The sequence below is a fragment of the Salvelinus fontinalis genome, chromosome 26 (assembly GCF_029448725.1).
Source record: "Salvelinus fontinalis isolate EN_2023a chromosome 26, ASM2944872v1, whole genome shotgun sequence".
NCBI lineage: Eukaryota > Metazoa > Chordata > Actinopteri > Salmoniformes > Salmonidae > Salvelinus > Salvelinus fontinalis.
In genome coordinates, this window is record NC_074690.1 from 22415459 (window position 1) to 22528803 (window position 113345).

The window sequence follows — 113345 nt, forward strand, 5'->3', positions numbered from 1 at the left end:
AACGCGAATCCGACAATCATCCCTGGTGAGACAAAACCGCGACTCGTCAGTGAAGAGCACTTTTTGCCAGTCCTGTCTGGTCCAGCGACGGTGGGTTTGTGCCCATAGGCGACGTTGTTCCCGGTGATGTCTGGTGAGGACCTGCCTTACAACAGGCCTACAAGCCCTCAGTCCAGCCTCTCTCAGCCTATTGCGGACAGTCTGAGCACTGATGGAGGGATTGTGCGTTCCTGGTGTAACTTGGGCAGTTGTTGTTGCCATCCTGTACCTGTCCCACAGGTGTGATGTTCAGGTGTGATGTTCGGATGTACCGATCCTGTGTAGGTGTTGTTACACATGGTCTGCCACTGCGAGGATGATCAGCTGTCCGTCCTATCTCCCTGTAGCTCTGTCTTAGGCGTCTCCCGGTAAGGACATTGCAATTTATTGCCCTGTTCACATCTGCAGTCCTCATGCCTCCTTGTAGCATGCCTAAGGCACGTTCACACAGATGAGCAGGGATCCTGGGCATCTTTCTTTTGGTGTTTTTCAGAGTCAGTAGAAAGGCCTCTTTAGTGTCCTACGTTTTCATAACTGTGACTTAATTGCCTACCGTCTATAAGCTGTTAGTGTCTTAACGACCGTTCCACAGGTGCATGTTCATGAATTGTTTATGGTTCATTAAACAAGCATGGGAAACAGTGTTTAAACCCTTTACAATGAAGATCTGGGAAGTTATTTGGATTTTTACAAATTATCTTTGAAAGACAGGGACGTTTCTTTTTTTGCTGAGTTTATAACTTGATTTGACGTCATTTTATCTCTGGCCAATGACCTTGAGCCTTCTTGGATGGGCACTTCTAATGTAACACCCGAAGGGCTAGAATTTCCTCTTACACTTGGCAGTTAATTTTTAATTTCACCTTTATTTAACCAGGTAGGCCAGTTGAGAACAAGTTCTCATTTACAACTGCGACCTGGCCAAGATAAAGCAAAGCAGTGCGACACAAACAACACAGAGTTACACATGGGATAAACAAATGTACAGTCAGTAACACAATAGGAAAATCTATATACAGTGTGTGCAAATGTAGTAAGATTAGGGAGGCAATACATAGGCCATAGTGGCGAAATAATTACAATTTAGCTATTAAACCCTGGAGTGATAGATGTGCAGAAGATGAATGTGCAAGTTGAGATACTCGGGCGCAAAGGAGCAAAAAAATAAATAACAATATGGGGATGAGGTAGTTTGGTGGGCTATTTACAGATGGGCTGTGTACAGGTGCAATGATCTGTAAGCTGCTCTGATAGCTGATGCTTAAAGTTAGTGAGGGAGATATAAGACTCCAGCTTCAGTGGAAATTCGTTCCAGTCATTGGCAGCAGAGAACTGGAAGGAAAGGTGGCCAAAAGAGGAGTTGGCTTTGGGGATGACCAGTGACATTTTTTTGTTTAGTTTAGTTTATTAAATTGACCATTTCAAAAAACAAGCACACGTAAAACTTAAAAGCCTTACATGCACATGAATAAAATCATCGAAGATAACACACAATAAAGTCTGGGACTTATTTCCATTGTGGTCATCTTGAAACAAGATGGCTAGACAAGATGGAACACGGTATGGCAGTGAAATAATAAAATAAAAACATAGAAGAAGAACATCTATCTCATCATTCCAGTTACATCATAGGGGTTATTCATATGGTCACAGAAGACATCAAACATATTTTTACTTTATTATTAAAGCTGTCCAGAGAGGACGTTGTTTTCATAGGCAGAGGCAACTCATTCCATTCTGAGGCTCCAGTATACAAGAAAGTACCTTTCCCAGCATTACTCCTGAACCTGTATAAGCACACATCAGTAACACTTGACCTGGTGTTGTGATTGTGTGCATCCCTAACACGAGGAAAGTAATCACTTAGATATCTGGTCGCAGGACCATAAATACTCCTGTAAACCAAACCTAGTCTAATCTGGGACACCCTAGCCTCAACAGGCAGCCAAGTTTAGTTCCTGAAAGCAGCTCCTGCCTATGTGAGTACGTGGACTCACCTTCAATACTACCCTGATCAGCTTATTCTGGGCTATCTGGAGCTTCCCCTTCATAAGTTTAGATAAGCCCCCAAACCAGGAAGTACTAGCATAGTCAAAATGGCATTGAATGAGGGCAGTAGCTAGCACTTTCATGGAGTCCTTATCAAGCAGCTTGGACTTTCTAGACAATAACTTAGTACTGGCATTAACCTTCCCTAGCACCTTATTGGTTGGCCATGCTCACACCTCCCAAGCTTCCATCAAGGATACATCCCAAGTAGCTAACAGAGGTTTTAGTAGTCAGCACCTCACCCCCTAACTCCACTCTGATTTCAGACGACCTACACAATTTAGGTCTGGATCCCAAAATAATTGCTTCAGTTTTCACTAAGTGCAGAGAGAGCTTATTATCTCCAAGCCATTTGCTAATGTTAGTAAGCTCTGTGCTCTCCAACATAGTTTTACTTTTGTGAGACACCAGAAGTGTAGAGTCATCCGCATAAAGAAAAAGACGGCAAGAACAAGCATCTTTCATATCGTTAATATACAATAAAAACAGCAGAGGCCCAAGCACGCTCCCCTGCGGAACGCCACAACTCATGGTTTTGCCTGAGACAGTGAACCATTAACCTCTACTATTTGCTCCCTACCTGCTGGAGCACATGCTACTGGTGGGTGCTGCTATGGTGACCAGTGAGCTGAGATAAGGCGGGGCTTTACCTAGCAAAGACTTATAGATGACCTGGAGCCAGTGAGTATGAAGCGAGATGAGAGCATACAGGTCGCAGTGGTGGGTAGTATATGGGGCTTTGGTGACAGAACGGATGGCACTGTGATAGACTACATCCAATTTGCTGAGTAGAGTGTTGAAGGCTATTTTGTAAATGACATCGCCGAAGTCAAGGATCTGTAGGATAGTCAGTTTTACGAGGGTATGTTTGGCAGCATGAGTGAAGGATGCTTTGTTACAGTGACGTAGTCCCCATGCATGACAGAACACTGAGCCAATCATGGCGCAACACTGCGTATATTCTGCTGGCTTGCCCCACCACAGAAAGCACTGAGCTAGGCTGAAACGCCTGCATTTTGGAGCTGCCTCACTCAAGAAAATGTTGTATGCGGCTTTATCTCAATTATATATATTATTTTTACATTGTTTGCAAACTAATATGTGTCACGTGTTAATGCCAGAATAACATGCAAAACAGGCAAGCCCCCAAAATATGTGGGTCGCCCTGAATGATGGGTCGCCCCTGTGTGTGTGACTGCTGTCGCCGGTCTATCAGCCCTGTCTTTGTGTTTGACCAAAACTGTCTCTCCTTCAGCGCCATGGAGTGCACATGTATTATGGTCACTGTCCTTTCAGCACCTGTCACCTTTGATATGACACTGTTGTTGTCGCTATTGCTGACAGTTTCTATTGGTTAAGGTACCATAGGTTGTGTAAACAGTGTATGGTTTGGTTTTGCTGCACGCGTTATTTTATGTTGTCTGTCACATGCCGGTTCTGTCTGTGTGTGCGGCAGCCTTAAGTGCGGCCAAGCCTGTTTGATTCAGTCATAATGTCATCAAAAAGCATTCACTAGAATGAGAATCGTCCAAAAACTGAAGATATAATGTCGGACGCATTAGGTGATGCTATGTTTTTTGTTATTTTCTTGATTTTTGAGTTTGATACAACGTATTGGAAGATTTGTGGTTCCTCTGTAGGCCTAGGTCCTATATTCCCATTTCTCCACTGCCATAGTGTATGATTCTCCTCAGACATCCGTCGCTGAACTCTACCATTTATCCCCAGGTCAGGAGCACTGAGGAAGGGTGCAGGGTCAGAAGGTCAGGCAGCTTTGGTGAAATGACACGTGTAACAGATCATACCTGTCAGTAGAGGCCCAACTCAGTGGAGCAGGATAGGAATGACTGCCAGTCAGCTATGTTTGGTTACAGAGCAGCTCAAGTGTTTTCTGAAGGCTCGATCTGACATATCTATTTCAAAGTATTTTAGTAAGTCAGGTTTTAGTTGTACTTACAGTATATGCATGTCATTTTTTTATGCACCAATAAATTGTAACTACACACATCGGATGATGTCATGTTCTGTGTGTGTGTGTGTGTGTGTGTGTGTGTGTGTGTGTGTGTGTGTGTGTGTGTGTGTGTGTGTGTGTGTGTGTGTGTGTGTGTGTGTGTGTGTGTGTGTGTGTGTGTGTGTGTGTGTGTGTGTGTGTGTGTCCGGCCCGTCACGTTGTCGATTTGCTTCTCCCCATACAGCCGCACTGAGGTGAGGAGTTACACCCCCCTCCACTCCATGTTTCTCCTCTGGGGCAGCTGGGACAGGTGTCAGTGGTGCCTGCATTCCCTCTCGCCTTTGTTGTCATAGCTGGAATAATTGTGCAGATTACTGTCATCGGCCTGCTTCATGCCTGCCTTCCTCTCAAAGCTCGCCTTTACACCCTTTTCACTTGTCGTGTTTACACCTTGGAATAGGAGGGGGGGGGGGGGTGTGAGGCAGGCATACTCCTACCTGTGTGTGTGTGTAAGCCGTCTATTTATTATGATCATGCTTCTTTCCTCTTACATCCCTACAGAAACATCCAGAATAAAGGGAGCATATAAACAAGACCTGAGATTTGTGTGGATGTATTGTGAGGGCTGATGATGCTGGTTAGTTGGTGTTTACCTTCTTCACCTGCCACAACACAAATGGCATACTTGTGGTTTCTGACACCATGCCAACTATGTGGTGTGCAAGGATGTACTGTATAGTGCAAGGATGTACTGTTTTGCTTTGCATTCCAATATGTATTTTCTTCACTGTCGAAGAAGTAAATAATGTGTGCCCTATAAGGAGCTCAAGGGTGTGTTTCAGGTTTAAAGTGTTACTGTCACATGCACAAGTACAGCTCTCTTTCTGTGTTTGTGTGTGTGTGTGCTTGCACATGCACTTTGTAAATGTGTTTGAGTGTCTTGGGGAGGGGGACATGCCTGCGTGCATTTGGATAGGTGTGAATGAGACCTATGTTCTGAAATGTTCTGATCAGATATTATTCAATAGAGAGAGTATCATCACATATTCCATTCAATGCACTCAATTCACTATAAATGTGTGGCCATCTAATGTAGTCAATGAACAAAGAATTCAGCAAATCCCAAACTGGGGTAGCAAGGTACGGGAACTCGCTTAAAATACTAACCTTAACACAGTTACTGTAACAACCCTCTAAACTTAACTTAGTCTAAACACTGAAAGGAACCCTGCCTGAAGGCATTCTATATGCCCAACCACAGGCACTCCTCACCTCAGGCATGGAGTAATCAGAGCACTCCCCTGACTCTCCATGTACGCTCAACTAAAATATAAACGCAACATGTAAAGTGTTTGTCCCATGTTTCAGTCAACAGCCTGATCAACTCTATGCGAAGGAGATGCATGAGGCAAAATGTTTTTTTATTAAGGTATCTGTGACCAACAGATGCATATCTGTATTCCTAGTCATGTGTAATCCATAGATTACAGGGCCTAATGAATTCATTTAAATTGACTGATTTCCTTATATGAAATGTAACTCAGTAAAAAAAAAATATTGAATGTTACATTCATATTTTTGTTCAGTGTAGATCAGCTCGACTCTTTCTCTCTCTGCGAATGGCAGACGCACAATGACTTAAGGCCACGGGTACACTGGACAACAAATCACTCCCAGATGAGGGCAGCTAGGCTGTGTGTGTGTGTGTGTGTGTGTGTGTGTGTGTGTGTGTGTGTGTGTGTGTGTGTGTGTGTGTGTGTGTGTGTGTGTGTGTGTGTGTGTGTGTGTGTGTGTGTGTGTGTGTGTGTGTGTGTGTGTGTGTGTACTACAGTACAAAATACAGTAACATTTCCTCTTTCTTTCAGAGACCCCCCGCCACCACTACTCATGGCAGGGAGATGGATGTGGGTTCACAAAACAGACTGTTGATCACAATGCAAAATTAAGAGACATACTGTAAGAACAGTCTCTGTAGTGAGAGATGCAGGCTCCACAGCCTACCTTGTGTCATCATCAGCAAGCATCATTAGAAAAAAGTAATTAATTGATAGATCATTCATATAAACTAGAAATAAAATAAGAGCTCCAAGAATCGATCCCTGTGAAACACCATACTTGAAAATGAGGAGCGAAATGAAGGCATCAGAAAAGGTTTAGGGGTCGATTCAATCCGTAGCGCTGAAGATCTGCGCTACAGCGTGATAGAAATGTAAAGACAATGTTCCTGCGTTAGCGGAGACTGCATTGTCTCCGCTAACACTGCATATGTCGGCTCAATCACAATACTTCTGAATTTCAATCGTGCTATAATGCTGAACTTTGACGATACAGTTTGAAGGTAAACTACTCATGGCAAGCATCATCAACTTCACTACATGAAAAAAATCCTCACTCATGCTTACTCTAACTAAGATCTGTTTGAGGACATACAAGCAGTTTATTTCCAGCCCTTTCCTCTGTGTATGCGAATATCCAAGGCCTCAAAACTTGTCTCTCCCATACCTGCCCAGTGAGTGCAGTTGAAAATTAGCCAGCTAGCTAATACCAGCACTTTTACTGAAACGTTGATCAATGTGCACTGTCTCTGTAAAAATAAACTCATGAACTCCTTTCAAACGGGACCATGTTCCAGCACAAGTGTAATTTAGCAGTGCGTGCGGCTGCCCCAGAGGGGCTTCCCTGGCTTACGTTCCCCAGCCTCGGTGACTAAGCCCGGGCCAGATGAAAGCAGGTTGGGCCCTAAGCACTCTACTTACATCCAGGCCTTTTCATACCGGGGCTCTGTAGCCCAGCCAAACCAGCCATTGCTCTGTGGGTATAAAGTGGGGGGCCGTAGCCCAGCCAAACCAGCAGTTGCTCTGTGGGTATAAAGTGGGGCGCCGTAGCCCAGTAAAACCAGCCATGGCTCTGTGGATATAAAGCTGGGGGCTATAGCGGATGTGTAACAGTCCAGGGGTGGTTGCTGTCGAGGGGTGAGTAAGGGGGCGTAAGGAGGTATAGAATGGAACCAGAGGGGTGAGTAAGGGGGCATAAGGAGGTATAGAATGGAACCAGAGGGATGAGTAAGGGGGCGTAAGGAGGTATAGAATGGAACCAGAGGGGTGAGTAAGGGGGCGTAAGGAGGTATAGAATGGAACCAGAGGGGTGAGTAAGGGGGCGTAAGGAGAAAAGCAGCCAACAAGGGCTCAGCATATGTGGGAACTCCTTCAAGACTGTTGGAAAAGCATTTCAGATTAAGCTGGTTGAGAGAACGCCAAGAGTGTGTAAAGCTGTCATCAAGGCAAAGTGTGGCTACTTTGAAGAATCTCAAATATAAAATATATTTTGATTTGTTTCACACTTTTTTGGTTACTACATGATTCCATATGTTATTTGATAGTTTTGATGTCTTCGCTATTATTCCACAATGTGTAAAATAGTACAAATAAAGAAAAACACTTTAATGTGTAGGTGTATCCAACATTTTGACTGGTATTGTATACTGAACAAAAATATAAACACAACATGTAAAGTGTTGGTCCCATGTTTAATTAGCTGAAATAAAAGATACCCACATTTTTCCATACGCACATAAATCTTATTTCACTCAGATTTTGGTCACAAATTTGTTTACATACATGTTAGGGAAGATTTCTCTTTTGCCAAGATAATCCATCCACCTGACAGGTGTAGCATATCAAGAAGCTGATTAAACAGCATGATCATTACACAGGTGCACCTTGTGCTTGGGACAGTAAAAGGCCACTTTAAAATGTGCAGTTTTGTCACAACACAATACCACAGATGTCTCAAGTTGAGGGAGTGTGCAATTTGCATGCTGACTGCAGGAATGTCCACCATAGCTGTTGCCAGAAAATGTCATTTTAATTTTTCTACCATAATCCACCACCAAAGTCGTTTTAGAGAATTTGGCAGTATGTCCAACCGGCCTCACAACCGCAGACCACGTGTAACCATGCCAGCCCAGGACCTCCAAATCCGGCTTCTTCACCTGTGTGATCGTCTGAGACCAGCCACTCGGACAGCTGATGAAACTGAGGAGTATTTCTGTCTGTAGGGAAAAACTCATTTTGATTGGCTGGGCCTGGCTCTCCAGTGGGTGGGTCTACGCCCTACCAGGCCCACCCATGGCTGCACCCCTGCCTAGTCATGTGGAATCCATAGATTATGGCCTAATTATTTTTTTTCAATTGACTGATTTCCTTATATGAAATTGTTGCATGTTCTGTTTATGTTTCTGTTCAATATAGTTGATAACATAGGTTCAATCAGTAAGATTTGTCTGAATGGATAGCTCACTTTACTGTTTTCGGTAAGCACAATACAATTCACATTGCTTCCTCTGTGCATAATGTGCATAGTGGGAATGTATACGTTAGTGTTTACAAACATTGTCATCATCATCAGAGCGTCATTTCTCCCTTTTCGATTTGCCACATGCAGAATGTCGTTCAGCTATGAGCACGGCATAATAATGAGCACGGCATTCCTCACATTTGCTGTTCAACCTACTCTTGAAATTATCACCTTCGTTTCTCTCAACCAATGGACATAAATCTTGGTATGTATTTTTATATGTCAAACTTACCCATGTTCTCTTACTTGCTGTGTTACAGCAAAAGTTACAGACAACCCGCCACCTCCTCACCACCACCAGCTAAGTCATTGGAACTCCTGAAGCCCAGTGGTCGATGCCAGATGCCCCACATAGGGCTACCTGCCATCAAAGCATATGGCTCTGAGGATTATCCCTCAGAGATGAGGCCATTCCCCAAACTATTTCAATAAATGTTAATTGTTGCTTTTTGTCTCTGTTGTTCATTCAGTTAAGCATGTGTGCAATTGAAATAACCTTGCTTTTAGCAGCACTATGTTCCAAACAACTGAGCCATATGACAGCCACTAATTGTTCAGGAGGTCAGTAATGGTTTAGCAGGACACTCCTCTTAAGCAACAAAACAAACACCAGTTCAGAGACGGGAGGTCTGGGCACGGTTGGCAGACCCAGAGGAGCGGGCACTGAGGGCACGGTGTGTTTTGGGTCGGACTTCCACGTGGGAGTGATGTTGTATTTTCTGTTTCCTGAGGCCAGAGTGATAGTGTCTCTGTTATCGGCTCCATTTCCTACGACCACAACAGCATCCTCCAGACCCAGGCCCTGACATGCAACAAATCAGGAGAAATGCATGTTCCTGCCAGTCTGAACAGCCACGCCAAGCCAAGCATCAACATGACATGTAATGTTTATATTTTCATCCCGGTGTAACATTGTTTCAATCCTATCATCAAAGATTACATTTGCCATCACAACACAACACACAAGCCTATTTCATAAGTTGTCTTCATGTCTTTTAATCACGTCTAAAAACACCTAAATCTTCACATGAAAAGTGTTGGGCTCAGCATTGAGATGTAGAGTGAGACCTGAAACATACGCCTTGATGCCAGTGGAGATTTCTCTTCCTCCCAGAAACATGACCTCTGCAGCCCCCCTCTGCCCCCTCAGGTTAACCTGCCAAAGCTCATTACTGGAAGACAGGCGCTCTGAGGGCTCTATACCCCCAGGCCTACAGGATCATATGACTCCTGCCCAACTCCACCTTCATTTTCTATATTTTGTGTATTTGGTCAAAAATGGCAAATAGCCTCCTGTTGAATCTCCATCTTTTGGATGAACCTCTCTTCAGCAAGGCCATTCTACAGCCAATGGTTGTCTATTTTTTATTCTTTTTTAAAATGTATTTTTATTTATTTCACCTTTATTTAACCAGGTAGGCTAGTTGAGAACAAGTTCTCATTTACAACTGCGACCTGGCCAAGATAAAGCAAAGAAGTGTGAACAGACAACAACACAGAGTTACACATGGAGTAAACAATAAACAAGTCAATTACACAGTAGGGGAAAAAATGAGTCTATGGAGAATGCATGGCCGTGTGCTCGATTTTCTACACCTGTCAGCAACGGGTGTGGCTGAAATAGCAGAATCCACTAATTCAAAGGGTTGTCCACATAATTATGTATATGATAGTGTATCATGACCTAGCCTAAAGATTAGACTAAATACCACAGATGTCTCAAGTTTGGAGGGAGTGTGCATTTGACATGCTGATTGCAGGAATATCCAACGCCCTGCCTAATATATACAGTTGAAGTCGGAAGTTTACTTACACTTAGGTTGGCGTCATTAAAACTCATTATTCAACCACTCCACTAATTTCTTGTTTACAAACTATAGTTTTGGCAAATCGGTTAGGACATTTACTTTGTGCATGACACAGGTAATTTTTCCAACAATTGTTTACAGACGGATTATTTAATTTACAATTCACTGTATCACAATTCCAGTGGGTCAGTTGACTCTGCCTTTAAACAGCTTGGAAAATTCCAGAAAATGATATCATGGCTTTAGAAGCTTCTGATGGAATGCTTTTCCAACAGTCTTGAAGGAGTTCCCACATATGCTGAGCACTTGTTGGCTGCTTTTCCTTAACTCTGTGGTTCAACTAATCCCAAACCATCTCAACTGGGTTGAGGTCGGGTGCTTGTGGAGGCCAGGTCATCTGATGCAGCACTTCATTACTCTCCTTTTTGGTCAAATAACCCTTACACAGCCTGGAGGTGTATTGGATCATTGTCCTGTTGAAAAACAAATGATAGTGGGACTAAGATGGGATGGCGTATTGCTGCAGAATGCTATGGTAGCCATGCTGGTTAAGAGTGCCTTGAATTGTAAATAAGTCACTGACCGTGTCACCAGCAAAGCAACCCCACACCTCCTCCTCCATGCTTTACGGTGGGAACCACAGATGCGGAGATCATCCGTTCACGTACTTTGCATCTCACATGGTGGTTGGAACCAGAAATCTATTAAATTTGGACTCAACAGATTTCCACCGGTCTAATGTCCATTGCTCGTGTTTCCTGGCCCAAGCAAGTATCTTCTTCTTATTGGTGTCCTTTAGTAGTGATTTCTTTGCAGCAATTCGACCATGAAAGCCTGTTTCACGCAGTCTCCATTGAATAGTTGATGTTGAGATGTGTCCGTTACTTGAACTCTGTGAAGGATTTATTGTGGCTGCAATTTCTGAGGCTGGTAACTCTAATTAACTTATCCTCTGCAGCAACTCTGGGTCTACCTTTCCTGTGACGGTCCTCATGAGGGCCAGTTTCATCATAGAGCTTGATGGTTTTTGCAACTGTCCGTGAAGAAACTTTCAAAAGTTCTTGAAGTTTTACGGATTGACTGACCTTCATGTCTTAAAGTAATGATGGACTGTCTTTTCTCTTTGCTTATTTGAGCTGTTTTTGCCATAATATGGACTTGGTATTTTACTGAATGGGGTTATCTTCTGTATACCACCCCTGTCACAACACAACTGATTAGCTCAAGCGCATTAAGGACAGAAATTCCACAAATGAACTTCTAACAAGGCACACCAGTTAATTTAAGTGCATTCCAGGTGACTACCTCATGAAGCTGGTTGAGAGAATGGCAAGAGTGTACAAAGCTGTCAAGGCAAAGGGTGTCTACTTTGAGGAATCTCAAATATAAATATACTTTGATTTGTGTAACACTTTTTTGGTTACTACATGATTCCACATGTGTTATTTCACAGTTTTGATATACACTGCTCAAAAAAATAAAGGGAACACTTAAACAACACAATGTAACTCCAAGTCAATCACACTTCTGTGAAATCAAACTGTCCACTTAGGAAGCAACACTGATTGGCAATAAATTTCACATGCTGTTGTGCAAATGGAATAGACAAAAGGTGGAAATTATTGGCAATTAGCAAGACACCCCCAATAAAGGAGTGATTCTGCAGGTGGTGACCACAGACCACTTCTCAGTTCCTATGCTTCCTGGCTAATGTTTTGGTCACTTTTGAATGCTGGCGGTGCTCTCATTCTAGTGGTAGCATGAGACGGAGTCTACAACCCACACAAGTGGCTCAGGTAGTGCAGCTCATCCAGGATGGCACATCAATGCGAGCTGTGGCAAGAAGGTTTGCTGTGTCTGTCAGCGTAGTGTCCAGAGCATGGAGGCGCTACCAGGAGACAGGCCAGTACATCAGGAGACGTGGAGGAGGCCGTAGGAGGGCAACAACCCAGCAGCAGGACCGCTACCTCCGCCTTTGTGCAAGGAGGAGCACTACCAGAGCCCTGCAAAATGACCTCCAGCAGGCCACAAATGTGCATGTGTCAGCATATGGTCTCACAAGGGCTCTGAGGATCTCATCTCGGTACCTAATGGCAGTCAGGCTACCTCTGGCGAGCACATGGAGGGCTGTGCGGCCCCACAAAGAAATGCCACCCCACACCATGACTGACCCACCGCCAAACCGGTCATGCTGGAGGATGGTGCAGGCAGCAGAACGTTCTCCACGGCGTCTCCAGACTCTGTCACGTCTGTCACATGTGCTCATGTGCTCAATGTGAACCTGCTGTCATCTGTGAAGAGCACAGGGCGCCAAAGGCGAATTTGCCAATATTGGTGTTCTCTGGCAAATGCCAAACGTCCTGCACGGTGTTGGGCTGTAAGCACAACCCCCACCTGTGGACGTCGGGCCCTCATACCACCCTCATGGAGTCTGTTTCTGACTGTTTGAGCAGACACATGCACATTTGTGGCCTGCTGGAGGTCATTTTGCAGGGCTCTGGTAGTGCTCCTCCTTGCACAAAGGCGGAGGTAGCGGTCCTGCTGCTGGGTTGTTGCCCTCCTACGGCCTCCTCCACGTCTCCTGATGTACTGGCCTGTCTCCTGGTAGCGCCTCCATGCTCTGGACACTACGCTGACAGACACAGCAAACCTTCTTGCCACAGCTCGCATTGATGTGCCATCCTGGATGAGCTGCACTACCTGAGCCATTTGTGTGGGTTGTAGACTCCATCTCATGCTACCACTAGAGTGAGAGCACCGCCAGCATTCAAAAGTGACCAAAACATCAGCCAGGAAGCATAGGAACTGAGAAGTGGTCTGTGGTCACCATCTGCAGAACCACTCCTTTATTGGGGGTGTCTTGCTAATTGCCTATAATTTCCACCTTTTGTCTATTCCATTTGCACAACAGCATGTGACATTTATTGTCAATCAGTGTTGCTTCCTAAGTGGACAGTTTGATTTCACAGAAGTGTGATTGACTTGGAGTTACATTGTGTTGTTTAAGTGTTCCCTTTATTTTTTTGAGCAGTGTATATTTGAATTAAAAACAATAGCCATAGGTAAATGTTCTGTGCCTGTCCATCAACAAAGAAAAACCAAGACATAACTTCCTTTAGGTTAGTTATTCTTATATGGCTAATGATGAGATGCAATGATTTGAGGGGTATTGTCTTACACACAGGAATATCTGTGGACCCAGTATATCTCCAATAACACAATAGAGAGAGCCCTACAACAGACGTAACTGGAAGAAGAATTGCAATACAAGAGGAAAGGGGGATGTGAAATGTTTTCAGACTGTTTTGAGGGAGGAAAAACAGCAGCAGAAGTCTTAAGTAAAGGATCCATTTCCTATTTTTTTTACACTTTGATCACATATCAGCTCACTTTGTAGTGTCTATCATTCACAAGTTGTTGTATGTGTTACATTTTCTACTGTGTGTAAATGCTAGTCCCTCCTCTGACTTCTGCTTCCTCCACGTATATGTGTAACAAGATGGGGGTTTCACTATGATGGGAAATCGAAAGAGCGCTATGAACACAAGAGAATGGAGGAACCAAGTCACCCTTGGATTGGGCCCATTTCCCAACAACGTTCTAGAATGTGGCACAACATCAGAATTCAGAGGGCCCCTCCACTCTCTTTCGAATACACAGAATTAGGATTAGTAAAATGGAGCAGACTCCCATTTAAGTCAACATTTCAGAGTGGATACACTGGCATCCATATTTTGTGTAACACCCAGAAATCTCTGGACTGACGAGCTTTGTCCATTTTATGAATTATATTTCTGTGGTTGTACCCACCCAGAGCTCAACATGATATGCGCGTGGTGACTCACACATAGTAGAGTGAAAAAAGAGAGGCAGAGGCTAAGGAACAAAAAGGATTCAATCTTCAGCTGTGCTGCAGGACTTGCCCAGGGGTTGTGTACCTTGTACATGTTGTTTATTTAGCAGGTGCCCTTATACAGAGCGACTTAGTAAGTACTGTAGCAAAGAGTAACACTGTGCACTTTGGTGATCACTGCAGTTCTATTTGAAACCATTTTTGAGTTTGGTGTCAGAGAGGCAAACACCCACTGATGTCAAGTCAATCAACAATATTCCCCCAATGTCTTTTAAATTATGTCACCTGAAATTATACACTACAACACCAAAAGTATGTGGACACCTGCTCGTCAAACATCTCATTCCAAAATCATGGGTATTAATGTGGAGTTAATGCTATAACAGCCTCCACTCTTCTGGGAAGGCTTTCCACTAGATGTTGGAACATTGCTGCAGGGACTTGCTTCCATTCAGCCACAAGAGCATTAGTGAGGTCAGGAACTGATGTTGGACGATTAGGCCTGGCTCGCAGTCAGCGTTCCAATTCATCCCAAAGGTGTTTGATGGGGTTAAGGTCAGGGTTCTGTGCAGGCCAGTCAAGTTCTTCCATACCGATCTCAACAAACCATTTCTGTATGGACCTCGCTTGGTGCTCAGGGGCATTGTCATGCTGAAACAAGAAAGTGTCTTCCCCAAACTGTTGCCACAGAATCATCTAGAATTCCATTGTATGCTGTAGCGTTAAGATTTCCCTTCACTGGAAAAACAGCCCCAGACCATTATTCCTCCTCCACCAAACTTTACAGTTGCCACTATGCTTTTGGGTAGGTAGTGTTCTCCTGGCATCCGCCAAACCCAGATTCGTCCGTCGACTGCCAGATGTTGAAGTGTGATTCATCACTCCAGAGAAAGTGTTTCAACTCCTCCAGAGTCCAATAGCGGCGAGCTTTACGCCACTCCAGCTGACGCTTGGGATTGTGTATGGTGATTTTAGGCTTGTGTGCAGTGGCTCGGCCATGGAAACCCATTTCATGAAGCTCCCGACGAACAATTTGTGTGCTGACGTTGCTTCCAGAGGCAGTTTGTAACTCGATAGTGAGTATTGCAACTGAGGACAGATGATTTGTACATGGTACGTGCTTCAGCACTCAACGTTCTGTTCTGTGAGCTTGTGTGGTCTACCACTTTGTGGCTGAGCCGTTGCTGCTCTTAGACATTTCCACTTCGCAATAATAGCACTTGCAGTTGACCGGGTCAGCTCAAGCAGGACAGAAATTTGACGAACTGACTTGTTGGAAAGGTGGCATCCTATGACGGTACCACATTGAAAGTCACTGAGCTCTTCGGTAAGGCCATTCTACTGCCAATAGTTGTCTATGGAGATTGCATGGCTGTGTGCTAGATTTTATACACCTGTCACTAACGGGTTTGGCTGAAATAGCCAAATCCACTCATTTGAAGGGGTATCCACATACTTTTGTATATATAGTGTATCATAACCTAGCCAAAAGATTAGACTCAATACACCTTCATCTGAGCTTTGTACACAATGGTCTGAGTAAGAGAGAGCACTAATTTAGCAAGATGACAGTTTCGGCAATGATGTCAGGCATACATTTCTTTATCTCTCCAATGGACCCTTAACAAACTATCACAATAATAGTAGGGCGGCAGGCGGTTAGAGCCTTGCACCAGTAACCAAAAAGTCGATTACCCAAGCCGACACGTTGAATAATCTGTCGATGTGCCCTTGAACAAGGCACTTAACCCTAATTAGCAATTGCAGTACAGGGTGCATCTATGGCTGACCCTTTAAAACAATACATTTCTCTGCACCTATTTGGTGATGTACGTGACAAAACATCAATTTATTTTTTCTAGACAATACCTTCCTCTTTACAAACTCTAGAAAACCTGTCTTTCTGTCAGTCTTTCTGTCTGTCTGTACATGATTAAATTAGATTAATGTCCTCATATAATATACTGTAGGGAGCTCCAAGACTTTGAGAAAAGTGTTATAGAAAATGTGATCCACTATTATGAGGGAATCAATTTGAAAAAATTGTGTCAGACATGTGATGGACTATACATTATATCTAACTAACTAATAACATTAACAGCGATTACCGACCAGGAAATAAAGTTCTGAAATGGGCCATTAGGTTTGTTACATGGTGAAATTCCCTGACGAAGGATTTAAATCATAGGGAGTTTACAAGTATATGTTACAAAAAACAAAAAAAAACATTTTCCCCCTGAGTCTGAAAATTGATATTTTGAACGCTTGTGGCTTTGCTGTGAAATGTCCACATAGGGAGAAACACAGATGAAGGGGCTGATATTGTCAATCACACACTTGAAAATTTTTTTTATCATGCTTGCATATTTTAATAAGCATACCGTTCATTTGATCCGATTCAGTAGGTTTCAGTAGTAGCCCAGTGAGAGGTTTAAACTGTTCGGTCTGCTCTTGTGAAATAACATATTCTAGTTAAGGTGAATCTAATAAAATTAGACATGCATGTTAACTATAGACTACCGAATGTTTAGTCTCGGCAAATTTTTCCCATGACGAAAAAAACCCATTCGACAAAATTTGGTTCAAATCGAATTTCTCAAATTATCATTTAACAACGTGAAAAATCATAATAATAATAATAATAATAGGCTCATTTGGATTAATTTAAAGATATTGGAACGTTTACATTAGGACTATCTGAAAGCAATATGTTGCTGTTAACAAATAAATACAGCCTATTTGAAAGAAAGAATAGTTACATTTACAAAACAAATAGTCTTATAAGAAAAACAATAACTTTGCAAAAACGAATCAAAGTGCGATCAAATCAAATATACAGGGATGCCTAGTTTGCACAGGCTATCACAATTTAGGGAAACGTAGGCCTACAGTAAATAATTAATATCAACAACAAAAAATTCAAACAAGATAATTCAACATTAAAACAAGATTGAGTTGTATTATGATGGCTATTATTCGCCCAAACATTATAATAAGCATGTATTTGTATTATGAAAACGAAAAAAATTGCGTCCTACTGAAAAATCTTGGTACCATTTTTTTTTTATTCCTGCAGTGGGCCATAGCCAACATTGCATAACAACTTATAACAAGAAGCATGATGACAATTATTATAATGCTGAAGATTGCACATCTCTTTTTTAAATCAGATGCTTCGAACTGTAAGCTTTCCTATTGAAAAGGGTCCCCACGCCTTTTATATATGGTTTTACTAAAGCTTTGCACGTGTTTACCATGGCAAAACAAAGAAAAAATGGGCACACACTAAATTATTTAAAAATGATAGAGGTTTCACAAACCTACTTGTATTTAGCATTTATAGGGCCCATCGTTCATTGAACTACCGTCACCATCATCAGCTGCAGGCAGCAATAAAGATGCTGAACTCAACTACGGGACAATAAACCCAATTGGGCTGCAGTCAGTTGCTCTCTGCCCAGATGCTATCGGTTAGTCCGAATGGGATGGATTAAAAACGAACTGATTGCCGCAATGCGAGTTCTTTCTTTTCTGAAACTAAGGTTGCAAACATTGGGCTATAAATTGTAAGAGCTGAACAAAGCCTAAATGACCTGTTACATTTGTTTTAGTTTATTTTCACCTTTAGCAGCAGCGTGTGAAATAAAACGAAATTATGAGCATCTTATCACGGAGGATTGTTGTATTATGTATAAATAACGAAAATAAAAAGCTATATCGACAGATGTGTTATCACCTCTGACGTATTACTGAAATACTTTCCCAATGTATAACATCTCATATCCACTGCAAGGCGGGCATATAAGGAGGTGCGGCCAAGACAGTCAAAAGGAAAATGGAGAGGAAAAAGTTCAAACCTCACTAATGCAAAGATTGCTTTCGCTAGAGCATGGGGTTGGTGCAGCTGCCTCTGACACTGGATGGAATCTATATGGGACTATTATCCTGGTGGATTTGCGTTTTGTTCTAGGGCTACAACGTAATGTATTGGAAAAGCGAACAAATGTTGGCTTGCCCCGAGGTGGATGACATTGAAAATGGGTTTAACTCGACCTTCGACAGCACGGTATGCCTATATCCATATTAAAAGTTTGAAGAAATTATCGAGCATTCATTGTTTAGCGAATTTTTCGATATTATATGGTGCTATTAGGCCTACCATTTATTGTTTAAACATCCTACATTCGGTAAAATGTTAGGCTACTCCAAACCGACGGGCGACTGTTTTCAAGTTAATAATTTGAGATTTGAGATGGGCACCCATTCGTTGTCTCTGCACAATTCAGTGCATTACCTGAGGGAGGTTGCGTTACAGGCTAATCAAAATACATGGCTGCCTGCGCGTTGGTTTGGAGAAAGCTGCCATGTCGATAACTGCCAAACAAATCTGTATGTTTGATTTGGCATTTTTGTTCTGTCATTCGTCCTGGATATGATCATTTTACAAGAATTACCTTTCTGCAGAGAACTAATGTGATTGACAGCAGAAATTGATAGGCGTTGAACCATGAACGTTATTTTGTTGATAGGTGGTTTAACATTTCAAGAGTTTTGGTTCATGTGTACCAAAACAATTATTAAAGGGTTCTTGAAGATGGCATTTTAGTCCTATTTTTTTCGTCGTGGTTGTCATAGCAAGCAGAAGTGGAGCTAAAGGCCATCCCCAGTGCATATTTTGACTAGTCACTATGCCTAAGGAGGGATGTGGAAGGGCATCTTCCGATTCTTTGAGTATACTTTTTTTAATTTAACCTTTATTTAACCAGGTAGCCCAGTTGAGAACAAGTTCTCATTTACAACTGCGACCTGGCCAAAATAAAGCAAAGCAGTGAGACACAAACAGTTACACATGGAATAAACAAACGTACAGTCAATACGCCGACAAGTAGCTTAAGGAAGGGTAATCAAACGGGTATACCGGTAGCCTATTTTTAATAGTAGGCCTATGCGTGAAACCTTACCAGTGGAAATTGGGCCTATGCCTTCACGGGTGCCTTCATTTTACATGTCAATAAGCAGACTCGTAACCAGAGCGATTTAGTTTGTGCATTCATCTTAAGATAACTAGGTGGGAAAATCACGTCAGTCAAAACTACTTTAGATGACAAATGTATGTACTATCAGGAAAGTCCGATGGTAAAGAGGAAAACCCAGACATGGATAGGCCTGGTCAAATTTAGGCATATGAAATTGTTAATTTATGCATGGAAAAATGTGCCTTGTGTCAATCATGTCTTATTTTTCTGTTTTATATATCTAGGGCACATCGGATTACATTTTTGGAGATGAGTCGTATTCACCATCTTCGTCTTTGTCTTCCTTGACACCGCAGACGATGGCATCAGCCTCTCTGGGGAAAAGCCTTTGTGCAAGTTGTGGTTTGGAGATAGTTGACAAATACCTACTCAAGGTAAGTTGCCGAGCCTATGACCGGCTTAGATATTCAACCAAGGCCTAAAATCTGTATGTACATTTTTTTTCTCCCCCAACGTTCATAAACGCATAGGCCTAGGATCCCTAAAGCGTTCACATTTTTAACTGTGACAGGATTTTTTGTTGTTGACGTAGGCCTATTTGGTAAATACAATTACGTTTTAAGTTCAGCAAAATTGTTACTATTAACATCGAATGGTGTTCACACTTGCCTAATTTTCGTGGCTAAAACTGTAGACCAGGCTACTCTTTCGGGCGAATAAATCTGTTTAACTGTTGTGGCTACATTTCAGGTGAACAACTTGTGTTGGCACGTGAACTGCCTCTCGTGCAGCATGTGCCAAACTCCTCTAGGAAGACATGTCAGTTGCTACATTAAAGACGAGGTGGTTTTCTGCAAACTCGACTACTTCAGGTAGGTGAAAAGGGAGACCTCTTCCATACAGGGAGGGTTCTAGCGCGATTAGCCAAGTAAAACTCAACTCCACGATGTACTTCAAGTCAACGGAGAGTTGAGTTTAGGCTACATCTGAAGTTGCAACTTTGAGATGACATTCAATTGTTATCTAATGATGTTAATGAGACTTTCTACAATGCAAGATAATTGTCTGTTAACCTTGGGACCTCTAGTATTTATAGCACACCATTCATAGTAGGACTTCTCTACAGCCTTCAATTTACATTAAATGCATTTTGGGGGGACAACCTTGTATTTCTAGATTCATGATCAAATAATTTTGTTGATTTAAAAAAGTAAATGGCTACCCTGCCTTTAGTGGTTTTGATCTGTAGTTTGTTTGCAATCCAACTTTCCCACAGGAAGTATGGAACTCGCTGTGCCCACTGTGGCAGGAACATGCACTCCAAAGACTGGGTGAGGAGAGCAAAGGGCAACACCTACCACCTGGCCTGCTTTGCCTGCTTCTCCTGCAAACGCCAGCTCTCCACGGGGGAGGAATTTGCCCTGGTGGAGGAGAGGGTGCTGTGTCGAATCCACTACGACTGCATGCTGGACAACCTCAAACAGGCCATGGAAAGTGGTAAGCAACATTAAAAGGTGTGTAGAAAGAATAAGGCCTGCATTTAAAAAAATGTGTTAATTGTTCACTAACTGTTTTTCTACACATGTATGATTGATGTAGCAATTTAATTTAGGCAATTTAATTATTTTGAAAATTGCTAAATATGAGATTCTAGATCTGTCCTTATCAATTAGCCTTCCTCATTTTCCTATGCGGTCCTGTGTTTACATGAAAAGGTGTTACTGTAGAGGGAGCCCCGCCATCAGAGCAAGAAGGGTCTCATCCCAAACCAGCTAAGAGGGCTCGCACTAGCTTCACCACAGACCAGCTACAGGTGAATATTTATTACTTTCCTGTCACTCCAGAAATGACTATCCTGGATGTTTGCATATGAATGATATGATTGTGTGACCATCTTACATTCACTGTATCTTGTCTGTCAGGTGATGCAGGCCCAGTTTGCTCAGGACAACAACCCAGATGCTCAGACCCTCCAGAAGCTGGCAGAGAGGACTGGGCTCAGTCGCAGGGTCATTCAGGTGAGCTCTCTAACAGTCTAGTCAAACAATTCTAGGTGTCCCTGAAGTTACAAATTAAGCTTAACCCATCCCTATTGAATGTCCAGGTTTGGTTCCAGAACTGTCGAGCTCGTCATAAGAAGCATGTGAGCCCTCAGCACCATGTGCCATCTGCAGCGATGTCGTCACTACAGCAGTCCAGTCTTTCTCCGCCTCTTATGGAGGATCTACACTACACATCCTACATACCAACAGACACACCCGTGCTTACAGCACTACACACCTACATGGATGGTGAGCAAAACCAGTACATCACAGGTTCATCTTTTTTATGTCTTGTGGGTTAAGCTTTCTTTGTAACATCTTATTAGTTTTGCTTTAGAATTCAGTGCAAAGATCTGAAATCACATTATTTCATAACCCAATGGGCTATTATGTTTGTTCTTCACAGTGCACTCTCCCTCCTCCCTGGTGTTCCAGCCTCTTTTATACCATTCCATGACACAGCTGCCAATCAGCCATGCCTGATCTTCACACCCTGCGGAACCGGCCATTACCATTGGTTAGAATGCTGAGGAGCCAATGCGATACCCCTGTCCATTAAAGGGTGGGGTGCAAAATTATCTGCTATGGGGATTTATTGAAGGAGATCAAATTCAGATGTAAAATAAGGTTAATATGTAAACTTGTTGTTGATGTATTGTACATATTGGTTGGCATTTAATTTATTTGAGGTATGTGACTGAGCACTTTGTAAAAAAAAAAAAATGTATTAATAGATTAGTTGTGTACACTGAACAAAAATGAAATATGCAACGATTTCAAAGATTTTTTTCTGAGTTACAGTTCATAAGGAAATAAGTAAATTGAAAAATTAATTGGGCACTTATCTATAGATTTCATATGACTGAATACAGCTATACAGTGCCTTCAAAGTTATTCAGACCCCTTGACTTTTCCCCAAATTTTGTTACATTAGCCTTCTAAAATGGATTAAATAAAAAATCCTCAGCAATCTACACACATGAGGTAATGACAAAGCAAAAACAGGTTTCTAGAAATGTTTGTAAATTTATAAAAAATAAACATACCTTATAGCAAAGGGTCTGAATACTTATTTACATGATTCAATTGAACTTGAGTGCATCCTGTTTCCATTTATCATCCTTGAGCTGTTTCTACAACTTGATTGGAGTCCTCCTGAAGTAAATGCAATTGATTGGACATGATTTGGAAAGGCACACACCTGTCTAAGGTTCCACAGTTGACTGCATGTCAGAACAAAAACCAAGCTATGAGGTTGAAGGAATTGTCTGTAGAGCTCTGAGACAGGAATTTGTCAAGGCACAGATCTGGGGAAGCATTGAAGGTTCCCAAGAACACAGTGGCCTCCATCATTCTTAAATGGAAGTTTTGAAGCTGTCCGCCTGGCCGAACTGAGCAATAGAAGGGTCTTGGTCAGGGATGTGACCAAGAACCCGATGGTCACTGACAGCTCCTCTGAGGAGATGGGAGAACCTTCCAGAAGGACAACCATCTCTGAAGCACTCCACCAATCAGGCCTTTATGGTAGAGTGGCCAGACGGAAACCACTCCTCAGTAAAAAGGCACATGACAGCCTGAATGGAGTTTGACAAAAGACACCTAAAGACTAACCACGAGAAACAAGATTCTCTAGTCTAATGAAACCAAGATTGAACTCGTTGGCCTGAATGCCAAGCATCACATCTGGAGGAAACCTGGCACCATCCCTTCGGCATGATAGTGGCAGCATCATGCTGTGGGGATGTTTTTCAGCGGCAGGGACTAGACAGGATCGAGGCAAAGATGAATGGACAAAGTACAGAGAACGCTCCTTAAAGAAAACCTGCTCCAGAGCGCTCAGGACCTCATTCTCGGGCAAAGTTTCACCTTCCAACAGGACAACGACCCAAAGCACACAGACAAGACAACACAGGAGTGGCTTCTGGACAAGTCTCTGAATGTCCTTGAGTGGCAGAGACTTGAACCCGATCGAACATCTCTGAAGAGACCTGAAAATAGCTGTGCAGCAATGCTCCCCATCCAACCTGAGAGCTTGAGAGGATCTGCAGAGAAGAATGGGAGAAACTCCCCAAATACAGGTGTGCCAAGATTGTAGCGTTATACCCAAGAAGACTGAGGCTGTAATCGCTGCCAAAGGTGCTTCAACAAAGTAAAGTGGTCTGAATACTTATTTAAATGTGTTGGTTTATTTAAAAACATTCGGTAGTCGGTACCAGTCGGTATCTGGTGTGACCACCGTAAGCCTCATGCATATCTCCTTTACATAGAGTTGATCAGGCTGTTGATTGTGGCCTGTGGAATTTTGTCCTACTCTTCAATGGCTGTGCAAAGATTTTGAATATTGGCGGGAACTGAAACATGCTGTCAATCCAGAGCATCCGAAACATGCTCAATGGGTGACATGTCTGGTAAGAATGCAGACCATGGAAGAACTGCAACATTTTCAGCTTCCAGGATTTGCGTACAGATCCTTGCCACATTGGGCCTGTGAATTATCATGCTGAAGCATGAAGTGAAGGCTGCGGATGAATGGCACAACAATGGGCCTTAGAATCTCAACAGTATCTTTGTGCAATAAAATTGCCATCGATAAAATGCAGTTGTGTTTGTTGTCCGTAGCTTATGCCTGCCCGTACCCACACCACCACCACGGGGCACTCTGTTCACAACGTTGACATCAGCAAACTGCTAGCCCACACGACGCTGTCTGCCATCTCCCGGGTACAGTTGAGACCGGGATTCATCTGTGAAGAGCACAGTGGCCATCGAAGGTGATCATTTGCCCACAGAAGTCGGTTACGGCACCAAACTGCAGAATTTTTTCGGCTGTGCAAACCCACAGTTGCATCAGCTTTCCGGGTGGCTGGTGTCAGATGATTCCACAGGTGAAGAAGCCGGATGTGTAGGTTCTGGTCTGGCGTGGCTACACGTGGTCTGCAGTTGAGGCCGGTTAGAGGTACTGCCAAATTCTCTAAAACAACATTGGAGGCAGCTTATGTAGAGAAATCAACATTTAATTCTCTGGCTCTGGGTGGACAGTCCTGCAGTCAGCATGCCATTTGCATGCTCCCTAAAAACGTAGACATCTTTAAGCATTATGTTGTGACAACTTCACATTTTAGTGGCCTTTTGTCCCCCAGCACAAGGTGCAGCTGTGTAATGATCATGCTGTTTAATCAGCTTCTTTATATGTCAAACCGGTCAGGTGGATGGATTATCTTGGCAAAGGAGAAATGCTCACTAACATGGATGAAAACAAACTTGTGCACAAAATTTGAGAGATCAGCTTTTTGTGCACATGGAACATTTCTGCGGGACCAACACCTTACATGTTGCATTTATATTTTTGTTCAGAGTGTATTTTTGTTCATGTATAAATGTATTTATGTTTGGACACACCTCATTCAAGGGTTTTTCTTTATTTTACTATTTTCTACATTGTAGAATAATAGTGAAGATAAACTATGAAACACATGTAACCACCAAAAAAGTGTTAAACAAATCAAAATATATTTGAGATTCTTCAAAGTAGCCACCCTTTGCATTGATGACAGCTTTGCACACACTTGGCATTCTCTCAACCAGCTTCATGAGGAATCACTTGGCCAGGTCATCTGATGCAGCACCATCACTCTTCTTCTTGGTCAAATAGCCCTTACACAGCCTGGAGGTGTGTTTCGGGTCATTGTCCTGTTGAAAAACAAATGATAGTCTCACTAAGAGCAAACCAGATGGTATGGCGTATCGCTACAGAATGGTGTGGTAGCCATGCTGGTTAAGTGCCTTGAATTCTAAATAAAATCACTGACAGTGTCACCAGCAAAGCACCCCCACACCTCCTCCATGCTTCACGGTGGGAACCACACATGCGGAGATCATCCGTTCACCTACTCTGCATCTCACAAAGACACTGCGGTTGGAACCAAAAATCTCAAATTTGTACTCATCAGACCAAAATGATATACTGTATTTCCACCGGTCTAATGTCCATTGCTCGTGTTTCTTGGCCCAAGCAAGTCTCTTCTTATTGGTGTCCTTTAGTACGGGTTTCTTTGCAGCATTTTGACCATGAAGTCCTGATTCACGCAGTCTCCTCTGTACAGTTTGTGGTGGGTCTCTTACTTGAACTTTGTGAAGCATTTATTTGGGCTGTAATCTGAGGTGCAGTTATTTGCCAATTTCTGAAGCTGGTAACTCTAATGAACTTATCCTCTACAGCAGAGGTAACTCTGGGTCTTCCTTTCCTGTGGTGGTCCTCATGAGAGCCAGTTTCATCATAGTGCTTGATGTTTTTTGCGACTGCACTTGAAGAAACTTTCAAAAGTTCTTGAAATTTTCCGGATTGACTGACCTTCATGTGTTAAAGTAATGATGGACTGTCATTTCTCTTTGTTTATTTGAGCTGTTCTTGCCATAATATGGACTTGTTTTTTTACCAAATAGGGCTATCTTCTGAATACCACCCCTATCTTGTCACAATTCAAATGATTGGCTCAAACACATTAAGGAAATAAATTCAACGAATGAACTTCTAACAAGGCACACCTGTTAATTGAAATGTGAGCAAATCTGTCGTCGAGGCAAAGCGTGGCTACTTTGAAGAATTTCAAATCTAAAATATATTTTGATTTGTTTAACCCTCTTTTGGTTATTACATGATTCCATATGTGTTATTTCATACTTTTGATGTCTTCACTACTTTTCTACAAATATCTATAAGTCCCTGCTAGGTAAAGCCCCGCCTTATCTCAGTTCACTGGTCACGATAACAACACCCACCCGTAGCACGCGCTCCAGCAGGTATATCTCACTGATCATCCCCAAAGCCAACACATCATTTGGCCGCCTTTCCTTCCAGTTCTCTGCTGCCTGTGACTGGAACGAATTGCAAAAATCGCTGAAGTTGGAGACTTATTTCCCTCACCAACTTTAAACATCTGCTATCTGAGCAGCTAACCGATCGCTGCACTTGTACATAGTCCATCTGTAAATAGCCCACCCAATTTACCTACCTCATCCCCATACTGTTTTTATTTATTTACTTTTCTGCTCTTTTGCACACCAGTATCTCTTCTTGCACATGATCATCTGATGATTTATCACTCCAGTGTTAATCTGCTAAATTGTAATTATTCGTTCCTATGGCCTATTTATTGCCTACCTCATGCCTTTTGCACACAATGTATATAGACTCTTTTCTTTCCTACTGTGTTATTGACTTGTTTATTGTTTACTCCATGTGTAACTCTGTGTTGTTGTCTGTTCACACTGCTATGCTTTATCTTGGCCAGGTCGCAGTTGTAAATGATAACTTGTTCTCAACTAGCTTACCTGGTTAAATAAAGGTGAAATAAAAAAATATTTAAAAAACTATGTAGAAAATAGTAAAAATATAGAAAAACTCTTGAATGAGTAGGTGTGTCCAAACTTTTGACTGGTACTGTATGTATATGTGTAAGTGAGGACTTGGTGGTCTGTATATTCTTTTGGTTAGGTTTTCCTTAATGTGTTCGCTCCCTTGTGCTGGTAAGGGCACAGAGGACAGACAGGTAGGATTCCAGTTGAGGGGGTTTAATAACGCTGAAGATGCACAGGCACGGAACAGCACCGCACAGTGTATGTAGTGTGGATGAGCAACTTGCTTCAAACAAAGTGTGTGTGAGGTCTGCAAGTAAAGAGAGAAATAAAGATACAATAGTGAATGACAATTGAATCTACAATTCACATCTCATAAACAATATGCTTGGATATAATATTACTATAATGACTTAATGCTATACAGCGCAATACAACGTGACTGTACTAATTTGAAATCAAAATATAAAACACGCTGGGGGTCATTACAAACACAGGGTTAAATGTCCAAAATGATAAGACAACCAAACTAGAGCTAGCTAGCTCGCAGTATAAACTACTAATTAGCATAACCATACATATGACATTATAGTCACAGAGTGCATCTTCAGACAAACACCGGGAACATGTGAAAGATGTACTTACATATCAACAAGGATGCACACAGCTAACTGGTGGGAAAACACAAGGATGGCTGGAATTCTCTCACTTGACTACTCTGGAGCTGATCTTCTCTGAGCTGGAGATCGCCCAGCATGCTCTGCTCCACTTCACCAGTGGGCGGAGCTACAGCTCTGATATGATTAACTACAAATACTTCACAGCCTTTTGTTATTTATAGATAGATATCTATTTTGGAAGGCTGTGAAAAAAAAAAAAAAAAAATCTAAATGAAAGCCATATGATCACTGCTGAGAGGGACTGGACTTCATAGATGCGGTCTTGTTTTGACGGTCATGACAATCGTAATGCCATTTGACGCGCTTTACAGTTTAACTGACTGAATAGACTGTTTTGTTGTATGAGGCATGTGTGGGCACTCCAAAGCACAGGGCTGCGTTCAGTACGTTTTTACGTTCAATTGAACCAAAGCGATGCTGTAACGAACAACCAGTTGAAAAACTTTACGGATTTGGTTGTGGGTCGGGGAACACTGTCAGCATAGCCACTGCCCTTTAAATACGTCACCCATAGCTTCAAGCCACACACACCAAACGGGAACAAACGTACCTCAGTCTGTTCAAGTACGTACAATAACATTTTGAAGAAACGTGTCGTTCAGTACAAACCGCTCTGCAACGTAGCAAACGTTCAAGCGAACTGAACGCATCTCTGGTTCTCAAAAATCTCCTCCGTGACCCTCAGACGTTTCACAATGATGTTGCCCGCTTGATTAATCTACTGAAGTGTCATGTCTAGAAGGGATGCTGCTAATGTCATAGTGACGTCAACACTTGCGAGTTACATCTGAGAACTTTTGCATTTTAGCTAACCCTTTTCCCAACTTTAACCTCATTATCTAACCTGCTGTGTAAATTCTAACCTGCTACAAAAAGTCACTTGACATTAGCGGTATCCCATCTAGTCAAAACCCTATCATCAAGCACTTAATAAATTAGTTAGCGAGTTGAATAAGGTGTGCTAGCTCTGGAGCTCCAATACATGGAACGGTCGGGGATCCTCGAGGAGATGTATTTAAAGCCCTGCTCCAAAGTATGTGTAGACGCCACCTTTCTCTGATGCTGGTAGACAAGATGCTTGGGCGTTGGCACTTGCCCATGGGCAAGCATGCTGCTTGAACTTTCAGGTGAATTCTCTCCTGAATATTTTATTCTCCTCTTCCTACTACCTCTGTCTCTTCATCTGGTGACTGCGGAGCACCTCCTCAGAGTTCTAGTCAAATGCCCGTATTCCGGCACCGACAGAGATGGCCGCCTCGCTTCGCATTCCTAGGATACTATGCAGTATTTTGTTTTTTTTGGTATTATTTCTTACATTGTTACCCCAGGAAATCTTAAGTTTCATTACATACAGCCGGGAGGAACTATTGGATATAAGAGCAACGTCAACTTACCAACATTACGACCAGGAATACGACTTTCCCGAAGCGGATCCTCTGTTTGGTCCACCACCCAGGACAATGGATCGGATCCCAGCTGGCTACCCAAAACAAAGGGGCAGACGGAGCGGTCTTCAGGTCAGGCTCCGTAGACGGGCACATCGTGCACCGCTCCCGAGTATACTACTCACCCATGTCCAGTCTCTTGACAACAAGGTAGACGAAATCTGAGCAAGGGTTGCCTTCCAGAGTGACATCAAAGATTGTAACTTTCTTTGTTTCACAGAAACATGGCTCACTCGGGATATGTTATCAGAGTCGGTACAGCCACCTGGTTTCTTCACGCATCGCGCCGACAGAAACAAACATCCCTCTGGTAAGAAGAAGGGCAGAGTTGTATATCTTATGATTAACGAGACGTGGTGTGATCATAACAACATACAGGAACTCAAGTCCTTTCGTTCACCTGACCTAGAATTCCTTACGATCAAATGCTGACCGCATTATCTACCATGAGAATTCTCTTTGATTATAATCACAGTCGTGTATATTCCCCCCAAGCAGACACATCGACGGCCCGAAAAGAACTTCATTGGACTCTATTTAAACTGGAAACCACATATCCTGAGGCTGCATTTATTGTAGCTGGGGATTTTAACAAGGCTAATCTGAAAACAAGGCTCCCTAAATTTTATCAGCATATTGAATGCACGACCAAGGCTGGTAAAACCCTGGATCATTGTTACTCTGAATGCGCCACGGAAGTTAAAGCCCTCACCCGCCCTCCTTTTGGAAAATCTGACCACGACTCCATTTTGTTGCTCCCAGCCTATAGACAGAAACTAAAACAAGAAACGCCCGTACTCAGGTCTGTTCAACGCTGGTCCGACCAATCGGATTCCACGCTTCAAGATTGTGTCAATCACGTGGACTGGGAAACAAGGCTCCCTAAATTTTATCAGCATATTGAATGCACGACCAAGGCTGGTAAAACCCTGGATCATTGTTACTCTGAATGCGCCACGGAAGTTAAAGCCCTCACCCGCCCTCCTTTTGGAAAATCTGACCACGACTCCATTTTGTTGCTCCCAGCCTATAGACAGAAACTAAAACAAGAAACGCCCGTACTCAGGTCTGTTCAACGCTGGTCCGACCAATCGGATTCCACGCTTCAAGATTGTGTCAATCACGTGGACTGGGATATGTTCCGCATAGCGTCGGACAATAACATTGATGAATACGCTGATTCGGTGAGCGAGTTTATTAGCAAGTGTATCGGTGATGTTGTACCCACAGTGACTATTAAAACCTTCCCCAACCAGAAACCGTGGGTTGATGGCAGCATTCGCGCAAAACTAAAAGCGCGAACCATTGCTTTTAATCAGGGCAAGGCAACCGGAAACATGACTGAATACAAAACAGTGTAGCTATTCCCTCCACAAGGCAATCAAACAAGCTAAGCGTCAGTATAGAGACAAAGTAGTCGCAATTCAACGGCTCAGACATGAGGTATGTGGCAGGGTCTACAGTCAATCACGGACTACAAAAAGAAAACCAGCCCCATCGCAGACCACGATGTCTTGCTCCCAGATAAATTAAACAACTTCTTTGCTCGCTTTGAGGACAATACAGTGCCACCGACATGGCCCGCTATGAAAACCTGCGAGCTCTCCTTCACTGCAGCCAACGTGAGTAAAACATTTAAATGTGTTAACCCTCGCACGGCTGCCGGCTTAGACGACATCCCTAGCCGCGTCCTCAGAGCATGCGCAGACCAGCTGGCTGGTGTGTTTATGGACACATTCAATCAATCCTTATCCCAGTCTGCTGTTCCCACATGCTTCAAGAGGGCCACCATTGTTCCTGTTCCCAAGAAAGCTAAGGTAACTGAGCTAAATGACTATCGCCCGGTAGCACTCACTTGCGTCATCATGAAGTGCTTTGAGAGACTAGTCAAGGACCATATCACCTCCACCCTACCTGACACCCTAGATCCACTCCAATTTGCTTACTGCCCCAATAGGTCCACAGACGACGCAATCGCAATCACACTGCCCTAACCCATCTGGGCAAGAGGAATACCTATGTAAGAATGCTGTTCATTGACTACAGCTCAGCATTTAACACAATAGTACCCTCCAAACTCATCATTAAGACCCTGGGTCTTGACCCCGCCCTGTGAAACTGGGTCCTGGAATTCCTGATGGGCCGCCCCACAGGTGGTGAGGGTAGGAAACAACATCTCCACCCCGCTGAACCTCAACACTGGGGCCCCACAAGGGTGCATTCTCAGACCTCTTCTGTACTCACTGTTCACCCATGATTGTGTGGCCATGCACGCCTCCAACTCAATCATCAAGTTTGCAGACGACACTACAGTGGTAAACTTGATTACCAACAATGACGAGACGGCCTACAGGGAGGAGGTGAGGGCTCTCGGAGTGTGGTGTCAGGAAAATAACCTCACACTCAATGTCAACAAAACAAAGGAGATGATCACGGACTTCAGGAAACAGCAGAGGGAGCACCCCCCAATCCACATCGACGGGACTGTAGTGGAGAAGGTGGAAAGTTAAGTTCCTCGGCATATACATCACAGACAAACTGAAATGGTCCACCCACACAGACAGCGTGGTGAAGAAGGCGCAGCAGCGCCTCTTCAACCTCAGGAGGCTGAAGAAATTCAGCTTGTCACCAAAAACACTCAAACTTTTAGATGCACAATCGAGAGCATCCTGTCGGGCTGTATCACCACCTGGTACGGCAAATGCTCCGCCCACAACCGTAAGGCTCTCCAGAGGGTAGTGAGTCTGCACAACGCATCACCGGGGGCAAACTACCTACCCTCCAGGACACCTACACCACCAGATGTCACAGGAAGGCAAAAAAGATAATCAAGGACAACCACCCGAGCCACTGCCTGTTCACCCCGCTATCATCCAGCAGGTGAGGTCAGTACAAGTGCATCAAAGCGGGGACTGAAAAACGGCTTCTATCTCAAGGCCATCAGACTGTTAAACAGCCATCACTAACATTGAGTGGCTGCTGCCAACATACTGACTCAAATCTCTAGCCACTTTAATCATTAAAAATTGTATGTAATAAATGTATCACTAGGCACTTTAAATAATGTTTACATACCCTGCATTACTCATCTGATATGTATATACTGTACTTTATACCGTCTACTGCATCTTGCCTATACTGTTCAGCCATCGTTCATCCATATATTTTTTATGTACATATTCTTATTCATTCCTTTACACTTGTGTATAAGGTAGTTGTTGTGAAATTGTTAGATTACTTGTTAGATATTACTGTATGGTCGGAACTATAAGCACAAGCATTTCACTACACTCGCATTAACATCTGCTAACAATGTGTATGTGACAAATAACATTTGATTTGGTATGCTCGAGCTGCTGAACGAACCATCATGGTACTGGAGAGGAAGAGAGGCCCAACAAGGCAGAAAATCTGTCTCCCTCAAGCAGGTGGCGTGTTTTTCGTTGTTTTAGCCCTCCAAGCAAGAACTTTTTGTATGGCGGTCAATGAGTGTTGAATTTGGTCAACAAAAAAATGTATGGTTTATTTGATCGAGTTGAAGTTTCCAAATGCTTAAGTTGTTATGAGTGTCTGATTCACTACACTCTCATTCCATTAATATGGAGTTGGTCCCCCCTTCGAGGCTATAACAGTCTCCACTTTTCTGGGAAGGCTTTCGACTAGAGGCTGGAAAATTGCTGCTGGGACTTGCTTCCATTCAGCCAAAGGGGATTTGTGAGGTCGGGCACTGATGTTGGATGATTAGGCCTGGCTGGCAGTCAGCGTTCCAATTCATCCCAAAGGTGTTTGATGGGGTTGAGGTCAGGGTTCTGTGGAGGCCAGTCAAGTTCTTCCATACCGATCTCAACAAACCATTTCTGTATGGACCTCGCTTGGTGCTCAGGGGCATTGTCATGCTGAAACAAGAAAGGGCCTTCCCCAAACTGTTGCCACAGAATCGTCTAGAATGCCATTGTATGCTGTAGCGTTAAGATTTCCCTTCACTGGAAAAACAGCCCCAGACCATTATTCCTCCTCCACCAAACTTTACAGTTGGCACTATGCAATCGGGCAGGTAGCGTTCTCCTGGCATTCGCCAAACCCAGATTAGTCCGTCGGACTGCCAGATGGTGAAATGTGATTCATCACTCCAGGGAACGCGTTTCCACTGCTCCAGAGTTCGATGGCGGCGAGCTTTACAGCACTCCAGCCGACGCTTGGTATTGCGCATGGGGATCTTAGGCCTGTGTGCGGCTGGTTGGCCATGGAAACCAATTTCATTAAACTCCCGACGTTGCTTCTGGAGGCAGTTTGGAACTCAGTAGTGAGTGTTGCAACCGAGGACAGACGATTTTTACACACTACGTGCTTCAGCACTCAGTGGTCCTGTTCTGTGAGCTTATGTGACCTTTGCGGTTGAGTTGTTGCTCCTAGACATTTCCACACAATAACAGCACTTACAGTTGACCGGGGCAGTTCTAGCAGGGCAGAAATTTGAAGAACTGACTTATTGGAAAGGTTGCAACCTATGACAGGGCCAGGTTGAAAGTCTCTGAGCTCTTCAGTAAGGCCATTCTACTGCCAATGTTTGTCTTTGGAGATTGCATGGCTGTGTGCCCGATTTTATACACCTGTCAGCAACAGGTGTGGCTGAAATAGCCCGAATACTCTAATTTAAAGGAATGTCCACATATTTTTGTATATGTAGTATAAGTAGGTCACTTGAAATCCCGGCAACTTTGAGAACTATACCAGAGTTGTCGAGAAGGCTATGCATATTAATGGAATGTGGCTAGTTGCATAGCATCTCTCTACATTGAATACAGGTGGTTGATGTCAACAACCCTCATTGAATATTTTTTTAAAAGATGACAATAAATGAGATGTATACACCAATCCAAAGAAAGGATTGGCAGGAGCTAGACAGCCCACCGTACCGCTTTGTGGACAACGACTTCCATTGTTAGGGCGGAGAGACGAGTACCTTGTCAAAATTTCCATAATCTTTGGTTGTACTCTTGATCCAGCACTGGAAATAAGGGGGCGATTCAATCCGCATTGAGGAAGTTCAGCTCTACAGCTGGGATGAAATTTAAAGGCAATATTCCCACTTTAGTGGAGATTGCATTCACAGTAAACGCTGCATATTTTGGCTCAATTGTAAATTACCTTAACATTTATATAGGAGAATCTGTAACGCCTTCTGCTTCAGCGTTTCAGATTGAATAGAGCCCTCAGAGTTGAAAAGAAACTCAAAATGAGGAAGAATAGACGGGTAATTGGGATTTATGGATTCTACAGTGATTTTGATGTTTTAGCTGCAATAGCTGTAGCTTTGCACAATATTTAAATATTGGCCATGTTTTCACACTGTAGAAATTGTTGGTGTAAACGCATTACATGGCACATCAAATGCTGTAAGGCACATGGAACTATTCAAATGTATTTTATTTATAAAGGTCACTTCACATTCTCATTGACTAAATTTTACAAAAGAAAATCCCAAATTAAATATACATTAAATATTCATCCCAAAATGTAGAAAAGAGCATGTAAATGTAATTGACATTATAAAAACATAGCACTTTTTTCAGCTGTACTACCACTGAAGTACAAATTCTACCAAAATTACATTGACATCCTTCCATTACCAGGAGTCTAAAAAGGTGTTTAGCCTAAAGTAAAAGCCTCCATTATCAACCAGCTAGGCACATTAACTAGAACCTGCAATTAAGTGGTACATAAAACCTTATGCTCAGCTAGGTAAACAGCATTTATTTTTCAATGGATCTTAAATTGCAGTGACACAGACTTATCTGAATCTCCACAGGATCTGCCATGGCCTTCTGTTTAATATAGTGGATACTTTCGTGCAGTGTTTTGTACACATCCTCTGTATTTGATAGTCTCTCCAAGTATTTGCCAGAGCCAGGGTGGTCATCCAGGTAAAAGGAAAAATCAGCACTTCAGACAACTGTAATCCACCATACAGCAACCAAAGCTATGCATAGGGATTTTTGTTTGCTTGCAGGTTTTCTTATCACACAACATACAGTATGTCTGGATTATGGAGAGTAGTCCATTGGCCAGGGAGTAACACCATTCAGTTGTAATGAGATCCTATCAGGACCCAGAGATGACATGACTTCAAAATCAAATCCTGATTTGAAAGTGAAACCATTCGGTTTTGACGAAGTTGAAACAGTAGGATTCAATATTCATACAGTAGGACAGGAGCATATCAGATATACAGAAGCCCTTATTCGGAACAGCTAGTCCCTCCAAACATACATCAAAGGAGGTTGGTGGCACCTTAATTGGGGAGAACGGGATCGTGGTAATGACTGGAGCGGTATCAGTGGAATGGTATCAAATACATCAAATACATGGTTTCCAGGTGTTTGATGCCATTCCATTTGCTCCGTTCTAGACATTATTAGGAGCCGTTCTCCCCTCAGCAGCCTCCACTGACATACACGTACAGTGTAGTATCACACACACACACACACACACACACACACACACAATACAGGCTACCCGTGCTGTACCTGAGCCCATTTGTGGGTGTAAAGGTGACCACAGTTTCACGTTTTGACCGCAAACTGCACTGTTGACTGCAGTAGTGTGACAGGGTAGAATTTTCTCATGATTGTCCTTGACACTGTTGTTGCCTAGCCTTTAGTGGCTAAGTATCTGGAACTCCATTAGTAATGAATATTGACTGAGTAGCATAAATCAACCAGTTTGAGCATTAGCTAAAAGACAAAGTCCGCAGAACAAGTGTTGGTCAGACTACAATTTAGGGTTCTGTCAGAGTCTGCTGCACTTGTCTTTGCAGTAGGGTCCCTTGTTCATGTAAACTGCAGTTACAGTATAGCTGCTGAGGATGAATGAAGATGATAGGGACAATAGTAGTGTCCTGCAGGTTGGATATGCATAGCCTCTGATGTGTTTGGAGCAAAGCAGAAGTCTCTCCCTCTCTCACTGCACCAGAGAGTTACGAGTTTGTTGGATTATCTGAACAAGTCTGACCACCTGACCTTGTTCCAAAAGAGTTGCTGCCTGCAAATTCATAGTCTTGAGGTAAGGCAGTAGCAAAGTCTTCATGCCTAATCGTCACATTATTAGTCTCATTGTCCGTGTCCTGTACTTCTAATAATTATTTGAATGATCACAAATGTCATAGTCAATGTAAGAGTTCTTAGGAGGAGTCTCATAGTCCCTCAAAATCACAGTCAGTGTTCATTCTGAAGAGTTGAGAAGGTTCTTGAGTTGCAATAGTCACAGCCAGTGGTCTCATCGTCCATTAGAGACTGATATTACTTGCTAGCTGATAGACAGCATAGTGTAGGTAGCTAGTGTTCAGCTCTGTTGAGTTTAAAGCATGCTAAATATCTCAGAAGAGTAAAGCTATTAGTTTTTAGGACAGTTTTGTGTCCCTCAGTGGTGGTCAGTTTTTCTCAGAATACTGTGCAGCCCAGCGGACATGAGGAAAGGCTTCTCAGAGCTCCCATCATTCCTCTCCAAGTCCTCACCTGGAGGGGTGTATGGGAGGAGTGGAGAGAGGGATGCAGGAGGAAGGGAGAGGAGAGAGGGGTTAGAGGTGCTCAGATCGAATATGAAGCAAGTGAACAGCCATGGTGGTTTTTACAGTTGTAAAGCAGCCAAAGCATTGATATTGAGATCGAATGAATAGCCAATCAAAGATGCCAGAGGTCAGGATGAGAGCAGGCGTATTCTTTCAGATGTGATTTTTTGCATTCAACCGTAATGAATCATCAACCAATACCACAGTGTTTTGGAAGCATATCTATGAAGAGGAATACAGAGGTTTTACTTACAGAAACACAGAAACAGTGTGTCTACACACATTGCATATACACTGAAGAATCCATGAGCAATCAAATAGGACCCGAATATCACCGTCTGCCAATGATAAGACACGATAATACACCATCAATACTCAGCTGAATGTAGGATATACCCACTGCTATACCCTTTCTATATGGGCCTCTTACCAGTAAAGGTACCCAGTAGTAATGCAAGGTCGGCACTTCTTCCTGAAAGATGGGCATTTTGTGTGTGAAGAAAAAGAAGGCTATGACGCCTGCAACACACAAACAACATTGTAAATACCCACAGATACGCTTCATCAAATATTTATACCTTTGACTGATTTCAGTCAAAGAAAATATAAATTCTCATAACCTTAGACTAAAACGGTTAGAAGTCACAAGTACAATTTTTTTTTTTTGCAATGACTCACCTACACTCCCTGCTATTAGCACTTTCCCCAGGAACAGTAGGAAGTCAGTCACTCTGTCCAACACCGCCACCCTGCAGTAGAGAGGGGGGAACCCAGTGAGGTTAGCTCAGTAAGGTGTCACCAACTGGGTAGCCTAACAATCCAGCCCCTGGCTTCAGAGGGCCTTACCTGACTACGTTTCTCATCAGTAGGCAGAAGGCATCTCGAGCTGACATGCAGAAGCCCTTTCCATATATCGCAATCTAGAGTGAACACACAGACCATGGTACCATATTGAGTTACACTATAGCCTACAATTGAGTTGTGCGGTCATATTCAGCTACCCCTGACTCTGTTAATAAATTAGCACCACTTCACACCGAGGAACAGCTATGTAAGTGTCAGTGCATATGGACGCCCACAAACCACCATACTCACCATAATGTAAGCATTTCTGTTCATGAATTTGACGAAGCGCTCTAGACACCAGAAACAGCATTTGAGGCAGCAGAGCACGAAGCGTGCTGCCATGTTATTGGCACCTGAAAACAGACCATTAGTGACGAGTTACTCCAGAGTCACATTCAGGACTAGATGATGTAATACTGTACTATACTGTCCTGAAGCCAAACTCACCTTTGAGTTTAGAATCTAGATACTCCAGGATAATTCGGGCCATCTGAACCACGGCCAGAATTAGAGCACCAAACGCAAGTGAGCCTGTGTGATACCTGTAACCCAGACGCGCACACACGCACATCTGCTTTAGTCAGTCTATCATTAATAAAAATCATCACCTCCCAAACCCTCTAAACACATAAAGAACTGGTTCAAACAACTCCTGGGTCATAATGAAAGTAACTTTTCCAGTAACCCTGCTAATCTACTGTATTTGTAGCCTGGTATGGAAGGCTCCTTACCGTATGGCCCTGCTAAATGAAGAGAACAGGGGACAGGGGGGGATGTCCTGGGGCTTCCTCCGGGCCCAGTAGTAGGAAGCAAAGGCCCCAGCCAGGGTACACTGTCCCAGGGCAATGGTGAAGTTGACCAGCCACAGGAAGATGAGCAGGTTGGACAGCTGGAGGATGAAGAGGTAGCGGTGGTAGGGCGTCTCCCCGCCGTAGAACGCAAATGTACACTGGGCGCCCGGACATGCCTTAGACACGTTGGTCTTGTTGAACGTCTGAGATGGAAATAGTGAAAATACCGGATTACCATCCATGCAAATCTGGGGTACTCAAAACCCGAGTTTCTGTGTGTCTGCAGGATACTTAGATTGAGTGGAGAAAAAGGGGACTTACGTCAGGATTACATGTCTTGTTTGCGTATATGCAGTTGGGCTCAGCAGCCATTACTTTATAGATGGCATCTCCAGAGGAGGCCAGGAATCTGGGTGTAACACTGATTAAGGTAAAAAAATGTTTTGCTCTTGTACAATAATACACAATAGAACACCACTTTCTTCAATTAATTCTGTGTCTCTGTATTCCATAAGGCATTCAATACAACAACTGTATAGAATCTGGGAGTTTGGTGGTTATTGTGAACGGCACGCTAAACAAAGAAATGCAAAAACAGCGCCCTCTAGTGGAGAAATACCACACCAGTAAGAGTAAGATACACAGAGGTGACGGCAAAATAGGAGCTGCAGACGGCCAGCAGCAGGAAAGTGATGATTGGGTAGAAGAGTGTTGACATGATGTAGCTGACGGCCCTATAGACCAGAGGCACAAGAAGATCATCAGTCATTGAAAATATACTCTTGAACTAAATTAAGAAAGTGAGAGAATGCTGAAACTGTTACTATTAGTTGACTTACTTGCTTCCCTCTCTCAGTAGAGCGATAGCCACCCGTACTCTCCTCCTCAGGAAGATAAGAATAATCAGGATAGAGGCTTCTATGGTACCCAAAGCTATCACTAACAGAGAGAGTGGGGAGGAGACAGCAGAAAGTTAGAGAGTCTGAGCCAAACCATAGTATCAATCCGAACCAAACATTTTCTCAATTTGTAATGTGTAAAGTAAATGAAAGAATGTATTACAGAACAACCATATACTTTGTGAAATGTTTTACTTTTACTGAAACGGGTCATCAGGCTAAATGCTTTGAAAGAGACTCAGCCCTGAGATAAAGCTGAGAGAGAGATCGTCATGAGAGAGGTGATGACTCACAGAAGATGAGCCATGTCTGGCTGAGCTGCAGGTAAACCATGACATCTGTCTGGAAGCCGATGTCTACGATGGTTACGGCTGCCCCGGGCTGCTGCCTCAGCAGGGAGAACTCCAGGTAACAGTGCCATATTCCTACAGAGTCACAGAAGAGGTTAAAGAGGTGAGAAGACACTGGTAACACACACGGCTATGCACGCATGCACGTACGTACGTATGCATAATTGCACACATTCACATCCACACACCCGCAAGCAAACATGTAGATACACACAGGCACACACACATACTGACCGTATGCAATGACCAGTATGACTGCGATGATGGTGAACCAGAGGAGGAGTCCGGCAGTGAAACGTAGCAGCAGGATGAATATCAGACTGACCACCAGAGCTATCACCAGACCTCTGGAAATATAATATACAGTACACTCTAAATATAGCATTTTACAGTACCGTCAAAGTACCATACAGAACAATTCATTGTCCATTATAATAACTCAAACCACTGTATCTCTGCCAGTAAGAGTTCACAAATGAAAAAGTACTATAAATACTACAGTATTACCCATTAGTGTTTTTGTAGACTTTACTGTAGTATTTACAGTTAACTGTAGTATAAATTCTGTAGTAAAATAAAAGCGTAGTATATACTATTGTAATTCATGTAGTGTTTTTGTAGACTTTACTGTATTATTTACTATAGATCATGTTTTTATTTTCTTTGATGAAGATGTGCAGGCTACTACTGGAGAAATACTAAAAGAGCACATTTTCCATAACCTGTGGTAGGTAGGCAGGTAGGACTGGGGTCTGAACTGATAGTTCATAGCTACTATTCTTTTCTATAACCTGTAGGGAACACAATATATGGGCTATACTTGGCATTTAGGTTTCTCACTTATGGGTGGCACAAATTGGGAAATAGGGGAGGGGAATGTGCAGGTTATATGCAAATTCAATACTTAAGTATTTATTATCGGGTTTTTGCGGACATTACTGTAGTATTTTGTGGATAATACTGTAGTGTTTAGTAGATTATATATTAAGTATTACACACGATAGAGGGATACTACAGCATGTAGTAAAGTATTCTACAGTTTACTACAGAATTCTATAGTAAGTACTGAAGTATTCTAGTTTTCATGTAGGTTCTTACATTAAGATCCAGTTCCATGAGGCGGCGTAGTCCTCCACAATCTTCATCCCAACCTCCTTAGCATCCACCAGACCTGTGATGCCACTGCAGGAGACAATACTATTCTAAAACTGCAGTTCTTACAGAAATGTCTCTGTGTGTTTGTGTGTGTATGCAGGAACACGCACATCAACATGTGTGTGTGTGTGTCGGTCTTTGTAACTCACTTGGCAGCGTCTCTTAGTTCAGTCACACTGCGGGCTGTGTCCAGGGCATCTTTGAAGTGGGTTCTTTTGGCCACCGTCAGGGTTCCATTCAGAGTGATGAAGTCAGGAAAACAACGCTGCAGGACTAGTAGACAAGACAATTCAGTACCATCACTTCACAATTGCCTGCCAGTTGCCGTCTCCCCCCCTGTACTTACATGGTCTGCTAGGCACGATCATCGATGGACAGTCCTCGTCTCGTAACACTTGTGCAACGGGCTGAAAAAAAAAAGCAAAGATCAAGATGTTGCATTCAATGGAAACACAGTTCACATGCAAACAGTATCCTGGCTACACACTGCCTTTCAGAACCAGTATACTCACACATCCTAACAGTATCCTGGCTACACACTGCCTTTCAGAACCAGTATACTCACACATCCTAACAGTATCCTGGCTACACACTGCCTTTCAGAACCAGTATACTCACACATCCTAACAGTATCCTGGCTACACACTGCCTTTCAGAACCAGTATACTCACACATCCTAACAGTATCCTGGCTACACACTGCCTTTCAGAACCAGTATACTCACACATCCTAACAGTATCCTGGCTACACACTGCCTTTCAGAACCAGTATACTCACACATCCTAACAGTATCCTGGCTACACACTGCCTTTCAGAACCAGTATACTCACACATCCTAACAGTATCCTGGCTACACACTGCCTTTCAGAACCAGTATACTCACACATCCTAACAGTATCCTGGCTACACACTGCCTTTCAGAACCAGTATACTCACACATCCTAACAGTATCCTGGCTACACACTGCCTTTCAGAACCAGTATACTCACACATCCTAACAGTATCCTGGCTACACACTGCCTTTCAGAACCAGTATACTCACACATCCTAACAGTATCCTGGCTACACACTGCCTTTCAGAACCAGTATACTCACACATCCTAACAGTATCCTGGCTACACACTGCCTTTCAGAACCAGCATACTCACACATCCTAACAGTATCCTGGCTACACACTGCCTTTCAGAACCAGCATACTCACACATCCTAACAGTATCCTGGCTACACACTGCCTTTCAGAACCAGTATACTCACACATCCTAACAGTATCCTGGCTACACACTGCCTTTCAGAACCAGCATACTCACACATCCTAACAGCATCCTGGCTACACACTGCCTTTCAGAACCAGCATACTCACACATCCTAACAGCATCCTGGCTACACACTGCCTTTCAGAACCAGCATACTCACACATCCTAACAGCATCCTGGCTACACACTGCCTTTCAGAACCAGCATACTCACACATCCTAACAGCATCCTGGCTACACACTGCCTTTCAGAACCAGCATACTCACACATCCTAACAGTATCCTGGCTACACACTGCCTTTCAGAACCAGCATACTCACACATCCTAACAGTATCCTGGCTACACACTGCCTTTCAGAACCAGCATACTCACACATCCTAACAGTATCCTGGCTACACACTGCCTTTCAGAACCAGCATACTCACACATCCTAACAGTATCCTGGCTACACACTGCCTTTCAGAACCAGCATACTCACACATCCTAACAGTATCCTGGCTACACACTGCCTTTCAGAACCAGCATACTCACACATCCTAACAGTATCCTGGCTACACACTGCCTTTCAGAACCAGCATACTCACACATCCTAACAGTATCCTGGCTACACACTGCCTTTCAGAACCAGTATACTCACACATCCTAACAGTATCCTGGCTACACACTGCCTTTCAGAACCAGTATACTCACACATCCTAACAGTATCCTGGCTACACACTGCCTTTCAGAACCAGTATACTCACACATCCTAACAGTATCCTGGCTACACACTGCCTTTCAGAACCAGTATACTCACACATCCTAACAGTATCCTGGCTACACACTGCCTTTCAGAACCAGTATACTCACACATCCTAACAGTATCCTGGCTACACACTGCCTTTCAGAACCAGTATACTCACACATCCTAACAGTATCCTGGCTACACACTGCCTTTCAGAACCAGTATACTCACACATCCTAACAGTATCCTGGCTACACACTGCCTTTCAGAACCAGTATACTCACACATCCTAACAGTATCCTGGCTACACACTGCCTTTCAGAACCAGTATACTCACACATCCTAACAGTATCCTGGCTACACACTGCCTTTGAGAACCAGTATACTCACACATCCTAACAGTATCCTGGCTACACACTGCCTTTGAGAACCAGTATACTCACACATCCTAACAGTATCCTGGCTACACACTGCCTTTGAGAACCAGTATACTCACACATCCTAACAGTATCCTGGCTACACACTGCCTTTCAGAACCAGTATACTCACACATCCTAACAGTATCCTGGCTACACACTGCCTTTCAGAACCAGTATACTCACACATGCAAACAGTATCCTGGCTACACACTGCCTTTGAGAACCAGTATACTCACACATCCTAACAGTATCCTGGCTACACACTGCCTTTCAGAACCAGTATACTCACACATCCTAACAGTATCCTGGCTACACACTGCCTTTCAGAACCAGTATACTCACACATGCAAACAGTATCCTGGCTACACACTGCCTTTGAGAACCAGTATACTCACACATCCTAACAGTATCCTGGCTACACACTGCCTTTGAGAACCAGTATACTCACACATCCTAACAGTATCCTGGCTACACACTGCCTTTCAGAACCAGTATACTCACACATCCTAACAGTATCCTGGCTACACACTGCCTTTCAGAACCAGTATACTCACACATCCTAACAGTATCCTGGCTACACACTGCCTTTCAGAACCAGTATACTCACACATCCTAACAGTATCCTGGCTACACACTGCCTTTCAGAACCAGTATACTCACACATCCTAACAGTATCCTGGCTACACACTGCCTTTCAGAACCAGTATACTCACACATCCTAACAGTATCCTGGCTACACACTGCCTTTCAGAACCAGTATACTCACACATCCTAACAGTATCCTGGCTACACACTGCCTTTCAGAACCAGTATACTCACACATCCTAACAGTATCCTGGCTACACACTGCCTTTCAGAACCAGTATACTCACACATCCTAACAGTATCCTGGCTACACACTGCCTTTCAGAACCAGTATACTCACACATCCTAACAGTATCCTGGCTACACACTGCCTTTCAGAACCAGCATACTCACACATCCTAACAGTATCCTGGCTACACACTGCCTTTCAGAACCAGCATACTCACACATCCTAACAGTATCCTGGCTACACACTGCCTTTCAGAACCAGCATACTCACACATCCTAACAGTATCCTGGCTACACACTGCCTTTCAGAACCAGCATACTCACACATCCTAACAGTATCCTGGCTACACACTGCCTTTCAGAACCAGCATACTCACACATCCTAACAGTATCCTGGCTACACACTGCCTTTCAGAACCAGCATACTCACACATCCTAACAGTATCCTGGCTACACACTGCCTTTCAGAACCAGCATACTCACACATCCTAACAGTATCCTGGCTACACACTGCCTTTCAGAACCAGCATACTCACACATCCTAACAGTATCCTGGCTACACACTGCCTTTCAGAACCAGTATACTCACACATCCTAACAGTATCCTGGCTACACACTGCCTTTCAGAACCAGTATACTCACACATCCTAACAGTATCCTGGCTACACACTGCCTTTCAGAACCAGTATACTCACACATCCTAACAGTATCCTGGCTACACACTGCCTTTCAGAACCAGTATACTCACACATCCTAACAGTATCCTGGCTACACACTGCCTTTCAGAACCAGTATACTCACACATCCTAACAGTATCCTGGCTACACACTGCCTTTGAGAACCAGTATACTCACACATCCTAACAGTATCCTGGCTACACACTGCCTTTGAGAACCAGTATACTCACACATCCTAACAGTATCCTGGCTACACACTGCCTTTGAGAACCAGTATACTCACACATCCTAACAGTATCCTGGCTACACACTGCCTTTCAGAACCAGTATACTCACACATCCTAACAGTATCCTGGCTACACACTGCCTTTCAGAACCAGTATACTCACACATCCTAACAGTATCCTGGCTACACACTGCCTTTCAGAACCAGTATACTCACACATCCTAACAGTATCCTGGCTACACACTGCCTTTCAGAACCAGTATACTCACACATCCTAACAGTATCCTGGCTACACACTGCCTTTCAGAACCAGTATACTCACACATCCTAACAGTATCCTGGCTACACACTGCCTTTCAGAACCAGTATACTCACACATCCTAACAGTATCCTGGCTACACACTGCCTTTCAGAACCAGTATACTCACACATCCTAACAGTATCCTGGCTACACACTGCCTTTCAGAACCAGTATACTCACACATCCTAACAGTATCCTGGCTACACACTGCCTTTCAGAACCAGTATACTCACACATCCTAACAGTATCCTGGCTACACACTGCCTTTCAGAACCAGTATACTCACACATCCTAACAGTATCCTGGCTACACACTGCCTTTGAGAACCAGTATACTCACACATCCTAACAGTATCCTGGCTACACACTGCCTTTGAGAACCAGTATACTCACACATCCTAACAGTATCCTGGCTACACACTGCCTTTGAGAACCAGTATACTCACACATCCTAACAGTATCCTGGCTACACACTGCCTTTGAGAACCAGTATACTCACACATCCTAACAGTATCCTGGCTACACACTGCCTTTGAGAACCAGTATACTCACACATCCTAACAGTATCCTGGCTACACACTGCCTTTGAGAACCAGTATACTCACACATCCTAACAGTATCCTGGCTACACACTGCCTTTCAGAACCAGTATACTCACACATCCTAACAGTATCCTGGCTACACACTGCCTTTCAGAACCAGTATACTCACACATCCTAACAGTATCCTGGCTACACACTGCCTTTCAGAACCAGTATACTCACACATCCTAACAGTATCCTGGCTACACACTGCCTTTCAGAACCAGTATACTCACACATCCTAACAGTATCCTGGCTACACACTGCCTTTCAGAACCAGTATACTCACACATCCTAACAGTATCCTGGCTACACACTGCCTTTCAGAACCAGTATACTCACACATCCTAACAGTATCCTGGCTACACACTGCCTTTCAGAACCAGTATACTCACACATCCTAACAGTATCCTGGCTACACACTGCCTTTCAGAACCAGTATACTCACACATCCTAACAGTATCCTGGCTACACACTGCCTTTCAGAACCAGTATACTCACACATCCTAACAGTATCCTGGCTACACACTGCCTTTCAGAACCAGTATACTCACACATCCTAACAGTATCCTGGCTACACACTGCCTTTCAGAACCAGTATACTCACACATCCTAACAGTATCCTGGCTACACACTGCCTTTCAGAACCAGTATACTCACACATCCTAACAGTATCCTGGCTACACACTGCCTTTCAGAACCAGTATACTCACACATCCTAACAGTATCCTGGCTACACACTGCCTTTCAGAACCAGTATACTCACACATCCTAACAGTATCCTGGCTACACACTGCCTTTCAGAACCAGTATACTCACACATCCTAACAGTATCCTGGCTACACACTGCCTTTCAGAACCAGTATACTCACACATCCTAACAGTATCCTGGCTACACACTGCCTTTCAGAACCAGTATACTCACACATCCTAACAGTATCCTGGCTACACACTGCCTTTCAGAACCAGTATACTCACACATCCTAACAGTATCCTGGCTACACACTGCCTTTCAGAACCAGTATACTCACACATCCTAACAGTATCCTGGCTACACACTGCCTTTCAGAACCAGTATACTCACACATCCTAACAGTATCCTGGCTACACACTGCCTTTCAGAACCAGTATACTCACACATCCTAACAGTATCCTGGCTACACACTGCCTTTCAGAACCAGTATACTCACACATCCTAACAGTATCCTGGCTACACACTGCCTTTCAGAACCAGTATACTCACACATCCTAACAGTATCCTGGCTACACACTGCCTTTCAGAACCAGTATACTCACACATCCTAACAGTATCCTGGCTACACACTGCCTTTGAGAACCAGCATACTCACACATCCTAACAGTATCCTGGCTACACACTGCCTTTCAGAACCAGCATACTCACACATCCTAACAGTATCCTGGCTACACACTGCCTTTGAGAACCAGCATACTCACACATCCTAACAGTATCCTGGCTACACACTGCCTTTCAGAACCAGTATACTCACACATCCTAACAGTATCCTGGCTACACACTGCCTTTCAGAACCAGTATACTCACACATGCAAACAGTATCCTGGCTACACACTGCCTTTCAGAACCAGTATACTCACACATCCTAACAGTATCCTGGCTACACACTGCCTTTCAGAACCAGTATACTCACACATCCTAACAGTATCCTGGCTACACACTGCCTTTCAGAACCAGTATACTCACACATCCTAACAGTATCCTGGCTACACACTGCCTTTCAGAACCAGTATACTCACACATCCTAACAGTATCCTGGCTACACACTGCCTTTCAGAACCAGTATACTCACACATCCTAACAGTATCCTGGCTACACACTGCCTTTCAGAACCAGTATACTCACACATCCTAACAGTATCCTGGCTACACACTGCCTTTGAGAACCAGTATACTCACACATCCTAACAGTATCCTGGCTACACACTGCCTTTGAGAACCAGTATACTCACACATCCTAACAGTATCCTGGCTACACACTGCCTTTGAGAACCAGTATACTCACACATCCTAACAGTATCCTGGCTACACACTGCCTTTGAGAACCAGTATACTCACACATCCTAACAGTATCCTGGCTACACACTGCCTTTGAGAACCAGTATACTCACACATCCTATCAGTATCCTGGCTACACACTGCCTTTGAGAACCAGTATACTCACACATGAAAACAGTATCCTGGCTACACACTGCCTTTCAGAACCAGTATACTCACACATCCTAACAGTATCCTGGCTACACACTGCCTTTGAGAACCAGTATACTCACACATCCTAACAGTATCCTGGCTACACACTGCCTTTGAGAACCAGTATTCTCACACATCCTAACAGTATCCTGGCTACACACTGCCTTTCAGAACCAGTATACTCACACATCCTAACAGTATCCTGGCTACACACTGCCTTTCAGAACCAGTATACTCACACATCCTAACAGTATCCTGGCTACACACTGCCTTTGAGAACCAGTATACTCACACATCCTAACAGTATCCTGGCTACACACTGCCTTTCAGAACCAGTATACTCACACATCCTAACAGTATCCTGGCTACACACTGCCTTTGAGAACCAGTATACTCACACATCCTAACAGTATCCTGGCTACACACTGCCTTTGAGAACCAGTATACTCACACATCCTAACAGTATCCTGGCTACACACTGCCTTTGAGAACCAGTATACTCACACATCCTAACAGTATCCTGGCTACACACTGCCTTTCAGAACCAGTATACTCACACATGCAAACAGTATCCTGGCTACACACTGCCTTTCAGAACCAGTATACTCACACATCCTAACAGTATCCTGGCTACACACTGCCTTTGAGAACCAGTATACTCACACATCCTAACAGTATCCTGGCTACACACTGCCTTTAAGAACCAGTATACTCACACATCCTAACAGTATCCTGGCTACACACTGCCTTTGAGAACCAGTATACTCACACATGCAAACAGTATCCTGGCTACACACTGCCTTTGAGAACCAGTATACTCACACATCCTAACAGTATCCTGGCTACACACTGCCTTTGAGAACCAGTATACTCACACATCCTAACAGTATCCTGGCTACACACTGCCTTTGAGAACCAGTATACTCACACATGCAAACAGTATCCTGGCTACACACTGCCTTTGAGAACCAGTATACTCACACATCCTAACAGTATCCTGGCTACACACTGCCTTTGAGAACCAGTATACTCACACATCCTAACAGTATCCTGGCTACACACTGCCTTTCAGAACCAGTATACTCACACATGCAAACAGTATCCTGGCTACACACTGCCTTTGAGAACCAGTATACTCACACATCCTAACAGTATCCTGGCTACACACTGCCTTTGAGAACCAGTATACTCACACATGCAAACAGTATCCTGGCTACACACTGCCTTTGAGAACCAGTATACTCACACATCCTAACAGTATCCTGGCTACACACTGCCTTTGAGAACCAGTATACTCACACATCCTAACAGTATCCTGGCTACACACTGCCTTTGAGAACCAGTATACTCACACATGCAAACAGTATCCTGGCTACACACTGCCTTTGAGAACCAGTATACTCACACACGCAAACAGCTTCCATACATGGTACATGCCTTTGTTGGGTTGTTGAATCCTGGTTTGCAGAACTGCCTGTAGTAGTCCCAGGGCGCTGCAGTGATTTGGTATTGCAACTGCACATCTGTATAGGTGGAAAATTTGTCCGGGCACTTGGAAACACACATCTGTTTGGAAACGCACACACATTTTTATTAAAAGTCAGTAAGATGATATCATAGGAGGCTGGTGAGAGGAGGACGGCTGATAATAATAGCTGGGATGGAGTAAATGGAATGGTATCAAACTCCTGAAGAAGGCCGAGTGATGCCGAAACGTTGGTGATTTACCCAATAAATTACTGGGAGTGCGACTATATTTATTTTTAATATCAAACTCATGGAAACCAGGTGTTTGATACCATTCCAGTAATTCCGCTCCAGCCGTTACTATGAGCCCCAAGGTGAACTCATACTGTGGCTGATATGACCCCCATGTCTGAACAGCCACTACATTTGAAATACTCCATTATTCTCTCTATCTGATATCACTTGACCAATATGTTATGAATACCTGAGTGGTCGGGCACTGTAGGTTGATGAGGACAGCAGGGTTGGCACATTTCAGGATGTTGAAGTAGAACAGTGTGGATTTGTTTCTATAGCAAGAACAAACATGGACACGGTTTAGAACTGATGCAGTACTACCACTAGGTGGCTGTGGAGCACAGAGGACAGATTCAGAGAAAAGCCCTCGTATAGTCTGTCATACAATGATGTTAAAAAAGACAACCATCTCTCCCCTTCCGTTCCTAATATCCGTCTTAATTTTTGTAAATTGTAGCCTGTATGCTCCAGTGTTTCAGTATAATGGGTGAGAGAGTTATGTAGTCTCTTCTCTACACGTGTTTCAGGCTAAACTCCATCACAATCCCATAATCCTGGGAGAAAAACATAGTGCTAATTATGAGCTGCTGAGATCTGAGGGCTCTAGCTAGCTGGGAGTAAACACACTACTCCCTATCGCATAGCCCGGTCCCACAAACAGCCTTATCACAGCTTTACAGCTGTCGATAAAGAACAAATCTTCGCCATGGTTACAGCCTGTCAATCACGCTTGAGTTCTATGAGGGGAATTCAACACCGAGCAGTTTAGTGTGGGGATGCAGTATTAGACTTTGGATTCACTGGGTTTGATTTCACTGACAATGGGAACTGTGTGTGGGGGTGAGGTGCCTTTTAAATTGTAATGGTCAAATGGTCAATTTAATAGCGTTGAAGTACTTAGTGCTTAGATAAAGAACCAGCCAATGGTTCAGAGGACCACACTAGGGCTAGATGGAAGTTAAAGTTAACAACAGATCTAGGATCAGATGATCCTTAACTGAATTCAGGGGGATGAAAAAGTATCTGACGCTGTATCAGTGATAGGCGAAACCTCTGACAGGTGTGTTAATTGGCAGGTAAGCACCAATTAATAGCAGCAAATAGGGCACAGGGGAATTATCATGACCTCAAAAGGATCTACGGACTATTCAGTACTAATAGTATGCTAATCACTCACTACAGTAATTACTCACGCGTTTGGAGTGCCCTTCTGCCCACAGAACTGTCCGTAGCTGTCTGTAGGGTAGATCACCTTCCTGGGGTCACCTTGTAGCCACGCTGGAGAAAAAAAAAGAACGAGTGAGAGAGAGAGAGACAAGGAGACACAGAATGAGAGAGAAAGAAGCAGACAGATCGAGAGAGAAATGGAGAGAGAGAGAGACACACACACAAAGAGGGAGAAAGAAGAAGATGGAGAGAGGAAGCGAGAATAAATCATCCTCTTTTATCTCTGTTTTCTAATACCGAAATAAAATAAATATAGATGAAAAGTCTGGATAGACTGAAGACTTATTCCCACTCCCTGAATCAAACAGTTCAGTTTCTTTTGTATTGGAGAATCTCAACGTGTTCTTCAGCTCCTCTGGCAGAGTTTTAAAGACGAGGTCATTGTGTGTCTAACTGCTGCTCTGCTGTAAAAAACGCAATCACACTTCTCATTCCAGAGGCTACTGCTCTTCTAAGGCTTATTTTCTGCATCGTTTACAGCATTGTTCAGAAAGCATACAGGAAAGGAGATTTTGCTTTCTAAGACACAATGTGTGTGTGTGTATACGTGCATGTTTGTCTTTGTGTGTCGATTCGTTTTGATCAATAGTAGTACCTTTTCTCTATCAATGAGGCTGTCAGTGACTACCTCAGTCTAACAGTCTGACTGACTAAAGGAATCATTAAGGTAGTATTCCAGAACCATCCGATTCTAAATTGAATGCTTCTGTACAGTATCTGAAACTTAGTGAGTGCTAACGACAGACTTATAAGGAAATATAGAGATGGATGGGCATGTGCGGACCTAGCCCTGTTGATATATGGTATGGTTGCAGCTGCTCTACAAATCAAAGCGAATCAGTAATTATGCTGAATAAATCAGACACTGAATGATGTCAGAATTAATCTTTGTAGTATGGTCAAAGTTTACTGTAAATCAGCACAGCCAGAGGATTTCCCCCAAACCACACAAGATGACTCTGGGATGAGAGATAAATTGTGTGTGTTTTAGTGATGCCAGCTGTTTGTTCATCCGCATCTGCCCACAATTCCTAATAACCCATCCGCAACCTCTTGACTATATGTGATAAAGTTCAAATCTGAGGACCGCACCTGACCCTAACCCGCTAATAGGGCGATAGAAAATGCACTGTTCAGTCAGAGACGGCGGAATAATTTGACAGGGGGTGCAGTATTTTTGTTGTTGTTGCCGGTTTTAAGGAAATTAAAAGCAGTGAAAACGACCCAACATGTTTCTGATAAGATTTCAGTTTCGGCTTGGATGCATATTTTATGTGGTAGATATACTATCAGCTTTTATGATGCTGATAAGATAGCACCTTTACAGACGGTCCCTAACATTCTGAAATAAATAAATAATATTTCTCCACTCCTGTTCCTGTGTCAATTTACATTTGATGTATACATTTTACTGCAAGAAATGCTTAATTCGGCAGGAGTTAATATTAAGACAATGTGAAAGGTTATAAACCTCCAGTCAGTGTCCAGATTTCAGTTTCCATTTAACCCATCAGAACAGTAGGTTAGAGTTCCTTGATGTGCTATAGGCCTTTTTGAAGTCCCGTTTTGTGACTGTCTAATATGTATATTGCCTCACAATCATCACACACAACAGCCTCTATCATCCTCTTTTACCACTTCACCAAATCTTTACCAAACATTACTTTTCTGGGCCCTCATTCCCTTTCTTTTCAACTCTTCATTTCGTAGCTTTTCTCTTATTGAATAAAACTCTGACATTGTCATTTTTGCCTCAGTGGATCGACATTAAGATTCTGCCCAAGTTCCCAAAAGCATTTGGCGATTGGCGTGTATTTGGCACACGTACGTACAGTAAGACAATAAAGCTTAGGCTTACGCACTAATGGCAGATCAAAAATTATGAGAAAAAAAACCCAATGTAGCCTATAGATATGAATTGCACAAGAATGATACATTTATGGACTTTTAATGCATTGATCTCTTCTCTTTATTCAACCCGCTTGCTACCCACCCGCACTTCATCCATACAATATTTTATGACCCTAAACCCGCCCGCGGATATAACCACAGGGACTGCAGGTTATGAGTCAACCCGAAAATCCTGACTGTGTGTCTGTGTGTGTATGTGTCTGTGCAAGAGAGAAAGGCTAAGGCAGAGAAAAGAAAGAAGATTGAAGAGAGTGTGTTCCTGAGAGGATGAAGTCATTATGGATGTTTGTGGGATGTAGAGGGGCTTGGAGTGGAGTAGATTGTAGTAAGGTGTGTGTGTGTGTGTGTGAGAGATTTTGCATGTGTGTGTATTTTGTGTGGGTTTATGCATATGAAGGAGGGGGAGGGGGGCTCTCCTCTCCTGATGGCATGAGGTCATTGGTAGCTGGCAGGCGGTATGAAGAGTTAAGAGTGACTTCATAATCACTCCAATATCAAGCTCTCTAAACGCTCTATTGGTTTTGACTGCCAGCCTCCCTACTGCTCTTTAAAGAATGAGATCACACTAAAATATGAGACCAGAGCTCCACACGCCTTTACCGAGGTGAACTCATACTAAAACATGAGATGGAATGGCCGTGGCATATTGAAAAATAATGAACTCATACAAAAATATGAGTCTATAGCGCTGGGTTGCAGCAAAAGGGGACAACTTATATTATAAATGGGTCTGTATGGCAAGGTTAAATAATGACATTGGAAAGAATAAGGCCAGATCGGCAATTAAAGGTCATGGGTAGCTGATGGCCAGTAAGTTGCTTCTATGAACTTGAATCAGCTGCATCAAAGAAGGGTTAGGATTGGGATGCTCCTCATCTCAATGTTTCAGAAGCTGAATATATCAACAACAACAAAAAACTGATGCCTGCATTCACTTATTCTGAAAATTTGAGGGATTTATTTGTGTGCTGACTTGCCAAGGCCATTCTCTGGTTGAATTTGGCTACAGGACTAAATGTATGTTTTTATAGTGTGCAACTAAGCACTGCAAGTTAGGTTTTGATTGAATGAAGCTCTACGTTGTCAAAGGCAATGTCACAGTAGGAAACGTTCCCTTTTTCAACAGAGACCCCATGTTGCGACTGTCAAAAGGCCTGAACCAAAAGGATTTTTGAACAATGGCTTCTCTCTTCTCTCTCTGCCTGTTCTTTTCTGAATATCCCTTTATTCAACACTGACCAGATATCAGTCATAACCCAACTCTACTACAAGAATCAATACACAGGATTGCTGTATTTTCCCTTTCTGCGTTTTATCCTTCTCTCTTTTCTCAACGATACATCTTCCTTTTATTGGGCTACAGTTGGGCATAGGGAGTAGGGCTGCCTATAACGTTTGCACCTAGTGGGAATGGTAATATAAGGGGAACAATTGATTACATTAATGAGTAAGTATTCACAGGGGGGGGGGGGGGTCCGCTAACAGGGGAAATTGTAGAGTACAGCATGCATAGTAAATAACTGCTTCTATTCAATTTTGAATCAACTTTATCTTCAGTGCAGTCACTCCTAAACCTACACTTTTAATTCTTTAGCTGTTTACCATTTCTGAGATCATTACTATGAGAAAACGTACACAACTTTTGAAGCAGAACCAATCACTGAGCGATGGATTGATCTTTAGCAGAAGAGGGGAGAGAGGGAGTAAAATAATAAAGAGATTAGAGAGGGAAGCCCAGAAGCGCTTCATAGAGCTGTGGGAGGAACATGAAAACAGTAATTTCTACCATCTTCAGAGGTGATGTGAACCCAACGTCTTCAAACTGTCTTTGAATAGAACAGATGCTACACACCTCTCTCTCTCTCTTTGTATCTCTCTACAGCACAATGTATGACCTGTAGCTATGTTCACTATCTCTCACACTTGCTACTTTCTTTCTTTGCTACTCTTTCTTTCTCTCTATCTCTTGTTTCTCTGACACAAACACACCCTTTCTTGTGTTCATCTTACTACTCCGCCATCTAACTACGTAGTTAGAACCGACTGCTATTCGGGTTTATCTTTCTCTAACATGGTAGTGAGTATTGATGGTGGGATTTCAGAGCCCTCTGATCAAAGGTTCATCTACTGACTCCCACTCAGGGGGACAGTGTTTGGGCCACTGTGGCATTATCATTGCTTACAATTAACACGTCTAAACACAACTCATGTAGCATCTCCTTTTCATTGCTTGTTTACACTGTTTTGAACGTAACAGAACTTTGACTCCACTAGGACGAGGAAATAAAGGATAATACTTGTCTCACATTGGCATAATTTCTAGACATTTGGGAATGCGAGACAGCTGGACATCGAGTTTTGTCCAATGCATGTAGACCTATACATCATGAAGAGTTGTGAGTTCCCATGTATAGACATCCTTCCACTGTTCTGGTAATATAGTGGTTATGGTCCACTCACCCACAGTCCCCAGTGCTATGTATCCAAAGATGACGATGACGAAGATCACACAGCAAAACAAGTCTGTGCAGCTTCTGTAGAGAGGGAAAAAAACAAAGGGAGAAAGAGGTAGAGAATCTCAATTGCTCACTACTTCTCAATTCCCATTGGATGAGAAAGCAAGAGGTCCCTCCCTCTGACCTTCTTCTCCAATGGGTTTGAGAAGGAGGCAAGGGGAGAGGATGCGAGGAGTATGCAATTGAGATTCTCCCATTGAGATAGGGAGAGAAAGAAGAAGAAAAGGTCAATATCCTTGAGGCTTTCAACATACCCTGAGAGAGAGAAACGAGAGGACAGAGAGATAAATACACACCAAGGCCTTGCTCATTATTCTGGTAAAGATCAAAACAGCTGCAGAGGGGACCATGGTGATGATGAGATGCTTTCACAACGGAAAATAAATATTAACCTCAACAAATCTGCTGCTATGACTCTCTCTAGACACACCACATTCCCATACTCTCTTTCCCAGGGTTTGGCAATCAGAATGGCTCTTGCAGTGTGTATACCTGTGTGTGGCAAGTGCTTACATCTTTCTATCCAACCGGGGACGGGATAGAGTCACATATCCACAAACAGTAGTGCGTGTGTACACATGTGTGTGTGTGTGTGCGTGGGGGGGGGGGGGGGGGGGGGTGTATATGTTGTTTACACATGTGTGTGTGTGTGTGGGGGGGGGGGGTGTATATGTTGTTTACACATGTGTGTGTGTGTGTGGGGGGGGGGGGGGGGTGTATATGTTGTTTACACATGTGTGTGTGTGGGGGGGGGGGGGGTGTATATGTTGTTTACACATGTGTGTGTGTGTGTGTGTGGGGGGGGGGTGTATATGTTGTTTACACATGTGTGTGTGTGTGTGTGTGGGGGGGGGGGGGTGTATATGTTGTTTACACATGTGTGTGTGTGTGTGGGGGGGGGGTGTATATGTTGTTTACACATGTGTGTGTGTGTGGGGGGGTGTATATGTTGTTTACACATGTGTGTGTGTGTGTGTGGGGGGGGGGGGGGTGTATATGTTGTTTACACATGTGTGTGTGTGGGGGGGGGGTGGGGGGGTGTATATGTTGTTTACACATGTGTGTGTGTGTGGGGGGGGTGTATATGTTGTTTACACATGTGTGTGTGTGGGGGGGGGGGTGTATATGTTGTTTACACATGTGTGTGTGTGTGGGGGGGGGGGGTGGGGGTGTATATGTTGTTTACACATGTGTGTGTGTGTGTGTGTGTGTGTGTGGGGGGGTGTATATGTTGTTTACACATGTGTGTGTGTGTGTGGGGGGGGGGTTGAGGGTGTATATGTTGTTTACACATGTGTGTGTGTGTGTGTGGGGGGGGGGGTGTATATGTTGTTTACACATGTGTGTGTGTGTGTGTGTGGGGGGGGGGTGTATATGTTGTTTACACATGTGTGTGTGTGGGGGGGGTGGGGGTGTATATGTTGTTTACACATGTGTGTGTGTGTGGGGGGGGGGGGGGGGGTGTATATGTTGTTTACACATGTGTGTGTGTGTGGGGGGGGGGGGTGTATATGTTGTTTACACATGTGTGTGTGTGGGGGGGGGGGGTATATGTTGTTTACACATGTGTGTGTGTGTGGGGGGGGGGGGGTGTATATGTTGTTTACACATGTGTGTGTGTGTGGGGCGGGGGGTGTATATGTTGTGTACACATGTGTGTGTGTGTGTGGGGGGGGGGGGGGGGGGGTGTATATGTTGTGTACACATGTGGGGGGGGGGGGGGGGTGTATATGTTGTGTACACATGTGTGTGTGTGTGTGGGGGGGGGGGGGTGTATATGTTGTTTACACATGTTCCGAACCTGATTATTGTCAGCGTGGTTTCCAGGAAAATCAGCGACCTACAGTACCAGTCAAAAATGGGACACACCTACTCATTCAAGGGTTTTTCTTTATTTTTACTATTTTCTACATTGTAGAATAATAGTGAAGACATCAAAACTATGAAATAACACATATGGAATCGTGTAGTAACCAAGAAAGTGTGAAACAAATCAAATTATATTTTATTTTTGAGATTCTTCAAAGTAGCTGCCCTTTGCCTTGATGACAGCTTTGCACACTCTTGGCATTTTCTCAACCAGTTTCATTTGGTAGTCGCCTGGAATGCATTTCAATTATCACGTGTGCCATGTTAAAAGTTCATTTGTGGAATGTCTTTCCTTCTTAATTCGTTTGAGCCAATCAGTTGTGTTGTGACAAGGTAGGGGTGGTATACAGAAGATAGCCATATTTGGTAAAAGACCAAGTCCATATTACAGCAAGAACATCTCAAATAAGCAAAGAGAAATGACAGTCCATCATTACTTTTTGATTTTATTTAAGTTTATTTCACATTTATTTAACCAGGTAAGCTGGTTAAACAAGTTCTCATTTACAACTGCGACCTGGCCAAGATAAAGCAAAGCAGTGCGACACAAACAACAGAGTTACACATGGAATAAACAAACGTACAGTCAATAACACAATAGAAAAAAAAATTAAGTCTATATACAGTGTGTGCAAATTGCGTGAGGAGGTACGCAATAAATGGCCATAGTAGAGAAGTAATTATAATTTAGCAGATTTACACTGGAGTGATAAATGAGCAGATGATGATGTGCAAGTAGAGATACGAGTGAGCAAAAGAGCAGAAAGTAAATAAAAACAATATGGGGATGAGGTAGGTAGATTGGGTGGGCTATTTACAGATAAACTATGTACAGCTGCAGCAATCGGTTAGCTGCTCAGATAGCTGATGTTTAAAGTTAGTGAGGGAAATATGTCTCCAGCTTCAGCAATTTTTGCAATTCGTTCCAGTCACTGGCAGCAGAGAACTGGAAGGAAAGGCGGCCAAAGGAGGTGTTGGCTTTGGGGACGACCAGTGAGATATACAGTGGGGCAAAAAAGTATTTAGTCAGCCACCAATTGTGCAAGTTCTCCCACTTAAAAAGATGAGAGGCCTGTAATTTTCATCATAGGTACACTTCAACTATGACAGACAAAATGCGAAGAAAAAAAATCCAGAAAATCACATTGTAGGATTTTTTATGAATTTATTTGCAAATTATGGTGGAAAATAAGTATTTGGTCAATAACAAAAGTTTCTCAATACTTTGTTATATAAAGACAGAGGTCAAACGTTTTCTGTAAGTCTTCACAAGGTTTTCACACACTGTTGCTGGTATTTTGGCCCATTCCTCCATGCAGATCTCCTCTAGAGCAGTGATGTTTTGGGGCTGTTGCTGGGCAACACGGACTTTCAACTCCCTCCAAAGATTTTCTATGGGGTTGAGATCTGGAGACTGGCTAGGCCACTCCAGGACCTTGAAATGCTTCTTACGAAGCCACTCCTTCGTTGTCCGGGCGGTGTGTTTGGGATCATTGTCATGCTGAAAGACCCAGCCACGTTTCATATTCAATGCCCTTGCTGATGGAAGGAGGTTTTCACTCAAAATCTCACGATACATGGCCCCATGCATTCTTTCCTTTACACGGATCAGTCGTCCTGGTCCCTTTGAAGAAAAACAGCCCCAAAGCATGATGTTTCCACGGTATGGTGTTCTTTGGATGCAACTCAGCATTCTTTGTCCTCCAAACACGATGAGTTGAGTTTTTACCAAAAAGTTCTATTTTGGTTTCATCTGACCATATGACATTCTCCCAATCTTCTTCTGGATCATCCAAATGCTCTCTAGCAAACTTCAGACGGGCCTGGACATGTACTGGCTTAAGCAGGGGGACACGTCTGGCACTGCAGGATTTGAGTCCCTGGCGACGTAGTGTGTTACTGATGGTAGGCTTTGTTACTTTGGTCCCAGCTCTGCAGGTCATTCACTACGTACCCCCGTGTGGTTCTGGGATTTTTGCTCACCGTTCTTGTGATCATTTTGACCCCACGGGGGGTGAGATCTTGCGTGGAGCCCCAGATCGAGGGAGATTATCAGTGGTCTTGTATGTCTTCCATTTCCTAATAATTGCTCCCACAGTTGATCTCTTCAAACCAAGCTGCTTACCTATTGCAGATTCAGTCTTCCCAGCCTGGTGCAGGTCTACAATTTTGTTTCTGGTGTCCTTTGACAGCTCTTTGGTCTTGGCCATAGTGGAGTTTGGAGTGTGACTGTTTGAGGTTGTGGACAGGTGTCTTTTATACTGATAACAAGTTCAAACAGGTGCCATTAATACAGGTAACGAGTGGATGACAGAGGAGCCTCTTAAAGAAGTTACAGGTCTGTGAAAGCCAGAAATCTTGCTTGTTTGTAGGTGACCAAATACTTATTTTCCACCATAATTTGCAAATAAATTCATTAAAAATCCTACAATGTGATTTTCTGGATTTTTTTCTCTCATTTTGTCTGTCATAGTTGAAGTGTACCTATGATGAAAATTACAGGCCTCTCTCATCTTTTTAAGTGGGAGAACTTGCACAATTGGTGGCTGACTAAATATTTTTTTGCCCCACTGTATATACAGAGAAAAGAGTCGGCCTGAGAATTTACCCTGTGGTACCCCCATAGAGACTGCCAGAGGTCCGGACAACAGGCCCTCCGATTTGACACACTGAACTCTGTCTGCGAAGTAGTTGGTGAACCAGGCGAGGCAGTCATTTGAGAAACCAAGGCTGTTGAGTCTGCCGATAAGAATGTGGTGATTGACAGAGTCGAAAGCCTTGGCCAGGTCGATGAAGACGGCTGCACAGTACTGTCTTTTATCGATGGCGGTTATGATATTGTTTAGTACCTTGAGCGTGGATGAGGTGCACCCGTGACCAGCTCGGAAACCGGATTGCACAGCGGAGAAGGTACGGTGGGATTCGAAATGGTCAGTGATCTGTTTATTAACTTGGCCTTCAAAGACTTTAGAGAGGCAGGGCAGGAAGGATATAGGTCTATAACAGTTTTGGTCTAGAGTGTCTCCCCCCTTTGAAGAGGGGGATGACCGCGGAAGCTTTCCAATCTTTAGGGATCTCGAACAATATGAAAGAGAGGTTGAACAGACTGGTAAATGGGGTTGCAGCTCTTTCAGAACATCTGCTATCTGGATTTGGGTGAAGGAGAAGCTGGGGAGGCTCGGGCAAGTAGCTGCGGGGTGGGCGGAGCTGTTGGCCGGGTTCGGGGGTTGGGGTAGCCAGGCGGAAAGCATGGCCAGCCGTAGAGAAATTCTTATTGAAATATTAGAATATCATGGATTTATCGGTGGTGACCGTGTTACCTAGCCTCAGTGCAGTGGGCAGCTGGGAGGAGGTGCTCTTGTTCTCCATGGACTTTACAGTGTCCCAAAACGTTTTGTAGTTAGAGCTACAGGATGCAAATTTCTGTTTGAAAAAGCTAGCCTTTGCTTTCCTGACTGACTAAGTGTATCGATTCCTGACTTCCCTGAACAGTTGCATATCGCTGGGACTATTCGATGCTATTGCAGTCCGCCACAGGATGTTTTTGTGCTGGTCAAGGGCAGTCAGGTCTGGAGTGAACCAAGGGCTATATCTGTTCTTAGTTCAACATTTTTTGAAAGGGGCATGCTTATTTAAGATGGTGAGGAAATTATTTTTAAAGAACAACCAGACATCCTCGACTGACGGGATGAGGTCAATATCCTTCCAGGATACCCGGGCCAGGTCGATTAGACAGGCCTGCTCGCAGAAGTGTTTTAGGGAGCGTTTGACAGTGACGAGGGGTGATCGTTTGACCGCGGACCCATAGCGGATGCAGGCAATGAGGCAGTGATTACTGAGATCCTGATTGAAAACAGTAGAGGTGTATTTGGAGGGCAAGTTGGTCAGGATAACTTGAGGGTGCCCACGTTTACAGATTTAGTGTTGTACCTGATGGGTTCCTTGATGATTTGTGTGAGATTGAGGGCATCTAGCTTAGATTGTAGGACTGCCGGGGTGTTAAGCATATCCTAGTTTAGGTCAACTAACAGAACGAACTATGAAGATATGTGAATTGATTGCCCCTCATCTATGGTGTCCAGGGCACAGCTGGGAGCTGAGGGGGGTCTATAACAGACGGCAACAGTGAGAGACTTATTTCTGGAGAGATACATTTTTTAAATTAGAAGCTTGAACTGTTTGGGCATAGAACTTGAAAGTATGACAGAACTTTGCAAGCTATCTCTGCAGTAGATTGCAACTCCTCCCCCTTTGGCAGTTCTATCTTGACGGAAAATGTTGTCGTTGGGTATGGAAATCTCCAAATTTTTTGGTGGCCTTCTTAAGCCAAGATTCAGACATGGCAAGCACATCAGGGTTGGCGGAGTGTGCTAAAGCAGTGAGTAAAACAAACTTAGGGAGGAGGCTTCTGATGTTGACATGCATGAAAACCAAAGGCTTTTTCGATTACAGAAGTCAACAAATGAGAGTGCCTGGGGACACGCAGGGCCTGGGTTAACCTCCACATCACCTGAGGAACAGGATAAGGGTACGGCTAAAGGCTATCAAAACTGGTCGTCTAGTAAAAGGAGCAGATTTCTGGACGTGGTAGAATAAATTCAGGGCATAATGTGCAGACAGGGGTATGGTGGGGTGCGGGTACAGCGGAGGTAAGCCCAGGCACTGAGTGATGATAAGAGGTTGCATCTCTGGACGTACTGGTTATACTGGGTGAGGTCACCGCATGTGTGGGGGGTGGGACAAAGGAGGAATCTGAGGCATGTAGAGGGGCTCCACTGTAAACTAAAACAATGATAACTATCCTAAACAACAGTATACAAGGCATATTGACATTGAGAGACATAAAGCGAGGCATAAAGCAATCACAGGTGTTGATTGGGAGAGATAGCTAAGACAACAACGGGTAAGACAACAACAGCTAATCAGCTAAGACAACAACTAGCTAATATTATACAGCCCAACGCTCCCTACTGCTCCCCAGCGCTCAATAATTCAGCCTTTAGCTGAGCTCAGGCAGCACTTTCCCCTGGTCTAACAGAAATGCATAGACACACAGAACTGTACACAAACACACACGGTGATCAAGAATGTGAGGAGTGGTGGGACAGGTTGAAGTTAACTCTGTCTTTCCTAATCAATCAAAATCATTGTTCCTCTCCTTCTCCATGCGAAATAAACCCTCCTGCCTCCTTGTTGATAGTAGGTCTGTCTGGACTAGTCAGTGTTTTCCTGCTCTGTTTATGCAGTCGTGTCCTTTCCAATCCTCTGGAACGACCCTGCTTGATGCTGAATCTGCTGCGCTGCACATTCTGTCCTCTCCTCTTAACTCTCATTCACCAGCTGTTGAGCAGAGTTAAACACACTGACATGAGAGCAGAAACCTTGGCTAAACGCAGGCAGGGAGAGATGGAGGAGAAGAGAGTGTGTTTGTGTGAGAGAAAGAGAGATAGTTGTTATAAAAACCCGGAGGACACTCAACAGGGCTGTGCTGTTTGCTGAGTCGCTGTCATGGATTCAAATTTCACAGGATAGTTTGGAAGGAAAGAAAGAAAGAAACAGTCAGTGAGAATTGATGCGACCTGGGATTCAATAGCCTGACACCCGATCTGTTCGTGCTCTTTTGCCAATTTGTAGCATTTAGTGACAAGCAGTTGGAAAGAGAACAAACAGATCTGAGATTCAATAATCGACTGGTTTAATCTACGGCCATCTCTAAAATCACTTCATTAAACGACTCCATATCTCTCACTCAAAATAGACATTGAAGAGACGGAATTAATTTCTAGTTTCTAATTAAAACCTCTGATACATTGATCCTGCAGGACTACTTTATGTCTCTGAATTGGAACTCGGTTAAATTATTGTAACTATGGCTGTGAACGGTAATGAGAAGTTGATTAATGATTCTAACTATGTCTGTGAACGGTAATGAGAAGTTGATTGATAATTCTAACTATGGCTGTGAACGGTAATGAGAAGTTGATTGATAATTCTAACTATGGCTGTGAACAGTAAATTGACAGCTGGTGAAAAATGGTCTTGAAATTATACCTGCACAAAACAATAACAGTTCAATATTTTTGTACTGTATGACTTTAAAACAGATAAACTACTTGCATATATTTCTATGACTTTAAAATACCAAACGTTCATCAAACAGGCTAGGTTTTTCTGCATTCTCTATTTGCGCTAGTCTACTGTAAATGACTGGATAAAACAGAATAGACAAGATAAACAGACTAGCCATAACTTTGCAACTACCAACAAACTGCAAGTAGTACGTTTGCCACGGGTCTCTTTAGGACAAAAGATCAACAGCATTTACTGATGAAAGAGCAAGCGACTCAAGCAGGTGTCTCCAGGTGTGAGTCAGCAAGTCTCTCCTACATATGCCTCCTACTGCGTTAGAGGCGAAAAGGGAATTGAACTGGTAAAGCTGGCAAACCAGCACTCCAAAGCAGCAGCCTCACTGCTTTAACATAACAACTAACTTGGTAGGTTCCCATCCACATCCAGATGGATACACCGAGTTGTGTCTGCAGCTTTGCAAAAACTCTAAAAGAGTTTGTCATCTGGGGAGGATCTCTGTATTGCTGGAACAAAGCCAGTGTGTCATCAGTAGTTCCTTTATCTAATAAGATATCAACCGAGGCCTGGAATTACTGCTAGGGTGAAAACACTGATACAGAGAAATCCTAAAATAATCAAATAGAACAAGATAAAAGCTGGATGCCCGGAAACTTACGGTTTAGCTATGAAACGTTTTGGTAATTGAATTATTTGTGTTTAATTTTTGTCACCAAAAGAGCTTCACAAGCAGCACCACACACACACAAGCAAAATCTATAATTACATCTCTGCAGCTCCCTGCTCTGACTAAGGGAAGCGTTCAATAGAAGATCAGAGGAAGTGTTAAAATGGCAGAATGAATTTCTTCTCTCTGGGAATAACAGCAATAATCTACCACGCCATTCCCCTGATCATCAATTAACAACATAGAATCCCCACAACACAACTCCTTCAGAAGAGTCCTATAACAAGACCCATCCCTCCACCCACTTTCAACACCAATACACTCCAATCTTCACAACACAACAAGCCACTCCAGCCTCTTTTATTCAGCCACTCTTTTCTCCTGGATGGGTTTTGTCAGTGAGGTCTAATTAAGGATTTAAAGGGTCCTCCTCATTTCTTATTTACACAACCAACTCTGCTCCGCTCCCCGCCACCCATCTCTGTCTGGGTTAGTGGGGCTCTTCTAGCCAACTGACCTGGTTCCAGTTCTAGCCGGTTTGAACTGCAGCCACACTGATTGCATCCAGTTACCGGAGTTTCTAATAGCCATCGATTTCCTCCCTGTTTTTCTCCCTCTTTTCTTTGACATGCTTTTATCTGTGATGCTGTCAGACAGGAGAGGGGGTGGGGGTGTGTTCTCTCTCCAGCTTCTCTCAGGTTTAATGCTCTGTCTTTGAGATTGGTAGGGAAGGGAGGGTCTGTATCGTCGATGAATGTTGGCTGGAGAATCTCAAATGTTTGGGTTTGGTTTATAATGGAATGGAGGTTTGGTTACTGCTTCTGACAGTGTTGTTGTGATGTAGTGGCAAATAATTGTATAACATGGATGGTATTAGAATAGATAAAGAAGTCTGTCTGAACATTTTGAAACACCAAATCCTATTATTGAATACTGTGGAATAATCTTCAGTTATGTCACCAAATAATAATCTCTTATATTACCTGAAATGTAATTGGTCGACACTGGGTTAAGCACAACTGACATTTCAGAGGGTCTGTATGAGTTTAGGCTTAGCTCACAGTAAATATTAGCTTTAAAGTTAGTATTAGCTATAGCCCATAAATGTAATTTCCATGACAGAGTCATTTTCATTTCAGTCAGAGATTAGAGCAGACCATGGGCTCTGTCTCAAATCACACCCTATTCTCCGATTAGTGCACTACTTTTAAAAGGGTAAGGGACGTTGCCCTTAATTCATTTACATTTTCTATATCAAAATCAGACTACTGTCAATATAGCAAAGGGACTAGCCTGCCAGCAGGGCAGTTCCATGGTGACTACAGCTCTCTTGTGAATGTGTGTCTTTAACATTGATGTGTAGTATTAAAAGTTGTGTAGTACATTACCAAAGCCTTAAAACATGTGTACTACAGTACATCATCAGTGGGACAGCCCTTTGGCAGCACACTCTCCTTTCATAATCACTCCTAGCTATTGGGTGTGTTCGAGTAGTAAGACTAACGAAGCTGACTGTAGACGAAAGTCGATGAATGAAGTCTGTGACAGCCAAAAGTCAGACACTGTTGTGGTTTTCAAACAGCAAGGCTCAGATCCGCATGGCAGTGTTACCATAGCTGCTATTGTTCATAAACATGTCTTTATAAATGTTTAAAGAAAAATGTTCAATACTCCCATATCATACACTCATTGAAAACATAACGTGTGTGCAAATAATTGGTTACAGAGAGGTCTCAAATATAACTTTCATTTGTAGCCCCTGTAGCTTTAGAATTTTGGCAAAGTTGGTTCCTGTTTCAGTCATGTCTTTGATCACGTTCGCGTGGTTCAACAAAAAACACCTTAATGAGTGGTTGACAAATAGCGCCTCCCACAATGCAGGTGATGGCTGCATGGTGCAGTTACTGAGAAGCAACTACAGCGACTTAATCTAAAACTGCATGACCTTTGATCACATGTTTAGTCCATGCAGTCGACATTGTAGGCGCAAGTCAGAACATTTGTATCCCCATAATGCACCACACTTTGAAAGTTGGTGAACAACGATGGTCACTGACTAGACAAAATGTATCCGCTCGAACGTGCCCATTGGCAGCAGTGTATTGAAGAGGTAGCCTTGCAAGCCGCCTGATTTTGCAAGCTGACATTAATGTTCGCTGGCTGGATCAGGCGGCTTGCGAGGCTAGTGAAGAGGCACTGAATCTATATGAAAACACTCACTGTCTGGAAATGGGATTACACATTCAAATCTTAATTTTACCCTGCTTCTCACAGCAGGAAATTAATCCTGCAGCAACAGGAAAAGTGAATTATTATGTGGATTATAATCCACAGACATTTTTACAGGGGTTGATACATTTTTCTTTAGAGCAAGTCAAGTCTGAAATTTTCTAGTTGAAATTACTAACTTTTTAAACCTTGAATAAACTACAATTTGCATTTCCTGTTGTGCAGGAAAATTCTATGCGACAACAGAGTGATCAAATTAAGGTAACAAATATGTAGCAACAAGCCCTCAGTCCCAGCAATGAAACAATCAAGACGCACAGTTAAACTGTGATAATGCAAAAGCAAAGTGAAACATTACCTGTTGCAGATTGGTCCTCTAAATGTTGGGTCAAACTTGCGTGGTTCTCCTGAAGAAGAGACATTTCCACATTAGTCAAAGTGATGAAGTGATACGAAGAATAACGATACGAAACATGATTAAGCAGGTGTCAGCTAAGCTAACTCAATGGCCGAACAGCAAGACCCAAAGCATGAATGGGTCCATAGACAAGGAGTGTAGAAACTCGGTAGGGGAGTGTACTGGTCTTTGAAAAATAAATTATAATAAGATTGAGAAGTTCAGGACCAGAGTTTGAATTGATTGATTGAATTGATTTGAAAAAAATGTAAATACATACGGGCGCTCCAGCCGGTGACGCCTCCACATACAATTTAAGAAAATCAAAGATAACACAATGAAAGCTTACAATCTAACTGCCTGTAGCTCAGGCCCTGAAGCAAGGATATGCATATACTTGGTACTATTTGAAAGGAAACACTTTGAAGTTTGTGGAAATGTGAAAGGAATGTAGGAGAATAACACAATAGATCTGGTAAAAGATAATACAAAGTAAAAACCAACCGTTCTTTTATATTTTTTTGGTACCATCATCTTTGAAATGCAAGTGAAAGGCCATAATGTATTATTCCAGCCCAGGAGCAATTTAGATTTTGGCCGCTAGATGGCAGCAGTGTATGTGCAAAGTTTTAGACTGATCCAATGAACTATTGCATTTATATCAAGACTGCCCAAATGTGCCTAATTTGTTCATTAATAACTTTCCATGTTCAAAATTGTGCACTCTCCTCAAACAATAGCATGGTATTCTTTCACTGTAATAGCTACTGTAAATTGGACAGTGCAGTTAGATTAACAATAATTTAAGCTTTTGGCCAATATCAGATATGTCTATGTCCTGGGAAATGTTCTCGCTACTTACAACCTCATGCTAATCGCATTAGCCTACATTAGCTCAACAGTTCTGTGGATGGGACACCGATCCCGAAGAAGTTTTTAAGAGCTTGAAGCAGAGAAAGAATTTGTGATTCTGGGCAAAAAATTACTTCACTGTGGGTTGTTGAAGGTGACTTTCTGAGTTTGTGTTTTCACATTTTCACTCAGGTGTATGAACAATTTTTTCTCCTCTCTGGTTTCTGTCATCTTGTCTGAATAATGCAGTTGGATTTTGCGGAGTCAGTTTTTTCCCCCCTCCTTATTTTACCAGGTAAGTTGACTGAGAACACATTCTCATTTCTGGCAACAACCTGGGGACTAGTTACAGGAAATTAATGAGCCATTTGGAAGCTGGGGATGATTAGGTGGCCATGATGGTATTACATTTACATTTACGTCATTTAGCAGACGCTCTTATCCAGAGCGACTTACAAATTGGAAAGTTCATACATATTCATCCTGGTCCCCCCGTGGGTATTGAACCCTGGTCCCCCCGTGGGAATTGAACCCACAACCCTGGCGTTGCAAGCGCCATGCTCTACCAACTGAGCCACACGGGACCACTGGTATGAGGGACAGATTGGCAATTTAGCCATGACACCAGGGTTAACACCCCTACGATAAGTGCCATGGGATCTTTAGTGACCACAGAGAGCCAGGACACCCATTCAACATCCCATCCAAAAGACAGGGAAATGTCCCCAATCACTGCAATGGAATATTTATTTTTGAGAGCAGAGGAAAGAGTGCCTCCTACTGACCCTCCAACACCACTTCCATCAGCATCTGGTCTCCCATCCAGGGACTGACCAGGTCCAACCCTACTTAGCTTCAGAGGCAAACCAGCAGTTTGTTCACTGACAATCTGGCACCCAATTTGATTGGTGTGTGTGTGTGTGTGTGTTGGGGGGGGGGGGTGAAATAATTGTGTTGAATGAGAAAAGCATAAACAAAATATTCAGTTGATTGGCAGGCCACATTTTGCAGAATGAGTACCTAAATTCAAGTTGCCTTTAAAATAACTACTGCCATGCAGTACCTAAACTTAAACTACATTATACATGCTTACTGCTGTCCAGCTACCGTCAAACTACTCCCCCGGATAACCAGCATCTCCAACAGCATTCACTGTGAAACAACATGAACTCTGACCCAAGATGGAGTAGGTAACTGAATAATCCACATTTCTCAAGATTAAGTGAAAGCTTATGTAAACTACAGTACAGTAACTCTCAATAACTGTCCCAGTTTGTGCATCGTCCCTCCAGTCTGCTAAGCAGAGGGAACAGAAATAGGCCAGATAGTGTTACTCTAATTTCTTATTTATCACTCTTTCATAAACGGTTACATCCATAAGGGTATCAAAAGAGAATAGGCCACTGTGGAGAGTGTGGGAGTTGATTATCAGGTTTTCCTGGCAAGGATCCTAGATCTCTTTGTATGTCACTGTGATCTTTTCAGAATATGAGAAGGATCAAGAGATTTTCCTGATGTGACCTCGACAGACATTCATATTCACAAAGAAAACGAACACTCTTTCTCTGTCCATCTCTCCTCCTATCCATCTTAAAGCCACTCTCCCTATTTTCCTTTCTTATCCATCTCAGCCAGTCTCAATACCTCAGGCTTACCTTGGAGTGGCTGTCAGCAGCAGAAATCGATTTTTCTAGCCTAGACAGCTGACCCCCTGACCAAACTGCTTCGGGGGGGGGGGGGGGGGGGGGGCGCATGAGTCTGTGTGTGCACTTGCATATATATATATATATGTGTGTGCGTGCTTATTCATTTGTGTGTGTCTGAGCGCATGTGTGAGTATTCGTGCATGTGTGTAGAGAAAGAGCAGCAATATTGTGTTTCCTCCAGTCAGGCAAGACTACAGCGAAGAAGCACGGTGACTATTGATCGGATGTACAGGTCCAAACACCGCCAAGTGCCTGCTGGCTTGGCCCACAGACCCATATCATCCTTGGATTGATCTTTGTATGTGGCTGGGGAGAGAGCCTATACAGATTGACAAGAGTTGTAGCAGAAGCACTGCAACAAGATTTAAATTTCCATAATACAGTGCCTTCAGAAAGTATTCACACATCTTGTGGTGTTACAGTCTGAATTTAAAACGGCCTACACACAATACCCCATAATGTCAAAGTGAAATTATGTTTTTTGTAATTTTTACAAATGAATTAAACATTTTAAGCTGAAATGTAAGTGAGTCAATAAGTATTCAACCCCTTTGTTATGGCAAGTCTAAATAAGTTCAGGAGTAAACAAGTCACATAATAAGTTGCATGGACTCACTCTGTGCAATAGTGTTTAAAATTATTTTTGAATGACTACCTCATGTCTGTACCCCACACATACAGATACTTGTAAGGTCCCTCAGTCGAGCAGTTAATTTCAAACACAGATTCAACCACAAACACCAGGGATGTTTTAAAATGCTTCGCAAAAAAGGGCACCTATTGGTAGATTGGAAAACATTTAAAAAGCAGACACTGAATATACCTTTGAGAATGGTGAAGTTATTAATTACACTTTGGATGGTGTATTAATACACCCAGTCACTGCAAAGATACAGGCTTCCTTCTTAACTCATTTGCCGGAGAGGAAGGAAACCACTCAGGGATTTCACCATGATGCCAACGGTGACTTTAAAACAGTTAGAGTTTAATGGCTGTGATAGGACAAAACTGAGGATGGATCAACAACATTGTAGTTACTCCACAATACTAACCTAAATGACAGAGTGAAAGGAAGGAAGCCAGTACAGAATAACAAATATTCCAAAACATGCATCCTGTTTGCAAGAAGGCACTAAAGTAATGCTGCAAAAAATGTAGCAAAGCAATTAACTTTTTGCTCTGAATACGATGTGTTATGTTTGGGGCAAATCCAATACAACCCATTACTGAGTACCACTCTCCATATTTTCAATCATAGTGGTGGCTGCATCATGTTATGGGTATGCTTGTAATCGTTAAGGACTGGATAATTTCACAGGATAAACAAAGAAGGGAATGGAGTTAAGCACAGGCAAAATCTGGTTCAGTCTGCTTTCCACTAGATACCGAGAGATGTCCTTTCAGCAGGATAATAACCTACAAGGCCAAATGTACAGTTGCTTTCCAAGAAGAAGGTGAATGTGCCCGAGGGGCCAAGTAACAGTTTTGACTTAAATCTGCTTGAAAATCAAAAAAAAAAATAAAGTCCTGAGCAGGTTTTCATCATGTACTTTGCACCATTCATCTTTCCTTCGATCCTGACTAGTCTCCTAGTCCCTGCCTCTGAAAAACATCTCCACAGCAAGATGCTGCCACCACCATGCTTCACCATAAGGATGGTGCCAGGTTTCCTCTAGGCGTGACACTTGGCATTCTGGCCAAAGAGTTCAATATTGGTTTCATCAGAACAGAGAACCTTGTTTCTCATGGTCTGAGAGTCTTTAGGTGCCTTTTGACAAACTCCAAACGGGCTGTCATGTGCTTTTTACTGAGGAATAGCTTCTGTCTGGCCACGCTACCATAAAAGCCTGATTGGTGGAGTGCTGCAGAGATGGTTGTCCTTCTGGAAGGTTCTCCCACTCTCCACAGAGGAAATCTGGAGCTCTGTCAGAGTGACCATCTTATTCTTGGCCACCTCCCTGACGTAGGTCCTTCTCCCCCGATTGCTCAGTTTGGCCAGGCGGCCAGCTTTGGGAAGAGTCTTCGTGGATCCAAACTTCTTTCATTTAAGAAAGGAGGCCTCTGTGTTCTTGGGGATCTTCAATGCTGCATAAATGTTTTGGTACCCTTCCCCAGAAATTGGGCACCCGAGCGGCGCAGTGGTCTAAGGCACTGCATCTCAGTGCTTGAGGCGTCACTACAGAAGCTCTGGTTAGAATCCAGGCTGATTCACAACCGGCTGTGATTGGGAGTCCCATAGGGCAGCACACAACTGTCCCAGCGTTGTCCGGGTTTGGCCGGTACACGCCGTCATTGTAAATAGAATTTGTTCTTAACTGACTTGCCTAGTTAAAGAAAAGGTTACACATACAGTTGAAGTCGGAAGTTTAAATACACTTAGGTTGGAGTCATTAAAACTAATTTCTCAACCACTCCACAAATTTCTTGTTAACAAACTATAGTTTGGGCAAGTTAGTTAGCACATCTACTTTGTGCATGACACAAGTAATTTTTCCAACAATTGTTTCCAGACAGATTATTTCACTGTATCACAATTCCAGTGGGTCAGAAGTTTACATACACAAGTTGACAGTGCATTTAAACAGCTTGGAAAGTTCCAGAAAATGATGTCATGGCTTTAGATGCTTCTGATAGGCTAATTGACACCATTTGAGTAAATTGGAGGTGTACCTGGGGATGTATTTCAAGGCCTACCTTCCAACTCAATGCCTCTTTGCTTGACATCATGGGAAAATCAAAAGAAGACCTCAGAAAACAAAATTATAGACCTCCACAGGTCTGGTTCATCCTTGGGAGCAAATTCCAAACGCCTGAAGGTACCACGTTCATCTGTACAAACAATAGTATGCAAGTATAAACACCATGGGACCACGCAGCCGTCATACCGCTCAGGAAGGAGACACGTTCTGTCTCCTTGAGATGAACGTACTTTGGTGCGGAAAATGTAAATCAATCCCAGAACAACAGCAAAGGACCTTGTGAAGATGCTGGAGGAAACAGATACAAAAGTATCTATATCCAAAGTAAAACGAGTCCTTTACCGACAGAACCTGAAAGGCCGCTCAGCAAGGAAGAAGCCACTGCTCCAAAACCGCAATAAAAATCCATACTACGGTTTGCAACTGCACATGGGGACAAATATCATACTTTTAAGATTAATGTTGTCTGGTCTGATGAAACAAAAATAGAACTGTTTGGCCATAATGACCCTTGTTATGTTTGGAGAAAAAAAGTGAGGTGTGCAAGCCGAAGAACACCATCCCAACCATGAAGCACGGGGGTGGCAGCATCATGTTGTGGGTGTGCTTTGCTGCAGGAGGGACTGGTGCACTTCACAAAATAGACAACATCATGAGGAAGGAATATCATGTGGATATATTGAAGCAACATCAAGACATCAGTCAGGAAGTTAAAGCTTGGTCGCAAATTAGTCTTCCAAAAGGACAATGACCCCAAGCATACTTCCAAAGTTGTGGAAAAATGGCTTAAGGACAACAAAGTCAAGGTATTGATTGGCCATCACAATGCCCTGACCTCAATCATATAGAAAATGTGTGGGCAGAACTGAAAAAGCATGTGTGAGCAAGGCCTACAAAACTGACTCAGTTTCATCAGCTCTGTCAGGAGGAATGGGACAAAATTCACCCAACTTATTGTGATAATGTAACAACGTTCGTCTGAGGAAGAAGGAGAGGACCAAGGTGCAGCGTGGTACGTGTTCATGACTTTTAATAATACTGAACACTAGAACAAAACGGAACAAACGAAACAGTCCTGTCTGGTGTAGACACAAAACAGGAAACAACTACCCACGAAACACAGGTGGGAAAAGGCTACCTAAGTATGGTTCTCAATCAGAGACAACGATAGACAGCTGCCTCTGATTGAGAAACACACCCGGCCAAACACATAGAAATAGACAACATAGAACAAAAACATAGAATGCCCACCCCAACTCACGCCCTGACCAACCAAAATAGAGACATAAAAAGGATCTCTAAGGTCAGGGCGTGACAGGGAAGCTTGTGGAAGGCTACCCAAAACGTTTGACCCAAGTTAAACAATTTAAAGGCAATGCTACCAAATACTAATTGAGTGTATGTAAACTTCTGACCCACTGGGAATGTGATGAAAGAAATAAAAGCTTAAATAAATCATTCTCTCTATTATTATTCTGACATTTCACATTCTTAAAATAAAGTGGTGATCCTAACTGACCTAAGACAGGGAATTTTTACTAGGATTAAATGGAATGTGGAATGTGAAAAACTGAGTTTAAATGTATTTGGCTAAAGTGTATGTAAACTTCTGACTTCAACTGTATGTGCCTCGACACAAACCTGTATCGTAGCTCTACGGACAATTCCTTTGACCTCATGGCATGGTTTTTGCTCTGACATGTACTGTCAACTGTGGGACCTTATATAGACAGGTGTGTGCCTTTCCAAATCATGTCCAATGAATTGAATTTACCACAGGTGGAAAAAGTCAAAGGGTCTGAATACTTATGTAAATAAGGTTTTTCGGTTTGTATTTTTTATAAATTTGCAAACATTTCTAAAGACCTGTTTCCTCTTTGTCATTATGAGGTATTGTGTGTAGATAATTGATCAAATAATTTATACCATTTTAGAAATAGGCTGAAAAGTAACAAAATGTTGAAAAAGTCAAGGGCTCTGAATCTTTCCGAAGGCACTGTATCATTGTGCATTTATTCCTCCTGTTATTCCTCCATGTATCTTTTTTTCCCTCTGCATTGTTGGGAAGGGCCGTAAATAGTCTACACCTGTTGTTTACGAAGCATGTGAAAAATAATATAATTTGATAATTTCCTGGTACGGACGCCATGTTGTTGCCAAAGGATGACATCATTGTTATATGGCCTTATGATGAAGATATCAAGTATAATGTCACCTCTGTCTAGAGGCATGTTTGTTCAGCAAAACCCTCTCTGCAACACAGTACATGTGTTCAGTGCTGAGGACCTAGTAAACACACCCAGTCATTCAGGCCCTGCATGGTTCAGGCTGTCACACAGTGTCACTCAGTGACTTTAATCCTGACTCTTCTGTAACAATCCCATTAGCAACACCATGGCAACAATCTGTGCTGGTGTCTCCTAAATCCCTGTTTAGTTTGGCCTGCCACACTTGTTTACATTAGCCTTATGTTCCTCAGTACAACACACAAGTCAGGGGTACTGGTCAAAATGGAACAAGCAAGGTCTATAGGCCAAGCTAGGTGAGACTAACAGGGGTGTGAGACACACCAGTCTTAAACATCTTGATAAGACAGTGGACCTTTACAGCCAAGGGAGGTGACAGTAAGGCAGGCTTGCACAACAAGGTCTTCAAGTGCATGTTTGTTTACTTACAGTGCTGTATTCGTAGATGTCCAGATCCCACTGCTGCCACCAAATGTAAGACAGTGGACTATCATACAGGAAGGCCTGTCAAGTTACAGTACTTCAAGTTAGTATTCGGTATGAGTTCCCTCTCTCAGTTCTCCTTACCTACCTGCTTTGAGTCTCCCCACACCTCACGCACCACACGTTCCCCAGCACATTAACTACCAGGAAGTCTCCCGGGTTTAATATTGCTTTAATTCCCTGGCCTACAATAAAAACACACATTAGAACTATTATTGCTTGTCAGGAGCAGCCCAGAGGAATCACAGCGCCTATGTTCCTCCTGCAAGCAGATTGCTGTGTAGCGGTGTGCAGAGAGGATGATGAGGAGTGGTTCTGCTCTGGGCTGGCCAATCTCATGGTCAGACGCTCACAGTCAAGTGGGTGCTAAGGGTTCTCACAGCTAAATGGTCACGGTCAGACAGATTGACCGTGGGTGGAGTTGTGCGGTCGAGTGGTCAATTGAGTGTAATGAGATGTGTTGACTGTAGCGCAACAAGAGTAGAAGATGCAGTGACACAGCAATTTCTACCTGGCGCAACAACACACCAGTGCTGTAAAAAAAATAAAAATAAAAATAAAAATGTTTTGTTGTTGTTGCAGTCTTTCAGTTAAAAACATTTCCGGGACATAAGCCTCAACGTTTTTTTCTTCACAGAAGTGCAGCTCCCAATACGGTGGTTGTGGTTGTTGCGTTTCATGGTCAGGAGGGGTTAACCAAGTGAGTTAACGGTCGTGAAGGCCACAGGACACGCTGTCTACGACTCCGGGTTAACAGATGCTGTTGAAAGTTAATGAATGAGGGAGAGACGTTGACTTTCACTACATACCTCAACAGCTATTTAAAAGACGTCCGCTTGTTAATGTGTAGTAGCTAGCTTTAAAGTGCAAATTGCTGAAGTTGGAATAGATGCCCAACATCTCTAAGATAGGTTTCACACATGACAACATTCCAAGTAGGCCTAATGAACATGTAGCACTTTCATCCCAGGTCTTTTACCAGAGACACTGACGACAGGACTACTGCAATGGCTCAGTGCTACAACAGTAAAACCCACTTACAGCTAGCTACCTACAGCGGAGATACAGAGAGACTTGATATTGTAACAAAGACAGAGGAAGCTCATTCCAGTGTGTTGGTCTCCCCTCCCAGTACAAGCAGTGATAGATTGAGGTGCTTTGTTCCAGACAACCTGAATCAAACACCAACACCCAGCGTCAATGACTCTCCATCTACAGAAGCCAGATGGGCTCATTCAATCATAATAACACAGTGAGGTAGAGGAAAAACACTTAGTCCTGTCTTAGGGTGGTTAGAGCTCTGAGCTGTCTCCACTTCCGGCCCTCTGAAATACATCACACACAAGCAAGCAAATGTACGCAGGCACACAGACAGACATAGCTCCATTGAGATAGAGATACGGAATTACATGTTTAAAGGTGTTGCTGTACTACCATGATCAACTCTCAAAGATTGTCATCAATCGACAATGTCTCTGTATTTAATCAAAGAACTGAAATTGGAACATTAAGTTTGCAGTTCAATGGTTTGTTTGCTTGGAAGCTTTGTTCGTAATGGATCAAAAACTAGCTTGTTGTGGAATCTGCAATAGTGGAGGAAATGAGTGTAGAATTGCTATGGGGAGAAAAAAACATAAGTAGTCAAATAGTGGAGGTAGTAGAAATTAAAGTTCTAGAAACACGACTGAATAGTGGCGGTAGTAGAAATTAAAGTTCTAGAAACACGACTGAATAGTGGCGGTAGTAGAAATTAAAGTTCTAGAAACACGACTGAATAGTGGCGGTAGTAGAAATTAAAGTTCTAGAAACACGACTGAATAGTGGCGGTAGTAGAAATTAAAGTTCTAGAAACACGACTGAATAGTGGCGGTAGTAGAAATTAAAGTTCTAGAAACACGACTGAATAGTGGCGGTAGTAGAAATTAAAGTTCTAGAAACACGACTGAATAGTGGCGGTAGTAGAAATTAAAGTTCTAGAAACACGACTGAATAGTGGCGGTAGTAGAAATTAAAGTTCTAGAAACACGACTGAATAGTGGAGGTAGTAGAAATTAAAGTTCTAGAAACACGACTGAATAGTGGAGGTAGTAGAAATTAAAGTTCTAGAAACACGACTGAATAGTGGAGGTAGTAGAAATTAAAGTTCTAGAAACACGACTGAATAGTGGAGGTAGTAGAAATTAAAGTTCTAGAAACACGACTGGATAGTGGAGGTAGTAGAAATTAAAGTTCTAGAAACACGACTGGATAGTGGAGGTAGTAGAAATTAAAGTTCTAGAAACACGACTGGATAGTGGAGGTAGTAGAAATTAAAGTTCTAGAAACACGACTGAATAGTGGAGGTAGTAGAAATTAAAGTTCTAGAAACACGACTGAATAGTGGAGGTAGTAGAAATTAAAGTTCTAGAAACACGACTGAATAGTGGAGGTAGTAGAAATTAAAGTTCTAGAAACACGACTGAATAGTGGCGGTAGTAGAAATTAAAGTTCTAGAAACACGACTGAATAGTGGCGGTAGTAGAAATTAAAGTTCTAGAAACACGACTGAATAGTGGCGGTAGTAGAAATTAAAGTTCTAGAAACACGACTGAATAGTGGCGGTAGTAGAAATTAAAGTTCTAGAAACACGACTGAATAGTGGCGGTAGTAGAAATTAAAGTTCTAGAAACACGACTGAATAGTGGAGGTAGTAGAAATTAAAGTTCTAGAAACACGACTGAATAGTGGCGGTAGTAGAAATTAAAGTTCTAGAAACACGACTGAATAGTGGAGGTAGTAGAAATTAAAGTTCTAGAAACACGACTGAATAGTGGAGGTAGTAGAAATTAAAGTTCTAGAAACACGACTGAATAGTGGAGGTAGTAGAAATTAAAGTTCTAGAAACACGACTGAATAGTGGAGGTAGTAGAAATTAAAGTTCTAGAAACACGACTGAATAGTGGAGGTAGTAGAAATTAAAGTTCTAGAAACACGACTGAATAGTGGAGGTAGTAGAAATTAAAGTTCTAGAAACACGACTGAATAGTGGAGGTAGTAGAAATTAAAGTTCTAGAAACACGACTGAATAGTGGAGGTAGTAGAAATTAAAGTTCTAGAAACACGACTGAATAGTGGCGGTAGTAGAAATTAAAGTTCTAGAAACACGACTGAATAGTGGCGGTAGTAGAAATTAAAGTTCTAGAAACACGACTGAATAGTGGAGGTAGTAGAAATTAAAGTTCTAGAAACACGACTGAATAGTGGAGGTAGTAGAAATTAAAGTTCTAGAAACACGACTGAATAGTGGAGGTAGTAGAAATTAAAGTTCTAGAAACACGACTGAATAGTGGAGGTAGTGGAAATTAAAGTTCTAGAAACACGACTGAATAGTGGAGGTAGTAGAAATTAAAGTTCTAGAAACACGACTGAATAGTGGAGGTAGTAGAAATTAAAGTTCTAGAAACACGACTGAATAGTGGAGGTAGTAGAAATTAAAGTTCTAGAAACACGACTGAATAGTGGAGGTAGTAGAAATTAAAGTTCTAGAAACACGACTGAATAGTGGAGGTAGTAGAAATTAAAGTTCTAGAAACACGACTGAATAGTGGAGGTAGTAGAAATTAAAGTTCTAGAAACACGACTGAATAGTGGAGGTAGTAGAAATTAAAGTTCTAGAAACACGACTGAATAGTGGAGGTAGTAGAAATTAAAGTTCTAGAAACACGACTGAATAGTGGAGGTAGTAGAAATTAAAGTTCTAGAAACACGACTGAATAGTGGAGGTAGTAGAAATTAAAGTTCTAGAAACACGACTGAATAGTGGAGGTAGTAGAAATTAAAGTTCTAGAAACACGACTGAATAGTGGAGGTAGTAGAAATTAAAGTTCTAGAAACACGACTGAATAGTGGAGGTAGTAGAAATTAAAGTTCTAGAAACACGACTGAATAGTGGAGGTAGTAGAAATTAAAGTTCTAGAAACACGACTGAATAGTGGAGGTAGTAGAAATTAAAGTTCTAGAAACACGACTGAATAGTGGAGGTAGTAGAAATTAAAGTTCTAGAAACACGACTGAATAGTGGAGGTAGTAGAAATTAAAGTTCTAGAAACACGACTGAATAGTGGAGGTAGTAGAAATTAAAGTTATAGAAACACGACTGAATAGTGGAGGTAGTAGAAATTAAAGTTCTAGAAACACGACTGAATAGTGGAGGTAGTAGAAATTAAAGTTATAGAAACACGACTGAATAGTGGAGGTAGTAGAAATTAAAGTTATAGAAACACGACTGAATAGTGGAGGTAGTAGAAATCAAAGTTATAGAAACACGACTGAATAGAGGTTGGTGGTGTTAGGATAAAATTCACAGTCCATCAGTCTCAAGTGGCTCCATGTAAAATGTGTGATTTAGGCATTATAAACTGTTAGCCACCATAGACCCTTTCCCCTCTATTTTCTAGTGCCTTAACAAGTACACTTTCTCAAGTGTGAATTTAGAGCAGGTCTTGCTGTGTGGTATATAGAGGGCGATACACCCAGCTGTGTTTGTAATAACAGTTTTCCTTTCTCCTGCACCAAACGTGAGGGAGTATAATGCTGGCTAACAATTCATTTTACATGGAAGGTAACAGTCTCTCTCTTCATGCTGGCACAGGACGTCTTACACATCAATAACGGAGTTTCATCTCTGCTGATTTGGGGGCTTATCGCTCTCTCTTTTTATTTCCCTCTGTCACTCACTCTTACATACATTATCTATAGTATTTCCCTCCTTCTTGGCCTTTATTTCCCTCTCCCCTTCTCTGCTCCATGCATTTATTTGGCTTTGGAGTTTCATCCACACAGTGGGGTATTCTGGGTAAGAAGAATAAATGAGAGGTATCCATCCATGACGACGGTACAGTAGGTATAAATATAAACTGGACCTAACTCATCTGACACCTGCAAGGCAGGCGACCAGAGCACTGTGGGATAGCTGTAGTCTCAGACCCCATGAGTTTATCCACGGCTGGGCAATACAAATGGATACAGTGGAGGTTAAAAGCAGGGTCAGAGTTCAAAAGCATTATCTGGACCATGGATGGACAAGATGGCCACCTCGATGTAACACCACACTTTTAGAAAATCGACAACTATAAGTAGTCTTATTGACTGAGGCTCACTGACTGTACAGCCCATTGACTGCAGAACACACTGGCTGTATTAGTGCCTTTGTAAGCAATCCAGTCTATGTTTGTGCTAATTGTATCAGTTGGCCTCAAGTGGAAACAGGCGAAGTTGGCTGTCACACTGAATATCACCTGCTAATGTATCTTGAAGCCTCACGCTTCAGCCAGGAAGAGTATGTCAAGAGCAATGAATGTAGAGAGACAGAACCAGACTAAGAGAACTTGAAGGAAACGTCTAGGTATAAGTCATTTTATACTGGATCACCATTACCTTGAAGTGTTTGACATTTCTATACATAGCAATTTAACCCTTGACGATTACCCAGACCACGCTTGGCTTTTAGTTGCTGTTTCATAAACAGTGTCCAAGTTGAAGAGACAACTCCGGATGACATTGACAAGTCCTGCAGAGACTGAGGCTGTCCCAATATGAACGCCATATCCATAGGGCCATTTTAAAACTGCCTCTACAGCTCTAAGGTAGAAAAAAAGACAGAAGAAAACTAATCGTGAGAAAAACACTTGAGAGATGGAGCTCCACACAGTAATGGGATCTAGTTTGTTAGCAAGTATTAAAGTTTAATATGATGCAGCCTGTTCTAAACTAGGTCACATCCACTGGCTGTGTAGATCATTGATATGGCAGAGGGAGAAAGTATACTACTCTCTATCTTTCCTTTTCAATTCCTCTCATATCCTCACAGACACACACACGCAGTGTCAGTCATAAGAACAGAAGTGAACATTTTGCCTTTTCTGGGAACGTTTATTTTAAGGTTGCAAGGATGTTCTGAGAATGTTTTACTCTGTTTCCTTGAAAGTTGTATTAATGCTCTGAGAACTGAAATTATAGGTTATTCAGAGTTTTTTGAATTACTTCCTTAAACATTTTGTCACGTTCCTGACCTGTTTTCTCTTGTTTTGTATGTGTTTATTGGTCAGGGCGTGAGCTGGGTGGGCATTTCTATGGGTTGTGTTTCTATGTTGGGTTAAAGGGTTGCCTGGTATGGCTCTCAATTAGAGGCAGGTGTTTGGCATTTCCTCTGATTGAGAGTCATATTAAGGTAGGTTGTTCTCACTGTTTGTTTGTGGGTGATTGTCTTCCGTGTCTGTGCACCACACGGGACTGTTTTCGGTTTGTTTTGTACATTGTTCTTTTGTGTAGTCTATTTTCCCTGTTCGTGTCTTCGTGTTATTTTGTAGTTTATTCAAGTATAGTTCGTGTCAGTCTTCGTCTTTTCAATAAATTCATTATGTCAACATTCCTCGCTGCGTATTGGTCCACCGATCCTTCTCTCCTCTCCTCGTCCGAGGAAGAAGACGACAATCGTTACACATTTTACTGGATGTTTCAATAAGACTTAATAACACTGCTAGCTTACTTTGTGTAATATTTTTTTTACTCCAAGCACAGCTAGGACACATGGATGTTTGTGTTTTTTATGGAAAGTTTTCTAAATATTCTCAGAACATGACTTTAAATAGAACCATGAGGAAACCTGTAAGAAACATTATGCTGATGTACTTAAATTCCCACAGAAGAACGTTGTTTCTTAACGTTCTATGAACTATTTGAGAACATTCCCAACGTCAAACCAGTTGGAGAATGTTCCTAGAACATGACCAAAATGTAAATTAAATGTAACCATGTTTGACTTTTAGGAAACGTTCTGTTTAAGTAATGAAATACCAAGAAAATAACTTATTTTGTCAAGTTCCTTAAATGTACTGAGAATGTTGAAAAGCCAAGTAACTATTTTGCACCATTCCCAGAAAGTTGTGGGAAGGATGTATGCAAAATAACCATAGGACAACCACTCTCTAACCAAGCTCTAACAAACATATGGTTTTCAGAATGTTATGTGCTAGCTAGGACAGTATGTGTAGCCCTTTAAACATTGATTGTTGTCAAGTCACGTTAAAAAAAAGATGCCGGATCCCTCCATATTTCATCTTTTCAAATATCAACGGATGACAAGCTTCTGAGTTTTCATTATGTCGATAACAGTGCCTTGATTAGACATAATGGGCAGTGCTCTATTTGACATGATACAGGATCATTAACTATCAGTCATTAGACATTGATTAAAAACCATCAATTACTGTGTATAAAACATTAAGAACACCTGCTCTTTCCATGAGAGACTGACCAGGGGAATCCAGGTGAAAGCCATGATCCCTTATTGACGTCACTTGTTAAATCCACTTCAATCAGTGTAGATGAAGGGGAGGAGACAGGTTAAAGAAGGATTTTTAAGTCTTGAGACATTGATTGTGTATGTATGCCATTCAGAGGGTGAATGGGCAAGACAAAAAATGTAATTGCCTTTGAACGAGGTATGGTAGTAGGTGCCCAGGCGCACCGGTTTGTGTCAAGAACTGCAACGCTGCTGGGTTTTTCAAGCTCAACAGTTTCCCGTGTGTATCAAGAATGGTCCACCACACAAAGGACATCCAGCCAACTTGACAACTGTGGGAAGCATTGGAGTCAACATGGGCCATCCCTGTGGAATGCTTTTGACACCTTATAGAGTACATGCCCTGGCGAATTGAGGCTATTCTGAGGGTAAATAGGGGGGTACAACTCTATATTAGGAAGGTGTTCTTAATGTTTTGTTCAGACTCACTCAATCATTCACTACCAAAGCATATACTCATATTTGTACACATGCCTTAGCCAAGTTTAAACATGTAGGCTAGATCACTGACATCTCCTTGTCTGCGTCTCCAGTGTCACTATCAATGTGACAGAGCTGAGGAAAGAGAATCCCTGAGCAGGCAGGTTAATCTAAACAAGTAGTGAGGTCTCCAAGACAACCTAAATCAGTGTCACCACTCGCTGAAGTGGTAGGCTTCTACTGTAACTCTGTCTCTGTCAGTCTCTTCTTCATTGACTCATTTCCAGTCTCCACTGTCCTCCTGTCTGTCTGTCTGTCCTTCCGTCCGTCCGCCCGCCCGTCTTTCCGCCTGTCCTCCCGCCTGTCCGTCTTTCCTCCTGTCCTCCCGTCTGTCTGTCCGCCTAGCCTGTCCGCCTAGCCTGTCCGCCTAGCCTGTACCATGTGGGACTCCAAAGAGAGTTGACACACGGTTGTGTCTCAGCTTATTGTGCATAATATAGTAGCTAGTTACAGAGTTACAATAACCCTTCATTCTGCTATGGGCTGGTGGTTATAGCCTGTTCAGATCCGATCAAATGAAGGCACTGTCAGGGCCTGCCTGGGGCACCTATAGTATTTATAAGGGATATCTACAAAGACTATTTCTGTATAAATAATCAATCTGGTGGAAGGCGAATGCAACTAAGAGTTTAACTGTGCACAAAGGCAAATATTGGCTCACAAATAAATATTTGTTTAGATAGAATTAGAGAAAGGCAAATTATCCAAAATACAAAACTAGAGAGCCTAGACAAAGTAAACATGGTCTTTCAAAGACATTATCTTGGTTGTATCTGAGTGTAATAATTTGAGTGCCTGGGAGGTAAATGAGATGAACACATTTGTCTTAAAGTAATAGAGAGTGAGTGGGTGGCAGTGTAGCACACAAAACAGGATAGATATGGAGTTGATCGTCACTGGTACAGTGTAACAAGATTGTGTGTGTGAGTGAGTGATACCCTCCTACACAAACCTGCTGAAGACTCCACTCTCTTATATTTTCACAGTTAAACATTGTATCATTACTTCCCGAGGCCACCTGTATGTAAAATACATACACATATGACTGTTAGTCGCTTTGAAATAAAGCATCTGCTAAATGGCATTTATTATATTAGAGAGAGATTCAAATAATGTTTTGTCAAAGTGGAGAGCACCCATGGCCTTTCTTTAAATCAGCAGTGTCATATCATATTACCCTCGCCCACACTACAGCATGACGCACACATACAAATCTGAACGAGACCCTCTGCACAAAACAAATCAAAGCCCAATTAGGCACCAGATTGCTGCTTAATTTCTCTCTTTTCAACAGAAGCCTGGTAATTAGAAACTGCAGTAGCATCTAAGCTGCTGAAACAACAGCTTTTCGCATAAAAGGATGTGAAGATTTATAAAGGGGGTGCTGGATGATTGAGAAGGAGGACAGACAGTGAGCCTTGTGGTTGGCAACTTGTCCAACCATTTGTGAGATGTGTCTATGTTTCTCTGGCATCGTCACTCAAAATGTGCACACACAAGACAGAGGCGTGTGTTTGTGCGTGGATGTGCATACGTCTGTGTTTCCCAAAGCCAAGAAAGTGTTGACAATCTGAAACATCAGCAACTCCAGCTCTCACTTACATCATCCCTGTCAATCATACAGGCTTTCACCCAGTTCAACACGAATGAATTGAAAGTCAAAGTCTTGAGACAACCTAAGTGAAGAGATAACCCACTGGACACACACACAGGTTGAATCAACGTTGCTTCCATGTCATTTCAATTAAATTACATTGAACAAATGTGGAATAGACGTTGAATTGATGTCTGTGCCCAGTGGGAAGACAGTGACAGGTAGGATGTAGATCACCACCTGCTGTGTTTTCATCGGCCTGCTGAGGTTTGATTGCGAATGAGAGCTCTGGTTCGGCTGCAGTGTGTGTCTCTGTTCCAGCTTGGGGCATCGCTGGGTGAGAGAGGTCGACTCAGGAGAGAGAGACAAGGCCTCCAGGGCTTCGGAAGAACACACAGAGAGAGAGAGCGCGACTGTCATCGCGAGCCTTTGAGACCGTCTGACGCAGAACGAAAACAGAGATGTAAGGAGATGGGGGGCTGGCTAGAGGAGTTTTGAATAATAAGAAAAACACAGAACAGAAACGATAAAGTGTAAAAAAAAAAAAAAAAAAAATGGGAAGAAAAATGGCAAGCGGAGTATCAGATGTATCAGAATGAAATATATTGTGATTATTCTGAGGAGTTGGGAGAATAAAGAGGGAGACAGAAAGGAGAGGCTATTCCATAAAAACAAAGGCTCTGGGCCAGTCAAACTCTCCTGATGCCAACTGGTAATGTTATACAAAATCTAGCTGGAAAACATGTGATGAAGTCAGCTTGTATTTGTGTGAAAAGGTAATGGAGCACTTTGTTAGATACAACACCTTATTTTACATATATATTATTATGCGTTCCCCAGGGTGAAATTAATGTACTCCGTAGTTAAACATTTAGCAATCAATTTGTAATAAATGGCACACACACGCAAAGTCACACATAGCAATAATGACACAGTTACGCAATTCTAGAAAGTCATTCAGTGCAAAGAGTATCTCTAATTGAACCGCTATCGATTTTGTGAAAATCAAAGCAATTTCTTATTGCACAGAATGTGGCAGTGTCATTAGATTACTCTACTCAGAGCCTCCATTTCACTCATTTTGACATTCTCATTATTAGCATGCACTGAAAAGAGGCCATTACTGTAACACAAAGCACCATCCTCAATCAGCAGTGAAAATCTATTTTGTTCTCTGTGTACGTGTGTAAGCCCTGCACTACCAAGGGTATTTGAATTAAGAGTAGGATGCATACTCTGCAAAGTTACAAAATATGCTTTTCTACCAAAATAAGTCAGATAGCATCATCTAGACAGAAACATATAGTGTATGTAAAAAATTTATAAAACAAAAGTATGTGGACACCCATTAAAAAAATAAAAAAATAATAATAAATATATATATATATATATATATATATATATATATATATATATATCCATAGACAAATATTAGCAGTAGAATGGCTTTACTGAAGAGCTCAGTGACTTTCAACGTGGCACCGTCATAGGATGCCACATTTCCAACAAGTCAGTTCATAAAATGTCTGCACTGCTAGAGCTGCTCCAGTCAACTAGAAGTGCTGTTATTGTGAAGTGGAAATGTCTAAGAGCAACAACGGCTCAGCTGCGAAGGCCAGAAAACGGGACCGCCGAGAGCACAATAACTGTTTGTCAGGAGCTTCATGAAATTGGTTTCCATGGCCGAGCAGCCTCACACAAGCCTAATATCACCAGGCACAATGCCAAGTGTCGGCTGTAGTAGTGTAAAGCCACCACTGGACTCTGGAGCAGTGGAAACACGTTCTCTGGAGCGATGGATCAGGCTTCACCATCTGGCAGTCTGGCGGATGAATCTGGGTTTGGCAGATTCCAGGAGAACACAACCTGCACCAATGAATAGTGACAACTGTAAAGTTTGGTGGAGGAGGAATAATGGTGCAAGGCCCCTTAGTTCCAGTGAAGGGAAATCTTAACACTACAGCATACAATGACATTCCAGACGATTCTGTGCTTTCAACTTTGTGGCAACAGTTTGGGGAATGCCAATCCGGTTTCAGTATGACAATGCCCTCGTACACAAAGCGAGGTTCATACAGAAATGGTTGTCAAGATCGGTGAGGAAGAACTTGACTGGCCTGCACAGAGCCCCGACCTCAACCCCATCGAACACCTTTGGGATGAATTGCAACGCCGACTGCGAGCCAGGCCTAATCGCCCAACATCAGTGCCCGACCTCACTAATGCTTGTGTACGAATGGAAGCAAATCCCCAAAGCAATATTCCAACATCTAGTGGAAAGCCTTCCCAGAAGAGTGGAGGCTGTTATAGCAGGAAATGAGGGACAAATTCCATATTAATGCCCATGATTTTGGAAGGTGGATGTTCGACGAGCACGTGTCCATATTCTTTTGGTCATGTAGCGTATTTCAATATATGTCTCTGGCATTACGCATGTAGACAGAAACCACAAAGCAGAATAGAGTATTGCACCTTCTCTGTCACTGTCCATTCTCAGACAGCCCTGACCTTTAGAGCTGTGAGTTTAGTAGTACACTGGAGCGCTACCTCTGGTGATATAACCAAAGATATCCCTCTGCAGTATCTGTCAACTCCACACTAAGGTCACCTCCAATACTGACATACAGTACTGTCTCCTCTCACCTCTAAATAGGGTTGCAAAGGGTCGGAAACATTCCGGAATTTTTCCATGGGAAGTTTGGGAATATTGCTTACATTCATCAAAAGAAAGTTAGCTTATAACAGTGAACCTTTGTTGTGGAATACACATAAGGCAATTCTAGGTCTTGTGGCATATTTTGATTAAACTATCTCCAATTCAATGGAATTGCAACACTCTGCATGCACAGTGCATTCTTCCATCACATGTACAGCTGAGTCTCAAGATCTTGCACACTAATGAGATGCTATTGAACCCATACTATTACACTGTCTGAGCCAAGGACTACATGTTTTCTGGTAAGTTTTGATTACAATACTGGGTGGGGTGAATATATTTTATATGGCATAGATGATGTTTTGTTAACTAGTAAATAGTCACATACAGCAAAGTGTTTTTAAATAATTTCTAACTTTTTAACAATTTCTGCTAGTTAGTTTTTTCTACCATGTGGGTTTTAGCTTGCTTGAGCCTGTTAACTGAAGTGTTAATTCACCTGTTTCCATACATGTTAAAACATTTATCTTACAAAGGAGTTGTTTAATCTAACTGCTTAACTATTTATCTGTAAATGGGTTTTTTTTAACATTTTTTTTTCTAATCTTTACAGGAAAATGCCATGGGCACTGTCTGATGTGTGGAGACATTTCACTGCAGCTAATATAGAAGGAAAAGCTGTGTACATTGGCAAATACTGTGCCAAATTATAATGGAAGAATGCAAAAAGGTGCAGAATCATCTGGGCAAGTGCATCAAGTTCCCTCAGCACTCACAACCTCTGACAAAAGTCCCTATACTTCTATTTGAGGTGAAAATGATGAATCAGACACCTTATCGATAGCAACAGCTCATGGTCCTCCTGTAATCAGAAGTGTTTTGACTCAATGGAGGAACGTAGTCAGAGAAATGCTGCTGAGTTTCTTGCTCGAGCTGTGTATGCAACTGGTTCACCTCTGATGCTCACAGGCAATGGGTATTGGAAGAGATTTCTGAATGTTCTTCGCCCAGAATACACCCCTCCAACCAGACATGATTTATCTACTCATTTGTTGGATGCAGAGTTCAAGTGAAGGTCAAGCAAATCATAGAGAAAGCAGACTATTGCAATCATCTCTGATGGGTGGTCGAATGTTTGTGGGCAAGGAATAATTAACTACATAATCTCCACCTCACAACCAGTATTCTACAAGAGCACAGACACAAGGGACAACAGACACACCGGTCTCTACATTGCAGATGAGCTGAAGGCAGTCATCAATTACCTTGGACCACAGAAGGTATTTGCACTGTTGCCAGACAATGCTGCGAACATGAAGGCTGCTTGGTCTAAAGTGGAGGAGTCCTACCCTCACATCCCACCAATTGGCTGTGCTGCTCATGCATTGAATCTGCTCCTCAAGGACATCATGGCACAGAAACCAATGGATACACTCTACAAGAAAGCCATGGTATGGTTAGGTATGTAAAGGGTCATCAAGTTATAGCAGCAATCTACCTCACCAAGCAAAGTGAGAAGAATAAGAGCACTGTCCTGTTTGACGGTCTCCTGGAGAGGAAGGAGTCTCTCCAAGAAATGGCCATATCACAGTCTGCTTATATGGACAGCCCCATCAAGAGGATCCTCCTGGATGATGTATTTTGGGAGAGATTGGTAAGCGGCCTGAAACTCCTGAAACCTATAGCAGAAGCCATTGCACGGATTGAGGGATGACAATGCCATCCTGACTGATGTTCAGACTCTGCATGCAGATGTAAGAGAAGAAATCCGTACTGCCCTGCCCACTTCACTGTTGCTCCAAGCAGAAGTAATTGCAGTTCTGAAATACATCAAAAGGTGTGAAGACTTCTGCCTGAAGCCCATATACGCCGCAGCGTACATGTTGGACCCCAAGTATGCTGGCAAGAGCATCCTGTCTGGTGCAGAGATCAACAAAGCCTATGGTGTCATCACTACCGTGTCTCGCCACCTTGGCCTGGATGAGAGCAAGGTTTTTGGCAGTCTGGCGAAGTACACTTCCAAGCAAGGGCTTTGGGATGGAGATGCTATATGGCAGTCGTGCCAACATATCATCAGCCACCTGGTGGAAGGGACATTGTGCCTCCATCACCCTCCAAATCCCACCAACATCAGCCGCCTCAGAGTGCAACTGTTCCTTGTTTGGGAACACACACACACACACCAAATCACGCAACAGGCTGACCAATACAAGGGTTGAAAAATTGGTGGACATCCGGGAAAATTTGAGGCTTTTTGAGCCTGACAATGGGCCATCCTCAACAAGGTTGGAAAGTGACAGTGAAGATGAGGCCTCAGAGTGTGACGTTCAAGGAGGTGGACATTGAGGAGGTCCTGGGAGAAGACATGGAACCTGAGAGGAAGACAACCCAAGCTTTAGTTTCTAAACTACAATTGTACAGATGTATGTCGAAAACGTTTATGGGAGATGCGATGGATCATTCAACATTCCCTTTCTTTTGTTGTTCAGTGAAATCATCCCATGTGAAGAGTCAACTAATTTAATTAAAGTTTAAATCATAACTAAACATTTTTTTCTTCTATTGTAAGGATTTAATCATTTGTAATTATGTCTACTTATGATGAGGTAAAAGGTTTAATGTTTGTCTCAAATGATATGGTAAATAAACTCAGCAAAAAAAATAAACGTCCTCTCACTGTCAACTGCGTTTATTTTCAGCAAACTTAACATGTGTAAATATTTGTATGAACATAAGATTCAACAACTGAGACATAAACTGAATAAGTTCCACAGACATGTGACTGACAGAAATGGAATAATGTGTCCCTGAACAAAGGGGGGGGGGGGGGGTCAAAATCAAAAGTAACAGTCAGTAAGTACTGCAGTGCATTAAGTACTGCAGTGCATCTCCTCCTCATGGACTGCACCAGATTTGCCAGTTCTTGCTGTGAGATGTTACCCCACTCTTCCACCAAGGCACCTGCAAGTTCCTGGACATTTCTGGGGGGGAATGGCCCTAGCCCTCACCCTCCGATCCAACAGGTCCCAGACGAGCTCAATGGGATTGAGATCCGGGCTCTTCGCTGGCCATGGCAGAACACTGACATTTCTGCAGGAAATCACGCACAGAATGAGCAGTATGGCTGGTGTCATTGTCATGCTGGAGGGTCATGTCAGGATGAGCCTGCAGGAAGGGTACCACATGACGGAGGAGGATGTCTTCCCTGTAGCGCACAGCATTGAGATTGCCTGCAATGACAACAAGTTCAGTCCGATGATGCTGTGATACACCGCCCCAGACCATGACGGACCCTCCACCTCCAAAATCGATCCCGCTCCAGAGTACAGGCTTCGGTGTAACACTCATTCGGTCGACAAATGCAAATCCGACCATCACCCCTGGTGAGACAAAACCGTGACTCGTCAGTGAAGAGCACTTTTTGCCAGTCCTGTCTGGTCCAGCAACGGGGGGTTTGTGCCCATAGGCGACGTTGTTGCCGGTGATGTCTGGTGAGGACCTGCCTTACAACAAGCCTACAAGCCCTCAGTACAGCCTCCCTCAGCCTATTGCGGACAGTCTGAGCACTGATGGAGGGATTGTGCGTTCCTTGTGTAACTCGGGCAGTTGTTGTTGCCATCCTGTACCTACAGGTGTGATGTTCGGATGTACCGATCCTGTGCAGGTGTTACACGTGGTCTGCCACTGCGAGGACGTTTCAGCTGTCCATGCTGTAGCGCTGTCTTAGGCGTCTCACAATACAGGCATTGCAATTTATTGCCCTGACCACATCTGCAGTCCTCATGCCTTCTTGCAGCATGCCTAAGGCATGTTCACGCAGATGAGCAGGGACCCTGGGCATCTTTCTTTTGCTGTTTTTCAGAGTCAGTAGAAAGGCCTCTTTAGTGTCCTAAGTTTTCATAACTGTGACCTTAATTGCCTACCGTCTGTAAGCTGTTAGTATCTTAACGACCGTTCCACAGGTGCATGTTCATTAGTTGTTTATGGTTCATTGAACAAGCATGGGAAACAGTGTTTATTTAAACCCTTTACAATGAAGATCTGTGAAGTTATTTGGATTTTTACGAATTATCTTTGAAAGACAGGGTCCTGAAAACGGGACGTTTCTTTTTTTTGCTGAGTTTATATCCAATGCAAAAAACATCTACACTTAAATGGTATTAATTTCTATACATTTCAGTTAATTCCCATATATTCCCGTTAATTCCCATATATTCTCGTTAATTCCCACGGAAGATTTCCACTTCTGAATGTTCTCCAAAATGTGCAACCCTATCTCCAATACTGATATACAGTACAGCCTCATCTCATCTCAGCACAGAGAGTAACTCACCTCCAATAATAACATACAATACTGTCTCCTCTCCCCTCGAATAATAACATACAGCACCATCTCCTCTCCCCTCCAATAATAACATACAGCACCATCTCCTCTCCCCTCCAATAATAACATGCAGTACGGTCTCCTCTCCCCTCCAATAATAACATACAATACCGTCTCCTCTCATCTCAAATAATAACATACAGTACCGTCTCCTCTCCCCTCCAATAATAACATACAGTACGGTCTCCTCTCACCTCCAATAATAACATACAATACCGTCTCCTCTCATCTCAAATAATAACATACAGTACCGTCTCCTCTCCCCTCCAATACTGACAGAGTACTGTCTCCTCTCCCCACCAATAATAACATACAGCACCGTCTCCTCTCCAATACTGACAGAGTACTGTCTCCTCTCCCCACCAATAATAACATACAGTACAGTCTCCTCTCACCTCCAATACAGTACTGTCTCCCCACCAATAATAACATACAGCACCGTCTCCTCTCCAATACTGACAGAGTACTGTCTCCTCTCCCCACCAATAATAACATACAGTACAGTCTCCTCTCACCTCCAATAATGACATACAGTACTGTCTCCTCTCCCCTCCAATAATAACATACACTAGTGTCTCCTCTCACCTCCAATAATAACATACATTACCGTCTCCTCTCACCTCCAATAATAACATACACTAGTGTCTCCTCTCACCTCCAATAATAACATACACTAGTGTCTCCTCTCACCTCCAATAATAATATACACTACCGTCTCCTCTCACCTCCAATAATAACATACAGTACCGTCTCCTCTCACCTCCAATAATAATATACACTACTGTCTCCTCTCACCTCCAATAATAACATACACTAGTGTCTCCTCTCACCTCCAATAATAACATACAGTACCGTCTCCTCTCACCTCCAATAATAACATACAGTAGTGTCTCCTCTCACCTCCAATACTGGCATACAGTACTGTCTCCTCTCACCTCCAATAATAACATACAGTACTGTCTCCTCTCACCTCCAATACTGTCTCCTCTCACCTCCAATAATAACATACAGTACTGTCTCCTCTCACCTCCAATACTGCCATACAGTACCGTCTCCTCTCACCTCAAATACTGACAGCTACTCTCTCTCCTGCTACTCTGTGTACTACAACACCTGTTACAGAAATGTGAAATTCCAAACACATCCACAGTATGCAAACGCATGTAGAATCAGGCATGAATGCAGGAGCATAGATCAGGCACGCACATACCATCCCTGAAACACACTCCCACCCCCATCCATGTAAACTCAATGGCAGGAAGGGTGGCAGTGGACCCCTGGTGTGTCTGGCAGGTGGCTCCAGCAGCCCAGGACAGCCTGGCCCCCTGGGGTGCCTCGTTCCTGGGTATTCTCCACGCTCCGCCAGCCTTCTCTGATCCACCCCTGGGGGAATCCCCTCCCCGGCTAGCTCCCATATTCCCACTGCCTCCTCCTTTTGACTTTGTGATGACTGTGATGGTTAACTCCAGAGAAGGCATGTCCAACTGTAGCCTGACACTTTCCTCTTAAATACATTTCTCCTCCCTTTGACTTTCTTCACTCGCTGTCTCCCCTGTCACTCTGCAGAATATTACCACTGTAATCCAAAAGTTCCTCATTGGTTAAGTTACAACTTGCCCATCACATTGAAATAAGTAATTTACTCAAATAACTATTAGACATCAGACAGAAAAGAAATGTGACGTAACACCAAGCACAAGATTCAGTCAGGCTGCAGCCATCACAGAAGGGTGTATAGTCAACAGCTTGTGCTGTAACCATATCCATAGAACAGTGTTATTGTGACCAGCTGCTTAGTAACCGATGACAGTGTGTGTAGGTGAGAGACCTGAGGGGCTGACGGTTGTCTGTGTGTTACTGTTAACACATTGTGGCCTCCCATCCAGAGTCCTGTCCTCTTGTATGAATCTACATTTCACTCGATTAATTAATCCCTCTCACTGTCAATTAGCTTCTCCACAAGCCAAGCAAACACGCATGGTTACTAATGACTGAACAGGCATACACACATACACAGTTACTAATAACTGTACTGGCACACTAACAAAAGTTACCTCCCTTACAATCCAAATGTCACTCAACAAAACCAAGACATGCAAACGCCAGCATCAGTCCAACATGTACTGTAGGCCTACCCTCTCTACCTAACTCAGACAACCAAACTGTTAGTATGGATATGACCTACCCTCTCTACCTAACTCAGACAACCAAACTGTTAGTATGGATATGACCTACCCTCTCTACCTAACTCAGACAACCAAACTGTTAATATGGATATGGCCTACCCTCTCTACCTAACTCAGACAACCAAACTGTTAGTATGGATATGGCCTACCCTCTCTACCTAACTCAGACAACCAAACTGTTAATATGGATATGGCCTACCCTCTCTACCTAACACAGACAACCAAACTGTTAGTATGGATATGGCCTACCCTCTCTACCTAACTCAGACAACCAAACTGTTAGTATGGATATGGCCTACCCTCTCTACCTAATTCAGACAACCAAACTGTTAGTATGGATATGGCCTACCCTCTCTACCTAACTCAGACAACCAAACTGTTAGTATGGATATGACCTACCCTCTCTACCTAACTCAGACAACCAAACTGTTAGTATGGATATGGCCTACCCTCTCTACCTAACTCAGACAACCAAACTGTTAGTATGGATATGGCCTACCCTCTCTACCTAACACAAACAAGCACAGTCCTCCAAACCACACCAAAAATGCCCCAGCATAAAGAACAGGGGTCGGCAACAAAACCGTCCCGCGAGTGCCCCCCCCCCCCCCCAATTTTTTCTTTGTTATCTTAAAATGACCATGAAATCTGCTAAAAATGAGTTTAATTTAGGAAATCTGTTAAATAATAAAAAAAAGAGAACGGTATGTGATCATGTCTCAATGTAATCAAGGTAAGAATTTAGTGTAATTTTCAAATACAATCTCTTTTTGGTTGTGGTCAATTTGCAGTGTAAAAATTATTATAATTAGGTTCCGGCCCACGACCATGCGATCCGACAAATCAGCCAGCGGCTGAATCTAGTTGCCTGCCCCCGCCATAGACAAATGAACCCATCTAAGAACCCATTACAGTTCATTCTAATCTACACCGCTCAATAAAACCTTATGAAAGGGAGATCCTCTTCTTTCTGGGTTTACCTACACACAGACCTTCAATCCACCTCGCTAAATTTCTCCAGAATCCCTGTGAAATCCAGCAAACAAGACAGCTAATAGCTGTTAATGAAGTCAACACTGAGCTTGACACTCCCACTTAGTAGCTGAACGTCAGTGGGAGTTGTCACTTCAAAGACCCAGAATCTGGAGTCCAGATTGATTAACCGATTTAGAATGTCTTAGATTCTACAGATGTATAATTTCTTAAATTCTACTGATTTAGAATGTCTTAAAGTAGACAAAGACAAAGCTAAGTTAAGATGGCCTGTCTGGGAGAGAGAATATGTTGAAGAACATGCATGATGGGTTTCGGGGGCTTATACAGTGGCGCATTTATTTTTGCCTGTGGATGTGCGAGTCCGTGGGAATAACCTTAATTTTCTCAACAAATTAACTAATTTCACTTCCATAGATAGAGATTTGAGCGAACATGCATGTGCATACAGAATGCACAACACGGATGATAGTCTACACAAACACAGCATCTCACGCAATTAACTTGTGTTTACCTTACAGTAAGATAAAGTAGCTACTAGTTACTCTCCAAAGGGAAGTTAATCAAACAGACTGTTGTTTACTCTGAGTCAAGCCTACAGGGAGTCTTCCAGCATGTACACTTGATGAACGAACAATCACAGCGGTCCAGAACAACAAAAGCATCCAACTACAAAACAAACAACCCAGCAATAGATTTAAGACTGTTGTTGAGAATCATAAGAGAGAAGTGTTGAACTATGGGAAAGTTCAGTCATACACACTGCTCATTTATGTATTAAATGCCACCCCATACAGAATGCTACTTCCCCCCCCCCCCCCCCCCCAAAAAAGAGGAATTGTCATTTGAGGACACTACTATTTTCAATGTATTTACTTATGTAATTTCACATGGACCATGCGTATTAACATAACATTTCCAGTTACACGTCAGTGTAAAAGTTCTGAAGATATCGTAGTTATTCAGTTCATGCATATTCCCTGTGAGGATGAACTGTCAGTCATCTGTAACTCCCTGATACTGGTCCCTTGTTATGCATGTCAATGAGCAAAGAGGGGACAGAGGCGCTAGGAGACAAACAGAAAGCATCCTCAGTGAGGTCCTTCCAAACACGCCGCTCAGAGAAACAAGTCAAGTGTACAGTGTAATGGGAAAAATCTCAATTATGCAAATTGCTCTAGCAATAGCTCACATCGATTTTTCTGAATAGTGGTAATGTATACTGAACAAAAATAAAAAATGTAAAGTGTTGGTCCCATGTTTTATGAGCTGAAATAAAAGATCCTAGAAATGTTCCATATGCACAACCAGCTTATTTCTCTCACATTGTGAGCACAAACTTGATTACATCCCTGTAAACTTAAATGTAAAACGTTAGTGAGCATTTCTCCTTTGCCAAGATAATCCATCCACCTGACAGGTGTGGCATGTTGAGAAGCTGACTAAACAGTGTGATCATTACACAGGTGCACCTTGTGCTGGGGACAATAAAAGGCCACTCTAAAATGTGCCGTTTTGTCACACAATGCCACAGATGTTTCAAGTTGAGGGAGTGTGCAGTTGGCATGCTGACTGCAAGAATGTTCACCAGAGCTGTTGCCAGAGAATTTAATATTAATTATCTCCCATGTTTTTTAGAGAATTTAGAAGTCTGTCCAAACGGTCTAACAACCACGCGCAACCACGCCAGCCCCGGGGCTTCATATCCAGCTCCTTCACCTGCGTGTCACACCCTGATCTGTTTCACCTGTCTTGTGTTCGTCTCCACCCATCACCAGGTGTCACCCATTATCTCCTATGTATTTATACCTGTGTTTTCTGTTTGTCTGTTGCCAGTTCGTCTTGTCCTGGCAAGTCCTACCAGCGTATTCCCTGTGCTCTTCTTAGTCTTCCCAATTCTGACCTTTCCCAACCACCGGCCTGTACCTGCCTGACTCTGATTACGACCCTTTGCCTGCCTTGACTACTCTTTTGCCTGCCCCTTGTACTATAATAAACAGACTCGTACTATCCGCCTCCTGTGTCTGCATCTGGGTCTTGGCTTGAGTCCTGATACTGTGGGATGGTCTGAGATGAGCCACCCAGACAGCTGATGAAACTGTGGCTTTGCACAGCCGAATAATGTATGTACAAACTGTCAGAAACTGTCTCAGGGAAGCTCATCTGCATGCTTGTCATCCTCACCAGAGTCTTTACCTGACTGCAGTTCGGCGTCGTAACCGACTTCAGTGGGCAAATGCGGTCCCGTGTGGCTCAGTTGGTAGAGCATGGCGCTTGCAACGCCAGGGTTGTGGGTTCGATTCCCACGGGGGGCCAGTACAAAAAAGTATGAATGTATGTACTTGTAAGTCGCTCTGGATAAGAGCGTCTGCTAAATGACTTAAATGTAAATGTAAATGTTCACTTTGGGCCTGAAACGCCCCATAATTTAATTTGCGATGACTGTACATCCGCTAAGAAAAGTCAGGCAAAACCTCAACGTCAATATGGAGTCAACATACCAGTGTAAGTAAAAAACTAATGTAAATAAGTTAGAAATTGTGCTACTAAAGCACAAACACGTCTCAAAAGTAATGATGTTTTTGTTTGGTTAGCTTTGGAAATTGTAGAAATAAAACAAAATGTTCCTTCTTTAGAAGTAGCTAGGCAGGCTAACGTTAGTTAGCTAATTAATTTGCTAGCTATCATATAGTAGGCGTACCGTAATTTCCGTACTATAAGCCGCTACTTTTTTCCCACGCTATGAACCTCGCGGTTTATACAATGACGCGGCTAATTTATGTTTTTTTCACAAGATTCATGCCGCCAAAAAACTGAGCACCGTCACATAATGTGACGTAAATCGGGCGCGCTCAGACTTGCCATCATTCTGATTACCGTAGTCATTTTGTCACCCTCATCATGGCAAAGAAACTGAGAAATGCATGTGATGCAGCTTTCAAGTTGAAGGCGATCAATCTGGCTGTTGGAAAAGGAAATAGAGCTGCTGCACGGGAGCCTTAATGAGTCGATGATAAGACGTTGGAACTGTGCAGATCCGACTGAAAGCCAAAACAATCGCCACCGCAATGAAGTTTGACTTTCTTGGTAGGCTACTGTTTACTGCTATTTATTTTTTATTTTTGTTACAAGCCGTGTTTCGTTAAAGCCTATTTATTTTTGTTAAAAGCCGTGTTTCGTTTAAAAGCCGATTTATTTTTGTTACAAGCCGTGTTTTGTTTAAAGGCTGTGAAAAGTTCATTTGTTTCAATGTACCGGTAGGCACTTGCGGCTTATAGACATGTGCGGTTTATTTATGTACAAAATACATATTTGTAAAAAATTCAGCGGGTACGGCTTATATTCAGGTGCGCTTAATAGTCCAGCAATTACGGTATATTATTAATGATATAGTTAATATACGTAGACATGCAATTATAATTAACTGTAGCGCATATAAAGCACCCACAAGCTACTGGTGGCTGAACACACAATCATCACTGGATGAACGAGTTATGAATTTCCAGGCAAGGGCAGTCCATTTAAAAATCATTCCTTCCTCCCTTGCCCTGCAAGTGTATACTCGTCAGACGTCATCAGAAGTGTCCACTTAATTTGAGGGCTGAGGGGATAGGATGTGTCTTTTAAGTGTTTGGAACGTAGCCATTGAAGATGAGTGGGACAACATTCCACAGGCTACAAATAAACAGCCTGATCAACTCAATTGCGAAGGAGACGTGTCATGCCGCATGAAGCAAATGGTGGTCACACCAGATACTGACAGGTTTTCTGATACACGCCCCTACCTTTTTTTATGTATCTGTGACCAACAGATGCATATCTGTATTCCCAGTCATGTGAAATCCATAGATTAGGGCCTAATTTATTTATTTCAAATGACTGATTTCCTTATATGAACTGTAATTCAGTAAAATCGTTGATTGTTGCATGTTCAATTTATATTTTTGTTCAGTGTACAGTAAATAGGGGCCAGAATATATGCCTGTTTTCACAGACTACATGTCGGTGGAAGTGTTTGAGGGCTATTGGTGTGGTGTTGTCAATGATGTGTGTGTGTTGATGTGTATTTGCTGGCAAGGCCTTATCTGTCCTCAGACAGTGATTTGTCTGAGGACAGAGATAATCCCGGCCTGTCACCCAGAGATAATCCTGCCTGTCCTGCTCCCTCCGTCTGAACACACATCACCTGGGAGAAGGTGTCTTACACATACATGCATCATGTTCTCACTCTTTCACTCAGAAACCATCCCTCCCCAACTCATCTTGTCTTAAAAATGATGTTCCAAAGACAATCCCTCACATCAACACATACCCTACACCAGGGATGGGCAACTGGTGGCGCCTCCCATTCGTAGGCCAGCAGATCAGTTTCCAAAAACACTCTTGCCAGAGTTGGTAAAGCTGTCAAGGCAAAGGGTGGCTACTTTGAAGAATCTCAAATATATTTTGGTTACTACTTAATTCCATGTGTTATTTCATAGTTTTGATATCTTCACTATTATTCTACAATGTAGAAAATACAAATAAAGAAAAACCCTTTAAAATGACTATGGTAGGTGTGTTTTGGGAGCCTTCCCCAGAGCTGTGTCTCAACACAATCCTGTCTCGACGCTCTACAAACAATTCCTTTGACCTCATGGCTTGGTTTTTGCTCTGACATCCACTGTCAACCGTGGGACCTTATATAGACAGGTGTGCCTTTCCAAATCATGTCCAATCAATTGAATTTACCACAGGTGGACTCCAATCAAGTTGTAGAAACATCAAGGATGATCAACGGAAACAGGATTCACCTGAGCTCAATTTCGAGTCCCATGGCAAAGGATCTGAATACTTATTTACATAAGGGATGTTTATTTTTAATAAATTTTCTAACATTTCTAAAAACCTGTTTTCGCTTTGTCATTATGGGGCATTGTTTGTAGATTGATGAGTAAAAAAAATATTTGATCAATTTTTTTATTTTTTTATTTATTATTTTTTGGGGGGGGTGGATCAGCTTAATATTGCGGAAAGAATGTTGCTTCCAATGTAATTGTCTGCATCATTTCCAATCCCCCATATTTTTTGGGGTAAATATATATATCCATTCACGTATGCATACATATACACATATATACATACACATACCTACATATACATACTTTTTTTAAAGAGTATACCTTTATTATTATTCCCTGTAAACCCTTCCACCGATCCCCCAATTGGAGTAAACTGATAAGCATTTCTGTTTTTACCTTCAATTTATACATCTTATACACATTTTACAGACACAGTCTACTTTATAATAGTTCTCTCTTGTTTGTTCTTAGTCCTTCCTCTATTTCTGTTGTCCATCCAGTTTGATTTCCACTTGTAACTGTGCTATTTCACAATAGCTCCGCACCTATACACATTTCACAGATCCTGTATGCCCTACATTGTTTATCTTATTAGTCCCACCCTTCAGCTCCACTCAACCTTTCCCATCTATCTTCCAACATCATCCATTTCGGATTTTTATTTGCCATATATTTTTCAACTGTGCTGTGATGCTTCACAAAAGATTTGAATCTTCCTATTCTCATAGCTTCCACGGATTGTAAATTAAAAATAAACATTTTTGCTAAAATAATTATTATATTATTGATTGATTGATTGACTATGGCTTTTCAAATCCCCCAGTATTGCTATCTGTAGCGTTAGTTCTACACAAATGTTGCAATTCTTCAACCATTCCTGGACCTGTGACCAAAAACGAGCTACATGCGGATAATACCAAAATAAATGGTCTAATGACTCTGCCTCCTCACAGCAGAATATACAGAGCTGGGAAGATTGTATCCCCCATATATATAACATCCTATTAGTTGCAAGAATTTTGAACAATAATTTAAATTGAAAAATTCGAAGTTTTGAATCCGGCGTTGTTTTGCGTATCAATTCATAAACCATGTGCCATGGAATGGGTACATCGAAAATCTCTTCCCAACTATTTTGCAATTTATATGGCACAGCTGTAAGTTTTTTGGTCCTTAAATGAAATTGGTATATGTTTTTATTTATCACACTTTTCTTTAACCATTTATGTTCTTTAATATAAGGCCGACATACAAGTTCCTTACTTTTATCCCCTTCCACCTGCCTCTTCCATTTTTGTGGTAATGCTGCAATTAATTGGTTGTAATTTTGGGTAGAGCAGACATTTCCATATGTCTGTGTTAGCTGCATGTGTGACATTACTCCACCAGTCCTATTTATGATATCATTCACAAAAATTATACCTTTTTTAAACATTTCTTCGATAAATACAGTTTTTTTTATCAATTACTATATTTGAATTTAACCACAAGATTTGTTGTACTATTTGTTCCGTCCTTTCAGGTGGATTAAACTGAAATTGCAACCAACTTTCTAAGGCTTGTTTAAAAAATAAAGATATTTTGGAAATTATTTCCTTTTCAAGCAACCGAAAGTGAGCAGGTGTAATCTGAATAAAGGGAAAAAGGCCCTTCTTGAACATAGGATGAGACATTCGTACCAATCTACTAGAGAACCAGTTTGGATTTAAGTATAACTTTTGTATGACTGATGCCTTTAGTGAGAGGTCTAATGCTTTAATATTTAATAATTTCTGCCCTCCGAATTCATATTCGTTATATAAATAGGCCCTTTTAATTTTATCTGGCTTGCCGTTCCAAATAAAATTGAATATTTTTTGTTCCTATAATTTAAAAAGCAGGTCACTAGGTGTAGGCAAAACCATAAGCAAATAGGTAAACTGTGATATGATTAAAGAGTTAATCAGGGTGATTTTCCCACAAATAGACAGGTATTTTCCTTTCCATGGTAGCAAGATCTTATCTATTTTTGCTAACTTTCTATAAAAATTTATTGGAGTGAGATCATTTCTTTCTTTTGGGATTTGTATACCGAGTATGTCCACATCACCGTCAGACCATTTAATTGGTAAACTACATGGCAATGTAAAATGTGTATTTTTTAGTGATCCAATACGTAATATGGTACATTTATCATAATTTGGTTTTAATCCAGAGAGGATAGCAAATGTATCTAGATCCTCTAAGAGGCCGTGGAGAGATTCTAGTTGTGGTTTTAAAAGAAAACATGAATCATCAGCGTACAATGACACCTTAGCCCCCAGGCCCTGGATCTCCAATCCCCCAATACTAATGTTTGATCCAATTTCAACAGCCAGCATCTCGATGGCAATAACAAATAGACACGCCGATAGTGGACAACCCCGCCCCACTCCTCCAGATAGTCCAAAACCCCCTGAGATGTAGCCATTATCCACCACTCTACACCCAGGGCCACCACACACAATTTCCACCCATTCTACAAGAGATTCCCCAAAATTGAAATATTCTAGGCATTCACACACAAACTCCAGTCGTACTTCACCAAAAGCCCCCTCAAAATCAGCTATGAAAACCAGGCCTGGTGTCCCCGATACTCCACAGCGTTCCACTGTCTCCAGCACTTGCCCTATATTACCTCCAATACACCGTCCATGCAAAAAACCTGTCTGATTAGGACGAACAACATCCGACAAAACCCCTCCCATTCTATGCGCCAAGCACTCCGCTAGGATCCCTGCATCACAACACTGAAGTGCAAGAGGTCCCCAACCTTCCAAATGGACTGGATCCCTATACACATTATTTGATCAATTTTAGAATAAGGCTGTAACGTAAAAAGCTATCTGAATATTTTCCGAAAGCACTGTATGTCTTATGTTGTACACTTCTTTTCATAATTTTTTATTTAATGAGAGATGTATTTCATAATTTGTTTGGCTTTAACGCTTGTTCTTTTTGGGGGTTGTGTGAATGTCAGGATAATTTAATGGCACGTTTCATGCTAGACATGCCATTGCCAGTCAGGATCTCTAGTCTCCACCGAGTGTTGTAAACACCCCATGGTTCCTCTTCTCCAACAGTCGGTGGAGAAACAAGTTTGAGTGTTCAGAGATAAAACAAATTCATCCGACTGGCATGGAAGTGCCTAGAGTCTTCAGAGGTGTAAGGATAATTAGGAGTCTGAAACTAGGGAATTTGGTGCAGTGATACTGCTTTTGTTTCTAGCAAGAAAAGGAATGGCCTCCCACTGTGATAAGTAGCTATCACCAGTCTGTGATTAGTAGCTATTGGCAGTGAGAATCTCAGTGTGTTTCATGCTTTAGTTTTTATCTGGGGGCTCTGTAAATCCTTTAAGTTTAGGGAGTGAGGATGAAAGGTAAAGATTTTCTCTATTTTTACAGAGAAAAAACAGCTTGCAGCTCATTATTAATCTGATGATAACAATTGTTATCACAACCAATTACTGTATACCATACATGTCATACTGATCTGCCGTCATAGAATCATTACCGTACAGTCAATAACATACCAAAGAAACAGAACTCTGAAGTATTGTCTACTATAATCATGTAGGATCAGTGCCATTCAGCATCCTTGGAACATCTCTACCTAATCAGAACCCTTACCAGTCCCTAGCCATTACCATTTTAAATGTCAACTTTAATGGGGTAGGGATGTCTCAAGGATCTTTCCAGACTGACAACTTACAAGGTAAAGACATAAATAAATGTGTGACCACAAATGAAAACTGTCATTTGACAGTTGCAAGAAAAGAGAGCACTAATAGACAATGCAAACAAACCAACCTGTTGTACAGTTATATTCACAAGGACAAGCGATTCATGTCCTGTCTTTGTTCCATAAACCATTTTCCATTTGTGTGTGTTGCCTGACTTCTCACGATGACTTCCACCCATTTGAGGGTAACCAGGTGTAAAATACAGTAGAGATAGATCATCCTTTACTACACAGACATTTAAAAAAAATCTATTATTAATGTCACCTCATAAAAATGTCAATTCCTAAAACACTGAATAATTCAAGACTTTTATTCTCTAGCCTCACCTAAAATATGTTCATTCACATCTGTGATTTTACCATTTGGTGAGAAGTTTACAAGCATAATGAGGAGATGTTACTGACTGCCACACATGAATAACCAAGAGTAGGGTTGCAAAATTATTTCCCAAAATTCACAGGTTTTCCAGAATAACTATTTCCTGCCCCCCCATCCCCCTTAGAGTTGTTCCTATTTTGTTGCATTACAACCTGTAATTTAAATAGATTTTTCTTTGGATTTCATGTAATGGGCATACACAAAATAGTCAAATTGGTGAAGTGATTATTTATTTTTTTACTTCGAAAAAACTTCAAAAAAATGGAAAAGCAGTGCGTGCATATGTATTCACCCCCTTTGCTATGAAGCCCCTAAATAATATCTGGTGCAACCAATTACCTTCAGAAGTCACATAATTAGTTAAATAAAAGTCCACCTGTGTGCAATCTAAGTGTCACATGATCTCAGTATATATATATATATATACACACACACACCAGTTCTGAAAGGCTCCAGAGTCTGCAACACCACTAAGCAAGGGGCAACACGAAGACCAAGGAGCTATTCTAACAGGTCAGGGACAAAGTTGTGGAGAAGTATAAAAACATATCCGAAACTTTGAACATCCCACGGAGCACCATTAAATCCATCATTAAACAATAGAAAGAATATGGCACCACAACAAACCTGCCAAAAGAGGGCCACCCACCAAAACTCACAGACCAGGCAAGGAGGGCATTAATCAGAGGCGTAACAGAGACCAAAGATAACCCTGAAGGAGCTACAAAGCTCCACAGCGGAGATTGGAGTATCTGTCCATAGGACCACTTTAAGCTGTAGACTCTACAGAGCTGGGATTTACAGAAGAGTGGCCAGAAAAAAAGCCATTGCTTGAAGAAAGAAATAAGCAAACACATTTGGTGTTTGCCAAAAGGCATGTGGGAGACTCCCCAAACATATGGAAGAAGGTACTCTGGTCAGATGAGACGAAAATTGTGCTTTTTGGCCATCAAGGAAGATGCTATGTCTGGCGCAAACCAAACACCTCATCACCCCGAGAACACCATCCCCACAGTGAAGCATGGTGGTGGCAGCATCACACAGTGGGGATGTTTTTCCCCATCGGCAGGGACTGGGAAACTGGTCAGAATTAACCTTTCACGAGTATCTACCCCGGATCCGGGATCACCCCCCACCCCCCCCACACTGATTAGCATCGCTAGCATAGCGTCACAATTAAATAGTAGCATCTAAATATCATTAAATCACAAGTCCAAGACACCTAATGAAAGATACAGATCCTGTGAATAAAGCCACCATTTCAGATTTTTAAAATGTTTTACAGGGAAGACACAATATGTAAATCTATTAGCTAAACACGTTAGCAAAAATCACAATTTTTCTTGTCCACCATTTTCTCTCAACATCAGTAGCTATCACCAATTCGGCTAAACTAAGATATTGATAGCCACTAACCAAGAAAAAACCTCATCAGATGACAGTCTGATAACATATTTATGGTATAGGATAGGTTTTGTTAGAAAAATGTGCATATTTCAGGTATAAATCATAGTTTGCCATTGCAGCCAGCATCACAAATCTCACCAAAGCTCCTAGAATTACTAGAGACAGCAACTTGTATTACCAATTTACTCATCATAAAACATTTCTTAAAAATACACAGCACATAGCAATGGACAGACACAGATCTTGTGAATTCAGACAACATTTCAGATTTTCTAAGTGTTTTACGGCGAAAACACAATAAATCGTTATATTAGCATACCACATACGCAAACGTTACCCGAGCACTGATTCTAGCCAAAGAGAGCGATATCATATCATCGCCAAAATATATTAATTTTTTCACTAACCTTCTCAGAATTCTTCCGATGACACTCCTGTAACATCATATTACACAATCCATATACAGTTTGTTCGAAAATGTGCATATTTAGCCACCAAAATCATGGTTAGACAATGACAAAAGTTGCCCAGCTGGTCAGACAATGTCGTGCGCCATATTAGACAGTGATCTAGTCGTATACATAAATACTCATAAACGTGACTAAAAAATATAGGGTGGACAGCGATTGATAGACAATTTAATTCTTAATACAATCGCTGATTTACATTTTTTAAATTATCCTTACTTTTCAATACAGTTTGCGCCAAGCGAAGCTACGTCTAAAAAGATGGCGTCATAAGTTTTTCAACAGAAACACGATTTATCATAATAAATTGTTCCTACTTTGAGCTGTTCTTCCATCAGAATCTTGTGCAAAGAATCCTTTCTTGGGTCTAATCTTCTTTTGGTCGAAAGATGTCCACTTGTCCGTCGAAATGCCCACTAACGTACGACCGGGACCCCGAAATGTGCCCAGCGCGTCAAAGTGCACAACAAAGCAATGCCTCAAAATCACACTAAAAGGATATAAATTGCTATACAACGGTTCAAATTAACTACCTTATGATGCTGTTAACACCTATAACGGGTAAAAACATGACAGGAGAAATATTACTGCCTACACTAATGTTTGGAAAAAGAGCAGCGTGGTGTCCAACACGCATCCGGTGCAGCTGGAAAAGAGTTCCTACCTACAGGATTTTTTCATTTATAGTGGCTGTGATTGCGCAATCGATACCATTCAAATCGTCATCACGTAAAGGCATCCAGGGGAAGACGTAAGCAGTGTCCGTATCCTGATAGCGTTCACAGTCGCCTTTAAACTGACTCCAGATCAGGGGCCAAAATGTGTGAAATCTGACTCCATGTCAGGGAAATTGCTGTAGAATGAGTTCTGTTCCACTCAGAGACAAAATTCCAACGCCTATAGAAACTATAGTGTTTTCTATCCAATAATAGTAATAATATGCATATTGTACTAGCAAGAACTTAGTAGGAAGCCGTTTAGTCTGTAATGCAATTATGCTAATGAGAAAACAGCACCCCCTGTAGTCGCAAGAAGTTAAAGGAATGATGGATGGCGCTATATACAGGGAAAATCTTGAGGGAAACCCGTTTCAGTCTTCCAGAGATTTGAGACTGGGAGGGAGGTTCACCTTCCAACAGGACAATGACCCTAAGCATACTGCTAAAGCAACACTCGAGTGGTTTAAAGGGAAACATTTAAATGTCTTGTAATGGCCTAGTCAAAGCCCAGACCTCAATCAAATTGAGAGTCTGTGGTATGACTTAAAGATTGCTGTACATCATTGGGACCCATCCAACTTGAAGGAGCTGGAGCAGTTTTGCCTTGAAGAACGGGCAAAAATTCCAGGGGCTAAATATGCCAAGCTTATTAGAGACATACCCCACTATACTTGCAGCTGTAATTGCTGCAAAAGGTGGCTCTACAAAGTATTGACTTTGGGGGGGTGAATAGTTATGCACACTCAAGTTATGTTTTTTGGTCTTATTTCTTGTTTGTTTAACAATAAAAAATATTTTGCATCTTCAAAGTGGTAGGCATGTTGTGTAAGTCAAATGATACAAACCCCCCGATAAAAAAACTAGTTTAATTTTAGGTTGTAAGGCAACAAAATGCCAAGGGGGGGGGGGGTGAATTCTTTTGCAAGCCACTGTTAGGAGTTGGGAAGACAGCACAAACAGATCTGTGAACATGGCTAGTTGAAGCACACAGAATTTGGCCAGCTTGTCCTGGGTCAATAGCCTCACAGCCTTTTGGATTTAATGTTTGCGGTTCTCTAAAAAAAAAACTCTGGAATGATGCAAAGCCAGAACAAACTGCAGTCAATGGACTAAATCCCTCTGGCTATTACAGTAACTATACTACAACACAGGACTCAAGAAGTTGATATGGTCTGCAAAAGTGTGTATTTGGTTGGTCTGTATTGGTTCGTTTCTAATGTCTTAAGCATATTATCTCTTGCAATATGCAGTGTCCTCTCATTGGAATTGAGCCTTTATTCTCAAACAATTGTTTCCAGTCATTAATTTCCTCACGGATCATCATTAACTTCATTTCAATGTGGACACACACACACACACACACACACACACACACACACACACACACACACACACACACACACACACACACACACACACACACACACACACACACACACACACACACACACACACACACACACACACACACACACACACACACACACACACACACAAAGCAAGCTTTAATCTGTGAGAAGACAGAAATGAAAAACAGGAACAGAGACAGGGAAGCAGCAGCATGCAGAGAAAATATGTTCTTCAGAAGAAAGAAATCTTTCAGAAGAGATAGGAGCCTTTGAAAATCATGAGGAACCACACAGCTACCGTCAACAGCAACCATTAGGAGGACTGTCAGCGGTTTCCCTCCCGCACACACCGTTGCCAGGGAAGAAACTAACAGATTAAAACCACATCTCTGGATCAGAACGACGCAGCAGAGACACCATGGGGGAGCTGCTTCATTATTCATAAGCCTTTGTAAACAGGGGAGAGAAACTTCTCCAAGTACAAAGACACACTGGCCTACTCTCTTCCTCGCTACACTGCACCACCTCCAGCCCTACACTGTAGTCACCTAGGAAATGACACCCAAGCCAGTGATGTCGGTTCTTTGGAGTTTTTAGTGTCACCAACCGGATACTGAATCCTGGTCATCAGTGCGAATCGAGACTGTGTTAGTCCATTGAACTAAAGCCTTGAAACTGGGATGCTTCAGGTCTCAGGCTAAATCTGCATGGGCAAGAGAGGAAGTGCCAGGCTTTGGAAATGGAACCCTGATGAAATCACTGTCAGCAAACAGCTTGACTTTGACTCAAGGACCACAGAAAGAGTAGTAGTGCTTTTCACTCCATGTAAATGTGTGAAACTGATCTGTGGCCCGTAACACACCCCAGAATAGAGCTGGGACGTGATAATTCAGCCAATATATAGTGATATAGATTTGTGTCTATATCGCCCAGCTCTACCCCAGAACACATTCACACCTCACCGTCACATCTGCACTGCTTCAATGCCTTCAACAATGGATTGTTCAAGTGAGAGAAAACCATTTCCCCACTCTGCTAAGGAATGAGGCATTCGGGCCAGTGAACATAATACTGGTTTATACTGGTCTGGTGCACAGCCAACTCTTTCACTCAAATGGCAGACTATACACATGCACACCAGAGGCTGGTGGGAGGAGCTATAGGAGGACACTCTCATTGTAATGGCTGGAATGGAATGGTATCAAACATACCAAAACCACATATTTGATTCCGTTGCATTCATTCATTCCATTCCAGCCATTACACTAAGACCATCCTCCTACAGCACCTCCCACCAGTCTCCTCTGATGCACACCTGACAATAGTTCAGATTATTTTGACTGAGCAGAATGATACTGCATTCCAAAAACAGTGCAGGTTGCTGTACCCAGCGGGCACTCCAATACCAATCGACTGTGTCACAGAGAGCCTGGTATTCAGTAGAGCAGAGGGAAATATCCTGTAATTATGAACAACACAGCAACAATAGCCAGTAGACTACAGTGTTTCGTGGTGGCTTAATGTCCTTGAAAGCCAGAAGTAGACTAGGAATGTTTTTTGTGAAACGCATCAGAAAATAGAGAAGGTAATTTTAATGTTGACAATAATAGAAAATCTTTCTTGCATCATCTTCAAATTCTCTGCGCACTTAAATGGGTATAGACTGCCTGTGTGTTTTGTGCTCAAGGTTTAGTGCGCAAAGGGCAACAGTAAAATAATTTGGATCGTCTAGTTATAAACTCAAATACAGTCATTGGCCTATAAAAGTAGCCCAAAAAATTATGAATAGTGTTAAATACAGAGGGTTCCGTTACAGTTCACTGTCAGATGAGGTTGCAGTACAGTTGCCATCCTGCATATATACGGCGCCGAGATTTGCCCTGTGCGCGAGCGGCACACGATGTTTTAGCAACAAAGTTGCATCCTCGGCAATATGCAGGCGAGCGGCTCGTGCCATTGGTTAACCTCCACGGCTTCGATTCGGACGGCGGACCAAAATAGCAAAGCTAAGTTAATGCGGAGTTGAAGATTTCACACAGGGTTGTTATGTCATAGCTAGCATTCATCATGTCCCATAGACCAACATTTCCTAATCAATGTATTTGGATGGCTTGTGGAATGCTCAAGGAGTCTCGAGAACGCGCTAGAATTAGTGGTCAAATTAACACCAAAATACCCTGATACAAAAATAGACTTAAAATCCCTTTTCCCTGTTGCTTTGACAATATTTTAAAAACTATTTCCCCTTATGCCATAGAAATATCATGTGCCAGCCCGGTAGGATATCTGAGTGTACAATGTCTTACCTATGCTATTGCTACATACGCTGTTAATGTGCCATATTTATTTAATAACAGACCCCATCAATGTGACACACTTTACTTCAATGAGCCTAGGTTAGGCTACTCACCGTAATAAAGGGAAGAGACGTCCGTTTTTCTTGCCATTTCACTGTGGACGGTAGAATTGTCTGGTGTGTAGTGGTGCGATGGCATGGATGTTGGGAGTCAATGAACACTCCCGTATTTGGCTCCAAGTTTATAGGAAAGGTCCTCTCACCTGTGTGAAGCTAGCCACAATAAGGATGAGCCACAATTGTGGAATTTGTGGTTCGCCTTCAAAATAAAGGTTCCTCATTGAAAGCTATTCAAACGGATACCATATGCCATATTTTGACAATATAATGAATGCTAAACAAGGTCGGAATGTTATATAATTTCCACAAAATAAAATAATTGGGTCATTCCTTCCAAATGGTGTCTTTTCTGTCGCCAGGAAATATCACTACTTATTTAGTGTAAAATAGTGTAAATTGTGGATTCCAAAAGGATTTCAATATAAGGTAAGTTGTCCTTTTACCTTAAATCCACTAAATATGAATATCGAAACGGAATTTTATGCATTTTGAACAAGTATTTTATTTCAGTTGATGTAGGAGTTTTTGCCATGTCCCCAGGTGTTATTTGTCAAGTTCCACAAGAAATAGAAGCCATAAAATATTTAAAATACAGCCTTACCTATGGATCTTGGGTCCATGAAACGGGGTATCAGCCTACTCAGTTACTCCAACAGATTACAATTCTGAAGCTTTTATACAAATAACGTCGTAGCTCTTTGTGGGACTGTGAAACCACATAGTAGGTTTACTGGTGATCTTTTGTGTCTTATTTCACAGTGGTTTCAGAGTCCTACAATAAGAGCTAGGATGCTAACATTTGTGAAAGCTCTTCACAGCTGTGTTCTGTTGGTGTCACTGAGTAGGCTGATGCCCCATTTCATGGACCTAAGATCCATAGGTAAGGCATGCAATATTAATGTTCAATACGTACAATATGCTCGAATAACCTGCACATTTGACTCGGTACCGGTACTCCCTGTATATAGCCCCGTTATTAACATTTGTTAATTTAGTAAATTTTTTCTTAACACTGCAAGTAAGCATTTCACGGTAAGGTCTACTACACCTGTTGTATTCGGCGCAGGTGACAAATACAATTTGATTTGAATACTGAGGTGATTTCCCACAGTTAAAGTTCGCTAATATGAGCTACAACGCTAATATTTGTGTAAACACTTCACGGTTGTGTTCTGTCAGTGTCACTGAGTAGGCTCATGCCCCGTTTCATGGACCCAAGATCCATAGGTAAGGCATTACAGTGCATACAGTATGCCCCCAATGCAATACTAAAGTATAATACATCCACAGTGTGATTTCAACAGATGTTTGCTTTTTTGTGTTTTGTTGAATTGATACACTCACCAGCCAGTGTATCACCCAAGTCACAGACATATTTCTCTGCTACCGCATGACAAGCGGTACCGAAGTGCCAAGTCTAGGACCAAAAGGCTCCTTAACAGCTTCTCTCCCCAAGCCATAACTGCTGAACAATTAATCAAATGGCTACCGGACTATTTACATTGACCCCCCCCACTCCATTTGTTTTGTACACTGCTGCTACTCGCTGTTTATTATCTATGCAGTCACTTCACCCCTACCTACATGTACATGGTCAACCAACCTGTACCCCCGTACATTGATTCGGTACCGGTACCCCCTGTATATAGCCTCGTTATTGTTATTTTATTGTGTTATTTTTTATTATTTTTTACTTTAATTTATTTGGTAAATATTTTCTTAACTCTTCTTGAACTGCACTGTTGGTTAAGGGCTTGTAAGTAAGCATTTCACTGTAAGGTCTACACTTGTTGTATTCCGCGCATGTGACAAAAAGTTTGATTTGATTAGGTACACCACCCCGCTCACGAACCACCCCGCTCACGCTCCCTACAAGACAGTGAGTCACGTGGCCGTGGCTTGCTATATAACACAGACAGGCATCAAGGCATTCAGTTACTGTTCGTGAACATTTGAATGAGTAAAACAAGTGACCTAAGTGACTTTGAGCGTGGTATGATCAATGGTGACAGGTGTGCCGGATCCAGTATCTCAGAAATGCCCACCCTCTTGGGCTTTTCACGCACATTGTCTAAGGTTTACAGAGAATAGTGTGATAAATGAAAAACATCCAGTCAGCGGCAGTCCTGTGGGCAAAAACAGCTTGTTGATGAGAGGTGGAAGGAGAATGGCAAGAATCGTGCAAGCTAAAAGGAGGGCCACAGACAGACAAATAACGGCGCAGTACAACAGTGGTGTGCAGAACGGCATCTCGGAACTCACAACTTGAGCCTTGTCAAGGATGGGCTATTGCAGCAGACGACCACACCGGGTTGCACTCCTATCAACTAAAAACAAGAAGAAGCGGCTCCAGGGGGCACGCGATCACCATCACTGGACAATTGAGGAGTGGAAAAACTTTGCCTGGAACATGACAGCGAGTTCAGTTTACTAGAGTGGTCTGTGCAGTACCAAGACCTCAACCCAATTGAGCAGCTTTGGATGAGATGGAATGGGTTGTTCGCAGCATGAATGTACCACCTTCCAATCTGCAGCAACTGCGTGATGCCATCGCATCAGCATGAACCAACATCCCTTTTGGACATCCCTCCCCCTGCTACTAATTTCCCTATTTAGCCCATATCCCAATGCCCCAGGGCAATGATTGGGGACATTGCTCTGTGTAGGGTGCCGTCTTTTGGATGGGACGTTAAACGAGTGTCCTGACTCTCTGGTGTCACTAAAGATCCCATGGCACTTATCGTAAGAGTAGGGGTGTTAACCCCGGTGTCCTGGCTAAATTCCAATCTGGCACTCATACCATCAGTCACCTAATCATCCTCAGCTTACAATTGGCTCATTCATCCCCCCTCTCCCCTGTAACTACTCCCCAGGTCATTGCTGTAAATGAGAATGTGTTCCCAATCAACTTACCTGGTAAAATAAGGATTAAATAAAGAATATGAATCTCTAAATCTGGAACATTTCCAACACCTGTAGAATGCCCTGAAAAATTCTGGCTTTTCTGGAGGCAGGTCTGGCCCGATACTAGATGGGTTTACCTAACAACATTAAGACATTGTTCAGCATTATCTTGTTCAAATGTGGCATTATTCCACTATTTGTATCCATTTGAATCACTTTCAATGGGGGACCTCTATTTTGAAGGCTAACTGCAAATTCCACTATTGTGGCAAATCCTTAATGTGGTTATTTTCACACAGGTCCTCCTCACCTCTCCCTCCTTTCTCCCTAAGGATGCATGCACATACATAGCTCAGAGAGCCAATATATGCCTTGCACCTCTCAAATTTTGTAACAATGCAGAGAGCTCAGTATAGCTCTGCATTGACATAATTGGTTGATGGTAGCTGAGGGCGGGAGGTCATGTATAAAACACAAACTCACTTCCTTGACAACAGCACTGCGCTGCTCAGCGAAGGTTAAGAAGTATGAATGCCCTGACCCCAGAGGCCACATCACTATAAAGGCGCTGCACGGTCAATCTGTGTCGGCCGTGCAGCATTTACGGTGATATGGCCTCTGCAGAAGTCAGGGAATTCATACTTCTTGCACTTCACTAAGCAGTGCAAAACTGTTGTGAGGGAAGTTCTCAAGGAAGTGACTGTGTTCATACAGAACCTCCCACCCTCACCTTGTCAACCAATCATCAACCAATCATGTCAATGTGGAGCTATACTGAGCCCGCCACATTGTTACAAACTTTGAGATGTGCACTGCGATGCGGTATGGAGCTATTCCCTCCGCAAGGCAATCAAACAAGCTAAGCGTCAGTATAGAGACAAAGTATAGTCGCAATTCAACGGCTCAGACACGAGAGGTATGTGGCAGGGTCTACAGTCAATCACGGACTACAAAAGAAAAAACAGCCCCATCGCGGACCACGATGTCTTGCTCCCAGACAGACTTAACTTATTTGCTCGCTTTGAGGACAATACAGTGCCACTGACACGGCCCGCTACCAAAACCTGCGGGCTCTCCTTCACTGCAGCCAACGTGAGTAAAACATTTAAACGTGTTAACCCTCGCAAGGCTGCAGGCCCAGACGGCATCCCCAGCCACGTCCTCAGAGCATGCGCAGACAGCTGGCTGGTGTGTTTACGGACATATTCAATCAATCCTTATCCCAGTCTGCTGTTCCCACATGCTTCAAGAGGGCCACCATTGTTCCTATTCCCAAGAAAGCGAAGGTAACTGAGCTAAATGACTATCGCCCCGTAGCACTCCCTTCCGTCATCATGGAGTGCTTTGAGAGACTAGTCAAGGACCATATCACCTCCATCCTACCTGACACCCTAGACCCACTTCAATTTGCTTACCGCCCCAATAGGTCCACAGACGA

At 42.6% G+C, this 113345-nt stretch overlaps 2 protein-coding genes across 2 annotated transcripts; one reads left to right on the forward strand and one right to left on the reverse strand.

The window, feature by feature from the left end:
* The first annotated feature begins 17862 nt into the window (after window positions 1–17862).
* On the forward strand, window positions 17863–22104 carry LOC129823939 (LIM/homeobox protein Lhx8-like). Its single transcript, XM_055883071.1, has 8 exons — window positions 17863–18122; window positions 19317–19466; window positions 19783–19904; window positions 20309–20529; window positions 20748–20845; window positions 20955–21050; window positions 21137–21323; window positions 21481–22104. The coding sequence occupies exons 1-8, from the start codon at window positions 18039–18041 to the stop codon at window positions 21555–21557; spliced, it is 1035 nt and encodes a 344-aa protein (XP_055739046.1). The 5' UTR covers window positions 17863–18038; the 3' UTR covers window positions 21558–22104.
* An 11859-nt stretch (window positions 22105–33963) lies between these two features.
* LOC129823938 (choline transporter-like protein 5-A) lies at window positions 33964–109150 on the reverse strand. The gene is made up of 22 exons (XM_055883070.1): window positions 108998–109150; window positions 66007–66055; window positions 54741–54814; window positions 50336–50420; window positions 49330–49414; window positions 48816–48944; window positions 40509–40569; window positions 40312–40435; window positions 40106–40189; window positions 39242–39354; window positions 38951–39082; window positions 38598–38697; window positions 38400–38492; window positions 38080–38167; window positions 37699–37961; window positions 37415–37509; window positions 37217–37320; window positions 36968–37041; window positions 36800–36870; window positions 36552–36640; window positions 36375–36459; window positions 33964–36068 (listed from the first exon to the last, which is right to left on the reverse strand). Exons 1-22 carry the CDS (start codon window positions 109080–109082, stop codon window positions 35974–35976), a joined length of 2178 nt encoding a protein of 725 aa, XP_055739045.1. The 5' UTR covers window positions 109083–109150; the 3' UTR covers window positions 33964–35973.
* Window positions 109151–113345: the final 4195 nt, after the last annotated feature.

Bases quoted from the DNA above. Each gene is read 5' to 3' on its own strand.
- LOC129823939 (XM_055883071.1), top strand. From the start codon at position 18,039: ATGTATTGGAAAAGCGAACAAATGTTGGCTTGCCCCGAGGTGGATGAC. The intron at 19,467-19,782 runs GTAAGTTGCCGA...GCTACATTTCAG, and splicing joins TTGACAAATACCTACTCAAG to GTGAACAACTTGTGTTGGCA. The intron at 20,530-20,747 runs GTAAGCAACATT...TTACATGAAAAG, and splicing joins CAAACAGGCCATGGAAAGTG to GTGTTACTGTAGAGGGAGCC.
- LOC129823938 (XM_055883070.1), bottom strand. From the start codon at position 109,082: ATGCCATCGCACCACTACACACCAGACAATTCTACCGTCCACAGTGAA. The intron at 37,510-37,698 runs GTAAGGAGCCTT...TCTGGGTTACAG, and splicing joins TCATTTAGCAGGGCCATACG to GTATCACACAGGCTCACTTG. The intron at 36,460-36,551 runs GTAAGAGGCCCA...TATCATTGGCAG, and splicing joins ACTACTGGGTACCTTTACTG to ACGGTGATATTCGGGTCCTA.